Consider the following 144,179-nt stretch of genomic DNA (forward strand, 5'->3'; position numbering starts at 1 on the left):
TGGTGTATGTATGGAAGGAGAGGAGATGGACCTGCAGGAGCAGGCTCCGCCACACGAGCATAGTTCCACTTTGTTTTGTTGTTTTGTCTGCTGTATTCTGGGGTGGGTGTGTGGGGTATATGGGCATGTTCTTGTATATGCAAGTACAGGTATGTGCACACACGTGTAAAGGCCAGAGGACACCTCAGGTATCATTCCTCAGGAGCCCTCCACTTTTGTGCTGGAAGGGGCAGACACACAGGTGCACAGTGGGACTGTAGACGTCAGAGAACAACTTGTAAGAGTTGATTCTCTCCTTCCACCATGTGAGTTCAGGAGACTGACCTCAGGTCCACCTGCTGAGCCATCTCACTGGCCCTCTACTTTGTTTTTTGAGATAAGCTCTTTTACTGTCCTGAAGCTGGCCAAGTAGACTAGGCTAACTGCCCAGCAAGCCCCACGAATCCATGTCTGTCTCCTCAGTGCGGGAATTACAGGCATGCACCACTATGTCCAAAAAAAATTTTTTTTGGCCTGAGTTCTGGGGCTTGAATTCAAGTCATCATGCTTACAAGGGAAGCACTCTATTTACTGAGCATCTCTATTCTGTATTTTTGTGATTATTGTTGCCACAGAAGAGAGGATTCTGTCAGGGAGTTGTTGCCAGGGAAGAAAAGAACATGGGCCAGGCTAAACGATGGGCATCTTTTTCTTCCCTGAAATGGAAGGCTTTGTTCTCCCTTGAGCATGGTGGGGAACAAGAGAGGGTGAGAGGCAAGAGACTGGTCAAGATTTGAGGGCACTTTGTGGGAAATGGGAAGACATGCTGACTAGGATAATGGAGAAAAGTATGAGAGGGGGTGATGTGACGAGGGCTCTAACGTGTGTAGGACCATTAGTGTACAGAAGCAGAGAGTGGAGCTTGGAATGATGTTTGGATTGCTCTGGTATTGACATTTTGCCAGCGGGGATGGAAGGAAATGTATTGTTATGCTCTTGTTTAAAAAAAACTTTTCAACACTACAAAGTCAGCAAAATAGAACTGGACCTCTGCCTGCATTTCCACCCCTCCCTAGCTCGGCTCACGTCCCTCCCCTACCTGGCCTTTGTCTTCTTTTACACTGGCCAGCCCCAGTCCTTCTTCATTTCACCTTTCCCCAGGCAGCCTGTCCCAATTTCCTTAAACTACATTGGATTTTCAACATGGGAGTTTTTGACTCTTTATGATGAGAAAACTCCAAGCACCAAAGGGAATTCGATTTGCCCCCAAAGCCTCCCATATTCCCCAGAAAGAATCCATTTCTTGTCCTGTTTCCTATCAAACTAGAATGACCCATCGTTTTTTGTTTGTTTGTTTGTTTGTTTTTCTCTTTTCTTTTTCTTTTCCTTTTGATTTGGATTTTTGAGACAGGTTTTCTCTGTGTAACAGATTTTAGCTATCCTGGAACTGGATTTGTAGAAGAGGCTGGCCTCTAACTCATAGAGATCCATCTGCCTCTTCCTCCTGAGTGCTAGGATTAAAGACACCACACTAGACAAACTATAATTTTCTTAATCCCTCTTGGGAGAAGTTGCCTCACTCTGCATTGGCAACCCCAGAGGCACAAGGATTGATTTAGTGTGGCCAACTAAGGATTCCCTCCCAACATTTAAGATTGAGCTACAGGATGGCGCTGGGCACTAGGTGTAGGACTCTCTAGATTTGGGTCCATGGGGGTGGAAGACAGGAACCAAGTGCAGATATCTTGACAAGATAACAAGGTAAGAGTAAAGGAAATGAGAGAGAAACAATCCTCTGGAGTGAGGGTTCTGTGCAAGACTCAAAGGAACATCTTGCAGCTGAGTTCCTGGAGATATTCCAGTACCATTACTATGAATTACACAGCAGTGAAGTTAGCCCCTGGCAGTTTCTGTTCTCTGCCCCTGAACTAGAAGGCTCTGCTCCCACAGTGTCTCTAGTATGCCTCTGCTAGAACAGAGGCTCTCTTATCATTAGTTATGTGTGTCTGTGTCTGTCTGGGCCTGGCATCCCTGAGGGCAGGAACTCTGTTCTGCTCATTCATTATGGGTATATGTTAAATACTCAAAAAAGAGCTGCTATGATTTTTATCTTCACAGTTCACAAAATGCTTCAATGTATCATTTCTTAGCAGGTATTCTAAACTCTCTGCTTTGCCCTAAGTTTTTGCTACTGTATTACTTTTCTAAATTTGTGACAAATAACAAATATGAGCAATTTAAAAGGAGGATTAATTTTAGCTTATGGTTTCAGAGGTATCAATCCATCATGTCAGGGAGGGCATGGCACATCAGAGGCAAGCTCAAGACAAGGTTTCTCTGTGCAGCTCCAGCTGTCCTGGAACTCTGTTGACCAGGTTGGCCTTGAGCCCAGAGATCCACCTGCCTCTGCCTCCCAGTGCTGGGATTAAAGGCATGCACCACCACCACTGACTGGCCAAAAGAATAATTTAGAAAGAGGCCAGGACCTGTCCCTAAGGACACTCCCCTACTGACCTACTTCCTCCAACCAGGTCCTACCTCCTGCTTTTTACCACCTTCCAAAAATGCCATCATAATATTATGGACCCATAAAGGGATGACACCAGAGTCCTCAGGACCTAAATCATTTCTGTAAATTTTCTCATAGATACTCATAGGGGCATTCTCTAGGTGTTTCTTAATCAATCTAATTGACAAGATTTGAATTATTTTGCATAATTTTCATTAAATTGGCTTTCTTGTGGTCCCAGCCCCCCCCAACCACCACCACTGCCAAATTTCATAGGCTTTGAGTTTCTACTATCTAGAGTTCAATATAAAGAATTCAGAGTGCAGTGATATTAAAAGGCCCTGCCTCTATCTGTTGGTGAGGTTGTGGGTCTTAATAGGAAATCTGTCTTCTAATTGCCTTTATCTCTGAGATGGTTACTTCCCAGGAAAGCTACTGAAACAGCTTACTTCATTTTTTCCTTTATTGAAAAGATTCTTTTCTCAAACACTAAACATCTTGATTATAGTTTCCCCTCCCTCTATTCCTCCCAGTTCATCCCTGCTTCCCCTCCACTCTGGATCCACTCCCTTTCTGTCTCTCATTAGAAAAGAACTGGCTTCTAAGAGATAACCAAACATGACAAAATAAAATGTAAGATAAAGCAAAACCCATCATATTAAGGTTGGACACAGCAACCCAACAGGAGGGAAAGAACCTCAAGAGTAAGCATAAAGGTCAGAGACAGCACTCATTCTCACATTAAGGAGCCTCATAAAAACACTAACCTGAAAACTATATTATATGTGCAGAGGACCTGGTGCTGACCAGTGTAGGCCCTGTGCTTGCTGCTTTAGTCTCTGAGTTCACATGAGCCTTGTTCAGTTGATTCAGATGCCGTGTTCTCCTGGTGTCCTCCATCCCCTCTGGCTCTTACACTCTTTCTGTCCCCTCCATGGGATTCCCTGAGCTCTGAGGGGACTTGATGGAGACATCTCATTTAGACTCTCTCTCCATATAATGTCTGGCTGTGGGTTTCTCAATCTGCTCTCATCTGCTGCCAGAGAAGGTTTCTCTGATGATGATTGAATAAGAAATTGATCTATGAGTATAGCACAATATCATTAGGAGTCATTTTAATCAATACTTTTTTATTGTCATTTTAATCAATACTTCTGGTTTTTCAAGATAAGGTTTCTCTGTGTAACACCTACCTGTCCTGGAACTAGCTCTGTAGAACAGGCTGGACTCAAACTCATAGAGATCCTCCTGTCTCTGCCTCCCAAGTGTTGGGATTAAAGGTGTGCACCACCACTGCCTGGCCACCTTTTCTTTTCTTTTCCTTTTTTTTTTTTTTTTTTTTTAAAGACTAGTAGTGTTTGTTTTTACCCTAGATTTCTGGGCTATCTAGTCTCTGGTTCTTAGTTACTCAAACAATGTTGGGTATGGGTCTCTTCTCATGGAGTGGACCTCAAGTCAAATCAGACATTGGTTGGCTACTCCCACAAGTTCTAGGCCACCATGGGGCAGCTTAATTTCAATGATGTCATCTGAAGCACATCAGTGGGTCATTCATGCATCTCCATATCTACTCAGAATCTCAGATTTTCAGAGTCAAGGACAGTGGTCCTCAGACTTCTGAACAGTTATAAACTGGCATTATTACTAAGATGAGGGTTGCTGGATTCATATTCTTCTAATAATAGCATTTAAAAGCACCAAGCATCTATAAATGCTCCAGTGTTTCATAAAAGGCATACAACACCCAGATTATTGTGAGCACTACCAACTAGATATCAAATACATTTGACTATAAAACCATTTTGACTTACCTTAAAAATACTATTTTAAGACAATAAAGTATTTAACATTCTGCCTGACACATCAATGCATCAGTTACTTTTATGGCCACTATGGCAAAACACCTGACAAGGAAGGAAGGATTTATTTTGGTCACTGTTTCAGAGGGTCCATCATGGTGGAGAGGGCATGGCTGAGAATGCACAGTGGCTCGGTTCCTGGGAGTGGGAGTGAGCAAGCGTGGCTTGTTAGGGCGGCTGATAGGAAGCACAGAGACTCCACAGAAATCAGGGTCCTACCCCTGTGACCTGCTTCCACAAGTCAAACCAATCTCCTAAAAACTCCAGCCTTCAAAATAATAGTCCACAGACCTGGGGATCCAGTGTTCAAAACACAATCCTATAGCGGGCATTTTAGAATCAAACCATCACATTTGTATTGTTGTTACTGCTGTTTAGCCATTTTTTTCCCCTGAATTTTTCTTCCTCCTATTTCTTCAAGGTTTGCTGAGCTCCTTAATAGACTGGAGTGTGCCCTCTGAGGACAAGAGTTACTGGTGAATTGAATGACTAATAGACTGAGAAGATACTGGATTCCAAGGGGTATCCTGGGGAGTAGGGAAGATGTGGAGATGGAGTGAGATTGAAGACTGATTCCCACGGGCCTCACCAACCTTGCTAGTAAGGGGAGAGCCACAATGGATCAACACAGAGTTTTGGGGCTTTGATTCTGTGCATGTGTGTGTTCATGCACGTGTGTGCATGTGTATGTAGAGGCCAGACACTGACATCAGGTATCTTCCTCACACTCCACTTTAGTTCTTAAATCAGTGTCTCTTACTGAACCTGGAGCTCAAGACTCAGCAAGTCCCAGGAACCTCCTGTCTGCTTCCAAGTGCTGCGATTACAGGACTGTGCTGCTGTACCCAGCTTTTTAAGTGGATGCTGGGGATCCAAACTCAGGCTCACGTTTTGAATGACAAGCACTCTAGTGATAGAGCCGTCTCTCCAGTCTCCCTGTTGGAATTTTTAATATCTCACTGATGTGAAGAACTCCCCACCCCACCCCTTAGTGTAATGTTTGGCACAGAGGTATAAGATTTCTGGTGAAAATTGGGAAAGGGCTTATAGTTCTCATTTGGGTTGAACTAATATATAACTGGAAAGGCAGTCCAGAAGCAGAAGCAGAGGGTGACTATGAACACAGAAGTTGTCTGGAACTTCTAGAAATGTCAGCTAGGTTGCTGACAGATGTTTGACACAGTCTGAAGAAGTGACAGCAAACATCTGTCTAATAGATGTCTTCCCATTTCAAAAGCCATTCTGGTCTCAGACCTGGCCACGAATAAGAAAGATGAGATCAAATTGATTCCAAAGCTCTATGCCTGGCCCAACTGGGCCAGAACTCTGGTTTAATTCTAGAATCACCCAGTCAAGACAATTCTTGGCCTAAATACGTCCAAGGGCTAGAAAGGATACCTGCACTGATGTCTCAGAGCCATCCTGAATCTTTGAGACTTTTAGTACTGGAGTACCTGACCTAGGACTAAAAGATTGTGTCCACATGGAAGGATATAAGCTATGATATAACAATTAAGCAGTCAGAAAGCACCAGAGGAAACATTGTTGCCAGGGAACACAGGCTACCAGCTCTCTTGGTTTGTTTTGGTCCTGGTGCTACCCTGTGCAAAGTGTCCCTCTTTCCCCTGTCTCTGCATCTCCCAATTCTCCCTTTTGGTGCATCGGGGACCTGATCAGTTTCTTCCTCCCAACAACTCCAGCACTCGCCATGTTATTGTACCGAGTAGAGACAAGGACTCAGGTCTCTGCGATGTGACCCCAACAACTTCTTTAGACGGTGTGAATGTAGTCATCTGTGAAATGGGTGGGTGCTAAAAGCAACTGCCTCAGGGATGGACTCAGTGATAATGATCTCGGCTAGGAACGGGGTGGGGGTGAGGGCGTGAACAACAGTTGGAAGGGAGTCACTAAGGCATCTTCCAATCTGCAGGGGAATTCTTTCAGCCCACCTACTCCTCTGAGACCTCTCCTGAACGTCCTTCTCATTTAAAGTCGACTATCCCCTGAGGCGAGAAAGTTAGTTCCTTTCTTCCCGCGGTTCTTCCCGGGCCCTTCTCCGGGCCCTCCCTCTGCGGACGCAGGGTCGCCGCCGGTCCGAGCGGACCAGCCTTGGCGGTCTCTGATGCAGTCAGTGTCTGCGGCGTTGCCCTGCAGGGGAGGTAGCAGCACGCTGCGGGATGAAGGGCGGCCGCTGCAGAGGTAACCGGGCAGGGCCCAGGGCCAGCGCGGGGGAGGGGCGCGGAATAACGGACGGCCGCGCCGGCCCGCGCCGGGCCCCGACTTCTCCGGGCCACCCTCCGTTTTCTCCCGCGCTCCCGAGACGACCGACGCGCGGACTCTGCCGCGGCGGGATGCGGGCGGGATGCGGGCGGGCGGGGGGCGCGGCGCTGGCAGCGCGCCCGGAGGCCAGCAAGGACCCGCGTCCGCGAGCGCCCGGACGCTGGCCGCCGGGAGCGCGCCCGCTCTGACGTCACGCGGCGCCCGCCCAATCAGCGCCGTCTCTGCGGGGAGGCGCCGTTCCCGCCCTCGCCCGCCGCCGCCGCCGCCGCCGCCGGTGGCCGCCGCTCGGGCCGCCCCCGGAGGAGCGTCGGAGGAGGAGGCGCGGGGCCGCGGCCGTCGGAGGCGCCGCACTAGCAGCGCCGGGCTGCGGACGCGCGGGACGGGCGCGGGGAGCCGCTCCTCCCCGACCGATGTCCTCAAGATGGAGGCGGCGGGGGCGACGGCGTGAGGAGGAGGGCGGCGCGGAGAGCGCGGGAGCGGGCCGGCGGGCGGCGGGGGCGGCGGGATGGGGCTGCTGCTCATGATCCTGGCGTCGGCCGTGCTGGGCTCGTTCCTCACGCTGCTCGCACAGTTCCTGCTGCTCTACCGCAGACAGCCCGAGCCGCGGGCGGACGAGGCGGCCCGCGCGGGCGACGGCTTCCGCTACCTCAAGCCGGTGCCGGGCCTGTCCCTCAGGGAGTACCTCTATGGCGGCGGCGGCGGCGAGGAGCCCGCGGCCGCGTCCTCCGAGGCGGCCCCGGCCCCCGACAGCCCGGCCCCGCCGACGCGGGAGACCTGCTACTTCCTCAACGCCACCATCCTGTTCCTGTTCCGGGAGCTGCGGGACACGGCGCTCGCCCGCCGCTGGGTCACCAAGAAGATCAAGGTGGAGTTCGAGGAGCTGCTGCAGACCAAGACGGCCGGCCGCCTGCTGGAGGGGCTGAGCCTGCGCGACGTGTTCCTGGGCGACACGGTCCCCTTCATCAAGACCATCCGACTGGTGCGGCCCGTGGCGGCCCCGGGCACCGGCGAGCCCGACGGCGCCGACGGCGACGCGCCGCCCGCCACCTGCCCCGAGGAGCTGGCCTTCGAGGCGGAGGTGGAGTACAACGGCGGCTTCCACCTGGCCATCGACGTGGACCTGGTGTTCGGCAAGTCTGCCTACCTGTTCGTCAAGCTGTCGCGCGTGGTGGGGAGGCTCCGCTTCGTCCTCACCCGCGTGCCCTTCACCCACTGGTTCTTCTCCTTCGTGGAGGACCCGCTGATCGACTTCGAGGTGCGCTCCCAGTTCGAGGGGCGGCCCTTGCCCCAGCTCACCTCCATCATCGTCAACCAGCTCAAGAAGATCATCAAGCGCAAGCACACCCTGCCCAGTTACAAGATCAGGTGAGTTGGGGCGGGTGAGGGGGGGGCGCGGTCAGGGGAGCTGAGGCTGCCCGGGGGCCCTGGGCTGCAGTGCGCTTCCACCCTGGACCGGGGGCCACGTGGAAGACGTTTCCTGTGCTGCCAAAGGGAGCAGAGGGGGCTGCTCCCGGTGCCCCTGGCCGCTCACTGTTGAGACGCACTTGTATGCGGTTGCTGCACCCCGGGTGCAGCATCTCCTGGACCACGTGAAGTTGTTCCTGGGCTCGCTGCAGGCCTGAAGGGCGTGCTCACAGCCCAGGTCTGCTCTGGGTTGGGCAAAGGCAGGGGTTGTTGCAAAAGGATGTGACTTAGAGTTGAGTCCTGTGCCTGGTGGTCTTCTCTGTGAATTTGGAGTGACTGCCATCTGCCCTTGGGAAGTAGTTTCTGCACCACAGACAGACCCAGACTCCACCTCTCTGGTGTCTGTTCCCTGTGACTGTTCCTCACCTGTCATCTTGAGGATAGTATTTTAAAGACAGTGGTTTTGAGTTTTTTAAAGTCCCTCTCTGTCTGGTGACCTAGTTTTATGGGGATACATTGTTTCGATAAATTAATGTATGAGTTTTCTTTTACTGACATGGAAGTGGAAGGGGAAATGAAAATTTGGAGGATTAGAGGCTTTTTCATAGGTGGGTCTTGGAAGGCTTGTTTGAGTAGAAAGGCTCATGTTTCTTTTAAAACAAACAATTTTTAAACTTCTCTATCCTCCTTAATTTTGTGTTCACTAAATTGAGCATTTTAGATTTTGTTCTTCACTGTGAAATTATCTAGTATAGCCTTACATCACTACAGCCCTTTAGTGGGAACTGAATGTCCCTGGACATTAGTTTCCTACCAGTCTCAAGCCACATAATCCGGAAATAGTGCGGATTTGGAATGAATTTTTGATTTGTGAAGCTTGGACTTGACTGCGTATGTTTTGTTAAACTAATAGACTGAGTGACGTTTAAGCTGTTGGGTGACAAAAGAACTGTTGTGTGAGGCCCATATTCCCACGGATTTGCAGGGGACGGTGAACTGGTCATTATTCACAGTGCAGGATTTCTAGTTCTGTAAAGCATATACAATTTATGAAACGTACTTCAAATGATTACATTATGAGTTGTAGTTTTTAAGCAGTGATGTGTTTGTAACAGTGTGTTGCTAAGAAAGTCATAAGCAAAAGTTGTAACAAATTTTGATAATTCACAGTTCATTGGTCGATCAGAAACTACTGCAGAGTGCATCACTCAATATATAGATAATTTGGGGGCATTTATTATATCCTCCTTACTCTTTAAAGTGCTTGAGATTCAATACTGATCAGAATTAAAGACTGCCACCACCTTCATAAAGCTTAGAGTTTACTGATAATTGAATTATCCACTGAATAACATTTATACTAGTGTAGATTTGATAGAGTGTGGAAATTACTAGAAAGCTGCTTTTAGATTAGTAAAAGGAAAATAGAAATGTGAGGATGAAAAATACTGCCTGAGGAAGTGCTGACATGTCTTGTGTAGCTACCACTTCTCCAGAAGTGTAATATACTGATTTCATATAAGAGAATGAATTGTAACACATCTAAGACGTATCATCATTCTTATAAAGAGATTGTAGCTAGTATTTATCCTGTTTTATTGTTGAAGGAATGAAGCACATAATAGTTAAATAACTTGCTTAAGTCACACAAGCTGTCAGGTGGTGAAACTGAGCTTAGATAAAGTGAGGCTTGCTTTTTAATTTTTTGTAATGTAAAGGAATTTATCTCAACTTTATTTACTCTTTATATTTCTTGGACTGGGAATTATCCACCAATAAATGCTTATTGGTTTAAACTTTTGCTTCCTGCTTGCAAAAAAATTAAATGAAGTGAAATACATGAAAAGTTTAGAATTAAAAATAACATCTTACACAGCCCAAACCTTTAACCCAAATCCAGAACTAAGTCCCATAAGTGCATCAGAATGACTCCATTTAATTATCTTGATCATAGTAATGTAAAAAAATATAATGGCTCTCAAAGCAGAACAGATTAGCAAATGGGAAAGGTTGTCTTCTTTGGGCACACAAAGTTTTGATTTTGGTAACTGTTGACATCACCACTCATGGTGCTAGGGATGGAACCTGGACCCTTGGCATACTAGGAAAGCATTCTGATTCAGATATTTCAACCTCAATAGTTCCACATTATTCGCCACCCCACCCCCCTTTTTCTTGTTCTTAAATGATTTTTTCCAAAGTATGATATCATAACAGTAGGTTAGATATTTTTCTAAATTAACCTAGAACTCTGAGTAAAATGTAGCTATGAAATTTCCTACCTGACTTAAACTGGAAATTTTGAGAGGATCTTTTAAATTTATATTGTAAGGCTAAATCTTTGGGTGTTGCTCTGCACAGCATTTCTTTTTTAATCCCCCAAGATTGTGTTTATCCATTTGAGCATCTAATCTTCTTAGTAAGAGCTAAAATAGTGAAGAGAAGTATTTTGAGTATGGGTTCTTTGCTGCTTTAATCATTATATAACAAGCATCTTGTTGGTAAACATTGTTGTTTTTTTCTAAACTTTTGTTTTCCTTTTTCATGTTGCTGAAATGAAGTAGCCTTTTACAACTGCCAGGCCCCAGTGTTTGATGTAGAAATAGTCAAGCTTCCTAAGAACTCAGATGATGGATGTTTAAATTTTGCCCAACTAATGCAGTCAGTTTATAAAACACTAGATTTTTAAAAATGAATTGTAATATGCTGAAAATGTATTCTCTATTGTATTAAAGTTAGGAGTCATTTCTTAATTCGGCCTCCTCATTGTTTTAATCTTTTTTTCTTAAAATGTGTACTTTAAAATAGTGCATAAAGTAGAAATATTTTTGAAACTTTTAATTTCCAAATTCATCTTATCACTGATGTTCTCTCTGGTACATAGTCTATCTTATAATCTGAGTTATAGTCCTGGGGTGGCAGGGCAGGGATGTATAGGGTTTGGGAGTCACATATTTGAGATTCTTAATAATACATCTGCTTTTAGAGTAGTGGTTCTAGTCTTCCTAAGTGCTTCAACCCTTTAATACAGTTTTTCATGTTGTGGTGACCCCCAACCAATAAAACTATTTTCATTGCTACTTCATAACTATAATTTTGGTACTGTTATAAATGGTAATGCAAGTACCTGTGTTTTCCAATGGTTTTAGGCAAACCCTGTGAAAAAGGTTGTTTGATTCCCTCAAAGGGGTGTTGACCCACAGGTTGAGAACCACTGTCTTAGCATGTTCTTGGCCTGTAGCCAGCACCAGTTGCTCACAGGAAGGGCAAATTCAGTTTACAGGCACCTGTACTGATTTCCTAGTGCTAAAAGATGGGAGATTTTTCATGAAGTCAATTTCTGGCTTCTGATTTTCACGATTTCCTTATCTGCATTCCTCATAACAACAGAAGCAAAAGGAACTATAGTAGTAGCTTTGGGGTGAAACTTGTATGTAAGCATTGTCCTATACTTCATAGTCCCTGCTTACCTGCCCAAACTGAGCTGGTTTGGAGTCATGTGCATTTGAGACCCTTTCTGCAGTGGTTGCTAATGAGACTTAATGGAGGGTGATTGTTTTTGCCCTTTTTGAAACTACGTTTTTTGAAAGAACTGCCATTGAGCAATTTTACTTTTATTAAAGGGTCTCTATAATGTTGAATTTTAAAAAGTCATTCTGCCACAATTAAAAACCTTGAAATATTTCCACTTGATTTGTTGAGTAGTAATAGTAAATAGTAGTGTCTGCCTTTTATTTGGATTTGGAAAATGTTTTGCTTGAGTGGATTTGGTCAGTAATTCAACAGTTCTCAGCTACAAAAGAGGAAACAGATACTTAATTGGCATTACATTTGAGTTTATTGAATATGGAACACATGAGGAATCATTTTTAGGTATAGAATGTCTTTTGAACATGATTGTTTTTGTTGTAACGGATTATTTTGTCCTATCTCTTTATTCCTATAAACATCCTGAAATATATTTGTAGAAAATTTTTACATATCCTCAGTGACTGGAAAGGAAACGAAGACCACAATATTATCCCTACTAAGGTTGAGGGACAGGGCTATAAAATTATTTTAATGTAGACACCATTGATTTCTAAGAACTAAATTAGGCTTGGTCTGTAAAACCTCCTACATTATGATGTAGTTTATACATAATTTATCTTTTGGTCTAATGAGATGAAGAAGAAAAAGCATTTATTCTTAATGTAAATTACATTAAATTTTTTCCTCTAATTATCTAAAATAAAGGTGACTTTAAGTAATCCATGCTTTCTTCAAAACTTCCAAAGTAAATTCACAGGAAACTGACAGAACTGTTTGGGAGGTGTATTGCACTTACTCTTTCAATACTTTTCTCTATGTATAAAGATAACTTTAAAAGGTTATGTTCCCTTTAAGGTGGCTACTAAAATTCCTCAGTAGTTACGATAATCGTTAGCTTTACTTACTAATATTACTCAGAAATGTAACTAAGCTTTGATACTTCATGATACTAGAAACAATGGCATTAGTGTGTTACTGTAGCTATCCTGAAGTAATGATGTAATATAATAGCCAATTTTCATCTGCTGTACTGTTTTTCTTGTATTATGACTCAGAGGAAATATGTTTTCATGTCTTTTGTAAATGGAATTTCAAGATCATTTTCTCAGAGATGAATCGTGAAGTCATTTTAAAAAGTATTTTTCTGCTGTGGATATCACTCTATGTAAATAAAACACTGATGGCCAATGACCAGGCAGGAGGTAGGTGGGACAAGGAGAGAGGAGAATTCTGGGAAGCGGAAGGCTGGGGGAGAGACTGCAGCCACCGCCAGGAGAAACAGCATGTGAAGACGCCGGGAAGCCACCAGCCACGTGGCAAGGTATAGATTTATAGAAATGGATTAATTTAAGATAAAAGAACAGTTAGCAGGAAGCCTGCCATGGCCATACAGTTTATAAGTGATATAAGCGTCTGAGTGATTATTTTATAAGTGGATTGTGGGACTAAGGGGCTTGGGGAACCTGGAGAGAAGCCCTCCAGCTACAAATGGCGCCCAACGGCTCGAGTTTCCACCTTAAACCTGAGAATATTTAATAACCAATTCTAAACAGAGCCAAAACCAGGTTCCTGCTTCTTGTCTCATTCGGGCAGCTAGACTCCGCAAAACGCAGGTTTGAACACTGGCGGGTTCCTGGCGTGTGCGTTTGACCGGCAGTATGGCGGAAATGAGGCGTCTGCCAGCGGCACATTACGCTGTGTGGTAGATTTAGTCTTTACTAGTATTTAAAAAAAAAAAAAAAAAAAAAAAAGAGGTTTCTGGGCTACACGCTGCTTTGATAAAAAGCGTAGACCCACTATTTCTGAGACTTGATGACTCACAGAACTGGCGGAAAACGCCATGTTGGTAACCTAAATGGGCGGAGCCAGCAGCCACAGCGCCGTTTCAGTCTTACAATACTACAGTTTAAAGCAACAGGATAAGGTAATATAAAAAATAAGCCACGTAAAGATGGCTATCACACAGAGAATCTGGATTATGTTCTCTTTGATATTTGTAACTAAAGAAAAACATTTGATTACAAAAGCTGTTGAGTTATTCCAAAATGTATATTTTAAAGGTACCTTGACTTCAAAATTTGGATATAAGGATATGTTACTTTGGAAAAGAGGTTCTGCTTTTGTTTCCACAGAAAGCCAGAGGCTGTGGACTTGTTCCAGATTAAGATACATCAGGTTTCACCAGCCAAGACCCCCTGAAAGGTCTCCGATGACACCATGGCCCAGATGATCCAACATCCAGACCGGTTTCAAGGCAACTGGTTCACACAATACAGCCTCACGGACTACCCCATAGGTCTAAAATTTTCTTTGTATCCCCATAAGATACAGCGCCCCCCTCCAGCAGGAAGTAGTAAGAGATGCTACGCCCAAATTCCCAAATATACCAAGCTGGCTTTAGAGGTGGAATTGGCTCACTCCCCCTCTAAACCCAGACATATTGCTTTAAAAAAAAAAAAATGGTTAAGTGATTCTTGTGTCCCAAATCAGAAGAGCCCTCTGGTGTGGGACAGAGAAAAACCAATATTTTTATTTAAAACAGGTTGATTATAAATGTGATCTCTTTCTAAAAAAAAAAAAAAAAAAAAAGGGGGATATAATATAGATATATAGGAGGATATGGAGATGATAAGATAAAAGGGTAGATTAATGAACCTACTTTTAAAGAACAACTTGTTTAAAATGTTTTACATTGGTATAGATTTTAGTTTATGTTTAAAATGTTTTACGTTGGTAAAAATTTTAGTTTATTAATACAAACTTGAAGTTAATTTTGTTATACTGTATATATATATTTCTATTCTTGTTTGAGGTATTATGTTTAACTCATTTAAAATTGTAATGGATGATTAAAAATAGATTAATAATCAGTCATCTATGATAATCATATTTGTAGCCATGTTAGTTAAGTCTTCTAGGTATACATAGATATATTTCAGATAGATAGGTAATCTTCAAACACTTCATAGACCTAGAGAATATGACATTTAAATAACTTAGAATTCTGTTGACGTGAGACACAATTGCTCCTGGCTGCACCAATTGATCCCGAGAGAATGTTGGGCTTCTAAGACATTTCCATTTGGAAGTTTGTCTTTTTGGCACAAAATGGCCTACTGGGCAAAGAACTGCCCTTGCCTTGACGGCTGACAGTACAAATGCAATGCTGTCCTTTCTGGACAAGCGGGACACAAGGAAAGCGACCACTCTGCCAAGACAGGGTAAGATGGTCTCTCAGAATTCCTGCTTCTGAAAATGGTCTGTCAGATACTCTAGGCCTGTAGCCAATTTGAATGCACCAACAATGCTGAAAAACATTAGGTGACTGTCCAGGCTGCCAGCTGTCTTGGTCTACTTTTACAAGATCCCCGAAAGTTGCTTGCATCCATCTACCATTTCTCAGGTACCATTATGTTCCTTCTCAGGTCTTTGATGTGGTTAAAGACTAGATAGTCGTAATTTCCTCAGTTATGATAAAAGATAAGTTAGCTATAAAACCTTAAACTCACAAATATAAGATAGATAGGACATCTTCTTTAATATTGTAACTATAATTCTTGCTCGGTAATTGTTTTGTTATATGTAATTTTACCATGTTAAAGTTAAAACCTTCCTTTTTAAAAAAAGAAGAAAGGGGAAGTGCTGTGGATATCACTCTATGTAAATAAAACACTGATGGCCAATGACCAGGCAGGAGGTAGGTGGGACAAGGAGAGAGGAGAATTCTGGAAGCGGAAGGCTGGGGGAGAGACTGCAGCCACCGCCAGGAGAAACAGCATGTGAAGACGCCGGGAAGCCACCAGCCACGTGGCAAGGTATAGATTTATAGAAATGGATTAATTTAAGATAAAAGAACAGTTAGCAGGAAGCCTGCCATGGCCATACAGTTTATAAGTGATATAAGCGTCTGAGTGATTATTTTATAAGTGGATTGTGGGACTAAGGGGCTTGGGGAACCTGGAGAGAAGCCCTCCAGCTACATTTTTCAGTAAGTGCAAATCATATAATGCATATACCTAGCTAGTTCTTTGTTGGATGTTGAGATGATAAAAATATTTATAAGGTATTCATGTTCTCATGCTGTTTGTTTTTCTAGGGCAAACAAATAATCAAGGTTCATAATAGTGGCATTTGGATATATTGAAGACCTTCAGTTTGTGAGGAACAGGAAGAGGAGAGATCAATATCTCTGCTTAAGCAATCAGATGATTTTCTATATAGTATAGTATGTCTAGGGGAAAACTTTATCTATAGGGTTCAGTACTATTCAGTTTCATATATCCACTGGAGTTGTAGGATGTTGCCTCCATGGATCAGAGAATTCTATTATGTAAGCTACAAAGAGTAAAGTTCTCTGATTTAACGATAGTTTTATTTCTGGCACGTTGGATTTCTTGAAGATGCTGTTCTTATGGAAATGTATTGATAAATCTGCTTTAGAAATCTGAGGATAAAAATGTATGAGGAGGAAGTTAGGCTTTAATCAGTAATATGTATGTGTATTGTATCCCAGAGAGCCACAGTTTAGTCCTGAAATAAAGCATATCATGTTGGAGGAGTGGCCTTATCAAACATTTAATATTGATATATAAGTATTACTAACAGTTCATTAGATGAACTGGGCAGTAAAATATGTTCCTTATATGTGTCTGCCAGGCACCGTAGGCAGTCCACACACTTGCTGTTTCTCTCCCAAGTGAGAGAGATAGGCATCTTATTTTTACAGATGCAGAAACTCAGGCTTAGAAGCCATCAGTAACTTTCTCAGAATCCTAAATAAATAAATAAATAAATAAATAAATAAATAAATAAATAAATAAATAAATAAATAAATAGTAAAAAACCAGGAATCCCAAAGTCCCACACTATATTTCTGTAGCAATAAAACAGTCATTACTCTTTAAGTTCAGAGGGCTGTGCCTGCTAGGTTCTTTTAGGCCTGTGAGTTCCATTTTTTTTTTTTGTGTGTGTGTGTGTGTGTGTGTGTGTGTGTGTGTGTGTGTGTGTGTGTGTTTAAATTTTAAAAGAAGATGAGGAAACAACCTGTACCTGAAAATCCTGAACTAGTCACTGCCTGGCCTTCTTCAGGAGAGCTTTACCAGTCCCTGATCTTTACCCTCAAAAAACAAAGACTAAACTAACATGTTTTTTCTCAAAAATGCTTCTTAGCCTTTTTAAGGGTCTTTGGGGTTTTGTTTTAAGGAAAGCTAATGAGGACTGTGGATAATTTCTGCAGAAAAATACAAAAACAAATTTTTGCTGAATTTCATAAAATTAGTTTGTTCCATTGAAGCGTATGTAGGGTTCTTAGACTTTGGACAAAAAGTAAACACTGACAGGAGACAATATTGTTCCCATAAGTTAAACTAATGAGATAGCACATAGAAGACACTTCATAGTCTAGTTTAACTTCTTAGAATGTACACAACCTGGTGGCGCACGCTTTATCAGCACTCGGAGCAGAGCAGCGGATCGCTGTGAGTTGAGCAGTTACCAGTGACTCCAAAGCGCAAACTACGCAGAGAAACCCTGTCTCGAAAAACCAAAAAAAAAAGAATGTACACAAGATTGTGTGTAGTTGGAGTTTTCTCCCGCTGGGCCTGTAGCCGCTCAGACCCAAGTAAAAACACAGACTTATATTACTTATAAACTCTATGGCCATGGCAGGCTTCTTGCTATCTAGTTGTTATATCTTAAATTAACCCATTTCTATTCATCTGTAAGTTGCCATGTGGCTTGTGGCTTACCGGTACTTTTACATCTCACTTCTCGTGGCGGCAGCTGGCAGCATCTTCTGACTCAGCCTTCCCATCCCCAGAATTCTCTTCTCTGCTTGTCCCACCTATACTATACTTCCTGCCTGGCTACTGGCCAATCAGCATTTTATTTATCAACCAAATCAGAGCAACACATTCACAGCATACAGAGTGATATCCACAGCAATTGTGTAGCTCAGACTTTTTTAAGCAAACGTCTATATAACTCAGTGTTCTCTGTCTCCCTCCCTCTCCTTCTTTCCTCCCTTCCTTTCTGTCTCTCTCTCTTTTCCCTCTTGGTGAAATTTCCCTATAGCTTGCTGAGGCATCAAATCCAAGTTTCTACCCTTCAACACAAATAATGACACCAATAACTTCCTTCCACCCATCTCAATAGGTAAATGATGAATTTTTTGACAGTATTTTGTCAGTCCTTTACAGATACTCAAATAGTGTTGAGTAATTAAAAATACTTATAGTTAAAAACCTATTCCTGCTATCCCCAATATTATTTTGGAATATACTTAAATGATCAAACACACAGTCATTTTGTATAGAGTAGATGCCTCTCAATTCTTCCTCTTTTTTTTCTGCTCCTTCCATTCTTCTCTTTAATAATAAAGTACAGTATTAATGTGACCCTGCAGATGCATTTATATGTAACATGGATATCCTTCCCAACAGTGTGTATGGATCCAACTCATTTACTCTTCACTCTTTTATTTATTTATTTTTTTAAGTTAGGCAGTCTTTAATGAAAGTTGTGCATGAGATTCCTCTACTCCTGAATCTTCTCAATTTTTTCTTCTTGTACTTATTGAGACTTGGCTTTCCTTTCCAGGACCTTTTTCAGTCTTTATTCAGCTTTAGCCTAGTGATAACCACCTTGCTGGGGTGGATGCCCACATGGGCAGTTGCACCATTAAATGCCTTTTCTTGCTGTACTGGTTCAATATGGATAACATATTTCTTCCTGTATGCCAACCTGGACCACTTTGCCAATCTGCTGGCCTTTGTAGTATCCTTGGACAACCTGAACTTCATCATCCTTTCCAATGGACATAGATCAAACATTATACTCTGTCTCAGCTCTTTGAAAAGAGGGGAAGACATGATCTTCCCTTGAATGTAAGAAGGTGACATTTGTGATTCTTACTTGGGTCAGAAGTCACAAAGGAATTAAACTTCATTTTGGTGGCTGTGGATCCAGTGATGGCCACAAAAAGGAAGAGAGCTTAATCTTCAGTCTTGATCATTTTCTCTTTCTTTGAATTTCTTAACTAGAATATATGAAGTATATTTAAACTCCCCCCATGCATGTGTGTGTGTGTGTGTGTGTGTGTGTGTGTGTGTGTGTACATGCATGTACATGTGCATTCATATACCTGTGCATGTACAGTCCAGAGTTTGGTGTTTGATTCTGACTCAGTCATACCTTATTTTCTGAGACATGCTCTCTTACTGAACTTGGAGCTTGCAGATTTGGCTAGACTGTCTGGCCAGCTAGCCACAGAGGTCATCCTGTCTCTGCCTCTTAGCCTTAGAATCTAGCCTAGCCGTTCTTTAATATCTGGGTTTTAGGAAATTGAGGTCATTTTCCCATGCTTGCAAGAGCACTTTACTGACTGAACAATCTCTCCAGTCCTAAACTTGCTTTTTCCCCCTGAATGGTTAAAGATTATTGTTGACTGATGGTTTATAAACAAATACCTTTGTATAGTCTCTACAGAGATGTGTACCCCCTCTTGCAATATACATGCACACTGTTGTGCAGATATCAATCCAGTACAAGGACTTTGAAGTCTGTCCTAGCCACATATTAGGTACAGGCCGCTCCTTTCCACACACAATGAAAAACCAAGCACAAGTGTTTTTGCAACCTTCTCTAACATTTAAAAAGCCTTGGCTTTTTATTTTACATTCTTAGAAAAGTCAATATTGATTAGTTGTAGATTATTTTTCCCTGAGCTGATATAGAATAACAGTAAAATTTATTTTCATTAGTCTAGTGTGTAATTGCCAACTTTTGTGAAATCAGCAGAATGTTTTAGAACACATTTCTCTTTATTCTGTAGTCAGCACATTGGGCATCATGAATTCTTCATGTATTGTAGGAAGAATGAAGCTGATTTTATGGTGAGTGGGATATGGAAATAGCTGGGCTCTGATTTCCTTTAGTAAAAGAACTAGAAACTTATCTCTCCCCAGCATAATTAGTTCTTGTTGTTGTATACTTAAAAATGCTGTGGTTACTGTAGTAAAAATAATTGAGGAAGCTTTATTGTTTTTGCATTAAGTACTGTCTTAGTTACTTTTCTATTGCTACGATAAGACACCATATCCAAAGGCTTATTAGAGTCCGTGACCATCATGGCAGGGAGCATGGCATGAATAACTCTGAAGCAGTAGCTGAGACCTCACATCTTGTGACACAATCATAAGACTCAGAGCACATACTCCAACAAGGTCACACCTCCTAATCTTTCCCAAGCAGTTCTACCAACTGGAAAACCAAAGTATTCAAAATATGAGCCCATGGCCATTCTCATCCAAAGCCCCACAAGTACTTACTGTATTTACTTGGGTCATTGCTAAGATATGTGCCAGTTAAACAGGCAGTTGTGACTTAGGAATGACGTTGCTCCTAGAGTCAACTCTATAGCTACCTCTACAACCTACAATGTGTGACTACAAATTTTTGCTGGAAACTCCATGGCACACGTCTATATTCCTAGAATTTGGGAAATGGAGGAGGAAATCATCCTTGGCTACATAGTAAGCCTAGGCTACATGAGACCCTGTCTCAAAAAACAGGCAAACCAAGGTCTTAGGTAGCAGTAATGAGCTAATCATTTCTGTTTGGTAGCTGAAAATGAAAGAGGGAGGAGAGAGATGAGAAAGAGAGGCGGGGGTGGGGGATTGTAGTATTAAGGACCAGGAGTCTACATCTTGAAAATGAACTTGTATTCTTGTTCTTAAACAAGTGTTGCAGGCAGACATAAGTATTTAGCAAATCGTGTGTGGTGTTTGTGTTGTATGCAGTGTTTTGTCTGATTCACAAATGTGTTTCTTAAAGTCTGTCTGTCTCTCTGTGTGACACTGTGCCTCCTCCTCCCTCCCCCTACCCCCCTCTGTCCATGCGTGTGTGTGCGTGCGTGCGTGCATGTGTGCGCGTGTGTGCGCATGCGTGTGTGCCATGGTGGGTACATGGAGGTCAGAGGACAACATCCATACTATCGTCACCTTCCACTTCGTTTTGAGATACACTCTTGTTTGCCAAGCCAGCTGGCCTGCAAGCTCCCAGTGATTCTCTTGTCTGCACCTCCCATCTCTCCATAGGAACACTGGGATTATAGACAGATGCCACTGCGTCCAGCTTCATGTAAGTGCTAGGGTTCCAAACTTAGGTCCTTAGCCTTGCCTGGCAAGTGTTTTAACCATTGAGCCATTATAGCTGCCTGATGAAATGATTACCTAATTTGTTCTAGTGTAATAAAACCTCGGGAATCAGAAATTGAGCTAAAGACCTAAAAAATCCAAGGAAAGCAGAGAGATGGGCTGACCAATCTGGCTACCCTCTCTCCATGTTCTCTGGAACCTCCAACCCCAGAAAATTTCCCAACTCCTCCTGTCCTCTCTAGCCTGCAAAGTCCTCCAAGAACTTTATGGCTAATCCCAGTTATCCAATTCCTGACTCTGTCCTAGATTGAAGTTGCTTTATTGGCACCGTGGATTGGCTATGTGGACAATTCTCCTGCAACAAGCCATTTCCCTCTTCCATTCTCCACAATAGTTTTTCATACCTATTAGGTACAATAACACTCAGTATGAAGGATGGTTATAGTTGCTGACTACATACAGTCTTACTACTTTAGTCATTTGGTAATGTAACTCATTCAGGTCTTTCTGTTCTCTGTAATTTGCTAGAGTAAGGTATTCTCATATGGTTGTATGAACATTTTTAGAAGGCATTGAAAATCTTTTGTTCTCACTATTATTGAATATATACTTTTTCTGTAAAATTTAGCACTTGAGTATCTTGAAAGATTATTATTTGTTGATTTTTCAAGGCATGGTTTCTGTGTGTAGCTTTGGCTATCCTAGAACTTGGTACATCAGGCAGCTGACCTTGAACTCAGAGATCCACCTGCTTCTGCCTCCCAAGTGCTGGGATTAAAAATGTGTACCATAATTGGTTTAAGATTATTAATTCTTTTTTGGTTTTTCAAGACAAGGTTTCTCTGTGTGTCTGACTGTCCTGGAACTCACAGAGATCCGCCTGCCTCTGCTTCACAAGTGCTTTGATTAAAGGCATGTGCCACCACCGACTGGCCAAGATTAATAATTCTTTTTTTTTTTTTTTTGATTTTTCGAGACAGGGTTTCTCTGTGTAGCTTTGCGCCTTTCCTGGAGCTCACTTGGTAGCCCAGGCTGGCCTCGAACTCACAGCGATCCGCCTGGCTCTGCCTCCCGAGTGCTGGGACTAAAGGCGTGCGCCACCAACGCCTGGCCCAAGATTAATAATTCTTAATGTCTTTTTTTTTTTTTTTTTTTTTTTTGGTTTTTCGAGACAGGGTTTGTCTGTGTAGCTTTGCGCCTTTCCTGGAGCTCACTTGGTAGCCCAGGCTGGCCTCGAACTCACAGCGATCCGCCTGGCTCTGCCTCCCGAGTGCTGGGATTAAAGGCGTGCGCCACCACCGCCCGGCTCAACTTTTTGTTTTTTTAAGCAGACCATGGTAGCAAACTTTTGACATGGGATGAATTCAGCTAAATATTTGTAGTAAAATGGTTTCCTTTTGTTTACTGATATTGATATGGTAAACAGTATAAACTAAATTTAGTTCAGATTATTTTGAGATGAATAAAGAGAAAAATTTTGATGATCTTAATTTGTAATGAACTCTAAGAACAGTACATCTAAGTTACAGTCTTTTTAAAAAGTAAATTACGTAAAATATCTGAACACTGCTTTAAATATCTGAATAAACAAAACAGCTGAGTAAATTACTCAAAACTTGAAATTTTTAATAACTTCAGAGTTAGGATTTGAACTCAATTCTGAGAGTCTTGGAAGTCAGTGATAATTTATTGAACCAGACTCTGTGATAATAATTGTTGGAGCTTAGGAAATATCTGTGCTCTTAAGGTTTCTCTTAAAAGTAAGTCAGCCACTGGTCCTGAAATAGTAGGATTAGCAGATAAGGAATTTGTGTTCTATTTCTATAATTAGTATTGATTTCTTGGTTTAGTTTATCTTAAGACAAATCATGCTGCTTATTGTTTTTGAGACCAAATAAAATGAAAATCTAGTTTTTAAAGTTGAAAGAATGAACTATATGAATATACGACTTAGCAATTGCTTCTCTGTTTTGTAGTTTGCATCTTCTCTTAGAATAGACTTCAGGTAGATTTCTCAAAGTGCAGACAGGAGGGTTGTTAGTCTTAAAACAAGTATTGTTTAATTGGCTTGAATGAGGTGATTATTACAAACAGACATGGAGATACATGCAATATGAAAACCCGTTATACTTCAGAAAATATTTTGCTTTTACTTGAGAGAGAACAGTTAAAAGGCTGGACACTTGGCTGGACAGTGGTAGTATAACGCTTTTAGTCCCAGAACTTTGAGACAGGCAGATCTCTCTGAGTTCAAGGCCGGCCTGCTCTATAGAGTGAGTTCCAGGACAGCCAGGGATACACAGAGAAACTTTTTCTATTTAAAAAAAAAAAAGACTGAACAGTTATAACTTTAGAGTATGATTTTCTCCTCATTGCTCTGTTCATATCTCTCTGCCTTCCTATCTGGAGTGTGGCTTGTTTTATGTCTGATGTGCCTAGACTACACTTTCCTATTCATACTTTATTGTCCCTGTCTTCTCTACAGTTGGGAGGTGATAATTTTACCTTAAGTTGTTTTCTCTCTATAGTCAACAAGAGTTTAGTTTATTCAATAAAATTTAAACACTGCCTTGCCAAGGATACTGTGCAGTCCAAGAATAATTTGTGTTAAAGGGAATAAACCAAAACGGTACCTTTTTTGAAGTTTTGTTTTAATCTAGTAGTGAGAAACGTTGTAACTCATAAAGCACCTGTCTAGTGCAAGCATGAGGACTTCAGCTGGGATCCCCAGCACCCATGTAAAAGCTTAGTGTGGTATCAAGTACCTGTAATCCCAGCTCTTGGTCATAGACTGTGTGGATAGGACCAAGAAAAAGTGGATCCTTAGAGCTCACTAGGTAGCCACCCCTGCTGAATCATTGAGTTCCAGATCCAGTGAGAAACTGCGTTTCAAAAGATAAGGTGGAGAGGCTGGAGAGATGGCTCAGCAGTTAAGACCACTTCCTGTTCTTTCAGAGGACCTGAGTTTGATTCTCAGCACCCACAGAGCGGCTTTTAACCAACTGTAACTCTAGTTCCAGGGATCTGATGCCCTCTTCTGGCCTCTGCAGGCACGAGACATGCACAGGATACATAGACATACATACAGACAAAACAACCATACACATAAAATAAAATGAAAAAATTTTTAAAAAAAGATAAGGTGGAATGTGATAGAGGAAGACAACTAACATTGACCTCTGGCTTCCACAATGATGTATACCTATACACAAATGGTAACACACACACACAAGAGTTAACTCTTTTCAAAATGTAGTTGAGGTGCTCTTTTGGCTATCCTAGACCTTTATGAGGAGGCCCTACCAAGTCAAAACTGTACTCATAATAATAAAAAATGTAATTTGCTTTTCCCATTAGTCCATTACAATGGAGTTTTCCAAAAGTCAGATGATATGACATCATTACCCTGACAGCTAATGGAATGCAAGCTTAATTTCTCATGGGAATATTAATGGATATCATCTCCATAAACAACAGCTCTTTGGGGTCCTCAGTAATTGAAAAATACATCTGAGAATCCTAAGAACAAAGTGTTTGCAAACCACTAGTTTAACCTAATGTTTATTTTCACTATATATAAAGGAACTACTGTTCCTGTTTGCTCCTTTCTTAGTCACCTTTGATGAATGTTGGAGATAGACATTATTTTCAGTTACTGTTTAGTACTGATAGTCCCTGTTGATGGTGCGAGACATGTAGGAATGGGTGGATCTGCTGCAGCTTTGTGCCATTTGTTGGGTAATGGCAAACAAGATATGTGAGTGTCTCATCTTTTTAGTCTCCACTTATGGAAGATAAGGCTTACTAAGTTCCTTATATTGTTACGAGTTGTGAGAATCAAGGATACATGTGAAAATACAGTGTGATCTACAGAAGTGCTAGGAATGTATCAACTGATACTTTCGTATTCTCTTATTCAAAGATATGTGCTGGAGGGACATGGTCTGGAGGAATTGGAGTGTAGATTTGCCAACTTTTTTGCTTTGTGAAAGCTGAAAATTTTAGACCATAAATTTTATAAGGGACACATATGTACAGGGCTCCCTGTATGGAAGTCAGAGGACTACCTGTGGGAATTCTGCTGTGTGGGTCCCAGAGTTTGAACTTGGCTTGTCAAGCTTAGCAGCAAGTGCCTTTATCTGGTAAGCCATCTTACCAGCTCTAGATTGATTGATTTATTGCTTTTTGTTTTAGTACCTGGGAAAGGAACCCAGAGCCTTGCCCATGCTAGGTAAGCAGTTACCACTGAGCTATATTCCTAAGATAGACACAATCTTGATTATATTTATGTATATATTTATGTAGAATTAAGAATTTGAAGATAAAACTACTCCTAGGTAGAGAACATACAGATGATTAGTGAGGGAAGGACTTAAGGCAGTATTTGTCACTCTTGTTCTTAGTATCTCAACTATTTAGAAGTGCTTTTTTTCTCCATCAATGTAGAGAAATTAAATAATTTCTTGAAGTATAGACTTGGCCATCAGTAGTACACACCAGGAAGGTCCATGAATAAAGCAATCCTCTGTGGGTTTCCTTAAGTCATTTTTAAAATATAAATGTAGTTATAAAATTTAATGGCTAGGAGGCCAGGCATTGGTGGTGCACGCCTTTAATCCCAGCACTCAGGAGGCAGAGCCAGGCAGATCTGTGAGTTCAAGGCCAGCCTGGTCTACAGAGTTAGATTCAGGACAGGCACCAAAACTACACAGAGAAACCCTGTCTCGAAAACAATAGCAAAAATTTAGCAGCTAGGAATACAAAAGTGGGGAAGCATACTGACTTATGTTGATTTGTTCTCTTGCAATTGTTAGTTGATACTTACCATGCAAGGTATAGTTTTAAAACAATTAATCATGGGTGCTGAAATCAGAGCTATCTAAAGTGAAAGGAAGACAACTAGCCATGATTGTATGTAAAATCTTGAATACATGGTGAAGTTCTGAAATGCTTCATTGAGGAGCAGGAGGATGAGTTTGCTCTCTGACATGTCTATAGAAGACCAGCTTTAATATAGGTACATAGAAAGTTTGATATGAAGTATTTCTAGAGCATATCACTGTGTCACATGCTTTATGAGAAACTTATAATCTAATTCTTAAAATTCTTGTACAAGATGGACACTATTACTGTCTTTTACAAATGAAGAAACTGGGGCTCTCAAAAGCTGAACTTGCCTAAAAGGTCTCAAACCTAGTAAGTATTAGAGCCAAAGTCTAAGCACAAGTAAACAGCACTACTTTAAATTGCCTTGTTAAAACAAACAAGCAAACAGAAAGGCCATGGGAATCATGGAAAATCTAAGAAAAAATTCAGAGAGAAGACAAAGATAGGGATTATGAGCGCTAAAATGGATATGGAATGTAGCTGTAGAGAGAGGGCTAGCAGTGAGTAGAGAACTAGTCTTCATTCACATGAAGCTGACATGAAATCCCAATGAAAGATAACTGAGTTGTACCTAAGTTTTCCCCTTCTCTTTTGTTTTTTCTTGATTCTTACCCCCTTCTTCCCAGATACCTACCCTAAGAGTAGATTAATAATATAGTATGTGTTATTTTGTTAGCACACTAGTCTGACACTTAGCTTTTGCCAGTGCCATTAAGAGTAAGAATAATGTATCATCCACCTAAAGTGGGCAAGATCATCAGATTGCTAGGTGTGGGTGCACCTCTGCTTTCAGACTTGGTTGTATATCTGTTCTTTTTAGTTTCAAATTTTCTCCTTTACATTATAGGATATTTGTAAATCCATCTTTCACATATAGTGTTGTGTAGAATAAGTATTTGGAAATGTTTTTATTTTCATGATACTCTTCTAATTGAATGGCTAAAAACATAACAGTTAAAAATTAAAAGTTAACAATATAGACAAAGCTCTGTAGATGTAACCAACTGTCTTATTAAAATAAGAAACAGTACCAATGTAAAAGAGAAAGCCGAGAGGTCAGAGCTCAGAGCTAAAATTTTACCTCCTGCAGTGCTCCTAGCTTCCCCGAAAGAGAGCTACTTCCAGTGTGTCTGTCTTTAAATAGTCTTTCTGTTTTGCCTTCTCATTGGTTGTAAACCCAAACACGTGACTGCCTCGTCACTCCCTGTAAGTACCGCCCTCCAGGTCTTAAAGGCATATGTCTCCAATGCTGACTGTATCCCTGAACACACAGAGATCTACCTAGCTCTTCTACCAAGTGCTGGGATTAAAGGCGTGTGCCATGAATGCCCAGCTCTGCTATGGCTTGCTATTAGCTCTGACCCCCAAGCAACTTTATTTATTAACATACAATGAAAATCACATTTCAGTACAAATAAAATACCACCATAAAGCTCCTAGAGCAATGCCTCCCACATAAATTGTAGCTGGATAAGAAGTAGGACAGGCTTAGTTGCTGTGACAATAGTTCTAGTAAGCTAGTTGTCTAGGTCCGTCACTTTATTTTTCAGTGCCTTTGCTTCCTTGGAGAAAATGAGGAGTTTGCCGCAGATAATGTTTAAGGTTTAAACATCTCTCCTATTTGTTGACTGACAGTGTCATATTAACTAGTTTTGATTATCGTAGTAGAAAAAAAAAAACTTGCTCTTAAGGAAAATGTGCTTTCTTATAGTCATGCACTGAAATCTGGTGTATGGGTGTAGAAGACAAAATGTGTTCTTTATAAACATGGAGCAGACTTTTAAAGAGTGTTGACAGGTACTTCAGAGGTGACATAGATGCTTGAAGAATTCTGTTTAACATATAACATTCATATGATACCTTGCAGTTTTGAAAGTGTTAGAATAAAGAAAAACCTCATCTTCTCACGGATAAAGAGTACAACCTTACCTCACTTTTGAACAAGAATTAGGAGATAAAAAAACTTACTGAAATCATATGCTTTGTTACGTAATGGAGTTAGTTAAGCATACCATCTCTGTTTGTATTGTTTTAAATTTTGTGTTCTTTTCACAATACTTTGCCTCCTTGACAAGTCTTCAGCTTACCTTTGCCTGGGTATTTCTAGAGGTAGAATTCTTGCTCTGCATTGAGAGGCTGTGACCTTTTTAAAACTAGCTCTAATAGTTAGAGGTTTGCCTTTTACTGGGCTGAAAACTCTAGTCAATTTATTACCAGGAAAGAACACACAAGCTGACTAAAGTCGAGTAGCTCTAGACCTCAGCATATTTTTATACTGGGTTTGTAGTAAACCCTCTCTAAAGATCACAGTGTTTGCAAACAGTTTTACTGCTGCCATGTGATAGAGATGTCACCAGCTGGCATTCAGGGTGTTTTACAGAACAATCCTGAAAAGACATCTTAGAGTAAAAACATAATTTAGATGTTACAAAAGATTCTGTCATCCATATATGAGAAGAAGGCTTAGCTTCTTCTGTAGGTATAAAATTTAAATTACATATTTTAACATATATTTAATATACTAGAGTAACATATTTTAAAGTCAAACTTGTTTCTTGTCCTTAGACATTAATTGAAGATTTAACTCATGGCCTGAAAAGTTTGTAATTGTGACAGTTTAGCTCAGAATTTTGACAGGATGAACAGCCATAAAAACAGCATGAGGACCTGAGTTCAGTCCCCTAAACCTAGATAAAAATGGTGGGCATGGTGGTATGCTTGTAATCTCAGTGCTGGGACAGGAGGATCTTTGGGTTTGCTGGCCAGCCAGTGAAGCATAATTGGTAAGCTTCAAGGCGATTGGAGATACTGTCTCAAAGGAGATGGATAACCTTACTGAGGATGACACTCAAGGGTGCCCCCTGATGTCCATACGTGTGTACCTGCACAAAAGAACACACACACACACACACACACACACACACACACACACACACACACACACACAGACAGAGAGAGAAACATTAAACAAATGAAGAAGCTTGGCCTAAAGTAATCACTCTCCTGACTTCTGATTTTTAAGACTTTTTGTCCTGGTTTTTAACTTTATAAATGGAATTTTATTATGTGTAAACCCCCCCCCCAGCTTCTTTGATTAAATCTTTGTGCATAAAACTGTAGTTTGTTCATTTTATTTTCTGTAGACTGTAATTATGCCTCAGTGGAATGATGATGGACAGTTGCTTAGTGTTGTTATGAACTATGTTTTTTTTTTTTTTTTGATTTTTCGAGACAGGGTTTCTCTGTGTAGCTTTGCGCCTTTCCTGGGACTCACTTGGTAGCCCAGGCTGGCCTCGAACTCACAGAGATCCGCCTGGCTCTGCCTCCCGAGTGCTGGGACTAAAGGCGTGCGCCACCACCGCCCAGCCTGTTATGAACAGTTTTACAGACATCTTTTCATGAACATTGTGTACATTTCTTTTAGATACTACTTGGGCTAGGATTGCGGAGTCATAGGCTTGTATGTCTTTTCAGATTTAATAGAGAATGACAATTTTCTAATTGTCTAATCCAGCAGTTTCACATCCCCTACTATTTGGTCCTGTCTCTCTTCATTTTAGTTAATGCATATAAGTTAAAAATCGAATAGAAAAGAAGAATTTATTTAGGTGTTGAGAATTTAACACAGGACCTACTCTACCATTGAGCCACAGCCTAAACAGAGAGATTTTACAAAAGTTGCCAGGTTACTGCTCTAAACCCCATTTGTCCAGGAGTGACCATTTGTAACTATTTCTCTTTTTAACAGCTGCTAAGTGGTGTAGTAATGTCACAGCTTCAGTAATAGCACAGCTATTTTTGATTCAACTGTAATGTTCTCTACTGTTTAACCTCATAAGATAGGTGATTTAATTTATACCCTTTCTTACCATCTCTCTGCCTTTTTCCAGTATAAATATCACTGTTTTAAACTAATGACATCTATAGTCTGTTAACTCTCACAAGCAGTTTGTTTTTATCTATTATTTTCATTTCCATGCTGGATGGATCATATTTTCCTGTTTGTTTGAATGTTTTGTAATTTTTTTGCTAGAAACTGGAAGTTTCAGGTAATACTTCTTAGGAGTTCATGGGTACTGGTCTCTCTTAGTTCAGTGCTTGTAACTGCTTTGTTTGTTTTTGAGACAGGAGTTTTAATGACATTTTCACACATGCTCGGCTTTGGTTTACCCTCTCCCGGCTCCCAGTCCTGCACCACTTCAATAAACTCACCCTTCTACTTCGTTACCACATGTGATCTTTGAACAGGATCTTATCATGTAGCCCAGGTTAACCTTCAACTTAAGATTTGTACTAGGTTTGGTTTGTAGGGGTGTACCAGCATGTTTAGTTTGCTTGTTTCCTAGTTACTGTCTAGATTCTTCGTGGGACAATGTGTCTCCTTTCAGTATTAAGAATCCTCTGCTCATGAGTCTGTTGCTTCTGACAGTGCTGAGAAGTATAAATTGTTTTTTAGACTAATCAAATTAAAGTGTGACTCCTTCCGCAGTAGTTTCTTTGGTCGGTGCATGATATCTGTGTGATCCTAGGAAAGATGCTCCCAGCTCTTTTAAAATATTTCGGTTCTCCTGTAGAAGCTCAGGAGTCTATAGGGTGTATATTCCTTGAACCCTTGAATCTTCAGTGAGTCTCCGTAGAGTCTCCCCACAAAGTCATTCCACAAATGAAAGAACAGAGTCATCATGCCTCTTTACTGCAGTATCGAGAACTTAGCCTTGTAACAGGCAGCTGAGGGCTTGGTGAGAGCACTGATCAATCTTCTCTCCTAGAGACAAAGCCCTTCACTTGGAGCTGTATCAGTCTGGAGCACAATCTGCCTCTCTGAGCTTATTGAGAGAAAGGGAACATCTTGGTTCAAGTATCAGACTTGTCTTTCTTACCAAGTTTTTATAGAATTTTTGAAAAGATGTTTCTTCATTTACTATTTGCCCTTAGGACCATTTCAGAGACATTGTTTTGGTTTTAATTTTCTTTAAAAATTTTTCACAAGATTTTACTGGGGAGCAGGTTAGATGATCTCATACTGTCTCCTTTAATTCTAGTCTTCCTAAGATTAGTATTTAAGTTTTCTACAGTAGGAGGAAGTGCGGGTAGCTTGCTAAAGAAGGCTAATTTTCTGTAAGCCGGAGTGGGAAAACAAACATTTTTAATTGATAGCTTGGCAGGAGGTGGTAGAATGGAAAGGCAAAGACAGAGTAGAAGCAGCCTACTTAGTTGTTGGGCTTCCTTACAGGTAGGGAGGCTTTGTCTTAAACAGTTTTGAAAGCCATATGTTCTTTTTTTCCCCCCAAGATTTACCCTGTTTATTTTTTTTACTATTTTATTTCCTTTAATAAATTAATTAATTAATTAATTAATTTTACATCCTAGGTGCAGTTTCCCTTCCCTCCTCTCTTCCCAGTCCTTCCTCTACCCCTTACTGTCCCCACCCCCCAATCCACACCCCTTTGGTTTCTGTTTAGGAAAGGGCAGGTCTCTCATGAGTATGTATCAACAAAACTCGGGGTTGATTCTTTTGACTGGCTTGCTGAATGACAGCTTTATCCTATTCATTGTATTTGTATCCATATCTTAAATAGAATGCATACAATTACTTATTTTATGCATAAACATTTTTAGCAAAACACTATAGCCATTAATAAATACAATTAGACTATATATCATATACTGTTTAACTCACACTCCTGTGATTTTTTTTTAGTCTCAAAGAATTTGGAACATGTCTGAGTCAAATGGCTTCAAAAGCAAATTAATGTAATATTTTGGAGAAACTGGGGGGCTTTCTGCTTTCTGTTCTGATTTAAAACCAGTAGAAAGCAGCAAGCATTGTCTGTGTTCCTTTTATTTTTATTTTTAGATTTTCCCTTTATTCACATTTACTGGAAAACAGGACTTTCCCTCCTCTATCAGCATCCTTCAAGATAAACCATAGTACATTTGTTTTGTTTTTTTTTTGTTTTTTTCTTTTAAACCTTAAAATTTTCTGAATAGGTAAATGTCATGGCTAGCGTAGATTGAACATCGCAGAGCTTCAAGCCAGGTTTTTCTCATTCTTTTTCCTTTGCTTTAATGGAGGGGTATGAGTTGTGGTTGAAGTTAAAGTTTTGCTCTTTTTAAACTCCTACAATTTATAACTCAGCCCAGGCATCTCCATAAGAAAAAAGGTTATTAACAATAACCACACAGTGCTCCAGTAAGTCATAGGTAGCTGAGATGTTTCATAGTTTAGGCTTTGATAAAGTCAGTTTAGCTTGAATTCTGGTTGAGTCAAACCTTTAGTAACCTTTCTAAGCTTCAGTGTCTGGAGAAGGGAGTGCTCAGTAACACCCAGTATGGAGTGTGAGCATTAAAGATAACTCATACAAAGCAATACCAGTTGCCAGCAAATAGCAGGTTCAGTAGTTGCCTTTGCTGCTGTTTGTTATTATTATCTCATTATTAAGTACTAACCACTATCATTTTGTGTCCAATGATCGTGCATTCTGAATTTTGATCATGTATTGTAGGAACTTCTCATCTAATCCAAAGAATCTGTCTTCATTCAAACTTTAGGGCCTTTTGGATGCCTCTGGGTTTTCCTTTTTTGTATTCTAAGTGTCCTGGGCTTGTTAGTAAGGGTATCCACAAAACCACAACTGGATGATACAGAGAAGGCACCATTGGCTTCCAGTTGTGTTATGCTTTGGTTTTGTAGAGCTAATGCATTATTAAATGTCTTGAGTCTTTTGTTAAACAGGTAGGTATTCATTGTGCTCTAAACTATGATTATTATTCAGAAATTTAGACTTATCTTTACTTTTGTCAGGTTTAAGCCGTTTTTTCCATACCAAGCCTTGCAAGGATTTGAAGAAGATGAAGAACTTATCCATATCCAACAGTGGGCACTTACTGAAGGCCGGCTGAAAGTTACATTGTTAGAATGTAGCAGGTATGTTCTTTATTTTCTCTTTACTACATGTGGGTAAGAAAGTATGATAGAAATGTATGTAAAGACTATTTATGTTTATTCTGCTTTTATGTTAGTTTATATTTTATTATTTTTACCTTTAAATAGTTTAAACATAAATTTAATGAAAATAGTCTTTTCCAGTTTGCAAAAGTATAAATCACATTTGGAAAGACACTTGGAAGTATTTATTTTGCAATAATTCCCAAGTTTTCAGATGTACAGTGCTGTGCTGACATTTTTATCTTAGCCTTTCCTTTTGGAGAGCATTCCTGGCATAGTAGTTTTGAGATTATGATTATTAAATGTAACATGAATCTTGAAAGGTCTTATAATAAAAAACCCAGAACCAGATATTGGAGTGAAAGCTGAAAGATCAGAGAAGCAGAACAGCCAGCCACTAGCTTACCTCTACAAAATCTTCAGCCTCAAGAGAGCGAGTTCCTGTTTCCTCACACCTTATATGCCTTTCTGTGTCCTGCCATATTACCTCCTGGGATTAAAGGCATGTGTCACCACCACTGCCTAGTGTGGCCTTGAACTCACAGAGATCTAGATAGATCTCTGCCTCCAAGTGATAGGATTAAAGGTATGTGCCACCACTGCCTGACCTCTATGTCTAATTTAGTGGCTGGCTCTGTCCTTTGATCCCCAGGTAAGCTTTTTTGGGGTACACAATATATCACCACAGTTAAAAATGCTCACTGAAGTGATTAAACCAGACTTTGAACCATGTGCATTTGGAAGTAGTCTTTCCTCATTGTTTGACCACCAGAGTCCAAGCTGTACTCATTTCTTGCCGAAGTTATTTACTATACTAGCTTTATCACTCCTAACACTTTTAGTTCCGAATATGACAGCAGAATGACCTTTAAAATGCAAATCTAATTGTCACTCTCCTACTTAAAGCTCAGTAGCTTCCTTCTCACTTCTAGGCTGACATCCACATCTTCTGATCTCCGAGTGTCTTTTTATCCAGCTTCTTTTTCACTGTCTTCTGTTCAGCCCCTCACTCAGTGTGCCAACTATACAGGCCTTCTTAAGAGAGGGTTTGACAAGATTTCCTATAAAAAGCCAGTAGCAAATACTATGGGCACTGTGATTTCCCCGGTGCCTGTCTGTTATATCTCCCCAACTCTGCTGTGTATCAGTCACAGGCAATGTGTAAATGGATGGGTCTGACATGTATTGAAGTACTGTGTTTATTTTTTAACCACTTAATAATGTAAAATCTATTGATAGCCCAAATAAAAAAGACAGTTGCCTGGATTTGGACCACAGCCTGCCACTTTCAGCCTAGATGTCTTAAAGGGTTATATTTTGTACCTAATATACTTGAGTCTTGCAAATAGATTATTATGATAATAGATAATGATTATGTAGTAACTCATTTTCTTAAGTCCTGTGGTAACTGAGGTTTATGCTTCATTCTGTCAGAAAGTCTTAACAAGGGTCTTTAATTGAAAAAAGGAGGCCAGATATGCTGTGTATATCATAAAAGGAACCATAGTGTACAATAAAACAAATATCATAGGTACAAGGCTAGGTATTTAGAAAAAAATTAGTTCTTCTGCCAGAACATTCCTGGAAGGGCTCAAGGGTTGATTATGTGTCTGTTGTAACCATTGACTCTGCCTTTGTTCACAGTCCTGCTGTGCCTAAGCTGCTCCTCACTTAAAAGCCTTGCTAAGGAATCAAAGGCTGTGTTAGGCATTGAGAAAGAATAGGTAGGCATTAATACAGGCCATGTTGAGTTGAAATAAATGATACGAAGGAAAGCACTTAGAATTTGTGGAATATTTGCAACCCTCTGTATTTTAATAAGGAACTGCTTGCTGAATCTCTGAAAGAATGTAGAAGAAACCAGTAGACTTATTCAAGGAAGAGTGAGGGGACTGGGTTTATAATGGTAGAGGGGCCAGTGTGACCCAAACTTTTCACTATAAATGTTTTTATAGTTCATTTTTGTGACTGTCACTTGTCACAAATTAGATTGGAATTTTAGAGTACAGAATTGAGTTAAAAGGGAAAGTAGGGAAAATAGTTTATCAGTGTTCTTCTGTTATCCATATTATGCTTGGGATAGTAGCCAGTACTTTTAAATAGGTGTCAGCTTCATGTTTGGAATGAGTATACCGTCAAAATAACTTTCTATGCATTGTTTTTATAAATACAAACATAAAAGTTAGCTTTATGATAAAATGTCATTGTTCATTTTAATTAAGGATTAATTAAATGTGTTTTTTATATAAAGCAGAAAATAAGTTGTTATTCTCAACTCATCCTAGCATTTTTGGCTTCAAAGTATTCTTTCTGTATTCTATCACTTAGGAGTCTCTAGAAGAGGAGAACAGATAGTATAAAATATATATTAGAAAGGGAGTTTGTTAAAAGAATGGCATACACGATAGGGACTAGTTAGTTCAACAGTGGCTGGCTGTACACTAGAGATTCTGACTCGGGTAGCTTCTCAGTTTATGAGACTGGCCGGCACTGAAGACCTGGAGAGCCACTGTTATTCAGTCTATGTTGGAAGACTAAAGAAGCTGGCTTCTGATGTCAGCAAAGGATGATAGCAATAGGGTAGACATTCTCACCAGTAGGGAGTAAAGGCAGGCAGGAAACCACAGTGTTATTTTTCACCTGGATCTCTTTACATATGGGCTGCTATGGGAAGGTGTTCCCTACCCTGAAGGAGGCTCCTCCCCACTCAGTCCTCCAGGAAATAACTTTATAGACCCACACAGAAGGGTGCACCTTAGTTGATCTCATGTTCAATTAAGTTGGCAGCTAAGATTAATTATCACGTGTCCTATTATTTTTTTAAAGATTTATTTATTTTTATGTGCGTGAGGATTTTGGCTGCATGTATGTAAGTGAACTGTGTGTGTCTAGTGCTGGCAGAAGCCACAAGAGGGTTCTGGATCCCCTGGAACTGTAGTTATGGACAGTAAGCTGCCAAGTGGGTGCTGGGAACTGCAGTTTCTCTTAACCACAGAGCCATCTCTCTGCGCACCTCCCATTCTTATTAGAGCTTATATTGTTCCTTAGGATAGAATTCTTCTTACTTAATATAAAAATAGAATTTCCCATTCAGATAGGTTTTATGTGATTCATACTAAAGAATTTCTCATAGTATTTCAGTTACCTTGTTTTGAATATAAAAATCATAGTTTATTATCATCTGTGAAACAGAAAATGACAGCAGAAGGGACAAAAGGAAAGAACAATAAAAGTGCATTTTTTGTAGAAAGTCCAGAAAATACTTAAAATTTTACATTTTGGAGATGACGTAAAGGCCTAACACCTTTTGAGATAATTTTCACCATAGTGACTTAATGATAGGAAAAAGTTTGTAATGAATAGAATATTCAAAAAGTTTTTAAATGCAAGACAATTAAAAGTGTTTCTGTAGCCATTTGAACATAAGTAGGTAAAGTTCTAAGTTGGCTTGCTGTGATGAACTGAAGTTTGCTGAGGTTTTAGTACTTAAACACAACACACACACACACACACACACACCAATAAATAAATAAAATAAATACTAAAAAAAAAGTTCCAGTAAATTTCCTCCTAATCTATGAAATGGAATATGATACTTATCATCTATGGTCAGCCATGATCATTGTGAGGACTTTATTTTTTATTTTATTTTATTTATTTTTTTTTTTTTTTGGTTTTTCGAGACAGGGTTTCTCTGCGTAGCTTTGCGCCTTTCCTGGAATTCACTTGGTAGCCCAGGCTGGCCTCGAACTCACAGAGATCCACCTGGCTCTGCCTCCCGAGTGCTGGGATTAAAGGCGTGCGCCACCATCGCCTGGCGTAGGACTTTATTTTTTAAACTGTTCTTTTTGAAATAGTGAAAAAGTTGTGTGTAAATAGTTCTTAAACATTTTTAGCTATTTATTTTGAAGTAATTTTAAACTTAAAAGCATGCATGAAGGTTTTTTTTTTAATCAAACTAATATGTTAAAAGATTTTGAGAATGTATTTTCTCAATGAAATAAATGAATTTTTAAGGATATATTTTTTATGTGTATGAGTGATTTGTTTGTAGTATGTATGTGCACCATGTGCATGTCTGGTACCTGCTGAAGTCAGAAGAGGGCATCTGATCCCCTTGGGACTGGAGTTAGTGATGGTTGTAACACTCAAGTGTAGTTAAGAAGGTAAGTTACTGAGGCCAGAGAGAGGTTAAGAGCACTGCTGCTCTTCCAGAGGTCCTGAGTTCATTTCCCAGGAACCACATGGTGGCTCACAACCATCTATCATGAGATCTGGTGCCCTCTTCTGGCGAGCAGGCATACATGCAGACAGAACACTGTATATGAAATAAATAAATCAATCTTTACGGGGGAGAAAAAAAAAGAAGGTAAATTACCTCAAAAACAGCTATGTAGAGATCAATTTCCCCACTACAAATGAAACTTAATGAATTTCTTAGTTTACTTTTTTTAATTTTTTAACTGACAGAGTGTGTTTATCTTATGTAACATACTTTAAAATATGCATATACTATAGAGCTACTAAATCAAGGTGGTCATTTTCCTAAGGTTCACATATTTTGTGATAAATTACACATGTTGAAGAGAAAATGATTCTGGTCCTAAATTTTAAGAGGGATTTTTCATATTGTTATGTGAAAGATACTGGGTGATGTAATAGATACATTGAGGGGCTGATTTTATCAACCAGTTACATTTTGAAAAGCAAATTAAGAACATGATCAGTAAAGTTTTTGTTGTGAGGGTCCTGTACTCCGAAGTAGTCCCTTTAGGGTAGTCTGTTCTTGTTTTAGGTGGATGGTGCTAATTCAGGTCAAATCTTCACTGAGTCACATTTGTTCTTTTCTAAGACCTGTGTTCTCTTAGTAGCTTTTAGGATGTTGTTTTGTTTATTGGGTTCTAAAAATACATCTTTAAAAGTTTGTTGTTTTTGATGTTAAGTTTAATACACATACTGAAATCCACAGGCATTGACATTCTCTCTTTCCAAGTCACCTCCCTTACCCCTATTTATTTCTTGTTATTGTAATCTCAAGACTTACAGTTTTTCTCAACAGTTATAATTCCTTACTGTCTGTATTTTACTTTTCTTGTTGCTGTGATAGAATGTCTGACCAAAGCAACTTAAGGAAGAGATTGTTTGGGTTCTCAGTTTGAGGGTCCAGTCCATCATGGTGAGGAAGGCATGCATGTGGCAGGAGTGTGAAGTTACTGATCACATTGAATCAGCAGGTAGAAAGCAGAGAGATGAGTGATATTGCTCAGCTCTCTTTCTTCTTTGGCCAGGACCCTTGGCCTATGGATTGGTGCTGCCCATATTTAGGGTGGGTTTTCCCATATCAATTAACCTAACCTAGGAACTCCCCATAGTCATGGCCATAGTTTCTTTCCATGGTGATTCTAAAAACCTGTCAAATCTAACAATCAAGATTAATAATCTCAAATCTACTTCTTGTTAACTTGATGTTCAAGCACAATACTTTTAAGCTATAATCTTCCACCTCTCTGATCTCCATCTCACAAGGCAAAGTGTATTCAGTTCAACTTCAGAAGTCTCCCCTAGTCTTTAACTTTAATCCAACACTTTCTAGATGTCAAAAGTTGAGTGATAGTTATGTAAGCAAAAAAAAAAAACAACTAAGTTTTAATCCTCAGCACCCACTTAAAAGCTGGGCATAGATGCATGAACCTCTAACTCCATCATTGCAGTGTGGAGACAAGCAGATCCTGGGAGCTTGCTGCCTACTCAGCCCAGCTAAAAAAGAACTTCATGTTCAATGAGAGATTCTGTTTAAAAAAATAAGATGGAAAGTAATAGAGAATGATACCCAAAATATCTTCCGGCCTTCATGTGCATGCTCCAGAGTATAAGCATCTGCATGTGTGTAGCACATGCACAAGAAAGGGAAAAAAATGAAAAGCCCAGACAAATTCTCCCAAGTCCCAGATGCTAAACATATGCTGGGTATGTCTTGCTTTGGTCTGATCATTCCTTACTATGTCTGGGCTCCAAAGGGCTTGGGTAACTCCATCCCTGAGTTCTGCTACCTGTAGCACACAATTTCTCTATTAGGCCATCTCTGCTCCTTGCCTTCAGTTTTTCTCAGCAGATGACCTATAGTTCTGGGTCTGCAGCGTTCTGAGTATTCATTACAACTTAGGCTTTGCCTTCACAGCTTCAGGCAGGATCCTCTTTGCAGATACTTTAGCTCTGCCATATATTGCCTGGCCTCAGCAGCTCTCTGAAACCATGGTGCAACGTATATAACTCTCTTAATCTTGCAGCTTTCATTCCTGAAAAACCAGTGCCAGGTTTTACATTCACCTGGGATGAAGCCTTGTCCCCTTGGACCACAGTTGAACTACCTTTGTGTCTGACCTAGTGAAATAGTTCCTTAGGCAGAGAACTGTAGCTAGAATTTTCCTGCCTTGCTCGCAGTCAGGACAAATCTCTGTCACCCACCAGTCCCACAGCCGCTCAGACCCAACCAAGTAAACACAGAGACTTATATTGCTTACAAACTGTATGGCCATGGCAGGCTTCTTGCTAACTGTTCTTATAGCTTAAATTAATCCATTTCCATAAATCTATACCTTGCCATGTGGCTCGTGGCTTACAGGCATCTTCACATGCTGCTTGTCATGGCGGCAGCTGGCAGTGACTCTCTCTGCCTTCCTGTTCCCTCAATTCTCCTCTCTGTTATTCCCGCCTATACTTCCTGCCTGGCCACTGGCCAATCAGTATTTTATTTATTGACCAATCAGATCAATTTAACATACAGACCATCCCACAGCAGAGAACCCCTTTAGCTGCATATCCCCTTAAACTCTTTTCAAATTAGCATATTTTTACAAGACAGAGCCTTTGATGAGTGAACACCTTTCCTCTTGTCTCAGTACAGAGCAATGTTTCTCTGTGGTGCTAGTAATATCTAGTTATAGCTAGTTTTGAACCCGCCTTATCTATAACTTTAAATTCACTCACAATTTTCTTTATTAAACTGCACATTTTTATAACTTCCTGCTCCACTTTTTGCTCTTTTTCACTGCAGACTTTGATGAGAGTAGAACACAATAACCATGGCACAGCCTGAATGCTCTCTTGTCTTAACATCTCCTATGTCAAACAAATAGTCCATTGTTTTGTAATTCAGCCTTGCTCAAGTTCTCAGGATATTGGTAGAAGGCAGCCACACTCTTTACCAGAATGTAACATACATGGCATCTAGACCAGTCCCTGATACAGTTCTTGTTCTGAGTCTGAAACGTCATCATCTGGACCTCTTACTGTCTACATTTTCCTCAGTATTCTGGTCTTCCAGATTCCTAGCAACATGGCCCATTTAATTGCTTATCGCATTCTAAGGCTTTTCTAACTCCGTGTTCCAAATTCTTCCACATTCCTCCTTTAAGCCAGGGCTAAAGACCTGCAAACCAGTCAGGTTTATCACAGCAATAGCCCCATTTCTTGGTACCAGTTTTCTGTATTAGTTACTTTTCTTGTTACTCTGATAGAATACTTAATAAAAAGCAACTTGAATCACATTTTGAGCATACAGTGCCTCATGATATAGCATCTATATATAAATGTCACACACAAATATGAAGAATTTGCAAATCATGAGTTCTCTGATAGGTCCATTTCTAGTCTATCCTCAGGAAATTGTTCCTTTTCTAGGCTCTTCCCCCATTTTATATTTTATGACTCTCAACAGCATCAGTACTTTGATTCATTTGTTTAGTCGAGTAATAGATCTTAAGTAGTCACAGACTTGCTTTGTCGTACAAATACAAAAACATACTACAAGGAGTCCAGAGTCATTTGCAATTCTGGCACCATCCAAGCTTGAGGGTGTATAGTAAGTGCTGTGTTTATCAGTTCTCTCTGCTGGCTTTGCAGTGTCTCCTTTTACTTAACAGTCCTTAAAGCTTCAGATTCCTTCTGCTTGCCCCTACCACTATTTTTCTGCAGCAGTAGTCCTGAACTAGGGTCAAGTTGGATGGTGTTAGACTAGGGGAAAAAAAAACCAACATTGGTTCTGTGTTTCTTATTTAATAAGACGGTTGGTTACATCTACAAGCACCTTTTACGGATAAATTCTCATTTTTAAGAATGATGCTAAATACTTAATGATACTATCTTTAATATTTTAATGATTTTCACTTGGCATTTATTTTGTTCTATACTTTTAATATAGTCTTTTATGTCTCTATCAGGTAAATAATCATTTTATATTTTATTGAAATTTGTCTTGTCTCAATATTATAATGGAATATAATAGTAAGTCAAACATTTGATATATCTTTTCAGTACTTGACATATCTTATGATTCTGTCTCAGAAAAGTAATTATTTATTGTTATAATTACCCATTCTTTTTTTCTTTAAAACAGCCTTTTCTTTTAAACACTTTTATTCCTCTCTCATATATTACATCCTAACCACAGTTACCTCTCCATCCACTCACCCCAGTTCCTCCCTCCACCTCCCCTCTTCCCCCAGATCCACTCCTTTTCCCTTTCCCTTCAGAAAAAGAAAAGAAAAGAAAAGAAAAGAAAAGAAAGAAAGAAAGAAAGAAAGAGAGAAAGAAAAGGCCTCCCAGGGATATCCACCAAACATGGCCTAACAAGATACAGTAAGACTGGGTACAAACCCTCACATCAAGGCTGGACAAGGCAACTCAGTAGAAGAAAAGGGTCCCAAGTGCAGGGAAAAGAGTCAGAGACACCTTTACTCCCACTGTTGGGAGTCCCACAAGAACACTAAGCTACACAGTCATAAGGTATATATATACTGACGACCTAGCTCAGAACTATACAGGGTCCATGATTGTCGCTTTGGTCTCTGTAAGCCCCTATGAGCCCTACTTAGTTGATGTATAATCCTGATAGCATGCAACTTACCATTTAGAGTGTAATAGTTCAACCCCTTAGTGTAGTTTACATCCAGCCGTATAACTTCACTTTGTACACTTTCATAACCTCATGCCCTTATGTTTCATTCTCTTCTTGTTTTACCCTTTCCTAACTCTTAAGTAACCACTTGTCAGAAGATAAAATTATGCTAAATATAGTTACAGACCCTGTTACTTTTATTTGCAATTCATTAACCCCCATTCTGTAAAATGTGTGAGCATGTGCACTGGACACTAGCTGAACAGTGGGTTTTGTAAAATTGGAATGAAACAACAAAAGTGAAAAAAGCTGATCAATTAACATCAGGTTACTTTTTTTAAAGGTTTTTTTTTTTTTTCCTTTTTTATGTGTGTGTCAGAGTGAGTATGGGTGCTCCATGGAGGCCCAAAGAGAGTGTCAGATGCTCTGGAGCTGGAGTTACCTGATATGGGTGCTGGAAAATGAACTTGGGCCCCCTGGAAGAGCAGTAAGTGCTCAGAACCCCTGAACCATTTCTCTAGTTTCAGGGTTTGGGTTTTTTTTGGGATTTGTTGTTGTTGTTGTTGTTTTAAGATTAAAGCAGAAGGGGTTGTCTGAAATCTGTTTTCAGGACAAATTGGTCTGTTTGGGATCCATTTACTTCCTTAAAGTTTCAATTTGATTATGTGACATTGTGTATAGTGTGTGTGGGTGAGTATGGTAGAGTGGACTTATTTTTAGAGACACTCTCCCATTCAACCTGGAACTCATCATTTCACTTAGAGCCAGTGAGCTCCAGGTTCTATCTGTCTCCCCTTCCCACTCCAGCACTGGTAATGTAGGCTCATGCCACCATCTCTGACTTTTTATGTGAGGGATGGTAGTCCAAACTCACATTCTTATGCTTGTGTAGCAAGCAACTTACTCATGGAGCCATCTCTCTAACTTGGGTGTTGTCACATTTAAAGGAGTAACTCCATTTTGGTTTAGAAGTCTTTTCTTTTGTGGCCTAGTAGAGGAACTCAGTCCAAAACATTGGCCTCCTATAATGATTCTGGTTTTTGTCGGTGAAGTTTTTTATTCTAAAAATTTAGTGTGAACGGAGTTATGTGTTCATTTGTGACTGGCGTCTTTGACTTAGCATCCTTTCATTTTGTCCATATTGCAGAGTGTGCTCTAGTAAATAATTATTTTGTTGTCAAATAATATTTCTTTGCAGTACAATTGCTAAACCATGTGTTAACTTTTTAAGCAACTGACAAACTATTCTTCAAAGTGACTGTACCATTTTATATTTAAATAGCTCCATAATCCCACCAATGTCTCTTGATGCCTTAAAAAAAGTTCTTTTAAAAGATTATAGCCATTCTAGTGGGCTTGAAATGGTTTGAGTTTATATTATTCTCATGGTTAATAACAATTACACCATGTGTATGCAGTGACCATGGAAGCCAGAGAGGGCTTGGTCTTTTGAAATTGGAGTTACAAATAGTTGTAAACCTCCATATATAAGTGTTGGGGACCAAACCCAGGTCTCCTACAAGAGCAGCAAATGGTCTTAATTTCTGATCCATTTCTCTAGCCTGCCCCCCATTGCCTGTTCTTAAATTGTGTTATTTTACTTTTAATTCTTATGTCAGTACCTTTTTCCTCCTAAATACTTGACCTTTATCAAATACATTTGAAAATATTTGCTCCCATTCTGGGAGTTGTCTCATTTATTGATGGTACCCTTTGAAATATAAAAATAATTCACTTGGGGTTTTGTTTGTTTTATCTCTGTGCTGGGACTTAGCTCAGGACCTTGTACCTGTTAGGCAAGTGCTTTGCCATTGAGCTAGAGGTCAGCCTTTTGTGGATCTAATTTTATGTCTTTTTTTTTTATTTTTTATTTTGGTACTTACACTTTGCATCATTATAAAGCATAGCTTAGTCTAGGACAATATTTTTTTCTTCTGAGTTTTGTAGTATTTTAATATTTCACATTTAATAATGTGACTGTTTTGACTTAATTTTTTGCTGTGTTATTTTAAAAACATTTTGAAATCACTATGAAAAATGTAGAATAGCTTATGATCTCAGAAAGAATTCCTGAGAGCTCTGATTTCTGGTTCTTGACTCCTCATTAGCACACCTGTCGGGAGCCTGGCGCTCCATGTTACACAGTTCTCTGCTTACTGAGGAAGCCTGAGGCAGTTCACTCTCTGAACAGATGATGGCAGTAGAGCTTTAGTGAATGAAAATTCTTGTTATCTAAAAACTCAACATTTTTAAAGTTAGGAATTTTCTTAATGTGTTTGACCTGACTTCTTTTTGGTAAGAGGTTATTAGGCATAAGTTTAAAGTCTTTTTAAAGATTCTTTAATATTTAAATTTAAGGACTTTCTCCCCCACCTTCATAAATTATTCATGATTCTCAGTTTATAAAGCCAGTTCATGAGATGTGGATATGATCTGGTGATCTTGCTCAGTGTCTCCAAACTTAGGACTGTAGCTGGATGTTTCTCCGGTCCTGCCTGACCCTGAGGTCTGGACGAATCTCTCCCACTTGTGGTCCCACAGCCGCTTATAAAATATTACTCAGAGGCTTATATTAATTAAAAACTGTATGGCCTGTGGCTCAAGCTTCCTCCTAGCTAGCTCTTATAACTTAACTCAACCCATTTCTATTAATCTCTGTCTTGCCATGTGGCTTCGTGGCTTATCGGTACTTTCACATCTTGGAGAAGCAAGATGCCAGCAGACCAGTAATGCCATGGCCATGTGGCAACTTATAGATTAATAGAAATGGGTTAAGTTTTAAGAGCTAGCTAGCAAGAAGCCTGCCACAGGCCATACAATTGGTAACTAATATAAGCCTCTGAATGATTATTTTATAAGCGGCTGTGGGAACATGGGACTGGGCGGGACCAGCTGGGTCTGGAGAAACCTTTTGGCTACATAGGACATAATTTTCTCAAATGTCCATGGTGTATTGTGGTGGTATTGTGTTCCCCAAAATACTGTGTACCATAAATTTATCTGGGGTCAGAGACAGAACAGCCACTAGATACAAAGGCTAGAAAATGGTGGCACTCACACCTTTAATCCTAGCATTCCAGAGATAGAAATCTCTCTGGATCTCTGTGAGTTCAAGGCCACATTGGAAACAGCCAGGCATGGTGACTCACGCCTTTAATCCCAGGAAGCGAGCCTTTAATCCTAGGGAGTGATGGTAGAAGGCAGAAAGGTATATAAGGCGTGAGGACCAGAAACAAGAAGCACTTGGCTGGTTAAGCATTTGGCCTGGTTAAGCATTCAGGTTTTTGAGCAGTAATTCAGCTGAGACCCATTCCAGATGAGGACTCAGAGGCCTCCAGTCTGAGGAGACAAGACCAACTGAGGATCCGCCAAGGTGAGATAGCTGTGACTTGTTCTGTCTCTCTGACCTTCCAGTATTTACCCCAATAACTGGCCTCGGGTTTGATTTTATTAGTAAGAACCTTTAAGATTCATGCTACAGTGTATTTTTCCACTTTTCTTTATTTCTCATTATTTCATTCCTACCTGCACTCTTTATGTAGTGATAAAGAGTAACAACTAAAATGCTGGTAAATGCTAAAGCTATTCATTCGCTTATTCCAGAGACAAACTAAGCAAACAATAAGTGCTCAGTGTTTGTTATTTATTTTCTTTAAAAAATGTGTATGAATGTTTTGTCTGCATTGTCAGGTTACAGTCTGATTATGAGGGCACATAATATAGAAGTTGAACATCTGGATAATTCCCTTTTATAATCCAATAATAAAAATTTTTAGGTCATCTCAGAATCAGAGCTGGTGCCTTTATAACCGAATTAAGCATTGGTTTGGTGTTTCCTTATTTCTGTGGCTGTTGTTTTCAGAATAGGGAAAGACAGTCTGAAGAGATGATGGCTCAGTGATTAAGAGCACTGAATTGTCTTCCAGAGGGCCCTGGTTTGATCCTCAGCACCCACAACTGTCTGAAACTCTATTTCTGGAGGATCTGACCCCCTGTTGGCTTCAGGAATGCACAAGAAAGACATGCAGACAAAACATTCATACACATTTTTTAAAGAAAAGAAATAACAAATATTGAGCACTTACTGTTTGCTTAGCACTATGCTAAGTACTTTGTGTATATTGTCTTTTGATTTTAAAAACAATTCTTCCTGAAAAGTAATGCTATTTTTGTTCTATAGTTTCCGGAGAGTGAAAGAAATTAGGAAAGCAAATAATTTAACTAGGGTCACATTAGTTGGTGATGTCAGTATGTGTGCTGATATTCAATTGCAGTATCCTTCTATATATTAAATTTTACAGGAATGATATACCTATATGCATTACTCTGTAACTTGTTTTGGTTTAAAATCCAACAGTCTATCTTGAAAATCTCTGTCTTGCTTACTACAACGTAGGGATATTTGGCCAGTTGTTTTACCTCATGAATACATGATTCTGTTTGTTTAAGTCACTGAAAATCAGCTGCCTGGAAACCTCTAACTTGAGCCTTACTTGGCTTCTCCACTAGAGGGTGTAACAAGTGTATCTTTTTTGTTATTGTTATGAAAATAGTAATGGAGTAATATGTTACTTCTCCTTATGATTATCAGAAAGGAAATATTTATTGCACATAACTGGTATAGTACCCTGCCTGTTCTGTCTTTTTCTGCAGGTTACTCATTTTTGGATCCTATGACAGAGAAGCAAATGTTCATTGCACACTTGAGTTGAGCAGTGGTGTTTGGGAAGAAAAACAAAGGAGTTCTATTAAGACGGTAATATTGGTAGTTTTACATTTATGTAAGATTTATTCTATAAGCATGCCTTTATTAGTATTTCTGTATTCCTAGATTTATTGTTGCTCATAAGCAAATAGTTGTTATTATTTGTCTGGCTAACAGTAACCTGTTGTGGATATCGCTCTGTATAAATAAAACACTGATTGGCCAGTAGCCAGACAGGAAGTATAGGCAGGACAAGGAGAGAGAAGAATTCTGGAAAGTGGAAGGCTAAGGAGGGAGACGGCAGCCGCCGCCAGGACAAGGAAGATGTAAGGTACCAGTAAGCCACGAGCTACGTGGCAAAGTATAGATTAATAGAAATGGGCTAAACATAAGAATAAGAGCTAGACAATGATAGGCCTGAGCTAATGGCCAAACAGTTTAAATAATATAAACGTCTATGTGTTTATTTTATAAGTGGGCTGTCAGACTGCTGTGGCTTGGCAGAACCCGGAGAGAAAACTCCACTACAGTAACCAGTACTCACTAATAAAATAGATCACCTGTAACTAGTATTGGGCAGATTGAACAAGAAGCAGTCTGTTCAGCTTTCTTTTAAAAATGTTAACACTGTTTCAGGTAAGGAATCAGAGGTCATAATTTGTGTATGTGTATAGGTGCACATGTGTGAGCCCATATGTAAAGGCTAGAGCTCCATGTGATTCCTGAGATGCCATCCACCTTTGTTTTTTCAGACAGGTCTCTCACTGGCCTAAAGTGCACCAAGTAGGTCAGCTTGGCTGGCCAGTGAGCTCAGAAACCCATCTATCTTTTCCTCTCTAGTGCTGCCATGCCTGACTTTAAAAACAAAACAAAACAAAACCCAAACAAACCTGGGCTCTGGGAGGCTGTCTAACTTAGAGTTCTCATGCTGACAAGGCAAATACTTTACTGACTGTCATCCCAGCCCCTAGCAGGAATTAATTTTACTCAATGTCTCAGAAGGCTTGTGAGTTCACAGCATTTATTTACTCTGTATTTTATGAACAGTTACTTTGTGCTAGGTACTGTTTCTGATGCTGGAAAAACAGTTGAAGACAAAAAGTTCCTGTAGGACTAATGTCAGCTGGAAGTGTGAGGTCGTAGAGGACTGGGGTAGAGGAGAAGGAGCTGTCAGTAAACCAGAGAGTGGAGATAGCTGTCTCCAGAGCTTGACAACTACTCCAAAGAAAACAGGATTGTGAAAATGATGTTCTTCAGATCTTACGATAGGGAACATCCTTAAATTTAAAAGTGGACGGGATAAAATTTCTTGGAAGAAATAAAATAATTTTTACCCGAGTGAGAAATAGAAATGAAATTAAGCTGGCAAAGGAGGATGGGGTGCTTCACAGAGCTTGATTGTGAGGAAGTTGAAGAGCTGTTGAAGACTGTGAGTATGGTGAAATAGAGGATTAAAAGTTCTCGTGTGTGTGTGTGTGTGTGTGTGTGTGTGTGTGTGTGTGTGTGTGTGTAGAGAGAGAGAGAGAGAGATGTAGGCATGTAGGACAGAGCTCAGTATAAAGTGTCTTTTCTCTGTCACCCTCTACCTTATCCTGTTTCGAAACAGGGAATCTCACTGAACCTGGAGTTCATGTTTTGGCTATACCAACAGGCCAGGGAACTAAGGGATCTGACTCTCTCTGTCCCATCCTCCTTCCCCACCGCCCATCCCCAGCACTGGGGTTAAAAATTAGTACTGCCCACCACTTATTTAAGTTACTTTTAGTTTTTTAGACACTCTCACTATGTCATCCTGGCTGGCTTAGAACTCACTATATAGATCAGGCTGGCTTGAACTCATAGAGATCTGCCTGTTTCTACCCCCTGAATGCTGGGATTAAAGGGGTACACCACCACTCCCAGCTGGCTATGCACAGCATTTATGTGGTTGCTGGGAACCTAAATTCAAGTCCTTGTGATTACCCATCTCTCCAGTCCAAGGTAGGTAGGCAGATACAGATCTCGATATATCCCCCTCTCCGCCCCCGTGTGTGCCCGTGTGTGCCCGTGTGTGCCCGTGTGTGCGTGTGTGTGTGTGTGTGTGTGTGTGTGTGTGTGTGTGTGTGTGTACACGTATCTGTCTGTGTCCCTTCCTTCCTCCCTCCCTCTCTGGTCATTATTCCTGCCCCAACTTTTAAGTTTTCATTTTCAATCAATTTGAAGTAGCTTCTCCAAGGAATGAAATAACCAGTTTTAGAGTTTGTGCTGAAATACATAACTATATAAGAAAGCATTATTACTGTGTCTGGTTAAATTTTGACTTTGAGTTGCTCATAATTTGCCATTGCTACTGGCATTTTCAATTTCCTATATTTTATTTTAAAAGGTATGGGATTAGACAGCTTTAATATTTTGTAGCAAAGGTTAGTAAGACTTTTAATTTTGAATCATCATTTTCAATCTTAGCATATGTCACAGGCAGTTTTCAAGAAATAATTTTAGGTTACTAATTATACCAGGTGTTGAAAATGTCAACAATAGTATCTGCAACCAATAAACTGAAGTTATGTGTACTTAATAATTTTGAGAAGGCAAATTGCTATTTTCAAGGCAATATAAAATACTTGGAGTAGAATTTGATACTTTGGGATTTAAGTATTTAAGTAAATTAAAGTATTAAATCTCACATCCTTAAAAACAGATATGCTAAATCATTTGATGACTTAGGAAGCAACCTATGTATAGTACAATTTTCCAGTTTAAGTCCATTTTTTAATGTTGAAATTTATTCAGTAAATTTGGTCATTAGTTGCAGTGAATATGAAGAATGAAAGGAAGTTCCCCTAGCACTTGGGATTCAACCTGAGGTGTCACACCTACTAGACAAGTATTCCACCACTGGGCTTATCTTCCACACTTTAACTTTTTATTTTGTGATATGCTGTCTCTAAGGCTGGACTTAAACTTGTCCTTCTGCCTTACCTCTCTGAAAAGCTGGGATTACAAGTGTACTCCACTTGTGTGTCTCTTCTTCCACAGTTTAATGTGCTTTTGAGTTTTTAAAGCTTTATAGTTCTGTAACCAAGGATCCTGCTGTCTCTTCCTCCTTAGTTTGAAGTTTTGTTTTCATGACTGTACGATGTCTAATGCACACGTAAGTATCCACTTTGTAAGAAAAGTGATGGAGTCCAAGGCAGACCATTGATAGGCATCAGCCAAGGTGGTGTTGTGGTTGGGTTTCTTTGTTTTGTTTTGGGGTGTGTCAGGAGAGGAAAGAGAGTGCACACTCATGTAAGCATATGAGCTAGTCCATGTAGCTAGAGTTTTCCTGCCTGGCCCACAGTCAGGACAAATCTTTGTCACCCACCAGTCCCACAGCCGCTCAGACCCAACCAAGTAAACACAGAGACTTACATTGCTTACAAACTGTATGGCCGAGGCAGGCTTCTTGCTAACTGTTCTTATAGCTTAAATTAATCCATTTCCATAAATCTATACCTTGCCACGTGGCTCATGGTTTACCAACATCTTCACATGCTGCTTGTCATGGCGGTGGCTGGCAGTGTCTCCTCCCACCTTCCTGTTCTCTCAGTTCTCCACTCTGTTAGTCCCACCTATACTTCCTGCCTGGCCACTGGCCAATCAGTGTTTTATTTATTGACCAGTCAGAGCATTTGACATACAGACCATCCCACAGCAAGTCCAGGCATATAAGTGCCACAGGGCACAGGACAACTTGGGGACACGTACTACCCCTGCCCCCTTTCTCACCTGTGCTGCATGTGCTAGATTAACTGCCTGTGAGCTTCTGGGATTCTGTCCCTCTCTCTCATCATTGGGATTACAGGAGGTTGCTGCTGCACCTGCCTTTGTGTGGGTGTGGGGCAAATTCAAGTCCTCCTGCTTTTTCAGCAAGTGCTTTATTTGCATCTCCTCCTTCTGTGCTTTTCTAGACTATTTCCAGGGATTTTCACCTAACAGCTCATTGGCAGAATTGAGTCATATAGTATGGGAAACCTGTGCATGCATGTGTTTGTGTGTCTGTGTGTGCCCATGTGTTGGTATATATTTGTATAGAGGCTATAGGCCAACCTCTTCTTCTGGGCTATCCACCTTTGTTTTTTCAGGTGAGATCTTTCACTGGCCTGGAACTTACTGAGTAGCTAAACTGGTAGGCCATTGAGCAGTGAGCTCCAGGGATCTACCTGTCTCTGCCTCCCCAGCACTGCGAATACAAGTGTGTGCCAACACTCTTCTTGTTTGTTTGTGTGTTTGTTTGCCTTTTGTTCTTTCAGTGTGGATACCGAGGGTCAGATTCAGAGCCTCATGCTTTCATGGTAAGCACTTTTACCAACTGAAGAATAGAATTGTGAATGGTTTTTAGGTAGCTAGTCCACAAGAAAACAAACTGACTGTTTGATGACTTTTTTTATGTTAGTAGAAATAGAAGGGGTGGGCTAATGAGCTGGAAAAAGGCATATACCCCAAAGCACTGTGCTAGCAGGCTTAGGGCCCATTGTAGGTTTTTCACTAGCAGCTGTCTTCTCCAGCATTTGTAAGTCTTAGGTTGTTTTCATGGTATTCTTTCTTGCATATAGCCTCATGGGGAAATGTTTCCTATCCTCTGCCAACTGGCTTCTTTTGTATGATAATCTTATGGTGTTTTCTCCTGTTACTATTCTTACCACAACTAACCCCATAAAATGACTGGGTGAAGATAAACAGATGGGGGAAAATAGTGTTACTAACTGAAAAGATAGTGAGGTGAGTGATAAGTCTAGACATTACCAAGTAAGGAACTCAATCTGTGGAGATATGAAGAGAAATCTCATGCCGCTGATGATTAATGCTAATAGACACCTGAAGAAGTCTTTGGTGTTGCTGCAAGCTACACACATGCTGATACACAGATATTAATATGCTTCTTATGCTGTCTGTTTTGAATGTTCTAGAAGGAAAAAGGAGGCTGATTAATGATCTTTAAGATCTGATTGACAGAAATTATTGTGTCCCATTGCCTGATTAAATCCCTGTGTGATTCCTTATTACTCTAAAGATGGGGACAGACTCCTTGATATGGCCAGGAAGGGGAACCTGCCTAGCCTGGTCCCTGTCTTTTTTCCTGCCCTTTCTTCTTCCCTCCACTCTCAGCTTTAGTCATGCTCACTGTCAGCCCCTCTTACCAGCCTTGTTCTGTACTGTACATCTCTGATAAGTGTGCACCCTTCTAAAGTGTGACACAGGCTTGTTTCTCCGTATATATTTATATTCTTCAGAACTCTGCTTGGGCCAGCTAGGCCTTAGCCTGCTTTCCCTTGTTCAGATATATTCCTGGACTTTTGTCCTCTTTCATTTCTGGAGAGGGCTGACCTCAGACAACTGTTACTTTACGTTTTCAATGTCAGTAGCTTTCAGCTACAGTTGATGGATGTGAAACACTCATGGGAAGTGAGAATGGACTAGAGAAACCAAGGTATTCTTCCTCTAACCTTAAACCTATTTGGCAGCTGGTTTGTCTTCTTTGGCCCCTGCTTCTCATAGGACAAGCCACCGTTCCAGTTTCTACTTGATGCTCAGCCCCAATATCACTTCTTACCTCTATCCTTCAGTCTAAGGTTGATAATGACCTCTTTGGTTGGTATCTGAGTTTTATCCTGTTACCCTATTTGGAATTCAGTCCTGTCACCAATTTTGATTCCCATTTGTAGCACTTGCTTTCAGATACGTAAGAACCTTCCTTTTCTGAGTGTCATCTGTATCCCACTGCCATCACTTCTTCTGGAAAACTTTTCCTAACTAGCACAGTATTAGAGTTCTATTTGTACAATAATTTGATCGGGTTATCTCCAGCAGTATCTTTATTACCATAAGTCCCTTGATTGGTTTTGTTCTGCATATTCAGTAAATATTGTGGGAAGACTAAACATAGCTATCTGGACATCAACTTCCAAGTACCCTTACTAGTTTCCTTCCAGATCTTTAGGGTTTCAGCATGACTTTTAGTCATACTTTGATCTTCTTTCTCCTTTCCTGAATATTTCCCATCTCTTGTTAAGCAAATAAAAATCTTTATGATGAGAAACTCTACCAAATGAGATTTACTGCTCAATATTGCTTTTGTGAAGAGCTATTTTTAAAGTGTGACACTATTAGTTTACAAATGTAGTATCTAGTGATGTCGTTTTCTTTCTGGCAGTACTAAAAACATCAAAAGAATGCCTCATGAGTGTATTGCTGAAATAAATGACTTGGTATGATTTAAAATTGAACTGTCTTCACTTCCTTTTTAATTTTGGAGACTTTCAGAAGCCTTGTTGGGTAATAATGAATAAAAATCTGCATTTGCAGATCTGTCTACATACTATTGATAGTGCCTACAAAGGGTTAAAAGGACTCTGAAAAACTGTAATTTTAAGTGAGAACATTTGAGCTGAGACAGACAGACTTCTGAATACATTAGGCCAGATGCCTAGGACTTGGCATTTTGGTGTGTTTACTTAAGGCTGCATGCCTGGCAGGTCGAATTTTGGTGTGCCTATTTAACCATTTGCCATTTGCAGTCTTAATCTTATCAAAAGGAAGAGAAAGATTAAAGCAAATAAAGCTTTTTTGAAAATGTCAGTCTTTTATGAAAACTTTGGTTTAGTTCAGCTTGATAACATTTGAGAATACAGTAGGGACTCAATGAAATTTTAACCATATGTAACATTTTATAATTGGCTTCTTAAAGTCAAGTGCCTTTCAGCTGTAATAGTAAATCCTCCATAACATTTCCATTTTTAAAAGTTCATCTTAGTTAAAAATAAAGGATGAAGTTCCTGTCTCAGCTTTCTACACACTGGTATGATTATGAAATTCTGGGAAGGAGTAAGAAATTATGTTAAAATATTATATAATTCAAATTAAATTAGTCTAAGACACTTAAGAATGAGTAGTAAGAAACAATATGAAGTATAATTCATTTTATGATCCCTGTCAAGAGAAACAGATCAGCATTCCTGTGTGTATCATATATTGCTATTGTCAGCTCAGAGTATGTCAGTTTTAGTGCAAAAGTACTGAGAGCTTCTAGTGAAGGAAAGTAGCATTCTTTGGGGGAAAACTAGTAAATATGTTAAAGAAGTGACAGATGAAAGAAACGTTAAGAATTAAAAGCTTTAAATAGCATCTGAGAAGTGTAGCTATTACTTCCAAGACAGTAGAGACTATGAGGCTTTTAGAATAAACGTGTTTTAATCCGAATCTCTCTTTAAGGGAGACTAAGAGTGGGATGTCCTAGCCAGGCCTCTTGTTGACAGCATAGCCACGTCAAAGTCTAAATCCATCTCATCTACAAGTACTTTATTATTCTGTAAATAAGACTGATAATGCAGCTCACAATCTCTGAGAGGCAGTTACTTCTTAATCTGTAACTGTCTGGCACATCTTCTGGCATGAAGTAGGTCATCAACAATATGTGCGTTGGATCTGAGTAGAGTCACGGATGTGATCAGGCAAGGGAAAGACTTGAAATAATAGAGGAGAATGAACATATAAACTAGGTTGGTGATTATGGTGATAAAAAATGGAATCAGAATGACTTTGGATATCTCTGGGAATGGAAAGAGTTTTTAGAGAGAGGTAGCCAGAAAGAACAGTCACGAGGAGGTAGACAGAAAAGGAAAAAGCGGATATTCTGGAAAACTTGGGTTTAAAGTGATAGTGACCAAGAAAAGGCAGGCAGGCAAGAATGGATTTTTTTCAGTGAGAGATCCTGTCTCAGAAAGGAAGGTGAGGATGAACAGCAGAAGACACCTGATGTTGACCTCTGCCCTGCACATACACAAGCATGCACGCACAAGCATGCAAAAAAAAAAAAAAAAAAAAAAAAAGAAGAAGAAGAAGAAGAAGCTGTTGAGAGAAAACTATTAGTCACAAAAGGTAAGCCTTACTTTTAGAGTCTATTTTTTAAGATGGTTTACTTCATGGTGAGCCAAGAAGAACTGACCAGCTCAATCCATACTCAGGAACTAATGTGATTTTTCAAAGCACAGTAGCACCTTCTCATGAAATATTTTTTCACCAGATAGCTCATTTCCTGAGTTATTCACAGATGTTGGATGCAGAGCTGGGTCATAGATGGTTCAGGAATGTATTAAAGGTACTGCCAAGGTTCATGCAGTTAAGTGGGATCCACCTTACTGCCCACATGTGCCTGATTAGCAAGCATCAGAGGCATTCTGCAAACCCAGACTGAGTGACCCACATTCTGTTTTACTGTTGCTGTAACAATTTGGCTTCAACTGAAGTAAGAAAATAGGTTACTCTGGCCAAATATGAATGACCATGAACTGGAAACCTGGATTCAGGCTACTCTGAATGATATATTCCATCATGGAAGCAGTTATACAAAACTTTTACAGTCACAGAACAAAAAAGGAAAGTCATACATTAGTGTACATACGTGTATTTACATTGGTTGGAAACATCAGGCAACTGGATTACAGCAAGTTGGGAAATTTCTTCTTTAGATTTCAGATGTTATAGTATACTTGGCATTAGGATTGGTAGAGGCTCTACTAATCTTACTGACACATCCTGAGAAGTTTTAAATTGATACATTAATCAGGAATATTAGACCGGATATCGAAATTAAGGCAGTTGGCTAAAAGTGGCTTGTAACATTCATAGATTTTGGTTGTGAATCTGCAACATTGCATCTTTCCATAATTATGTTCTAATTAGTCAAGGTCAAGCAAGCAATCTATAGGTATGTAATATAGATACAGCTTCTTCAGAGAATACCACTTCACACTACTTTATCATCTCCACAAATGGCATCCACTATCCCTGGTTTCAAATCCTCATTCTTCTATTTTACTTCTATGATGGTGAACATTTATTTCATCACCTCTAGAGAAGAGCAGTCACTTCTGCCCAAGTCTTTTGCCCCATGCCTTCAAATTCTTCCTGTAACAAGGAAGGAAGGCAAGAGAAGTACTTCCTTGGGCCATGAGAGAAAGTGGTGCTTTTTCTTTGTTTTTAAGATAAGAGAGCCAGGGCTGGAAAGATGACTCAGTGGTTAAAAGCACTTGCTGTTCTTGGAGAGAACCTGGGTTCAGTTCACAGCACCTGGTGGCTATATAGTGGCTTAGAACTGTCCATAACTCCAGTTCCAGATACCACTTATGTATCAGAACCCTTTTCTGATCTCTAAAGACAACAGGCATATACATGGTACACATACATACACTCAGGTAAAGTATTCATAAAATAAAATCTAAAAATGGTTTAAATTAAACAACTGTTTTTAAAGATAAGAAAGCTAAGTGGTGACTCTAACATAAGCAGGTTTACTCTAACAAGGAGGGTGGCCTATTTGAGAGAATGTCCTTGTTAGGGAATATTTAAGTAGTTAGCGAAAATGGAAATCATGTCTGTGCCTTATTGTCAAATGGTTCAGGAAAAAAATATGCAAGAGAAAAACAAATGTAGTGAAACACTGGTCAGGAAATAAGGCTCAGGGTAAATAGCAAAAAAATTTGTAAACTTTCTGTTATTCCTGAAATTATTTCAATATAAAAAGTTATTTCTTAGAAAATCATATTTAAAAAATCTTTTCTTAAGTCTCCTCACAGACTGTAATATCTGAATCACTTTGCAGAAGTACTCTGTTAATATGTAAAGATGAAGGTTGATTTGGTGACTCAGATTAAGAGCTATTTCTCTGACAAGAATTTCAAAGGACATGAGTATTCCATGCTATTGTTTCCATAACAACCTCAGCCTTCGCCTACTTTTCTTAGCATTTTATTTCACTAGAATGGTTGTGTAAAATTTAAATTTGTTTCAAGTCAAAGCATTAATAAAGGCTTTAATCAAATTTAAAAAGAGGAAGCCTTAAGTGTATTGATTATTCAGATGGAATTATTTTAACAGCCTTTTGAACTTAAGCAGAAGGCCATTTTTATTCCTTAGATCTCTTAGGTCATTTGTATTTATATAATGAAGTTTCTGTTCTCAGTGCATTTCTGTCTCTGTTGTCTCTTTGTGACTGAAGGATACAGTCCTTATTTACCATTCAGTTACCTTAGAAGCTAAGTTACCTGATGGCCAAGCTGCCATTCTGTTTGGAGAGGTCTTACTTGTTTCTCATCCAAAAGAAAGTCTTTCTGAGGAAAGACTATGGAGGTTTCTGGTTTGTGTTTGACATTTATGCCTAGTTTCATTTAATCATGACAACAACCCAGTATGCTAAGATAGTGGCCCCTCACTGTGACTTAGATATGGTTTGTTTCTCCTAAAGGTTAATGTGTTGTTAGAAGCTTAACCCCAGTTTGGCAATGTAGAAGATGATAGAAGCTTAAAGGAAGTGAACCCTTAGGGGAAGTTCTTGGATCACAGTTATTCTTAATAAACTTAAAATAGCTCTCATAGGACCCCTGGAGCTCTCTAAAGAACACATTACAAGGGAGCCCACAGAATCACTCTGGCTTCCTGTTCTACTGTGCTCTTAGACATGTTCCCATCGTAGTCTGCAACCCTCATAAGAGCTGACTAATGTCATACCAATGAACCTCCAAAACAGCTAAATAAACCTCTTTTCTTCACAAATATTCTGCATCAGAAATTTTATTTGTTTCAACAAATATGAACTAATATATTCTCTTTATAAATAAATCCCACAAGCCAAATGTGAGGGCGGGGGTGCAAGAGATTGAGACAAGGACATAAAAGTTTTTTTCTGCAATTTTACTTCATAAAAAATTATGAATAAGGCCAGGCGGCGGTGGTGGCGCACGTCTTTAATCCCAGCACTCGGGAGGCAGAGACAGGCGGATTTCTGTGAGTTCGAGGCCAGCCTGGGCTACCAAGTGAGCTCCAGGAAAGGCGCAAAGCTACACAGAGAAACCCTGTCTTGAAAAACCAAAATATATGTGTGTGTGTGTGTGTGTGTGTGTATGTATGTATATATGAATAGGTTAAACTGTAATGCTATGAAACTATGGGCAATTTAATTCTGGATTTCAAGGATTTAGACAGTTATCATTATTATTAAACATTTACTTCTAAGCTCTGAATTACAATTGAGAGGTCATGATTTCTAAAACTAGGGCCGACAAGATGGCTCTGTGACTAAATTAAGTGTGATCCCAGGACCTCCATGGTGCAGAGAACTGACTCTCCTGGAGTTTTTCTCTGACTCCACATGTGCACCACCTCCACACACACACACAATGAATAAATGCAATAAGAGTGTTTTTAAGATTTCTGAAACTAGAACAACTTTTATATTGCATAAATTTAACTATTTGCAAGGTAAACATTTATATACTTGGCAAACAAATGTGTTAGAAATGTAACTGTTTGACTGAATACCAGTTGTCAGTTCAGTTTGCTCATGATTACAGAGTACAGATTGCAACCAGGCTGGGAACTAATTGCTGTCTATCCAAATAGAAAACAACATGCCTGCTGAAAGATCTATGTGGATAGATTTTGTTTTGTTTTGTTTTGTTTTTATCATCCACTGCCTTTAGAAGTCACAACCATAATTGGTAAACCTACTATCTCCATTAGTACAAATCATAAAGAGAAGCACATTCACAAGAATGTTTATTTTCTATACCCCAGTATACAGGTGTAAGATAAACAAGAAACATGACTCAGAAGTGACTGAGTTAGATGTATTAGTACTGTTACTTTGTTTGTTTTTTTTTTTTTTTTCGCTTATAGAGTTTCTTAGAAACAAAGGACAGAAAGTGCAGGCCTGTGGGAGAGACACGTGCGTGGAGAAGGGAGTGGGAATATGGCGCCAGACTTTTAAAACCGGCTGGGGGCGTGGCCAGGTCACGTCACTACTCTACGTGTGTGCGTAAAGCACATGGTGGTGTTGCGCGCTTACATCACCATGCAACGCCACGGGACTCTGATCACGCGAGACCCCTTGGCCCGGAACTTGCTGGGTGGAGACATCCGGGCCCACCGGGTATCCTAGCTACGAAAAGACGCTCTTGATGCGGAAGTGGCTGGGCGGAAGTATCCGCCCAGTAAATGGAACCGTGTTATGGTATCCTAGCTACGGGACGCTTTTGATGCGGAAATGGCTAGACGGAAGTGTCCGCCCAGTAAATGGAACCGCGTTGTGAACCCTTCATTCCCGACTCTTTTACTTTTTAAAAAGGAAAAAATTGTGGTTGACTGGGTGCGGGGGCGACGTTTCTCTTAAAGACTGCTTCCAGCTGAATAGTGGGCGTTGGTTGGCTCTTGGGGGGGAGGGTGAAGGGTATCTTATGAAGTCCGGGAATGATGATGAGGGGTCCTGGAACGGCGTTCTGCCTTCTGGTTCCGCGGCTGTCGGCTGTCCATCCGTACTGGTGCTGGGGCCTCCCATTTAGCAAGATACTGTTGACATAGAGAGAGCTTAGAAAGAAAGAATCATTATTATTTTGTTTTGGAGTTGGCATTTGTCTGAGGTAGATTTGGCCTGCCCAGATAGAGGCATGTGACATTCATCTGAGGTAGATCTGGTCTTAGTACTCTGCTTAATTTCCATCTGAGACAAGCCTCATTAGAGGTGATTCATATAAGGCACCTGTTTTCCTCAGGCAAGCCTTGCTGGAGGTAGTTTATTTAAGATACCTATTTCCCTTATTAGGTTAACACTTGGGAAACACAGGTGATCAGTTGCTGAGTATTGAACAATGATAAATTATTGTATTACATTATTCCTTACCGCCTGGATATTTTTGATGGTCCTTTTTTTTGCCTCCGGCTCTGTGTGGCCCTGGTTGGAAAAGGAAGGGGTGGTACCTTATTCCTCTGGAATTGGCGGCAAAGCAGGGGATCCTGATGTCCTCTGGAGCTTGAGAGTGAGAGGCCCTGTCTGTTTCACTGTATATGAAGAGAGATTCTTCTGGGATGGAGGTGAGATAAAAGGTTTTAGGTGAGACAGGTGGACCCAGTAAGGAAAACCCTCGAGTTTAGCAGCTGTAGGGGTTACAAGAATTACTTTGAAGGGTCCCTGCCACTTAGGGGAAAGGGGTGAAGGACACTGACCGGGAGGGGAAAGAAGAACCTGATCTCCAGTGTGTATTGGAGGTGGGCAAGGATTGTCACATGGCTGAGGCAGTGAACAGTCCGCATAGCTCCATAGAATAGACCTTAGATGACATAAAAGAGGGGTTAACAGACTATCTGGAACAGCTGGAGACTTGGAAAAGACCTGGTGTTAGAACTGGTCTGAGGAGATATTTAACTTTTCCTGCTGCATGGCCATTATATGGCCTGAGACACGGATCCTCCTTTTGCTGTGAGAAGTCCACGCTCCTCCAAATAGCAGCGTGGGACAGGAGGATATGAAAAGCATATTTGGAGTCTGTAGAGTTGGTGGCTAGGAGAAGAAGTAAGAGAGCTGCTGGCGTGTCTGGGAGGAGGCAAATGTGTGGGGCGAAAGAAATGGACGCCCCTACCTTAGCTAGGAGATCCCTCCCCATTAAAGGTACAGGGCAGCTTGGCACCACTAAGAATGTGTGTGTGAGAGGGATGCCTCTGAAAATACAATTAAGTGGCGGTGTCTGTTGAGGCAGATAAGGCTGTCCCCTGTACCCGACAATAAAGGAGAGGTGGCATCCCAAGACTCCCAGGACTGAGTCTGGCTCTGGTGTCCAGAAGGAAAGAAACGAATCGCTTCCCTGCTGCGTTCTGGGTTTCCTGTCATGTCTGTAGCGAAGCCTAGGACTGTTGGAGGTCTTAGCTTGATGTACCCATGCATCTTGGTGCCTGGGGGCAGTCAGCTGACTCTGTCTTTCTAGGCGGCACTTTTAACAAGGCTGTTGATGGCCTAGCAGAGCATTCAGTAGCCCGTGGCCCTTTTTCTCATTTAAAACAGGGACCCAACAGCTTTTGGAAGTCAGCGAGTGCCAGCACTTGGCAATTTTGTTTTCGGGCTTTTATCTCTTCCCTGGCACACCTTAAATGCCACAGGTGACTCTTTTGCCTGTGGGGTCAGGAGCCTCGCTCTCCAGATGCTTAAGTTTTAGTCAGGTAGGTCTGGGGAACAAGAGACAGATTCGTCCTTATCCTGAATTATTTACTGGTTTTAGGGCAGCCTTACGGAGGCCTGTCAGGAGACAGGTAATAAACCTATCTCTGGCTAGACAGCCACTCTGGGTGTTGTAGCCCCAGTGTGGCTCCCGGTCAGGAACCGCTTCGGCTCCTGGGGGGTGTGAAAGGTTAGTTTGATGAATTTCGTCTGCGTGAATCCTAGCCTGCTTCCCATACCCGCCTGAGCTCCTCAGAAGGTCATGAAAGGTGAGACTATAAGATTGAGTTATATATTGAAACTGTTTAATGAAGGAAGCAGAATTACTTACTTTTTATCTGAGAGAGTGGATGGAACATGAATTTTAATTATTGGTTCCTTAGCAAGATCTAGAGTCAGAAATTCCGGAGTCAGAGAATCCTCTGGTTTACGTATAGCTAGGAGCATATGAGCAGGAGAGAAGGAAATGAGAAGAGACAGTTTAGCGTTGAGAGAGAAGAAAGCAACTCTTTCCATTTGCCTGAACGCCGACAATGATTGGATAGCTCCCGTGAAATATCGAGATCCAAGGAGCCGCTTAGTGGCCCTTTGTTATTTTTTTTTAAAGCATACTTTGGCCATCTCTTCATACATAAACGAATTAGTGTAGGAATCTTTATGTGAGGCATTAAACTGAGAGGTTTTAAAGCTTCAACAAGACAGCCCAACGGAGAGGAAGGAGTAACAGAGTTGGAAGCCTTGTTTCCCATGTCTGCAGCAGAGGCAAAAAAATAAAGAAAAAATAAAAAGAAACGTAATCCGGAGCCAAGACCTCAGGCGTCCCCAGGGTCCCGGACGGATTTCAGGCACAGGCTGCTTCTGGGCTCGTCAGCCAAAGAAGCAGGGGCCCCCTCCACGGTGAGGAAAGGATCCCCCGGGAATCCAGACAGCGTTTGCCCCTTCGTCAAGGGATGAACGTGTCGCCCTCATGTGGCTCTCTCAGGACGCACCAACGGCGGTGGCCCTAATTGAAGAAACACCTCAGGCTGCAGACGTGGGAGAGGCCAGAAAAATTAGGCCAGTTGGCCAGTGATAGGGGCCGACCTTAGCCAATGAAGACCGTGGTCGGGGGTTCCCCCAGTCTCAAGAACACGTGTGAGGCGCCGGACAATCAACGGTCGTTCTCACCGGTTCAGGAAACCGTTTACGCCGGCCGAAAGTGGGGGGCACTCACCAATCCGGTCCGGTGTTGGATGCAGTTTGGATGCGATTCAGGCTAATGGAGAGCGGTCTGTCGCGTACGGAGCAGATTTCCCGGTCCGCGGGCTGCCGGCGGGAAGCGCCGGCAGCGCCCGCTCGGTTCACGGCACCAAAAATGTTAGTTTTCTGTCTGCGTTGTGTTCTTACCCTGCAAGGAACGTCACGAAACACGACAGAATCCGCTTATAGAGTTTATTAGAAACAAAGGACAGAAAGTGCAGGCCTGTGGGAGAGACACGTGCGTGGAGAAGGGCTGTTACTTAGTTTTTAATGAGTTATAATTCTGAGGAATTAATATAAAGCAACTTTTAGATTCTATCTTTAAAAAAAAAAAACAAAAACAAAATAATGAATCTCCAAGGATCATTCTGGTGTTGGTCTAATCTACTTCTAAGCAAATATTGGTGGGAATGCTGGTCCAGCTTGTATGAGTTAGTATCCCTAGACCATCCATCAAGGCAAGGCAGTAGAACTATGTTATGTGATATGCATGACTGTGCCTACTACACAACCATATGTAAGATTGGAGGATGGCAGAAATGATTCCCTAAGCAGGAAGTATTGGAAATGTTAGTATCTACAATTAGGCATATAATGAACATTTAATAATGTCGATTTTATTCCTTCTTTTTCTTTAAAAAAAAAAAACACTGAAATTTCAGAAACATAGTAAATAGGTAGACTTTGTGTATTCCTTATATTTATTGAAAGATAATGTACCATAGGATCTTTTATTAGACTAAACAAAATTGTAGGATTTGATAGGTCCATTGAAGTGCTTTTCTCTAGTAAAGCCAACTCTGTTATAATCAGGATTACAGTCTCAAGTCAACTGATATCATCTAGACATTTTTAATTTCCCAATAGTGCCAAAACTGTAACCCTAAATTGTAGACAAATTGCTAAATGGTCTTATTAATAAAAAACCTGGATCCAGATATTGGGGTTAAAACCAAGAGATCAGAAAAGCAGAAAGAAGCCAGCCACGTTCTCACCATTTGGAAATTTTCAGCCAAAGAGACCTCCTTCCTATATACCCATGCCTATATGTTTTTCTGTTCTGCCATCTCATTTCCTCTCTCCGCTCAGCCATATCACTTCCTCTTCCTCCAAGCTCTGTCACTTCTCTGTCTGTACAGACCTCCAGACCTTTATGGTTAACTAGTGTTGGAATGAAAGGTATGTACCACCATGCCTGGCTCTGTTCCCATTGTGGTCTTGAACTCACAGAGATACAGATGGATCCCTGCCTCCCAAGTGATAGGATTAAAGGTGTGTGCTACCATTGCCTGATTTCTATGTTTACTGTAGTGGCTGGCTTTTTTCTCTGCTCCTCAGATAAACTTTATTGGGGTACACAGATAAAATATCACCACACTAAAGGATGGCCTCATCCATTCCAATTTCTCATGCTTTTAAGACATAGCCAAATGCCACACCATCATGTAAGGCCTTCTCCTCCTCCTCCTCCTCCTCCTCCTCCTCCTCCTCCTCCTCCTCCTCCTCCTCCTCTTTGTGTGTTCTGGGGATTTAACTCAGGTCATCATCTTTACAAAGTTAGCAGTATGATTGTTTAAATATATATATAAATTATTATTACATTATAGTATAATATATAACTAAACATGTATGTTAACCACATGTAGATGTCTTATAGATACACACCCATAAATAAAAATAAATCCTTAGAAATTTAGAAGTTTATTCTAATTATTTTCATAGCAATAAAATAAAAACTTAGAATGTGTTTTTGTGGACTTTTTGCTTTTGATACAGTGTTCTTTTTTCTAGCTATATCTGGTTTAATCTAGTACAAATTAAATAAGTAAATTAAAAACCTAGGGTTTATCTGAAATAGTGCTCCGTGAGTAAGGTATCTTAAGACAAAATTGGCGTATTTGGGGCTTATTCATAAATAAGATCTTGCTACTGGCACATGGCAGGTTTTCTCCTCCCTTTCCAAGCTACATACTTCCCCCTTTTTCTTTGTTATGTGTAGTCCCTCCAGTATAGTGTTGAAATGGTAGTAGAGACATTAATTCTCTCATCGTTGAGTATTGTGTTTTTATTGATTTTTTTTGTAGCTCCTCACAGTCAAGTTTAGGAAGTTTTCTTGTATTTCTAGCTGGCTGAGGGTTCTTATGGATGGATGTTGGACTAAATGGACGAACTGATTCCTGAGTGGTCGCTAACCTCTAATTATGACAGTGGACTCCATTTACAATTACTATACTTTGTTATATTGCTGAAATAGATTTATTTTTTCATTCATATTTGAATATTACAGATACTAATTTATAGTTTTGTTTTCTTGATTTGCCCTGATCTGTGTTTGGGGTCAGTGTAACATTAACGTCAGGTTAGATAAGCATGTTTTTATTTCTTCATGAAGAACTACCAATAGCTAAGTATGTGTACACTTGTAGTCAGGAGTTCATGGCCTGCTGTCTCTACATGGTTTGAACCCAGCTTGTGTTACAAGAGACCCTGTTTCAAAAAATAAACAAATCTCTAAAAGTTTACAAAACCTATCAACACAAAAATCTAAAAAATAGTTTCTAATAAGGTCTATTTTTACCAACTACCAATCACCATTAGGAAAATGAATTTCTAACTAAGCAGGAATTATATATTAAAGCTCTAAAAACAGAGGTAGATATATTGGGATATTAGCAGGAATTTTAGAAACATATCCTTAAAAAACAAGACTGAGAAATGTTGACTAAAGAATAATGCAACTATCCTGATTTCTAATTGAGCAACAGTTGAATTATTGTCATCTGGAGGGATGTAGTTTTTTCTGTTCTTTTCCTTTTTTAAATCAGCAAGTTGAATGAGAACAAATTGAATATTACTCTTATTTCAGTTCACAGGTGATGATATTCTGTTATATACTTTTCTGATAAATTGAATGACAGATGACAGATTTAGTTAAGGAAATGCTCTAAATGAGATAAATGGCATCTCATTCACCAGATAAGTCTTAGAAAAATATATTTGTAAACTCCCTTCCTTTACATCCTTAAGAAAATTTAGCAATACAGGCAGCCTCTCTGCAGCAGATTAGTTCTTGCCACTAACTCCTCACACCTCCTTAATATAAAATGGCTTTATTCCTGCATTTACCCTATACATATCCTTCTATATACCTTACCTTCTTCTCTGGGTTATGTAAAGTAATCATCATAGTGTGTTACTTAAGGAATAATGATAAGGAAGAACGTTTGTACACTGTACACCGTCAGTACATATGTAGTGTTTTTCTTACTATCCGTCCCTCCCTCCCACTGTAGCTAGAGTTTTCCTGCCTTGCCCACAGTCAGGACAAATCTTTGTCACCCGCCAGTCCCACAGCCGCTCAGACCCAACCAAGTAAACACAGAGACTTATATTGCTTACAAACTGTATGGCCGTGGCAGGCTTCTTGTTAACTGTTCATACATCTTAAATTAATCCATTTCCATAAATCTATACCTTGCCACGTGGCTGGTGGCTTACCGGTGTCTTCACATGCTGCTGGTCATGGCGGCAGCTGGCAGTGTCTCTCTCCCTCAGCCTTCTACTTCCCAGAATTCTCCTCTCTCCTTGTCCCACCTACTTCCTGCCTGGCCACTGGCCAATCAGTGTTTTATTTATTGACCAATCAGAGCAACAGATTTGACATACAGGCCATCCCACAGCACTTCCCCTTTTCTTTTTTTTAAAAAGGAAGGTATTAACTTTTATACATCTCCAAAGCCAGCTTGGTATATTTGGGAATTTGGGCGTAGCTTCTCTTACTACTTCCTGCTGGAGGGGGCGCTGTATCTTATGGGGACACAAAGAAAATTTTAGGATCATGGAGTAGTCCGTGAGACTGTATCGTCTGAGCCAGTTGCCTTGAAATGATTCTGGATGTTGGATCATCTGGGCCATGGTGTCATCGGAGACCTTTCAGGTGGTCTTGGCTGGTCAAACCTGATGTATCTTAATCTGGAACAAATCCATAGCCTCTGGCTTTCTGTAGAAACAAAAGCAGAGCCTCTTTTCCAAAGCAACATATCCTTATAGCCAAATGTTGAAGTCAAGGTACCTTTAAAATCTACATTTTGGCATAACTCAACAGCCTTTGCAATCAAATGTTTTTCTTCAGTTACGAATATCAAAGAGAACATAATCCAGATTCTCTGTGTGGTAGCCATCTTTATGTGGCTTCTTTTTTTATATTACCTTGAGCCTATTGCTTTAAACTGCAGCCTTTTAAGCCTGAAATGGCGCTGTGGCTGCTGGCTCCGCCCACTTCAGCTTCCCAACATGGTGGTGGTACGTTTTCCGCCAGCTTTGGGAGCCAGCAATTCTCAGAAATAGTGGGTCTATGCTTCTTATCAAAGCAGCGTGTAGCCCAGAAACCTCTTTTTGTTTTGTACTAGCAAAGGCTAAATCCACCATGCAGCTTAATGTGCCACTTGCAGAGGCCTCATTCCCGCCATGTCAAGCACACACGCCAGGAACCCGCCAGTAACTCAAACTGGCAGCTGCTGCTCATTTGAGAGAGACAATTAGGAAGCTGTTTTTAGTTCCATTTTAGAATCTTTTTCTCAGGTTTTAGGTGGAAACTCTTGCCAACTCGTTGGGCGCCATTTGTAGCTAGAGTTTTCCTGCCTTGCCCACAGTCAGGACAAATCTTTGTCACCCACCAGTCCCACAGCCGCTCAGACCCAACCAAGTAAACACAGAGACTTATATTGCTTACAAACTGTATGGCCGTGGCAGGCTTCTTGTTAACTGTTCATACATCTTAAATTAATCCATTTCCATAAATCTATACCTTGCCACGTGGCTGGTGGCTTACCGGTGTCTTCACATGCTGCTGGTCATGGCGGCAGCTGGCAGTGTCTCTCTCCCTCAGCCTTCCACTTCCCAAAATTCTCCTCTCTCCTTGTCCCACCTACTTCCTGCCTGGCCACTGGCCAATCAGTGTTTTATTTATTGACCAATCAGAGCAACAGATTTGACATACAGGCCATCCCACAGCATCCCTCTTTCCTTTCTTTTTTTTTTTTTTTTTTTTTTTTTCTTTTTTTCTTTCTTTCCAGGGTTTCTCTATGTAGCCTTGTGTAGCTGGAGTTTTCCTGCCTGGGCCACAGTCAGGACAAACCTCTCTCACCCTTCTCTCTGGGTCTCGCCAAGTCCTGCAGCCACTCAGACCCAACCAAGTAAACATACAGACACTTATATTGCTTACAAACTGTATGGCCGTGGCAGGCTTCTTGTTATCTAGTTCTTCTATCTTAAATTAACCCATATCTACTAGTCTATAAGTTGCCACGTGGCTCGTGGCTTACTGGTACCTTACATCTTGCTTGTCATGGCAGCAGCTGGCAGTGTCTCTTTGACTCAGCCTTTCACTTCGCAGAATTCTCTTCTCTGCTTGTCCCGCCTATACTTCCTGCCTGGCTACTGGTCAGTCAGTGTTTTATTAATAACCAATCAGAGCAACACATTTGATATATAGAACATCCCACAGCAGCCTTGGCTGTCTTGGAGTTCACTATGAAGACCAGGCTGACCTCAAACTCACAGAGATCTGCCTGCTTCTGCCTCCCATTTGCTGAGATTAAAGAAAGGTATGTGCCATCATGACCAGCTTTAAATTTCTTTAAAGTTTTTATTTGATGTATATGGGTGTTTTGCCTGGACCTAGATCCGTGTCTGTGCATTGTCTGCAGAAGCCAGAAGGAAAAATGTCTCCTGGAACTGGAGTTACAGACAGTTGTGAACCACCATGTGGATGCTAGGAATCAAACCCTGATCTCTGGAAGAGAAGCCAGTGCTCTTAACTGCTGAGCCAACTCTCCAGCCCCTTAATATTTTTGATGCATTGTTGCTTGAAAGTAGAAATTTAATTCTATACTATAAAAAGTAGAGTTCCAAAGCCCATCTAATGACATGGATTACTCCCACTGAATTTGAGAAAAGCAATATTCAGAATTATATTCACAGTATATAATTGTATTTACCATGTCTCAGTTTTGACACAATTCACAATTTTGTATTCAAGTATAAGCAAATGCAAATTCTAACAGTAGTTCTAGATCATATGATTAGGAGTGGTTTTCTTTTGATTTTGTTTCTTTACTTCCAAATGTTTTACTATAGGTGTGGTTACTTTAAAAAGATATATTGAATACATTGTGTTATTTATTGTTTGGCAATTTCATGAATGTATATATTTTGATATTTGATGTATATATTTTCATCACATTCAGCCCAAATCCTCTCTCCCACTTCTCCCAGGACCACTGCCTCCCATACTTCCTTCCCTCTCCCACCTTCATGTCTTCTTTTTTTTTGAATATATTTTTATTCTTTGAGAATTTCATACATGTATACGAGATATTTTGATCACATTCTCTCCCCACTCCCTCCAATTTCCCTGACCCTCCCCACACATTCTCTCTCCCAACTTCATATCCTCTTAACTTTTAATAACTCACTGAGTCCAGGTAGTGCTTATGATAAGTACATGGGTATTGGCTATCCACTGGAGCCTGGGTAAACTGCCATGATGGCCACACACCCGAAGAAAAATAACTCTCTCTCCCCAGCAGCCAATGGCTCCTCACCCAGACTGTCCCACAACATATTTCTATCCTTACTTCATTGTAGCTGAATGTTTTCCTGGGTCCCACCCAGTCCATAGCTGCTCAGACACAAGTAAACACACAGAGGCTTATGTTAATTAAAACTGCTCAGCCATTAGCTCAGGCCTACACCACTGACTAGCTCTTACACTTAAACTCGGCCCATTTCTGTTAATCTATGTCACTACGTGTTCAGTGGCTTTTCCTGTGTGCCATTACATGATGCTCCCTAGATGCCAGGCTGGCATCTTCTGACTCAGCCTTCCTCTTCCCAGAATTCTCCTTGTCTGCTTATCCCACCTATACTTCCTGCCTGGCTATTGGCCAATCAGCATTTTATTTATCAACCAATCAGAGCAACACATTCACAGCATGCAGAGCACCATCACCCATCATTTCCCCTTTTCTTTCTATTTAAAAGGATGGTTTTAACTTCAACATGGTAAAATTACATATAATAGAACAGTTGCAAGATAAAATGATCCTTTAGGTTCCTGCTCCGCAGAAGAAACTGCCAGACATTCTACAGGACACAGAGAGAAGTGACTGAGAGACTTTAGGCCTATGGGTTGAAAATGGATGCCCCAACATTGCAGAGGAACTTTGGATAACTGTCCCGGCAGGCAGCTGTCTTTGTCATTTTAGATTTTTGGAAGTTGCTTACAGTGCTCTTCCTGTTTACTTAGGTAATATTATATTCTTCTGAGGTCTTTGATATAGTTGAAGACTAGATAGTTATAATTATGGTTTTCCTTGATTATGATAAGAGATAAGGTAGATATGAAACTTTAGACTCACAAATATAGGATACATAGAATATTTTCTTTATTTTTACAGAATGCAAATAGACTAGATATTGTAACTGTAATTCTTGCTTGATAACTTTTTTTATATGTAATTTTAATAGGTTAAAGTTAAAACCTTCATTTTGTTTAGACAGAAAAAGGGGAAATGATGGGGGAATGTTTTTCTGTACACTGCGAATATGTGTTGCTCTGATTGGTTGATAAATAAAGCTGTTTGGCCCATGGCAAGGCAACTTAGAGGCAGGCAGGAAATTTAAGGCGAGAGATGCCAGCGAGCTGCCCAAGGAGCAACATGTAATGGAACTCAGGCAAAGCCATGGAACATGATGATTCATAGATTAATAGTTTAATAGTTATGGTCTAATTTAAGATATAAGAGCTAGCTAACAAAAGTCTTAAGCCATGGCCATGCATTTATAATTAATATAAGCCTCTGTGTGTTTACTTGGGGGATGCAAGTGGGGGTGATTAGTCCTGACCATCAGCAGGCCGGGACACAGGAAATCATCTGACTACTCTTCATTATCATCTCCTGTTCCTTCTTTAAAGAATAATTTACTTGGTCCAGTTGCTGTTGCTTGCATGTACAACGGTATGCAGCCATACACTGGAGCATAAGCAACCTACATTTATGACTACATTTAAGTCATCATCATCTGGAAGTATGTTAATTTATATTGTTACAGTAATGGCTTCATCTCTCACTTATCTGTAATCATAGTCATCATGCTTCAAAAGTCATTGCTGACTGGGATGTTCTCAAATGTATTGCTGTTATCTCAATGTTTTCTTTCCTTTTTTTTTAAACCCTTTATCAAAGGTTGAATTAATAAAAGGGAATTTACAAAGTGTTGGACTTACACTTCGTCTTGTTCAGTCAACTGATGGGTATGCTGGGCATGTCATAATTGAAACCGTGGCCCCAAACTCACCTGCTGCAATTGCAGATCTTCAGCGAGGAGATCGGCTCATTGCTATTGGAGGTAATTATAACTGTGAAGTATAACTTATGTGTACAGAAAAACTACAAAGTAGGTTGGAGGGTTTTTCTTTCTTCCTTCTCCCTATATCTGAAACAAGCATCTGCTAGTTTTGTAACAGAAGAACATCATTATAAACAGAATTGTAAAAGATACCTTAACATGCTTGTAAAATGTTTGCTAGGTTAGTCCTAATCTCTAAATCTTTTAACATATTTCATCTTTCGATTACTTTAACTAGAACTTCTCTAAATTTCTTCCCCTTCTTACCTTCTTCTCTATGCTTATTATTGAATGTAAAATCAAGAACAAGTCATCCCTTCTTGTACATCCATCACCACTATGGCCCTAAATATGCTGATATTAGCACCACTCACATCTTGTTGTAGGACTACAAAATTAATAGGAGAGAGACTAATATTCCTTGCCTAAGGGGAAGGGTACACCTAATACTATTCTGAGGCTCCATATTATATAAAAGGCCAGTGGTTTGTCAGTATGCTGTTATTCAGAATCCACCCCAAATCTGGGGTAACCTGTATATTGTATATTGTATGTAACCTGTATATTGCATACCTTCCTGTCAGCTGGATTGTTGTGAATAATAAAAATAAAAACCAAGGCAAGTTATTTGCTTAAATGTATATACCTATCAGGAGAACACAACTGTGCACAGCAGCACAGAAGTAATCCAAGCCTTTTCAGACTTCATAGTACCTGGCCCAGCTGTTGTAGGCTTTGAACACATAAAACTAGATATGATTATGATTATTACTCTTTTAAGAAGAATACAGTGCGTTCTTTCATAGCTAAGACAGTAAAGTAGAGCAGGTTCCAATAAAAAAAGTAGTTATCCTTGGTTATGTTAGAGAAACTCTGCCTTTGCTTCAAATCCATCTTGACATTAAGATAATAAAAACGATTTAGTTATGCACCTGGAGGCCAGTAAAGTTAGCAATTTCATGTGGGAATCTCTCTGATTGTGACATGCACAATGCCTTTCACAACACAGTCACTAGGCAATAGTATTCAGAAGTCATTCTGATTCAGAAAACCTGGAGTAGAGTTTTAAGAATCTGCATTTCTCTCTACTTTTTTGTTTGTTTGGTGTGTGTTTTGTGCCACCCCCCCCCCCCCAAAGACAGGGTTTCTCTATGTAGCCCTGGCTGTCGTGGAACTCATTCTGTACACCAGGCTGACTTTGAACTCAGAGATCTGCCTCCCAAATGCCTGGGTTAAAGGCATGTGCCACCACTACCTGGCATGAATCTGTATATCAAACAAGCTTCCCCGGTCATTCTAGTCCTCCTAGTTCATGGACACCTAGGAGGACATAAAGTAGACATCATCCATTACATAGCTCTCTATATAAATATAAAAATTTTGTTTCCCACAGCTAAAACCATGGTTCAATATAAATGATTTTTCATTAATACATATTCTGTTTTGGTCTTACCTCCAGGTTATTTTTAATTCTTTTAAATGTGCCTTTTAAGTTCTGTTTTCAATTACACAGGTAGCAAATACCTATTATCCAAAATAAGTAAGTCCAAGCCATACAAATATTTACAGAGAAAAAAAGCAAAAATTACCTTTTCAAGATATTCAACATTCATAAAAGTACAAACATTTTATTGGTTAAAAAGTCATATATAGTACATATTTATTGCTAATGTTTCAAACATAATAGAAAAAAACTTTATTTTTTATTTAACGTGTATGCATGTTTTATCTGCATGTATATCCATTCACCAAATGCATACAGTGTCTGCAGAAGCCAATAGAGGGTGTCACCTTTCCTGGGACAGGAGGTACAAAGGATTATGAACCACAATGTGAGTGTTAGGAATCAAACATCATTCTCTGAAAGAGAAGCACTCCTAACTGCTGAAGCCGTCTCCCCAGCACCACAAAAACTGTTTTTTAGTGCCCCTCCCTATATAAATAAATATATATCCCTTGTCCAAACTCTGGCACACAAATTAAATTCCTACAGTATATTTTTAGTAACTCTTTATTTCTTTTAATATGTCATAAACTTTTGCCCTATGTTAATAGGTATTTCTTAATAAATTAATTATAATTCATTTGGATTTACAATAGTTTTAGTAATAGGAGATTGGTAAAAGTAGAAATAAGATTGGCAAAATGTTATGTTTAGGTTCAATAATAGAATTATTTTTGCTGCTTTCTAAATTTCTGAGCAGGTTTGAAATATCCTGAAAGATATTTGAAATACCCTGAAAGAAAAATCCAGATTCTAGACTGAGGTGGGCAAACCCTGGTATAGTGACCACCTCCACAAAGTACCTGAGATGAGATGAGGGCAAGTTTCCCAAAGCACAAATAAAGAGGTGGGGTTGGGGTGACGCTTTTGTATGCTTACTAGAGCTCATTAGATGATGTTTCACTTGTGCATAGGTCAAGCTATCGTGCTTCTGGGACATAGTATTCTTGGATAAAAGTAGTAGAGCTAAGCTAACTTAGTCAGGAAGAGCCCCGTGAGGAAGCTCAGAATTCCACTGGAAAACCTGACAGCATAGCACCAAAGCAGAACAGGTCTGTTGAGACATTGCAGCTGAAAGCTGCTTATGACTGTAGTTAGAGCCAATGGTCAGGAGGGGGAAAATCAGAACACCAAAGGCCAAAGGACCAAGGCTCTGAGTTGGGATTGACAGATGATGGGACATGGGAGAGTCTGCTGTCTCTAGGAATGGGTTAAGAGGGCGGTAGCAAGTTGATTTGTAGTCAGGACAAGACAATGTGCATTGTAATCAACTTGTTTAACTATAAAGCAGCTTACCTCTTATTCTTTCATTCCTAAAAAGGTTGATAATCATGTATATGGCTAATCAACAGGATCTGTGAAAGGGTCTGTTATTTATAGTATAGTATTTTGTTACATTTACTTCAGATTTGGTTTCTAAATTTGAATCATTTGCTTGCAAACCCTGGAGTTATTTGAGAATTTCCTTCAGTAAAATGACTGCTTTCCATCATTCAAAGTGTGGTTTATCCTTTATTGAACCTCTTTCAGTGGGTTTCTGCTCACTTCAACCATTCAGCTGAGATATACTATTGTTTAAGCCAAGAGAGAATGGGAAGCCATTAGGAATTAGCAGCTGCTCAGGGTTTTTGTATCATCTAGGTAACAGAGTATTTCTAGGGCACCATGCACTGATCAATTCAAAATTTAAGTAAATTTTTTTTGAGGTTTTCTTATTGCTCTTCCATTTATTAAATAGTCCTGAGGTAATGACATTGCAGGCAGGTTTTATTGCAGTAATTTACATGCTTTCCCTTTTGAATCTTAAACCAGGTGTGAAAATCACATCAACACTGCAAGTGCTAAAGCTCATCAAGCAAGCTGGTGACCGAGTCCTGGTGTACTACCAAAGACCTGTTGGGCAGAGTAACCAAGGGGCGGTACTACCACAAGACAGTTTGGGCCAGTTGGAAGAAAACTTTTTGTCAAGCTCCTGCCAACCAGGTTATGAAGAGGAAGCTGCTGGGTTGCCAGTAGATACTGAAAATAGAGACCTTGATTCTGAATTTGAAGACTTGGCAAGTGATGTCAGAGTACAAACAGAGCTCAAAGAGGAGGCACAACCATTAAGTCACAGTCCCAAACGCACTCCAACAACACTTTCTATTAAACCCCTTGGCGCTATATCCCCAGTTTTAAATCGTAAATTAGTTTCAGGAATCCATCCACCACCACAAAAACTTCCATCTAAAGAAGGAAATAAACCATCGGCTCTAAAAACTTCAGAGGCCACAGAAGCAGCACCAGTGTCCAAACCCCAAGGACCCGCTTTCAAACCCCCTGTGCCACCACGGCCACAAGTGAAAATTCCTTTGCCTTCCACTGACACCCCAACTCAGGCAGACCCGGACGCTGTTGAAAAACCAGAGAAGGTGCTGCTCCCTCCTCCTCCTGCAGAGAAACCTGCTGAAAAGCAAGTGAAGAATGTGGATCACGGAGAAGATGTGGCAGCAAGTAAGCAATCTTCAGCAAAGCAAGAAGTAGTGAAAGATCTTACTTCAGAAAGTTCTGGTCCTCCTAAGGATACTTCAGATGACCATCAAATGTGGGAATCATCAGAGGTTCTTTATCGTAATAAGGTAGGAAAGTGGTCAAGAACCAGAGCATCCTGTTTGTTTGACATAGAAGCCTGCCACAGGTACCTGAACATTGCACTGTGGTGCAGGGATCCTTTCAAGTTAGGAGGCCTCATCTGTTTAGGGCATGTTAGTTTAAAACTTGAAGAGGTGGCCTTAGGATGCCTAGCTACATCAAACATGGAATACCTTTCAAAGTTCAGACTAGAAGCCCCTGATCCCAAGGCCATGGTCACTAGAACTGCTCTCCGCAATCTGAGTATGCAAAAGGGCTTCAACGACAAATTTTGTTTTGGTGACATTACTATTCATTTCAAATATTTGAAGGAAGGAGAACCAGACCACCACATAGTTCCTAATGTAGAGAAAGAAAAAGAACTCCATTTGGTTGAGGAAGTTTCTACACTCCCCAAAGAGGAGCATTTTGTGGGACAGATGAGTTTGTCAGAAAATAAACATAGTTTCCAAGATACTCAGTTCCAAAACCCAACTTGGTGTGATTACTGTAAGAAAAAAGTTTGGACAAAAGCTGCTTCCCAGTGTATGTTCTGTGCTTATGTTTGTCATAAAAAATGTCAAGAAAAGTGTCTAGCTGAGACACCTCTTTGTGGAGCAACTGAGAGGAGACTAGACCGGACCCTGAAAAACCTCAGGCTGGAAGGACAGGAACCACTTGTGGGCCTTCCTCCTCGTGTTGAGATGGAAGCCAACAAGTCAGTCCATAAAACAACAGGTTTGACAAGGCACATTATTAATACTAGCTCACGTTTACTAAATTTGCGTCAAGTCTCTAAAACTCGCCTTTCTGAACCAGGAACAGATCTTGTGGAACCATCACCAAAGCACACACCCAACACATCAGACAATGAAGGCAGCGACACAGAGGTGTGTGGTCCAAACAGTCCTTCCAGACGAGGACACAGTGCAGGAATCAAGTTAGTGAGGAAGGAAGGTGGGCTGGATGACAGTGTCTTCATTGCAGTTAAAGAGATCGGCCGTGATCTGTACAGGGGCTTGCCCACGGAAGAAAGGATCCAAAAGCTAGAGTTCATGCTGGATAAACTGCAGAATGAAATTGATCAGGAGTTGGAACACAATAATTCCCTTGTTAGAGAAGAAAAAGAAACAACTGATACAAGGAAAAAATCACTTCTTTCTGCTGCTTTGGCTAAATCAGGTGAAAGACTACAAGCTCTGACACTTCTGATGATCCACTATAGAGCAGGCATTGAAGATATTGAAACCTTAGAAAGCCTGTCTTTAGACCAGCACTCAAAAAAAATAAACAAGTACACAGATGATACAGAAGAAGACCTTGATAGTGAAATAAGCCAACTGATAGACTCTCAGCCATTCAGCAGCATCTCGGATGACTTGTTTGGCCCATCTGAGTCTGTGTAACAGACAAACTATTTAAACTTTCAAGTGGTTGGGGACAAAATGCGCCTGGAGTGCCACGGGTACAGCCATGTTTCAGTTCTCTCATGGTGCACTTTGGCCTGCTTCTACAGTTAGTTGTATAAGAATGAAAAGTTGGTTTCCCAGCAGAAACATAACAAGCTCACCAAATTGGTTGTTTTAGGTTGTGTTTATAGTTAATGGTTTGGGGGTTTATACTTGGAATTGGGTTTTATTAATTTATTTTTAACTTTTTCTAATTATGTAAGCTAACTTTGTGCTTATGTGTGGGTGATGTCTCACTGTCATTTTTCTTTTCATTTTTTTCCTGTTTTTTGAATTAGTGTTAAGTAAGATCCTGTCCAGATTCCTGAAATATTTTCATTCTCATTTTCATCACGGTTATAACAGCAAATTTGTTGCATGCCTAAATTGACAACAGTAATCATTGAAGGAACAGGTTTGAATCTTCTTTCTTCTGTTTTGAGGTTTGTCAGCTGTACTTGCTTGAGGTTTTTGTTATATGGGGTTTGGGGGATTTTTGTTTAATTTTGTTGTTGTTGCCAAATATAAATGAAAGCGGACCCTACAGCTTTAAAATGTTATGCTGATTTAGTTTATTTTTTTTATATATATATTGCTTGTTTCTTATGCTTCTGTGATTTTTTTAAAGCTCTTACACAGTTGAAGTATGGTAAAATTATAGTAATTAGCTAGAAGAGGTTGCATTGAATAGAGGATAAATGCAGAATCTAGTTGGTCAAGAATTTTATAGAGAGGATAACAAGATTTTATTACTGAAGAACAGTAACCAGTAGGATTTTGAAATATCTTCCAAATATTGATGCTTTCCTTTTAAATGGAAGTTATGAACACTCATGATTTTTCATCTTTGCTTCGCCCATAGGTTATTTAAAATTAAAAATTTTCAGACTTGTTCTGAAAATGGCTGCATTGATAACTGGCTTTGTTTGAAAAAAATCTAATGTAGGAATATGATATGGTTGGCAGTTATACAGAATATGTTTACTACATCATTTGGCATCTTATGGCCTTAAAGGAATGTCAGTCATTCTGAATACTTTTGTAGTTCAGACCATCTTCATTCATTGTAAAGAAAGATAAAAATAGACAGTATACATAGGACTTGGAACTAGTTCTCTAAAAATGAAGGCCTGCTGTGGTACTGGGTTCATCTAATGGATGCTGGTAACACACAACTTTGAGAGAACTATATGAGCTTGACCCTATTGATCTGCCTTTAACCTATAGAATAGGAAAGTGTTTTTCCCTTCTACAATAACTACTATGATAACACATAAACCAACTGAATTTAAAACTATGGAACAGCTCTTCGGCTGCAGGGAAATTCATAGTATAATAGTAAAGAAACTGGCCCAGTCTGTATCCCAAATTGCACCAGGAGTTTAAGGTCAAGCTCTTTAGTGAGCTCTGCAGCCATAGGCAGGTAACAAAGGTCACACAACTTCTCCATCTCCAAAGGTACTTACTCTACCTCATGGGGCTGTTGTGAGAAAAACAGGAGCATAATTGCAAAAGTGCTTTGAACAGTAAAAAGCTGTAAAGATAAAAGGTATTACTTACATGAGAAAAGCATTGTTGAGTGTAGAAAGTTATTCCAGTTTTAAACTCAGTAGCTAACTCTCATTCCTGTTATTAAGTGAAATACTAGGACACTAGGACACAAACCTTTCTTTGCCAGATTTATAGAAAAGACTGTATCTGTGTAACCCCCACCCCACCCCTGCTTTTTTTTTTACTGTTTATTTAAGCATGCTCACAATTTAAAAGAACACAATAGAAAACTTTCCACAACAAATCCCAGAAGCTAAAATGCTGTTTCACATCTTATGCTTGAAACAATCTGCCTGATGTATAGCCATGTTTCATCTTGTAAACAATAACTTGCCATTGCTACCCTGAAGGTGATGTGTCCATAAGTGGCTGGTGTGTTTATGGATCAAACCATGGAAGTTCTAGTGATGCCCAAGCATGCTCCTGCACTGATTCATTTGAAAGAGCTGTAGAAATAATGCAAAGCTTTAGTTCTAAGAATCTACTCATGCTTTAAAGTATTTATCTCTGTAGAACCACAATCATGGAAAGCTCAACAGTGCTGCTAATTATGTTTGTAAAATATACCTTTAATGTAGTGCAATATTTTTCTACTGGGAGAGACAGTAGAGGCATCACAATTGTACTTTAGAGCAGGGAAGGAGGGAAAACTCCAAATACCCAATAGTAAGGGATAAGGCTTCAGTTTAAAAGATTGTATTATATTACATTACTCATGTAATCTTGCTGCCATGCTATGTTATCAATAGCTAAAATAATAATAAAGACTACCATGGAAAGTAAGAATATCTTCATTTGATGACATCTAAAAACAAAGTGATTGGTTCATCTCTGTGGCATTATTGCCTGGTATAATTTGGCCATGCAGACAAACTAACAACTCACTTTTACTAAACAAATTTGCAAAAGCATTCAAATTTTTACTGTTGCTTCCTTACCTTTTGAAATAGATATATGGCTTTTTCTAATGCTGTATGGTAATAAGTAGATTATTCTTAGTAAGACCTATCTCAGGAAAGAAAAAATTAGACTATTTAAAGTGTATTCTCTTCATTGGTATTTAGGTGAATGACGGGGTTAGACAAAATGAACAACATTTTAGTATTATTTTGCAATCACAATATGGTATATTTCTTTGTTATTGATTGTGTTGGTTTTTTGAGATAGTCTCTCTCCATAGGTCTGGCTCTCCTGGAACTCAACAAAGATCTGCCTGTCTCTGACTCTGAGTGCTGGGATTAAAAGCATGCTCCACCACTTCCAGTTGTGCTATATTTCTTAGTAGCAAACTTCATTCAATAATACTAGAACTTATTTTGTAGATAGTTTCTCATTCTAAGAAAAACGAACAGCCTAAAACTTTGCGAGTAAAGTCTATCTAAAGAAATTTAAAAACATTTGAACATATTTGGTTCTACTAGTAAGACAATAGAGTTTAAAATTTTAAGTTCTCTAAAGTATAGTTGAAATCACTTCAATTTTTAAAAGATGTATTATCATAAGCTCTAAATTGAGGTGATAGTTTTCATTATCCCCCCAAAAAAGGGGGGATTGCCTTCATCCTTTTTGATCCCTTGATATTCCTTGAGTTCTGAATAAAGCAGCAAACCACCCTAATCCTGGAAACTACCATGTGTACATCATTCAAAATAATCCTAATTTCTAGATCTTCCAGAGCAATTTGTCATTGTTCTGTCAGGTGGCTAGGTATTGCAGCTCTCTTCATCAGATAATTATCTGTTCATAGCATTTAGAACAATTTTTGAGTTAAAGTCCAGAGCAACTCACTGTTTTCCCACACTGATAGGATATAACAAGTCATATGTTTCATTTAAAGCAAACAGTGGAAAGCCAAAGAGGATGGTTTACCTAGCCTGGAGTAACTTTTGCCTGATGCCTGCAAACACAGAGAATGCTTTTTAATTAAATATCTATAGCCAAAACAACGTCTATGTATTTTATCCCAACAATAATATTGGTGAAATGTTTTATGAAAGAATACAGGCAGGCACAGCACAGTGTTCAAGAAAGTTTATTAAGTAATGTAGCTAAAGTGCAACCAGACAGATACACTTAGCAGTCAAAAGAAAGTTGAGTACCCATTGCTACCTCACTAAGACTTTTGAGTCTTGAGTTACTAAGTACAAACAAGAGCCACCTCTACCCTTTAAATACGTTCTTTTTCTGGTACATGCACAGTATGTTTTAAACACCCTATTTTCAGGCTTGTGTACCCAAGATATTAGTCATATAAATGTCTTCACTTTCCCCTTAGAAACAAGTTATCTTTTGCTCTCCAAACAGTCCTAAATTTTTTATTTTATCTTTTCCCTTGGAGTTGAGTAACTTGACGTGCCTTTGCTGGTCATTCTTACTGAAATGACATCAGCATCAATTACTGTATATGGTATTTTGGGCAAGGAAAACCACAAGCCCTCTCTAACCACATTACTTCTAAAGCTGTCCTGGTGAAGTCTAAGTCCCGCCTTCTGATTTTAGTCATGTGAGAGTTCCTCTAAGGCCATCTTTCAGAATTGCAGACATGTGTGACTGTCCAGTAGTTTAATGAGTAGAAAGCCTGTTTCTCTCAAATACACCAGACTTCAAATCAACAAGGTCCCACCAAAAGCTTCATAAAGCAAAAGAAGTATTGGCCACTTTCCTAAAGAATATGTAATAGCCAGTAAAGTTGAGGGGTAGTTGTCCTAAAGTTCTCTTAATGTCCAACGTCACACAAACACAATTCAGCTTAACAAAACTGACAGGTATTTGTTTTTTTATGATTTCACAACTGCAGAATTAACACGTACTATTTGAGACATTCTATACTATGTTTGTATTCCGGAAGTTTGTAATCTCATACAAAGCAATTATAATGTTCACTAATATTAGCTGGCACACTGAAAAGATATATCAGTGTTGTCATGCTTAGAAAAATTATTCTACCCAGCACACAAGATGATACAGTAACACACATTTGTAGATTTTTTTTCTGCTTCAGAAAGGGAAAGTGTCCTGACCACCCTACCTTTCTTAACATAATCATGTTACACATGAACAGTTTCATTTCTTCATCTTTGTTTGAAATTCTTTTCTACATTGATATGAACAACTTTCAGGAGTCTAAAAAATAACAGCAACTCAAAATTAACAAATCTCTAGAAAAACACTTGGATGACCTGCAAGCAGGTAAAAGATGTAATAGTCTCATTTTTGACATAGCAGCTTGATAGCCTTGTTTCCTTTTCCAAAACATGAACTAGGTTTTATAAATCATACCATGCTTAACCTTGACAAAGTGTAAAGCACATACTTTATTTTCACCCAGTAAGACCATCAAGTATATATCTTTCAAAGAAAGCAACAATTGGGTTCTTTTCTCTGCTTTCAGAACATTTACTTTTTGCTCCTTGTTGGCGTTAATGATTGCTGCCAATGATATGACACAGAAAACAATTTACACCCATCCCTTTCTAGGTGGGTGGTTATAATAGAAAACTAATGCCAGCAAAGGTTTATGAATAAGTCTGAAAGATGGCTGACATAATTTCTTGTTCTCTGCGCTTAAAATGACTAGCTTTTAACTCCTAAGTACATTGATACCAATTACAAGTTAAAGAGTAACACAGGCAGTGTTGCCACATAACGGCGCTGTCTTACGTGATTCTGTTTCTCAGACTTCTAGTTTCTTGTTGGAGAGTCTCAGATAATGTGTGCTTAAACACTCATTACCAGTATTCAGAAAAAAATATGATTTTTTTTTGTCCAAGTGTTCATGAATGTAAGTTAAAAAATTATATTTGATTTGGATTCAAATATTTATACATTTACAATATACCTATTTCGTCAAAATATATTGTATAATATTTAATAAAATCAAATACATAAAATAAAGTTTTCAACACTATTTATACAAACCCCTAGAAAAGCTGCTTTTTCTTTATAAGGCTGTTGGCAGTCGATCATAACCATGGAAAAAAAAATATCACCTTTGGTTGTTTTACTCTTTGCCAGGAATGGATGATGTGACTAAGACAGCTCTGCGCGAGTCATTTCACTGGAAACACTGCTACACGGTTAAGCACTTGGCAACTTTAGAGGGTCTCAGTCACTTTCAGATTCTTCATCGTCACCGATGGGATATGACTGAACATTATTCTGAGTGTACATTTTTGTTTTAATGGGACAGTTGTGGTCCATGAGGATAGCCTGAAAGCAAAATGCAAGTACATTAACTTCTGTTTTGTAAAGATAAGATGGTTTTAACCCACTGCTGCTAAGGGTTACTATTTTGAAAGCAGTTGCCATGTCTTGGCCTTGAAGATCTCAAATTCTCCACTTAGTAAAAAGTTTTAGGTAATAGGCAAGAAGTGAAGTGGTCTCTAGGTATAATGTTTTCTTTGTGCCTGTTGGAGGTAGAAGTTGAGTCTTGTGAAAAAAGGATGGGTGAATTAAATTTAAGAAAATTTAAACAGAGTCTTGTGAAGGGTGGGAGCTTTGGATCTCATTGCATCCAACTTCCATTTTACAGACTACCACAACAGGGTACTTCATGAAGATGTTTAAATGGAATTCTTGTTGGAAATAGAAGGAAGTCTGAACTGAAATCCACTCTATTATTTCCAATTGTGGATCTTGTTCTGATGGTAACCATCTATACAGATTGTTTTACAATATGTTCAGGCCACATTTTGCCTTGGCCTTTTAGATAGTTTCCCAGGTTAAACATTCCAGGGCTTTGTTCACAAATGTTATGTTCAGACCATCTCTCTCCAGATCCTAGCTGCCCTCTTTTAGCACAAATATACACATAAAAGTCCTCTGCCCTTTTTTGTTTCTGAAAATTAAACCAAAAATAAGTATAACTGCAAAAGGAAAACAAAAATGATGCTTTTTTTTTAAAGCACTCTCAACAATAAGTACTTGTAGTCCTTATTCCTGCTGACAGTGTGCTGAACCAAGCAGTAATCTGATAATACAGCTGACATCCTGTCAGGAACATGGCTACAAGTAGATGAAAGCCGTAGCTTCACAATAAGCCTGGATGGGAAATTGAGAAAATGGGCACCCAGGCTTAAAGAACTTGACCAAAGTGTATACACCCCCAGCCACCAAAATCTACAGATGATCAAGTCTTTGATGTAGAATAGTGTATTTGCATAGACCATATCTCCATGTATATTTCAATTCAGCTTTACAGTACCCAACACAATACAATGTGAGTAGTGTAACTAGAGGATGATTAAAAATGTACAAGTTAGTACAGATAATTGTTTTTAGACATTTTGGATTCAAATTGGTTGAGTCTACAGATCAGAACTGGTGGTAGAGAGCAACAGTGTAGCCGTAATGGTGCAGAGAAAGAAGCCCAGGCAGCCCCAAGACAAATTCTACTTTTTTTAAGCATCCCATGGCAGACGGAGAAATGCAGTGTGCAAGCCACATGAATCAGGTATGTCTTAGTCTCCCTCCTTTATAGGAACCATTCCCCTAAGATGTGTGTGTGCACATACACGCAGTCTGCAAATTTGAGTGGATTAAAATGTTCTGATCCTGCCTGTGGCAGTCTACCTTGGTGTCTGTTATCCCCAGCTCTTGTCCTGCAGATATGATAAGGCTCCACTCAGTGCTTAACCCTTTTATCATTTCCCAAGAGATTTTCATCTGATCTGCTGTATGATACAGAGATAAGGACTTATATGACCCTAGTCAGGCTGTCATCTCAAACTGCCAGCTTCAAACTCAACTCCATTTCCAATTATGCTACTTGCTGAGTGAACTGATAATTGTACTTACAGGGTTTGATTACTAAAATAGTTGAAGCAACAGACATTGTATATTTGAACCATTCTCCCTGTGTTACACAAAGGGATAGCTAAAGGTATCTCCCCAGATTATGTACCCAAAGATCACTTTGGAGATGGTTTGGGGGTAGAGTGAAGCAGCTTAAAAATGAGATCCCAGGTTCCTACCTCCACAGTGACAGTGCTATCAGCAACCTCCAGAACACTGCCTTGGTTACAATACATTATGTAAGGCTATAGCAGTCATCAGCTGACATGGATTTCTAGAGCACCTACTATGTATGTGACCTTACCCTGAAGGTCCTATACCAAAGACGAAACTCCAAAGGTATGGACAGTTCCCCCAGGGTCACAAGTGGAGGACTCACTTGAGGTTAAGGGTTAGCAAAAGTTCTGCAGAGGAGATGGGAGCTTAGGTGAATCCTGGAAGATGGGAGGATTTGCAGAAGACAGGTTTGAATGAGCAAATCATAGATTATGGAGGGTAGTAGGTAAAACACACTAAATCAGCATGGCCACCAGAGTTCTTAGGAGGCAATGGAGACACTTTAGAAAGCTCCACCAAAGCCAGGAGCACCAGGCATGAGCCTTGGCCTTTACTTGGCCCACAGGCAGCAAGGCCACGTCAAAAAGAGTGGCCAGCATTGCCTTATTCACAACCACCTTCATTTCTCCACTCACCATTCACTTCTATAGGTAATCTTTAGAACTCCAGGACTGGAGCATAGAGTGTATACTCAATAAAAACTGTTCTGGCAGTTGCTGGGTGTTGTGGCACATACCCTCCATCTCAGCACTCAGGAGGCATGGCAGATGGAGCTATATGAGTTTGAGGCCAGCCTGCTCTACACAGAGTCCTAGATGGGTCGGGGCTACATAGTGAGAACCTGTCTTAAAAAGCTGCACTGGGATTAGGAAGATAGCTTAATGGGTAAAGAAAATGCTTGCCTGGCAGGCATGAGGACCTGAGCTCAATCTCTAAAGCCCACATTTTAAAAACTCACGTGTGATGTTGCACACTTGTTTCCCCTGCACTAGAGAGATGAAACAGCCAACCAGATTCACCTACTTAGTGAGCTCTAAGCCAGCAAGAGACTCAAAACCCAAGGTAGATAGCCCCTGAGGAACAACACCCAAAGTTTCCTTGGGCCTCTACATGCATGGGCACTTGAACATGCACACTTCATGTGTGCCCACACATACAGCCATGTACTGCAGGGTTCATTACGACTGATTATTTCTATCATGAAAATATAAGTGATCAGAATTTTTCAATTCAACCGATAGCCTGTGTTTCAGGTAGCTTTCTTTCATGAATATTGTTTAATGGCTTCTACAACCTAGCTTCATGTCCTCTCCCAAAAGTTTTACTGGGCAGTAGTTTTACTTTTTAAAAAAAAATATTTACATGGTTAAATATGCCAGACAGTGTGCTGTGAAAAGAGAAGCGCACAGCAGAGCAGGTGAGTCCGTGAGGGGCAGGTGCCCAGTGGCTCATGAAGCAGGCAGGGAATTTAGGCTAGCACTCCAAACACAACTGTGGAACAGAACTGGAGAGAGGAGGGGTTGCCACCAAAGGCGCAGCAAAGCCCAGATACATCCAAGCCCCTGCTAAATACCTAGCTCCCATCACTGCACCCAGAGCAAAGCTGGGTTCTCCACAGTGGTTAAAAAAAAAAAAAAATCAGACCAAATGAAGTAGAAAAGTAATAAAAATCCAGTGCTGGGCTGATAAATCAGCAAATGCACTTAGAAGGTAGGTGCTCCAATCTTAGGCTTGAGAAGACATGCATTCTAGTAGAAAAGTTTTGTTCCCTGTGTACACTATGTAAGTACCCAGAAAAGGGATAGGGGTCTACAAGTAGATTATAATATACACCATGTATATTCTCATCTGCCACTAGACACCCCATCTTTTCTTAACCCATGGACAAGAATCCTTTTTAAGTGTGTTTTATGTGTGATGGGGTGGTGTGCATGCATATGTGAGTAAACTTTCACGTGTGTGGGTGCATGTGTGTGTGCGTGCACTTGTAAAGGCCAGAGGTTGACAATGAATATCTTAATGCTTCACTTTATATATTGAGGAATTGTCTCTCACTTGAACCCAGAGCTTGCCAATTTGGCTAGTATAGCCAGCCAGCTTGTTCCAGTGATCCTCTGCTCTGCCTTCCTTTCTGAAGTTATAGGTGGGCCACCACGTCTGCCTGACATTTCCATGGGTGCTGGGGATCTGAATTTGGATCCTCTGTGGCAAGTACTTTTATCTACTGAACTATCTCCTCAGCACTGAACTGGGGTCTAAGAAGGACTTTATACAGCCATACACTTGAAGGTGTCTGCTGTTCACAGTCCACTTCCTTTCCTGCCTTGGCAACAGAAACTTGGCACATCCTACCTTTAAACAAAAATAATTTTTAAACTTGAAAACCAAGACCCGTCTCAGAACTCAGCTATCCTCACTCAGGTGTTTTGAGAAGTCAGGGTCCTGTGTCATTGTCTTATAATGGGAGCAGTTTTCCTCAAATGTCAGCATTGATATGCCTTACACGTTTACAGAGACTGAGCAATAGAGGATTTTCCCCTTTGCCTTTATCAGTAACATTATTTTTAAAAGCAGAAATAAGAATGGAAGGAAAGCTGTAGTGCTCACAGCCTATTCACAGCCTGCTGTGACTTATAAAACACCATTGCATAGGCCACTACTCTCTCACACAGAGCTGCAGGCTGAGTACCTGCAGGAAGTACTTAATGAAAGAATTCTTTGCTTGGGGTGGAATGCCTTCTGGCCCCCATGTTTCTGACACTTGGTGGCTCATGATCTTGCATTGTGTGATCAGCACTTGTGTGTGCTGGGGTTTCTCAAGTGGGTGGTGATCTATTCTCCCTTATGGCACACATCCTGCCACGGCCCCCTTATCGTTAGAGGCTATCGGCTTCCACCCCTTTTCAGATCTGCTTGCACAATCAACAAGCGTCAGCTGCTGGGCACCACCTCAGATGCTAGCACTGTGCCTGTCAAATGGCATTCCTCCAATTATGGACATTAATTATAGACAAATGCACATCTTAAGATTTAATGGTTTATCTCAATGGGCACTTGTGAAGGATTTGACATTTTACAGTCAAGTGTCTCTGGAAGCCTATAATTCTTACTGCGTTGCCTTTCAGGATTGTCTCCTCCACCTCCAGTAGTTTTTTTAAATGAACTAAAGCGCTAGTTTAAATGAAGAAAAACTGGCTTTCTTTCTACCATCATTTTTCAAAACACTGTGGTGATTGGCTAGACAAATACTTCCCACCTCCAGCATCTCCTCAGCTAGTCTTCTAACCTCTTTCATTTCCTCTACTAGCTCATGTTGGAAGCCACAGATAGATAACACAACAGCCACTAACGTCTACCGTCTTGTCTATCCAGCATGGATATCCATCCATCAGAGTCTGAGTAGCAAAAGAAAGCTCTTGCCTTGAAGAGCAAAGATGTTTGGGTGCTCCTGGGTGAGTGTTGTTTGAATCTTAGATGGTCTTATAATAAAAAACACAGAGCCAGATATCTAAAAGCTGAAAGATCGGAGAAGCAGAGTAAGCCACAGCCAACCTCACCTGTCCAACTCCTCAGCTGATCCTGTTTCCTCAGACTGAAAGCTGCTGAGTCCTCCCCCGAAAGGATCTCAGCTGAACTGCTTTAGTTCCTGTTTCCTCGTGCCTTATATGCCCTTCTCCACCCTGCCGTCACTTCCTGGGATTAAAAGTGTGTGTGTTTCCCAGTACTGGGGTTAAAGGCATGTGCCACCACTGCCTGGCTCTGTTTCCAGTGTGGCCTTGAACTCAAGTGGTAGGATTAAGGATGTATGTCACCACTGTCTGCCCTCTATGTCTAATCTAGTGGCTGGCTCTGTCCTTTTATCCTTAAGGCAAGTTTTATTAGGGTACACTATATCACCACAGGTGAGCAGAGTAGAACAGTGCTTTCAATACCACAGGAAGGGTTCGTGGGTGACATTGGAGACAGTTACTGCTGAGACTCTCATCTAACTCTCAAAACACTCCTGTGAAGTGCTATCATTTCCCAGTGCAGTAGAGAAACCGGAGAATTGCAGATTCCTGTGGGGAGCCAGCACAGCTGCCCTCAGGCCCATGCTAGCCCTTCACTGTCCCTAAGAGTCTTAACTGTCTCCTGGGTGACAGAAACATTTACTGATAATTCAATTTCTTTGGTCAAAAAGGATTGGGAGTAACCTTCATTCAACCTTAATCAAATTATTGATAATGTGGCCACAGAAGGACAGCTTTCCACTGCTGTGTAGAGAGTCTTCTATCCACTCTGAAGGGTCAGCCAAACAGAGGTGCCACAGAGATGGACACAACCAGACTGGAAGCAGGAAGTCAGAGAAGGGGTGGTGCTTCCACCCAAGGATCTCCACAGCACCTCCTCCTTTCCTAGGAGCCCAGACATGAGAAATGAAGTCTAGTTAAATCCTGAATAGTTCAGGGCACAAAGTCAGTGGCCAGAGACCAATGAATGTGTTTTTAAGATACAGTAAATGGATAGGTGAATGTAAAATGCCTCAGATAAACATAGGTTACACAACCTAAATTTTTGTTCTGTCTGTTTTTAAATTTGCTTTTGGAGGAAACCATCAAGAGTAGTACATGTCAGAAAGTACTTCTGTGCTGGACTTAGTGGCACAGGCCTGTAATGCCAGCTACTCCTGGAACTGAAGCGGGAAGATCCTAACCTGTCTGGTCTCCCACAGAGTAAGTTCAAAGCCAACCTGGGCAACTTAATGAGACCCTGTCTCAAGATAAAACATTTGTAAAGGTAAAAAGAGGGCTAGAAATCAATAGTAGAATGCTTTCCCTGGCACACACAAAGCCCTAGATTCAATCGACAATATCAGAGAGAGGAAACCTATAGAAATCTTGTCTGATCTACTCCAAAAGAACACAACAAAGAAGCCTTAGATCTGTCCCTGAACACAACACTACCACTTCCTGTGGGCTTTTCCTTCATCCCTAGTCCAGACAGTCTCCTTTCAGCTAAACAATACTAGCATCTGATACTTTACTTTAGTCTGGGGCACCACTGCCAGGACAGACGATGAGCAGCAGTGAGCTCTTTTTGTTGGGTAAGATCAACACCTTAGAAAGGGCACAAGACTTATACATCTCCCACTTCTGATTTAGAGCCAATAATTTGAACTTGTTCTAAAAAGAAGAACTTTATTCTCTATAGCTTGTCCATGACCATGACTCTGGTCATGAAGATAAGAACTAAATATTTCTTTGTGCTCACATATGTGCCCCAGGGTGTAAATATGATCATCTTTCACAGACTCCTAAAAACATCTCCAGATTCTTATGCCTGGTGAGGACCAAGACACCAACTATCACTGAGTGCTATAAGGATAGAAGAAAAGCAACTGGCAACATATCCTGGGAAGCAGAAGGATTTTCAAGAACCATAGCCAACTAGATTGAATTGTCCCAGGGTTATATTTGATTGGCAAGAATTATAAAACATTAATCTAAATATGAAAATAATTTCATCCTCCAGGTCATGAACATGAAGCTTAAAAGAAACAACTGTTAAAATAACATGAATAAAAGAAGTTACTGTGTTAGTTACTAAAAAGGAACTCTCACTGCTTTTGTTTGGAGGCTTCTATTGGAAAGGAGCAGAAATATAGAATGTAGTAGAATTGAGCTATGCAGAAACTATCCAGATGGCCATACCAAAATGATTAAAAACATTTCTTACCATTTTTTCTTCCTTAGCAGGTGGACTTCGAAGAAAAAAGCAGAGTGGAGCAAAAACAATATCAATTATCCCGATAATTGTCATGAGCCAAGGAAAGCCGATTGCCTTTGCGATGGCACCACCAGCAGAGGGACCTTTGGGGAAACAGAAAATCAGCACTTTCTCCAAGTGACTTATTGTGAGAAAATGTAAAGATTTCTGTATTTGTAGGAGGTTTTATCTCTCCTGCATTGAGGTAAAGGTTGTCTTACCAATAGCATACCCCATACAAAAGGCCACATCTGCAATGGCATATACACTTCCATAAACAGACACGTGCCGTAGGTCGACCAGGTAACCCATGATAGGCATCATGGAGGAATCCACCATCCCTGTAGATAGTCAAGGAACAGTGTATGGAAAAGTGGTATGAAACAGAAGCAGGTTGAATGTTGGGGACTGTGTCCTAAACTCAGTCCATTGCCAGCTCTTCCCCTCTGCCATTGCCACTTGCTCATCTGTGACAGACCCCTGACGACAGACCTTTCATTGTGGATAGTAAGCAGCAGGGTTCAGAGAGGAGTGGAATTCAGGATTCTGAGTCCTTAGTAGGTAAGCATTTGTAGGCTGTCTGACCTCACCTTATAATCTCTTGTAATGGGCCATCTTTTGGGTAAGGGGAAGGCACCCAGTCCTCTGGCCACTCACCTATTACTGTTCTCCAAGTGCAGTATATTACAGGCCACTGGAACCTGGCCTATAGCTGATGCCTTCCTGATCCACTATTCTTCCAATCACTTTTCCCTTGCCAGTTAGCACACATACATAATCAGTCAACCTCTTTCCCACTTTCCACCCACCTCCAACACCAGGCCTTAGACCATCAGAGTTACCAAGCTGGAAAGTACTCAAATACTAGAACTCAGTGGAGGGTGAGAGAGCATCTCTTCCTGCTCACAAAACTAAAACCTGAAGAGCTTGGCCTTAGTTGGCTAAAACCAACAACAACTGAGACCAGCGTGACAAGCTGTGGCTTCTTGACTAGCAAAGGACAAAGCTCAGGAATATCACGTGTGTTCAGAGTTCCAGGTGCAAATCCTAACTTTGAGCATGGTCGTACCTAGCTTCAGACCACTGCTTCCCCCTGTCTAAATGGGGTGCTTTGAAAGTGGTTTTGGTGACTGAGTGTAGTGAACTGATGCCTGTGAACACATGCTGAGGGGCTGGCGCACAGCAGCCAGTGGATGAGAGAAATGGTTTTTATTTGTTTAGTATTTGTGATCATCTGATGTACACAGCCTACTGCAGAGAGAGTGGAGCAAAACCTGAGAGGTGGATATTAAGCACAGAGCTAAAGAATGAATTTCAGCGGGACTGGTGTGGAGGTCCCTGAGGAGGCATAAGATGCCAGGGCCGCCCAACCTCCTCTAGAGGGTCAGAAGATATCCCGTTCATTCTTTCTACTGTACCACTCCAAGACCAAATTCCTGACACTACTGAGTAACAGATTTGGCCTTTACTTTTATCATGCTAATCAGTATTTTATAAGTGAGAAACAAAAGCATACCATTAGTCCAGACTTTCCCTAATGTTTTATTTTCCTTTGCCTCTGAAAATCCCTGCAGTACACAGCATGGTACCTCACCAGCCTGTATTTTCTTTACCAAGCCTCATAAGAAAAGCAAATGGGAAGTCTGTCCCTAGCCGCATTTGGGAAGGTTGCTCTTAGATGTGAACTAAATTGAATGTGCTACAGATGAGGAAGCGTGAGTTTGCTGGAGTACGGCAGTGAAGCACCAGTCTGCTTCTGCCAACACCACCTGACTTTCAACAAGCATCTTCGTGGATCTAGACTATGGGTTGTCTCTGAGCTAATCTCATTGCGCCCTCCACTTTAGCTTCAGGAAATCTGAGCTTTGGTACCTATCTATAGGCTGTACACTCCTCAAGAAGAGAATCTCCGCTAGAGAGAATGCAGCTCCAAATTGAGGCACAGGCCCATGTGACTTACCAATTGCAAAACCAACTCCAAAGTTGGGAGCGATGAGTCCATAGATATTTTTTGCAAAAGGAATCTGTAAGAGGAAGTTAATATGCTAAAATAAAAGATATTGACTCTAATAAATCATCTTCAAAAGAAAGCCTAAAAATATCTTTTGTCTGGGCCTAATGGACCTGTTTCCTTTTGAAAGAAACGAGAGCAGAGAAAGGAAGGGGGTTGCCATCCTAATCTTTAAAATCCAAAGCCCAGATTGAGGGTGTAGTTTAGTGGTAAAGTGTTTGCCTACCATGTGTGACACCCTGGGTTCAATCTCCAGTGCAACCAATCAATAGATGTATGTCAAAGCCTGAAATGTAAATTCTGACTACTGTGAAAACTTAATTACATGGCTCCTTGGAAAGATGGCTTCATCCACTCTCTTGACAAAGAGAAGATGACCATATTTGGGGAGATATTGGCCAATAAAATATGTTTATTCTAGAGTAACATCTTGCTATTGTTCAGAGTAGCTGCCATAAAGTATTTGAGACACTTGTCATGTTGAGTGGTTCATGCCTGTAACCTCGCAGTTGCAAGAGTGAGGCAAAGAGGATTGTCGTCAGTTCTAGGCTGGCCAGGGTTACATAATGAGACCTTAAGAAAACTACAAAAAAAATCACAAAATTAAAAAAAAAATAATAGAAAAATAACTTGGTAAACTACATAATAAATTTGCTTAAATAACATCTGATCTAAAGTTAAATGATATGCCCACTTGAGTCTTTCCAGAAATGTTTGAAATGACTTTTAAAAACTGAAAAAATAAATGAAGAACATAATAAAACCAAATATTAGCAAACTCAAACTGTTATAAAATGTTGCCTGGTGAGTCTCACCCAAAACAAGAGTTTCAGTCCCATATGCTCCCACTCCCCCGACTGCCTGCCAAATTCAATCTTTCACTCACACATAAAATGCTGAATCCAACAATTATCATTCCCAGAAGAGCACAAAGCCACCTATCAAAAGAAAAAGCTCATCAATAAATGAACACTTAGGGTGTTTTTCCTAAGACACATCTTCAGTGAAAATCATAGCAGTTATTTGTAATAGTTAAGACAGAAACACTGAATTTCTTCAAAGAACCACATTATTATCAAAACAATAGAATGAATGCTTTCATTTAATCTTACCTTCCCATTTTGTGTGCCAGTATCCCAAAAATATTGGTTCCAATGAGATAAGAGATACTTGCTGGCAAGAAAATAATGCCTGTGGATTTATGAAAAGGATACCTTATCAGCACTTCTACAAGTCACATGTCAGAAAAACTAATAATCACAGACACTGAAGCGATGGTTTGAGGAGATGAGATGAAGTCTGGGGCCTGCACCCATGCAGCTAATATCCGGTTTCAGTCTGGACCCCACATGGCTTATCCATTCCAGAAAGCTATCGAGACACTTCAGAAATGGAAACCATTTCTCTATCAGTGGCTACATCTCACTTCTGAGTCTGGTGACAGCATTACTTGTGGACCGACAGAGACAATCCCCAGCTGTGGGAGTCCAGTAATGGCCACCCATGTGGTCTGGACATTTGCATATGTGTTCTCACCTCTGAAATTCTTACAAAAGGCACAGCCATTGAAGAATTCGGGGCAACTAGGAACAAGTGAAAAGGAAGCAGTGGACACTAGCCAAAGCCCACAGTTACTTTCCCTTGTAACTTTACACACATGTATGTGTGCACACAAGGCTTTGTCACACAAAGAGGACTATGTAACATCTACTGCTCCATGCCCTGTTTTTCTCAATTAACTGAACATCTTCCTATCTTAAAAAAAATAAAATAAAAACTAAAAACAAAAAACACTACTTGGTCATTTTTCATGGTAAAACTAGATTCTTCATGCCCAAGACTTAATGTCTGTCCAAGGGGAGACAATGAACCAGAAGTTCACTGTTGCCTTGAACATGACCAGCACTGAACAAAAGGCCCATCAAGATAAGCCATATGAGTATGCAAGAGATCTGTCCACTTCAGCTCTTCTGCTAATTACTAGGACGATCTCTACACAGGAGACCACTTTTCAATGTCTTAATTTCAGTATTTTTTCCCTGAAATGAGACATGCTAGACTTGATGCCAAGCCTTGCCCTCAAACAGTAAGAGCTGCTTTGTTCTGCACTGTCTCTGTGTATGCCAGCTGTGCATGGTGAGTAGTCCACACGTGCTGGTCTAGGCAGGTGTAATTCTGTCCCTTTAAGGATAAGACATGAAGCCATTAGACCCTAAGAGAAGCTGTCAGAAGTCTGAGCCTCTAACACAACAGGAATTTCAGGTTAATGGGGTCTATGATCAAAATGCAAAACAGAATCATGCCAGAACTAGGATTCTGGGAAATGACAGTAGAGAGCAATCATTTGTTTCTGGAAATCATTTCCATCACACCTAGTGATATGCAGAGGCCAAACAGTCACTCAGTATAATCTGATTGGGCAAACATTTACTGACAACCATATGCTCAGTACACCTCCAGCTTACAGCAAAAGCAATGAAAATATGAGTCCTGTTGCAATGGAAGTGTCTTGGGGGAAAGAATGGCATTTGAACTGTGAACATGGCTTGCTAAGAACATCATAAAATACAGTTCTGAGAACACTGAACCTGCAGCTGGTCACACTCTCCAAAGCAGACAGGATTAAAACCTGACCCCAGAAAGTCTGTGGTAGACCTCCCACACTCTGCAGACCAGGTTGGGCTGGGTAATAGAAATCATGTTGATTTTGCCTCAGTATCAGTTGGAACCAAGGGCCATGAGTGTATAAATGCAAACGGTGAGAAAAATAACAGCAGGACAAACAGCCACTGGCATATGGCCTCAGGATCAGAGAAACAAAATGAAACTGAAGGGACTGTTCTATGGGAACTCTGAGGCCAGATCCCATTTGACAAGGTAGCTGTCACTCTCTAACTCATCACTGTCCTGGAGGGCTGCAGTCCAACATTAGGGGAGATATCCTATAGATAAGAAGGAAATTGATTTTTGCCTAAGATTTTATTAAGATGAAATGTTAAATGGTAAAGACCAAGCCAGAAGACCCTCATGTACATCACTGCTGACTGTACCTGTCAGCCAGACACTCCGCTTGACCTTGGCCCACAGACACCCCTTTGTTTCTAGTTAAAAAGACAGCTCTGAGGGCCCAGCTAGGACCCAAGGACTCCTAATGTACCTGACTCCAGTTAGAACTCCAAGCAGGGACACCGACAGACTCCTCGGTGCCAGCGAGTGGCCCGACCTACTACCTGAAATGGGGTACCAGTCTCACACAGGACTAAGAAACACAAGGACCTTGTTTTCCATGGGCAGCAAGGCCATTGGCAAACTCATCATGATTCTCAAGCAAAAGTGCATTGGATTAGAAAGCACAAAACAAGGTGTTGGCTTGAACTTACAGCTTGCTAGCTGAACTTTGCAAGGTTCAAACCCCTTAAAGCCCTGTGAGAAGCTACTGTTCCCATCCTGTATACTCAGAATGTGGAGGCTCAAGTGACACACTGTGCCATGTGACTGTGAACAGACTTTTTTCCAGACAGCTTTTCCAGAGTGACTTCAGTAACATGGCTCCATGCAAATCCCATCTTCCTGTTCTCCACCCTGGCCTGCTGGCCTCCCCACACTATAATAAGTCCCCAGCAAGCAGGAACCACCTCATTTCCCCCATAACCTAGCTCCATTGTGGCAGGCAGGATGTGCTCCAGAGCACGGCTGGCCACCCAAAGAAAACGTCCTATCTGGGTGTGCTAGCAAACGCCTTTAATCCCAGCACTCAGGAGGCAGAGGCAGGAGCATCTCTGTAAGTGAAAGGCCAGTCTGCTCTACAAAGGGAGCTCTAGGACACCTAGGACTACATGGAAAGCCGTGTCTCAAAATAAAACAACAACAACAACCAGGGTGTGGAGGGAGGAAAGGTTCTGTTTGAGGGTACCCACTTCACGGAACTGGAGAGACCACCGTCCCTCAAAAACAGGGTTTCCACAGAGAAGTCACAGGCAGAAACTGGCTCTACACCTCATAAACTTCCCTCAGAACTCTCCCACCTGAGTGAGAAGTGTTAGTTGCACCTGGTCTATACACAGCATCCAATGTCATATGCATATTGCTCTGACAGGAGTTCCCACAGGCTCCTCCCTCATCTCCAGTCACGCCAGAAAGCCCACCACAGGGACCAGCCCACCTCAGAGCTGAGCAGCAAAGCGGGAAGAGGCTTGTGCTATCATGAAGCATCAGGGAAATGGACGCTGTACGTGTGACCTGAGAGGTGGCTGTAGTGAGTCCTTAAGACTCTCCTGAGCCCTGACGGTCCTCCCCTGATTGTTCCTAATGACTGATCCTGGAACTAGAGTGTGACAGGGCCTTTGTTGCCCTGGCCTAAGTAAGAGAGGCCTGCAGGCTCAAGTCCTGGCATCCCCACACTGCACATGGTTAGCAACTCATTTGTTCTTCATCCACTCACCAGGCTAGCACAGGATGTCCCATGAAGTCACAACCGGTTAGGACAGAATGGGCTCCCTGCCCGGCAGACCCATCCTCACCCTCATGACTGTATCACCACATCACATTCAAAACAAACGTGCCAGAATAACCAGCAAGTGAGCTTGGCTCCAACCTTGTCTAGGGCTGTTATACCGAGCCTACACTCCCCTTTGGGGAGTTACAGGCCTCACCCTGAACTCAACCCCTGTGCATCAAGCTGTCTGGGAGAAGTCATTTGGCTTTGAACTAGAGTTGAAAAGAGAACAACAGAAAGTCCATTCTCAACAGCTGCAGCTCAGGACCTGCTCAACATGGGATGAGGAGGTACTGGGAACAGGGCAAACTGAAGCCTTATGGAATAGGCATCTGCCATCTCTTCATTCCCGAAAACTATAGCCAAAACCAATTCATGAGAGCAATCACATGTCTCTCACATAGGTCTGCTTGGCTCTGACTTCCAATCTCTCCAAAGATGACAGGGAAACACAGTCAGTCAGAGGCCAGATTTCTGAGGGGCAGCTCCAGGACAAAGGCCACTGGCTCCAGGCTACTCCACACTACTCACCCCACAGTACCCTTTGTTCAGGACCAGATGGTTGCAGGGCCACTAGTCCCAAGCTGTAGACACCACTAAGAGGATCTTTCCTCTCACACTGAAGATGAGGCAAGAGTTAAAATCAGATTCTCTCCACAAGAGAAAACCACCTCTGAGGTGAACAGCAGGCAGAGCCTGAGGGTGGGTCAGCTAAATACTAGGCAATGACAAGCTGCATCAAATGATCTTCTATTGATATCAGGAAGCCTGAGTTCTAGCTCCTGTGCCCCTGAGGCTCCTCGCTGACCTTAAAGACTTTAAAAAGAAAGCCTCAGGCTCTGTCTGGAGAAGACAAGAGCAGAGCAGCCTAAGTGCCCTGCACATGGCCAGGACACATTCAATTAGGGTCATAAGGCAGATAAGTGGAGACACTGGCAACATCAGAAAGCTTCCCAGTTGAGACGTGAAGTAAATGCACTGTGTTTGACCAAGCCATGCAATCCCCAAGTGGACAAACGGTGCCTCCTGAGAACAGTTTGGCTGCAGGGTGCCAGGGACCAGAGGGAAGGAGACTTTGGAACCTCCCAAAAGGATCAGCTGTGGTCTCCACACGTGACAGCCCGCTCACACTAAGATCGAGAGAAAGTGTGCCCAGCAGTGGCTTTCTCCAGGAGCCTGGAAACTCCTTTGGGCATCCACTTCTGCCCTGATGGGGAAGGTCTGAACTACGGTGTCTAAGCTAAGAACCCATCCTCTACTGAACAGCACATGAGGCTTGTGTTTGGTTTCACCACAGAATTCGCATCCTATAAAATCTACCATTTCAGTGCTTCCAGTTGGGTAGTTTTCAGTATATTCCCAAGGCTGAGCAACCATTACTGGGAACAGAATCCATGAAGTTGCCACCTTCCTCAAAAGAAACTTCCCACCTGCTACAAGTCCCTTACTCATGCCCTAACCTGGGTTGTTTGATGCCTTTTATGAACTGTTTGATGGACAGACACAGCAAGCATTATAGAACCTGAAGGGGCTGGATCTTTGTTGAGACACATGTCCTGAGGCAAGCAGAGCAAGGGTAAGTCCAAGCTAGGGCTGGGTTAGAGGAGAGATGAGTTTGACCTGAGTTTGATCCCATAGCCCTACATGGTGGAAGGAGGCAAGGTGTCCTCTGATCTTCTCAAGTATACTACGACACACACACCACAGAGAGAGAGAGGATGTCGAATATAATGAAGTCAGAACTAAGCATCTCCATATGAAGATATCCATGTGAGTTGAAGGAACTAAGAAAATAAAATACATCTCTAAGACAGATAATACATATTTGAATAAAGTTGGGGGAGGACTAGCTTTCCAGAACATTTAAAGTTACAATGATTCAAGAGGAGGTCACGACACAGGGACAATGACGGATCTATGAGAGAAAAGAGAGAATCCAGAAATGGGCCCAAGAACACATGGCCACTCAAAGAGAAATGGAGATGGGCATCAGATGCTCCCAGAGACATGGCCCAGGGATGACAGCTGGGCACATGGAAAAACCACCACATCCCCATGCCAAAATTAGAGCAAAATTAATTCCATGCAAACCTAATATTATAAGGCAAAAACACATAAATGCATTAAAGGAAAACAGGGGCTATTTAATTTTTAAATGATCTTGGCAAGGGAAAGGCCTTTTTGAGCTAGACAATGACATAAAAACAGAAGCCTGTCAAATATGACACAGCATTTCAGATGTTCTGGGACGTGAAACACATCACTTATGAAGTGAAAGGACACAACAAAGTGAGGGTGATAATTGCAAAATTTCTCAGAAAAGATTAATGCCTGATACAAAGAGTATTTTACCAGCAAGAAGAGAACAGACAGCTCAATACAAAAACTGATAGAGATTATCAGCAAGAATCCCACACTAACCAAGTGTGGGACACACTTGTGATCTTGGTACTCAGCAGGCTGAGGCAGGAAGATCAAGAATTTGAGGCCAGCTTGAGTTACATAATGAGATCTCTCTCTCTCTCTCTCTCTCTCTCTCTCTCTCTCTCTCTCTCTCTCTCTCTCTCTCTCTCTCTCCTCTCTCCCTCTCCCTCTCCCTCCCTCCCCTGTCTCTCTCCCTCATGTACATACATACCTATTTACTAAAAATTAAATCTGTGAAAAGAGGCTACATTCTTACCTATTGGATTCCAGTACCTACTACATCAGTTTGACTTGGGGAAGGTACCCTGCAGATATCTGTCCTAGCGTGAGGGGAAGAAGGAAAGGCATGAGTATTCTGCAGTATGGACGAGTGGCAAAAATGAACTATGACGCCCTTCAATAGGGACTGCTTGAAACTGTGTATCACTGAGATGGGGTCATGGGTCAAACCATAAGGCACACAGGCAAGAGGACCTGAATTCAGCCCCTAGGACCCACATAAAAAGCTGGCATGGTGGGATACACCTGTAATCCCAACACGGGGAGGTGGAAACAGAAGCACCTGGGGCTCTCTGTTCTGCCAGTTTAGCTGACCAATGAGCTGCAGGTTCAGTGAGCTCTGTCTCCAGTGACATTGACCTCTTGCCTTCACATACATACACATGTGTACGAGTATCAGCACAGGGAAGAAGGGCAAGAAAGGGAGTCACAGGGGTGCCCAGATGGCGGGGAGGAAAGTCCCCATGTGGCCTCGACTGTAGCATGTTTAGACTGGAGAACTAGGAGTGATATCCATAATGAGCAAAACCACAGCAAACTCAGCTCAGGCGACAGACCTAACCACCCTGAGAGGCTCGCTCATCTCTGCAGAGACTTCAAGGAATACATTCATAAATGCTACACAGAAAACTGAGAAAAGAGAAAGACAAGGTAACGACTAACTCAAGGAAAAATGAATCAGAAAAGAGATAATCAATCATGGTACAATACAGAGTTCAGCTTGGGGACAATATTCACAGTCACAATAATGACAATAATAAATTCCACTCTAACAAAGAAATGGGATGCAATTATAAAGAGTCTACCAGTATCTGTGGATGATACATTCCAAGACCTCAGTAGATACCTGAGGCTGGAGAGAGTACCAAAATCTTTGCATATCTACCTACGATACAATGTAGTTTATAAAACAGACACTAAGAGATTAACAATGACGATGAAATATAACAATTCTAACAATGTCCCATAATGAGATCAGTGTGGATGTTTCCTCTACTTCCTCTATATCTCATTCCCCTTTTCACTTGAAGCATCTGTCAGGAATGATTAAAAAAAAAAAAAAAAAAAAAAAAAAAAAAAAAACAAAGCTGAAAGTGAGCCCAAAGTCCATTTGGGACAAGCAGTAGTGATCAGTCTATGCCCTTGCGGTGGGTGGTTCTGAAGGTCAGGCATACAGACAGACAGGACCCACCCTCATCCTTACCCAGCTGCCACTTTCGGGAACACATGGTCTCCATCATCCAGATGGGCAGGGCGGGCTCCAGCATGGCTATCCCCATGTTTGCAAAGCAGATGGAGCCTGGATAGGAGGAAGGGTGTTAGTGAGCTTCTGCCTTCACACCGAGTGTCTGTGGTCACTCCAAACACGGACCCACGCGCCCCAGCTCAGAGACCCTACTTCCCTGAGGTAAAAGCTAAACAGCGAGCCAAGGGCATAACAAGGAGTATTAACTTTAATTTTGAGCAAGTCCAATCCCAGAGTGATAAAGTGTGTAACTGGAGGGAGCCATCAAGCTCTTTTGGCTTAACCCATCCATCTTACAAATGAAGGAAAAGTGTTCCAGTTCATTAAGGAAGAGAGCTGCGTGCGGCAGCCGGCAGACCACCCACAACATGGGGCTTCCTGAGGCTCTTGTGACTGGGTCTTACTGTGCAATGGGCTTGGATTTTTTTTTCATTTCTTTTATTGTTTTTTAAGTTTGGATTTTTTATTATTAACTTTTTGAAATTTATTTTATATACCAACCACAGTTTCCCCTCCCTCCTCTCCTCCTGTTCCCTCTGCCCACCTCCTTTCTACCCCCTCATGCACTCCTCAGAAAGAGTAAGGCCTCCCATGGGAGTCAGCAAAGCATGGCATATCAAGTTGAGGCAGGACTAAGCTCCTCCTCTCTGCAGCAAGGCTGAGCGAGGCTTCCCACCGTAGGGAAAAGGTTCCAAAAAGCCAGCTCATGGGCCAAGGACAGATCCTGGTCCTACTCCTAGAGCCCACAAACAGACCAAACTACACAACTGTCACCCATATGCAGAGGGCCTAGGTCAGTCTATGACCCTGAGGTGTCAGAAAATCTAAGGGTCATGGTGCACTGTGTACAAGTGTGCTGGGAACAGGTGTTTTTCTAGCCATATAACAGTGTATCCATACAAATATTCATCATTCATCTGTTAACCAAGCTCTTTGTAAATACAGAGCCATCTGGAAAAAGACACACAGAATGGACCTCCATCATTCTAGAAGCTTCCTGTGTTGTGCTCTGTGGAACCTGTAATTTGCTAGAACAAATTCAAAGAAAGATGTGCAATCATGATGACAGTGTGCGCATTTCATTCCTGGTGACATTTAACAGCAGAACATATGAACAACTGTACTCTCTCTCCATGCACCTCACCCCTAATTCCCTCCACCACACCACAACCACATGTAACACAACAACTGTGGCTAGTTTAATAGTGTTAGGTACATCTTTGATTTTTCTTTCATCACTGAGGTTCCAAGAAGCAGTGAGGGCCTAGACTGCACTGCCTGACCCATAAGTGCTCAATGCAGGGATTTTACATCTCTAGGACTCCACCCTCCCAAGCCCTTCTCTACCTCATTTTGGCTCTAGAGTATCTCCTGCAACCTGTAGAGTCCAAGGCATGAAGAGCTTGGGGCACTGGCTTCCCAGTCCTTAGCCTATGTGCTGCCCTGGTTAAATCCCACAGCAGAAGAGTACAATAAAAAACAGTCCAGACTCGGGCGGTGGTGGCGCACGCCTTTAATCCCAGCACTCGGGAGGCAGAGGCAGGCGGATCTCTGTGAGTTTCAGGCCAGTCTGCTACAGAGTGAGACCCAGGACAGGCACCAAAGCTACACAGAGAAACCCTGTCTCAAAAAAAAAAAAAAAAAAAAAATTTGATTGATTCTCTCTCTCTCTCTCTTTCTCTCTCTCTCTCCCTCTCCCTCTCTCTTTCCTTCCTTCTTTCTTTTTTTCTTTCTTTTTTGAGACAAAAATTTTGTGTAGCCTAGGCTGGTCTTTCCTACACAGCTGAGGAGGACCTTGTATTAGATTACAGGTAGGCATTACCAAGCCAAGTTTATGCAGTGCTGGGGAACGAAGCCAGGCTTTGTGCATGATAGGCAAGCTCTATCAACTGAGCTATATCAGCAGCCCCCAACTTAAAGGGCTAAATGTAAATCTCGTATAGAAGGCAAGACCCAGTGGTCTCAAACATTCTCAGTTTTTCTGTAATGTGGGAGCCCTGCTTAGACAAATCATCCCTTCTCTGGTTGAGCCACACTGCAAGGTTGCCAGAGGGCTACTTGCTGGTCTCAGCCTTGTATCTGGGCACTGGGAAGGGAGGCCCAGGCCCAACAGAAAAGTGAACTGTCTCCCCTGGGACAGAGCCACAGAACCCCAGAGTGTTTTTGTTGTTGTTGTTGCTGCTGTTTTTGTCTATCTAGGCCTCATGTCCAAAAGTATGACTTCTCACTCTGCAGGCAGAGAGGTGCCCTCTAGGGCTCAGTTCTCAGGCCAAAGACCCACCTGAGATACCTGAGGTGAGGCAAGCAAACCCTTCCAGAAAGTTTAAGGGCAAGTAGTGAGCCTTTAACACAAAGACAAGAAACAATCGAGGATAATGCAAGATATCCCACATCCCTGAACATATTTCCAGCAGCAAGTGGAAATTATCCCCTACTGCTCACCCACCCTCTTAGAACTATCCTTAACTTTTAGAACTCAAGAGCCCCACCTGCCGCGATGAGGATGTATGGATCCTTCAGCAGGGTGGTTAGGGGCGTCCCCTTCTGACTCTGTAAGGCAAAAACAGGGTTAGAAAGGGCACCTGAATACCCTTTGGCCTTTACCTCCCGGTTGCTTACCTCTGGCTGCACTCGGGATGGCTGGAGCACAAAGAGTTGAATAGCTACAAAGGAAAACCACAGATGATCCTCTTGGAAGGCAGATATGGCCCAAGCACATGCCATTACAGAGGCCAAAGCCCAGTCACTCACCTCCATCTAAGAGCACCAAGGCAGCTAGAACCAGGAAAGGAACTGTCTTCCCCACAAACTCATAGAGCACGCTCCCAAAAGGAGGTCCCACTACAGGAAGAGAGAGATCCACAAGACATGTAAGTGGGTACCTCTCTCCATAGGATAAACACCCATTTGATTATTATGTTTTGTTCCATAAAAGATCTGGGGTGCATACTCTATATTCAACTTAGTATAATGTTGAACTTCTCCCAGGGTACATTTTCACCTAAGAAATGGGACGACCACACAAAAGCATCCTCAAAGACCAAGGGCCTGAGGCAAAAGAGGCAGGTCAAGAGCTGTGTTGGTTCTGTAGCACAGAAGGGTCTACAGATTCACTTTGCTACCAGCAGACAAGGGAACCACTGGCTCCAACAAGAAGGGTAATGCCAAAGACGGAAAAAGATTCAACTCTCCTTCAGAAAAAGCATCTGTCCCCTGGCCTAGGACATCAGCCAGGCCAGGTGTAATGGCAGATACAGAAGACTGGACGTTTCTCTCAGATTAAAACTCAAAATTTTTTAGAAGAATGCATCTGACAGACCATCCTACTCAATCCTGTGTTATATACTGGAGCCTACAAGGTTTGGAGAGAGAGGCCAGGGAAGCATGGATCCTTCCTGCAAGGGACTCTGCCCACCACTCCCCAGAGGCTCTATGGAGGTAAAAAACAGAAATAGGAGGGCTGGGTGTCTGTTCACAGGAATGTGGATGTGAGCTCAGTATGGCCAAGACTAATGGGCAAGCACAACTGTAACCCAATGCCAAGCAGGTCCCACCTGCAAGTGACTATTACATACCTAAGACCCCCATGGCCAGGCCCCCCAAAGCAATCCCCATGGCGTTACCCCTCTCCTCATCATCTGTATACACGCTGGCCAGCATGCCCATTCCTAAACAGAAGAAGATCCAGTTAGTAGTGTCCATGCTCTGGGGAGCACCAAAAACATCCTCCATGACATCCTTCCTCCCCCGCAGGCTCACCATCTTTCTGAGCCAACGAGACTAACTGATATATAAGGCTGGGCAGAATCCAACAGGAAGGTGAGCACCTTCCCCAAGAATCTTCCTCCATCCTTCTCTACCTCCAGTTCCAACATTAGTCCTCCCAAGTGCCCAGCCAGGCTCCCCACCCACTGGCATTTTCATACCCACCAGCCACGGATGAGCAAGAGGAGCCGATTCCCTGCAGGGACCTGGCGATCAGCAGGAAGGCATAGCTGCTGGAGAAGGCAAACACTGCCAAGAGAAGAGCCCAGGCCCTTATGTCAAGGTCGTGCCCCTGCCCACAGGACAGGGACGTGACAGCATTGTGTGATTCTGGAACCCACCCTTACACTATGAGAATGTCCACACTGGAGGCTGTGGGCTGCTCCACGAAGCCCCCCTTTCTGTGTGTGTTACCGATACAACAGCCCCTCCTCCCCCAGGTCTAGCCCAACTCCCAGCTCACAGGAGACAGAGCTCCTTCCAAGACCCAATGCAGAAGGCAGACAGCAGATACTTACTAACTGTTGAGATAAACATAATGCAGAATCCAGCGAACATGGGAATTGGATAGCCAATTCTGAAAGACACAGACGTGAAGAGTCTGATGATGGCTGGCTGTCTTTGTAAGGCTTTATATTGATTTTTCCAGCCATTATCCGTTTGGGATCAGCTGGATAAGTGGTCTGTCGACTTGTCTGAAAATTCATATACTCAGTGTTTCCTACGTGACCTTTTTGTGTTTGACTGTCTGAGAATATGAATACACTTATGGGCTGCCACTCCGAATGGAAATTTCTTTGGAATAAATATTAACACAATATTGATAAGTAACCCCCAATACATCTAAAAGACAAAGAGCCTGTTTCTGTCATTGTTATTATTATCATGAGTATAGTTTTTGAAAGAACTTCCCCAAAGGGACAACTGTGATCAGTCAAAGCAGCTTCCAGGCACCTCTGCCTGGAGGTAAGGCCACTCCTCTTGGATAAAAGCCCATCAGGTGAGTCACCTGGCCAGGGAAACAGCAGCACCTTGTCTAAGAGGCACTAGAAATCAATGTTAAGATCTGCCTTCCTGCTAACCACACTGAAGCGAGCCTAGAAAGGCCGTGTGTCTCATGCAAAAGTTTACCAAGTTGCTTGGTAGGACCGATGTCCACTGAGGATCCTGGCGCCAGGCCACGTTGTATCAGGAAGGCATATGTCTCATTAGATACCCATCCTCCCCTCCAAAGCAAGTCTCCTTTGGTCTCCACGGAGAGAAAAAGGCTATCTATCACCTTGAACCCAAATAAAGAAAGGTGTCCATATGCAACTGTCTACCAGAGTACCTGAAACAGAAAAGATTCTTCAGAAATTCCATTTGCATGTGTGTGTGTGTGTGTGTGTGTGTGTGTGTGTGTGTGTGTGTGTGGTGTCGGTCAGAAGTCAACCTCTAGTGTCATCCATGAGAATGCCATCTACCTCCTTTGAAATATCTCCTGTTGCCCAGGAGCTCCGCACGGAGGCTAGACTAGCTGGCCAGCAAGCCCTAGGGACCCTCCTGGACCTGCTTTCCCAGCGCTGGGATCACAGCTCACGTCACCAGGCCAAGCATTTCTACACGGGTTCTGGGGCCGAACTCAAGTCTGCACGATTGCCAGGCAAGAGCTTCACCGACTGGGCCACCTCCAGCCTCTCCCCTCCATCACACTGGGCCACCCTCCAGCCTCTCCCCTCCATCACACTGGGCCACCCTCCAGCCTCTCCCCTCCATCACACTGGGCCACCCTCCAGCCTCTCCCCTCTATCACACTGGGCCACTCTCCAGCCTCTCCCCTCCATCACACTGGGCCACTCTCCAGCCTCTCCCCTCCATCACACTGGGCCACTCTCCAGCCTCTCCCCTCCATCACACTGAGTCACCTCTCCAGCCTCTCCCCTGCATCCCAGGGACCTGGAGAGGGATGCCACATGCGGGCCTGTGGAGAAAGGCTCTTCTAGTCCAGACCATCGTGCAAAGCGCCCCCTCAGCCTTGCCTTTGAAGGTTTTATACCCAGCCCCACCAGCAGTCACACAGCCAGCTCAATGACTTCCTATGAGTGGCCAGCAACCTCCTCATTTCACAGACGGGAAACCAAGACATGAAAAAGCGGCTTGTCAGATGCCGTTTGGGCTAGCTGCTCTTAGGCTATGCCGCCAGGCCAGGCTTTTCCTTGTAAATTTGACAACCTCATTAGACAGACAGAGTTCATAGATGTGGTTTTGAGTTCTTTTGTCATAGATTGTGTGTGTGTGTGTGTGTGCACGTGTGTGTGTGTGTGTGCACGCACGCATATGCATGCATGCATGCATGCCTACGGAAGACCCAGAGGAAGGTGCCAGAGGTCCTGTTATATCATTTTCTGCTGTAGTCCCTTGAGACGGAGTCTCTCACAAAACTTAATGCTCACAGTCTCTGCTAAGGTGGCCTGCGAGTGAGCTCCTAGGAGATACCTGTCTCTTTCACGGAGCCCCTGGGCCCCACAAGCATCCCTGCAGCCACTTAAGACGTCTGTGACCCTCTGCCAACTACAGGTAGAAGCTCTTGGTAGTTTCAGGCGCTTGAGAAAACACAACAGCCCTTGCGTGTGGTCCTTAGACTACTAGTGATCTCACACCTAGTCTACAGACTAGCCAGTTGCTCAGGTCACCTTTCAGGGACCATCTGCAGAGGGATGGGACCCTTCTTCTGGTGACTGCAGCCAGGGACCAGCAATCTGATGGCCTGAGGTTCTCACTTCATTCCTTGAGGTAACTGATTTATATACCTGCTCTTCAGGTGACCAACCCTAGAGCTCAGGGAAGCTCTGTGTTGAGGTGGTGGGTTTACTGAGGCAGGGTAGGAAGACATGAGACATGAGAAGGGAAAAGAGCCCTTAATTGCAGAGTCCAGTTGAGGTCTCCCACTGGCTGAGAGTCAATTCCAGCATAATTAACATTTGCCCTGAAGGTTGCTATCATGAATGTTCTTTTTATATACAGGAATACCAAACAAGAATGTAAAAGTAGCAGTGGTCTTACTCTGTTTTTCCAGACATGAGCCTGACATTGTCTGGGACCTCACATACACAAAAACCACGAACTTGTTTCCAGGAAAACACCTTACCTTCCTGTGCAACGCCACTGAGCTAGGGTTCTGTCCTGTCAGCCGTCACCCTGGCCTGGGTACCTGAGGAAACTATGCTATCACTCAAGCTCCTCCTGATGATTTAAGAACCTATCAAAATTGTACATAAGGCTATCGTAAAGACAGCTGAGTGCAACTGTCTCGAGGGCTCCCCACTCACCCCCACGTAGGTGTATCTCATCTTTTTCTTGACCACCTCTCTATTAAGCTTAAATCTACGTTACAAATTCTTCTTAGTAAATTCCAATTCCACTTCATACCAGCTCATCCTGAAATTCCTTTTTGCATCAAATAGGAATCCCAGCTCCACCTGAGTAAATTCCGGAAAAGGACTCCTCAGGATGTTGAGACAGCTACATGGAGAGGTACCTACGGCACACATCCACCGCTGCGGACAGCCCCACTCCTGTGAGCCTCAATGCCTGCTGGGATACAGGGCACAGGGTCTCTTTGCAAACCTAGGGTTGTGTGCTTCGACCTGGGTCTTCTCACCAAGCTTGGAGCTATTGTGTGTGTGTTTCTTTTTTTCATTTGTTTGTTTGTTTTTAGCAACACTGTAGCTACTGTCTCTAAAAATTCCTTGGGGGTTCTAGCAAAATAAGTAATGGATGACAGAATGGCCAGGGTGGAGGGAACCGCAAAAGCCAGTTGTCCACTTCAAAAGCCGTGCACGCCTGGGCCCAGGGCGTCCTCTATTCCTTGCCCAACATGCATGCGCTCCACACTCCACAATGGCCATGCTGCTGGTAGAATGGCCAAGTGGCAACACCCTTTCCTGCTCGGCCCCAAGTTAAAGAAGACTGAAGGGGCACCTCGTGGGGCTCCACCCTCAGACTCTCTTAGTTCTCTGTACATCCCCCTCGAAGAAGAGCTGTCCTGTGCTCAGGGCACTGAGCTCTGAAGGGGACACAGCAACCTCTCTCTGAAGTGGACAGGGACTCAAGTGACATTAGTCATCACTGGCTGAGTTTTCTCTCAATCTGTCTCAACTCAATGCCATCTCAAAGTATTGCTAGCAAAGCTAGATCTGATTCAGCAAGCCTATATCCAAATGGCCTGTTATCAACCCCTTGTGAGTCATGCTGGACCACAGTCATTCTCTACACAATACCAGGGAACAACTGATCCAATTTGAATGTGACTAACAATCATATATTGACTCCCTCAGGAAACATCTAAAACAACAGATGTTATACTGGTTCAAAAACTAATGAGTGGAGAAGCCCCATGCCCTAGTTTGCTTCCTAGTCCTGTGATGAACACCATGATCAAAAGTAACTTGGGGAGGAAAGGGTTCATTTGTCTCACAAGTCTCAACCAATAAGGGAAGTCAGGACAAGAACTCAGGCAGGAGCAGAGGCAGGGACCACAAAGGAATGATGCTTACTGACTTGCTGTCCATGGCGTGCTCAGCCTGCTTTCTCATACATCCCAGGACCAGAGGCGGCATGACCCCGGGTGCTCCCACGTCAATAATTTAAAAGGAAATGCCCCCAGTGACTTGTCTACAGGCCAGTCTGATGGATACAATTTAACAGAGGTTCCCTCTTCCAAGGTAACCCAAGTTTGTGTCAAATTGACAAAAACTACTCAGCATGCCCTCTGACAACTGATACTTCTGTAAAGCTAATTGTTCCTTTTTACCAGAAAAACTAACACAGACTTCTTCTCAGATCACTGAGACCACAGTATAGTCCCTTCAATCACTGTAAATGACAGAGGAGAAGGATATAAATAAGGACCCCATAGAGTGTGTGACCTGTCACCAGCGGAGGCGTGATCTCCCTTTCAATATTCTCTGCACACTCCTGAAAGGTACAACAGGAAATGAATGTCAAGAAACAGGAATATCTTAAATTCACTCAGCTATAACAGGAAGTTGGTTCAGCGTTTAGGAAATGAAATTCTTAAGTCCAGCCCTTGGGTCTTCTGGAGTTTGGGCTAGATGTGTGCAGGGACCTGTGTGGACCACAGACCTGCCTGGGTCCCTGTGCTTGCAGGAGAATGCCCTAGTTCTATTCCTGATTCCTTCTGGCTTCAGTGTGAAAAGCCCATTGTGAGCCTATCATCCCCTCCCTGGCCATCCTAGTGATGTCTAGGATGGGAGATCCCTTTCCCAAACAGCTGGTTTCCCTGTCTGTAGATGATCTGAAAAGGTCACTGCTTCTTTCTACAAAGCCTACTTCAGACTGAGCGGCTGAAGCTGGAGGAAAAAAAAATAACCCCAGAAGATTTCAGAAAGCTTTCATGCCCTGTGGCTTCCTGCTTGTCATTCAGATGTTAGCTAAGGTCTGCAAGGGAAAATAACTGCTTTCAAATATACTAGGTAACTATGGAAATAAATTAAGCCACTGACACTAGCTTGATAAAAAGCAGACCACCCAGACAATGACAGGCTAAGGAGGAAGTGAAGGGAACCCGCTCCCAGTGACGAGTGGCTGCTCCCAGGCCATCTGCTGGCTTGAAACAGCACTCGGTTCTAAAGATGCAACTACTATTTAAAATGGATGCTGAACACATGAAGAAGACAGGGCAACTACGTCCTGGACTGGGGATGTAGCCAAAAGGTCACTCATGCTTAGCATCTGAACTTTAACCTTTCCACTAAAAAAGGAGAGGAGAGGAGGGTGGACAAGAGGGAAGGAGAGGGGGGCAGACAGAACATACCTTCACCTGATTTATGAGAGAGGGGCAATAATGTTTTCATGTCGTTTGTCTCTCTAGAGCATGCCTTTTACGCACAGACATGCCTTGTATGTACAAACGATGACAGTGTCACCAGTAGAATACTGCTGTCTCCTTTGATATACAGTTACCATTATGGAATGAACAGTTCAACTAGAACTATAAAACAATCCCATGAGCCTCCATTAGGGAAACGGATCAAACCCCCGAGACATTAGGAAATGTTACTGGGTACGTGAAAGTAAGTACATGTTCCAAAAGCCAAGTGTCCCTCCTTCTGTCCTGCCACACAGGGACTGTGAATATACAGTAGCCCAAGGATAAATAAAACAAGAAAATGTGTAGCCAAGGCTAGCCCAAAATGGTCACTTGGTGTTCTTATTCTGTATGAGACAGTATCCCAAAATTTCAAACAACAGACAAGCAGCCTGTTATCGTGAGTCACCACATGAAAGGAGCTGTGCTGATGCCACCTTGGTCATGAATACCAAAGTGGGAGTGGAGACTATGTGATGTGGGGTATCTGGGCTCACAGGGGGGTCGCCTTAAGTTAACCCAAGGTAAGTATTAGAGAAGAGGTCTAGACAGATTCCTCCACACATCTTTAGGGATGTCTAAGTCAGCTTACTTCAGGAGCTGAAAAGAGACTATTTTTTCCAGAGCTGGGGAGGTCCAAGTGGGAAAGACTCGGGCTATCTTAGTATTTAAGTTCCCCATACAATGTTTAAAACGTATGCCTTTGCCCATTCAGCTTGGCCCAGAAAGGGCCAAGGAAATGTTAAGAGTAACAATTTTAGACTGGTGTTTTTTCTTTTTAGTAGCTAAAACTACAAACTGTATCATATGGGAGCTGGAAAGAATTGGAGGGGAAAGAAGACGACTTAGAAACACCATGGTTGTGTGTGAGTAGTTTTTTCTCCTGTGCCATAAACTCCTTTACCTCTAAAATTCTAGGACTGGAGCAGCGGCTTCTGGTAAAGCTGACAAGGTGTTTTTATGGCTTTGTAATCAGGAATCTGGGCACTGCCATTTAGGTATGTATGTTTACAACACAAAATGTGAGTTATACACAACACTTTTAGCTCTTCAATCAGAAACATGTCTGTCAATGTTAAAAACGTTGTTTTAAACACATTTGTTTACAACTCTGAAAATGTGAGTCATACCTCTTGTTGGTAACTAAAATGGGATTGGAACAAATTACATCAAGACTGTTTGCAGTGCCTCCCAGGGAGACTGGGAGAGCTACCCAGTGAACTGGCTCTTCTTTGTTAATCGCCATCAGAACAATAGTGGGGAGCAGAGCCAGTGAGTGACTAGAGGAACCATAAGTCTCTAAATCTGCATCTCCTGGGCTTGGAAAGCATTTAAAAAAAATTTACAAACTACAATAATTTTGAAAGGGTAACAGAGTTCACCTGATTGCTCTGCATCAGTCAATATTAAAATGTTTGTATTTCCATGTTCCCAGGAAGCATGAGAAACCAAAATAAAATAAAATAAAATAAAAATCGTGTTTTAAATTTAATGCATAGCCAGGGCAAACAGTTAGGGATTTGCTCTATCTCATTTCCAAGCTGGATTGCTCACCGTGAGATTAGACTGCAGCTCACAAACCGAAAACAAAGTTGGGATTTTCTTGGAAGATGGTCTGAGACACAAACCTAAGAAGCTTGTAGCTTCAACCTTAAAGCCTTAGGGCAGTGGTTCTCAATCATCCTAATGCCACAATACGGTTGGGTGACCCCAACCATAAAATTATTTTGTTGATACTTCATAACTATAATTTTGCTACTGTTATGAATTGTAATCTAGATATCTGGGTTTTCAGATGTTCTCAGTAGACCCCTGTGAAAGGGTTGTTTGACCTTGGGGTCACGACTCACAGCATGAGAACCTCAGCTTTAGGGGATGTTTAAGAGGGGAAAGGCTCACTGACTTTAAACAAGCTGCTTCTCAAATACATAAGTAAAACATCAAAAACAAGATTGGGATTTTGAAAGCTGTTTGTTTGTGGCTCCCATTTGGAAAATTGGAATATTCACCTCATTTCAGCAAGTTGGCTAAGTATTACCCAGTGCCTAGTCATGTTCCCGCCTAAGTGATTGGCAGGGCATTATTACGATAATGTCCTCAATTTTCCCACATAGTATTCGAGCTGTTTGCTCTGTCAGAACACAAAACCCTGAGCCGTTTTTCTGTAATTATACCAGATGCATTTAAAGAAGTGCTCTTAGTCTTGAAAAAGAAAAGAAACAAGCTTGTGACTCCCAGTCTCTGTTTGGTTTTGTCCTGGAGAACAGAGGAGGGGCAGAATGTCACTTCCATAATGGGGTTTCTCAGTGGGTGCACACTCAGCCATGCCCTGGTTCATTTGCTTAGCATGCTTTGTATGGAAGCCACGCAGTCCTGCTCAGAAGATGGGAGGGCTGGCTGGAGCCTGGGTGGTTAACACGGGCTCGGTGGCAGTATCCAGTCCACGACATCACACTGCAACAGCTCTCTGTGAGTAAGTACAGCAGCCGCAGCCTACGTGTCTAAGCACAGCTGGTGCTAGGGGACAGCAAGACCTGACATACTCCCTCTGGTCCCTCTGAGGTCACCCCAGGCCTTCTTAGCTCACAGACCTTGAACCCCAGAGAAGCACAGGGTTCTACTCTTATTGGGCCTTTGCTTAGTTCTCTGCTATAGTTGATATCTTCAATGCTTTGTAACATTTGAGCATGGGACCCCCACTTTGCACTGTGCCCCATGAACTATCTGGCCACTCTTGCTCCCTACTGCTGGGCTCACAGATTCTTCATTGTGTGGCTCTGGGATCTGAAATAACTCACTGCCCCCATAGTAAAACCCCATGTCCCTGGTCTAGCACTTGGGGCCTTGTAACCTTGCCTAGGGACCCCTCCCTGACCACTCCCCAGCCCCTCCCTCTTAGCATTACCCCACCCTCCAAGCTCTTGTCCTTGTCTTTTCCAGTCTGCATTACAGCTATGGGCTTGAAGTGATGGCCACTCCCTTCTCTGCCATTGTAAAAAAGAGACAGAATCTTGCTTATGTAGCTCAGGCTAGACTACTATTTACTATGTAACCTCGACTGGCCTCTATCTCAAGGCAGTCCTCCTGGATCAGTCTCCTAAATGATATAATACAACCTAATTCCACCAGCTCTGGATCCTCACAGCTATCCTGGGCTTTGAGTCTCCAAGTACAAGACAGACCCAGGCCACCTTGGATGTAGAAGGACATTTGCTGGATGGCTGCCAACAATGGAGACGGAGATGCCAAAGAATTCATAACTTCTAGGTTAACTCAAAACCAACGTCAGCAGCAAGACCTGACATACTCTCTCTGGTCCCTCTGAGGGCCTTCTTAGCTCACAGACCTTGAACCCCAGAGAAGGATTCTCAGACAATAGTCTCCATTCTCTTCCCTTGGGGTGTGAGGACAAAATGACCAACAGCAGGGAAAGAACCTAGCCTGGGATCTCCACATCAGCTCAGGTTTAATGTGTGGAGCAGGACTGTTGACCTCTCCCACACTGCATCTGGACAGCTATTAGGCTTTCACCATGTTAACCCTAAAGTAAAGCACCTTGGCTTTCAGTTTTCTTTTCTTATTTGTTGTGTGTTTGTTTTTGTTTTTTGTTTTGAGATAGGGTCACATGTAGCCCAAGCTGGCCTTAAACTTGCTATGTAGCCAAGGATGAATTGGGACTTGTTATCCTCTCCTGCCTCCCTCTCCTGAATGCTGGGATTACAGTCATGGGTTACCATGCCTGTTTATGCAGTACTGGAGATTGAACCCAGGGCTTTATGTACACTAAGCTAGCACTCTACTTGCTGAGCTACAGCCCCAGACCTAACCCTAATTTTCTTTAATCAATCACAGAAGTGGGAAGCCTCCTGGCCATGATGGCTATGACCACTGAAAAGCCCCTCAAGAGCAGCCATGACAGATGTAAACTGCATTTAGAAGAACCCATGTTTTCTTCCTTCTTCTGTCAGGCTTCCTATATTAGTACCTTTAAGGTCGGGAAGGATAGGTGGAGTGAATATGGAATTCTGGTTACCTCAGATGAAGACACAAGGCTCAGGTATTTGGTTTCCCTGGCCCACCATCCACCAATTCTCTACATTACTACAGATGAGTAAGCAGCAGATGCAGGGAAGTGAACTGGGAACAGCATGATCTCACACTCTTTATCTGAGGCACACAGCTTACCTGTTGGTCAGCAGTCCTATGAATGGGTTGGTAAGGAGCTGGACAGTGGCTTTGGAGGCAAACAGCAACCCAACTTGCACATTTTCATTCAGGAGGTCTTTGTCTTCGCTCGGACAGTCAGAAGGGACAATGGAAGTGTTGGTCACCATGTGCTGTGTGGTGGTAGCCTTGTTTGGCTGCTCCCCTGGGAGGCCCCCGGTAGCATTCCCGGTGACATTCCCAGTGATGGGAATAGTAGAGTTGTCATAGTATGAGAATATGCCCTGGAAGCTTCCGGAGGTGGAGGCTGTGAGTGCTGGCTTAGTGGTCTGGATTTCTGTAGTATTTTTCTCATGCTTAATGCTGTACAGGTAACTGGGGATGATGGGAACTGGAGACAATGTTGGAGAGAGAATTAATGATCACATCAGAACCTTTTCTGAGACAAAAGCCATCAAAATTAAGGTTGTGTGAAAAGCCAAATGAAACCCAGAAAAGTGGGCCATGTACCCCAGAAGAGGAAACCACAGAGGACATGCTGGAACCATTTTTATATTACTTAATCTGAGATAGATAGATAGATAGATAGATAGATAGATAGATAGATAGATAGATGATAGAAATTCTGAGGGTCCCACCATGCCCACAGGGTAGCAGCTGTGCCTACATGACTGGCCACAGAAATGTCTATCATTTATAGGGTTTTTCATTACAGAATTCCTTCAGAAGAATATGCTGGAAAGGCAAAACACTGTCTGAAGTAAGTCAGTGCTGACCCGGCATCAGAGATGTTTGACAGACTTTGAAATGGACAAAGCAAGCAAACGGACATCTAAATTTCATTATGTACTTTGGGGGTGGGGTGGGAGAACCAGCCCCTGCAGGCAGTGATAAACTGGACATTCTCAGCAGAACACCTGTCCCACGTGAGATCTGCAGATCTCTTAGACTTCTATCATGGAAAAACAAAGCTGCTCAATGTTATAGAAGCTCTGTGCACTCCAGGAACACGGGGCATTGAAGACAAAGGCCAGTGGAGCCCCTGGCTCCCTGTGAATCCCACAGCTGACTCTCCTGAGCTGAAAATATCATGGAGATCCTCTCATACTCTGCAAATGGGGAGGGAGGAAATGACTCACCACCTGAGAGTCTGAATGAAAACCAAATTTTTGTGTTTCATTGAAAACTGGTTTTCAGAAAGAGCATTAGGTCTTTCAGCATGTTAACCCTAAAGTAAAGCACCTTGCTTTCTGCTTTCTTTTCTTGGTTTGTTGTGTGTTTGTTTTGCTTTTTTGTTTTGTTCTGTTAAGATAGGGTCACATGTAGCCCAGGCTGGCCTTAGTCTATATGAGGGACTAAGCAGCTTGGTTTTGAACCATTTGGTCTGAACTTGTCAGGAGAAAGTATCAGACTAGCACGTTCACAGTCGCTCTCTCACTGAGTCCTGCTTCCATTACAAGGAACCCTGAGATCAAATGCACTTAAATGTCACTTGCTTTACTTCAGAGCTAGATGGCGACTTGCTCATTCAGTCATCCACCAACTATTAACCCACCTTTCAGTAGCCTAGTAACTGTCCTAAGGGCAGCAGCGCATTGCTCCACTTTGACAGAAATCTTTTTCATCGCAGTGAAGTGGGCAAAGGGAAGTAGGCAATTATCACGAGGAAACACAGCTTCTGGTGCTTATCGGATGGTCACGGGTTTCGACCTGACCTCCAGGAAAGCGAAGCCACAAGCGCAGATCCCAGAAGCAGGGGCGAGGCTGGCTGGTATTCAAGGATTTTCTTTTTTTTTCCACAGCGCTTTCTTCAACTTTTTTGGGCCCGCAGAGCTACTCAGATAAACTGGGGTATGTGAGGTGCGGAGGACAGGGGTGCGGAGGACAGGCTGCCGGGGATGAGGTGCCTGGGCCGGGGGGGGGGGGGCTAGATGATGAGAACAAGGTGTTGGGGACCCAGTGCCAGGGACAGGGCTGCTGAGGACTGGTGCCAGGTAACGAGGACGAGGTGCTAGTGACCCAGTGTCTCGGGCGGGGATGCCGGGGATCAGATGGCGGGGAGGCAAGGTCCATACGTACCCACGACGGTGAGCAGCATGTTGTCCAGCAGCAGCGCGAGGAACACGATGAACAGGATCAGCTTGCGCGAGTGGCGGCTGTCCCGCAGCCATCGGAGCAGAGCCAGGTCGCTCAGGGCCATGGCTCGGCGGTGCTGCAGGTGCGGGTGCGGTCAGTGGCTGGAGCAGCCAGGGAGTCCCGCGCCACACGAAGCACAAGGAGTCGCGTCCACCAGCGGTGGCCCGGGACGACAGGGAGCGCCCCGTTTCGCTCACGCGTCCGGGTAACGTCCCTAGCAGCGCCTTCCCAGCCGTCGGGGACCAGACCTGGGACCCGGGGACGCTGCTCCTCCCAGCTACACCCAAGGTCCCCGCTCAGCCCGAATCCCGGGATTCCCGGACCCCGCCCACTGCCTTAGAGGATCCCCGAGGGGTCTCTGTCCTCCCCGGCCTCGCATACCTCCCGGGTGCCTGCGAATGCCTGCTGGGTTCTTGCGCCACACTGCCCTGGCCTCAGTCCGTGCGTGCGTACCCCCGGCTCCAGGTCGCCTTCTCCGCCCCAGCGCCCCAGAGCCCTGCTCAGTTTACCCAGTCCGGCTCTGACGTCACGGACAGCGCGGAGCGGGGGCGGGGGGCTGAGTCGCTGGCCTCCGCCCACCCAGAGCCGCCTCTTGTCCCCGGTCTGGACTTCTGTCACGCGCCCACCCTGGCGGACCCTGGGGACCTGTGCAGGAAAGGAGTGGGGAGGGGAGTGAAGACGGCAGTTTCGGGGGCTCCAGAGGACAGCGTCAGGAGCCTAGAACAAGGAGTCAGGGCCAAGGGTGTGCAGGTACTCCGCTTCCTTTATCCCCAGGAGAGGCCAGGAGGAATTGTGTGGATCTTTGAGCCACCATGTCCATAAAGTGGACCAAGAGGGCATGAATGAAGGCTGTGGGGTGTGCCCCAGGGTCAGAGTGCAACTGGGAGGCTAGAGCTCGGGGCTCCTTCCAGGTGAGCTGGAAACAAAAGAAAGGAGGACAAAGAGGGAATGGAGGCAAGCGAAGACCCCAGAGTTAGCGGGACAGCCGGTTTGGGACTCTGAGGCCACCAAAAGCACCTGTGGGTGGGCAGGAGCGCCTGGAACTAGGCTAGAGCGTGGCAAAGTGTACATGACACCTTGACAAGGGAGCTTTCTGCCTTCTGTGCTATGCCTGGGGTGTGGTTTCCACGGTTAAGAGTGGCAGAGCCCCTGAACGACTGACCTGCTCTGCGAGGTGTCTTTGGTTAGGAATGTACCTGTGGTAGACAGTAAGGAAACGCCTCAATACACACACACACACACACACACACACACACACACACACACACACACACTGGGTAGGGTGGCTTCTGAGGCCCTTCTGTGAGGTCAGAGGGTGAGAGCTGTGTTTTTAGCCACTTAGCATCCCTGTTACTGTCGCGGGCTCTCAGCAGAGGAGTCTGGCCTTGTTTTATTAATGTTCGTCTGCTGTCAGCAGGAGCCTGCTTGGAGCAACCTTGTGATGTGTGGTCCTCCTCACTCTCTCCACTTCTCGTTCCTTTGGAGAGAGACCCCCTGCGCTTCCCACAGTTACCCTCCCCCCATGATAAAAGATGTGTGGATGGGAAAAGTAGGTCAGGGACACGGGTCTCTGAAAAATCTCAGAATGTGTGAAACTTAAATATTAAACAGGGAGGGAGATGCAGACACACTCAGGAGGAGAAAGCAGATGGCAGAAAACTAAATTGTGGAAGCATGGAATTTATGGAGCACCCCAGTGTGTTGGCTTTGGAAATTCAGAACCCAGGGGCTCTGACCTGGGCCACAGGGTCAGTGGTGGGTGGCATGTGAGCACTCTCACCAGATGCTGGGACCCCAATCTGGTATTTCCTGGATTATTAAACTGTGGCAGGTTATATAGACTTGCCCCACCTTGTTTCTCCCAGCTCTGAAATGAGGATATCCACTGAACCTCCTACTTGGTGGTAGTGACAATTAGTGCCATGGATGTCTGAATAATAGCCCCCAGCACAGTGTGTGGCACAGAGAACCCAGCCATCCATTCAGCCAGTTGAGTGCTGCCAAGACCAGCACTGTGGTGGATTCTGGAGAGACATTAATGACCAGAGGAGACCAAGTCGTCCCATTCAGATATTTATGAAGTAACTACTTTATATGGGGTGGGGGGTAACATGCAAGAAACAATACAAAACTCCAGCCCAAATAACTGGAGGAATGTGGTTCCAGTGAGTATGCCAGATGCACAAGACTCAACCTGCATAGGGTTTCAAACTTTTTGATACCCCTCAAAATCCCTTTTTAAAGATTTTTTAAGATTTAAAAATGTTTTTCCCATGTATGAGTTTTTGCCTACATATAAGTATGTACACCACACACACGCACACACACACACACACACACACACACACACACACACACACACACCTGTGGTACCATAGGTGGCTAGTAGAGAGTATCAGATCTCCTGGAATTATAGTTAGTGATCCATCATGTGGGTCCTGGGAACCAAACCATGTGCTCTTAACTGCTGAGCTCTATCCAAAGTGCCACAAGAAAATCCTTTAAAAAATAAAGTTGCGCCGGGCGGTGGTGGCGCACGCCTTTAATCCCAGCACTCGGGAGGCAGAGGCAGGCAGGTCTCTGTGAGTTCGAGGCCAGCCTGGGCTACCAAGTGAGTCCCAGGAAAGGTGCAAAACTACACAGAGAAACCCTGTCTCGAAAAATCAAAAAAAATAAATAAATAAATAAAGTTGCTTTACCCATTTTTAAATTGGTATCTAAAATGATCTCTTTAATCACAAATTAAAATATTTTGGGATATATTATAAATATTACCATTATATATAAAGCTATCATACTGCGATGGGTGATGTTGCTCTGTATGCTGTGAATGTGTTGCTCTGATTGGTTGATAAATAAAAGCCATTTGGTCTATGGCAAGGCAGCTTAGAGGCAGGCGGGAAATCCAAACAGATAGACAGGAAGAGAAAGGAGAGGCAAGGCAAGACACTGCGAGCCACAGCCAGGAAAAGCAAGGCATAAAGTTACCGTTAAGCCATGAGCCGTGTGGCAAAGTATAGATTTATAGAAATGGGTTAATTTAAGATATAAGAGCTAGCTAGCAAGAGGCCTGCCATAGACCATACAGTTTGTAAGTAATATAAGCCTCTGTGTGTTTAAATGGGTTCCAGTGGCTACAGGACCAGGTGGGACATAGGAAAACTTCCAGCTACAGTACTGCTTTTTTAAATGTATCCAGTGGAATATAAATATTATGAAAATGTAAAACCACCCCATTGGCTTAAAAAGGAAAACATGTTTCTCTTTAATAGTTAAAAAATTTACATTGTGTCCTGTGCTGGTTATTTTTGTAAGGTTGAGACAATGTAAAGTCACTCCAGAAGGGAATCTCAATAAAAAATTATCTAAATTAGATTGGCATTGTGGGCATGTATATGAGGATTATCTTGGTTGTGTTGTTACCTGAGGTGGGAAGACTCACGCAATGTGAGTGTCACCATTCCCTATGCAGGGGATCCTGGATTCATAGCTCTTTACTCTTAACTGAAGATGTCATGTGACAGTTGATTCACGCTCCTGCCGCCTTGATTTCCCCACAGTGTGGACTGTAGCTTGCAATGGTGAGCCAAACAGATCCTTGATGTAGAATATTAGTTGAAGATGTGTTACATTTGTTTATGCTGTGGAGTTTTTGTTTAATGATGCAAAGACGTGTTTCATTCCTTTATGTTGCATTTGTTTAACTTTATGAAGCTGTGTTACTTTGCCTGTTTAAAACACCTGATTAGTCTAATAAAGAGCTGAATGGCCAATAGTAAGGCAGGAGAAAGGATAGGCAGGGCTGGCAGGCAGAATAAATAGGAGGAAAAAAATCTGGGAGGAGCAAGATCAAGGAGCAAGAAAAGAAAGGGTCAGTCACCCAGCTACACAGCCAGACATGGAATAAGAACGAAAGAAAAGATATACAGAAATTGAGAAAGGTAAAAGCCCAGAGGCAAAAGGTAGATTGGATAATTTAAATTAAGAAAAGCTGGCTAGAAACCAGCCAAGCTAATGCCCAGCATTTATAAAGAAAGAATACGATTTCGTGTGTATTTACTTGGGAGCCAGGTGGTGGGCCCCCAAAGTGTTAAAAACAACAACTATAGACCCTTAAGGTGCCTTTGTCAGGGTGGCTTATCACAGTGACCAGGGGACTAAGAGGACATATGCTTTACAGCTTCTATGTGTTCTTGCTTCCTTTCCAACAAAATTGTATCCTCCTTTGATGTTTCTGAAATTTAATTCCTTTGCTCATCACCTCATCTACTATGTGAACTAAAATATATGAATAATGCATTGACTTTTATTTTTTTCTTGTGGCCATAAGACTCTAGACATCTTAGTTCCCTTCACTGACAAGAAGTAGAGTTATGATGGCAGGTCTTTGCTGTAAACCTGGCTAGGCTTAGAGTCACCCGGGGAAGCACACCCTGTGTGAGTCTGTGAGGGCATGTCTAGAGCATTTCACTACAGGACGACCTACCCTGAATATGGATGGCATTGTCATATGGAATGGCATCCTAGCCTGAATAGGTAGAAGGGAAGTGAAATGTCAGCATTTGTCTCGCTCTTCTTCCTGTCTATGGAAGCAATGGATACTTCATGTTCTTGCCACCTTGCCTTGCCTATCATGATGGAGTTTATTCTTCTGGACAGAGAGCCAAAATAAACCTTTCCATCCTTAAATTCCTGTTGTCAGACATTTCGTCAAACAATGGGAAATGTGATTCACATACCCTGCCACCCACACTGGCTCTTCTCTGTGTTTCTCTGCCTCGGGACCTTTGTACATCCCTTCCCTTTTCTGAGGTCTTTTCCTAGTCACCTTCTAGTTCTCTGCTACCAGCCCTAATGTTACCTCTTTGGGAAGCTGTTTCTCAGACACTGCTCCAGAAAGGTCCCTCTGAGGGAGATCCTTACCACTGCCACTTCCTCTCTAGCACTTCTGCCCGTGGTTACTTATCAGGTGTCATGCCAGGGGACACTGTTTGCCTTTTCACCACTGATGAGCACAGTCCTTGCTTACTAAGCACCCGCAAAGAGGCTGGCTCAGCACCCACCCCACTTCCACCCACCCTCGGTCTACTCTCTCATCTTGTCAGATATTAGAGACTAAGAGGGCACAAAAGTCTCACCAGGGTTGGCTTTTCCATTACATTTCAAGACTGAGGGATGGTAAAGCACATTGCCAACTGGGACAGAGTGGTTTTTAAATCAGACATTATTAGAGATCTACTGACCTGAGTTAGAGCTGCAGAGAGCAGCCTGGCTAGGTATTTTTTCAATATATATGAGTGAAATTGCATGTGCTACCAATCTTATGTGCCTCAGTTTCTCATCTGTTCCTGCTCAGAACTGACATGGAGACCTGAGCATGAACCTCCCACCTATGTCCCAGAAAACCCTTGCAAGCTCCCGTGGGAGTGTCCTAGTCACTTTCCTCACATTGTGACTAATAAATGAAAGGAAGCAACTTGGAGGATGAGATGTTTATGTCAGCTCACAGTGTGAAGGACTACAGTCCATCATGGCAGTATCAGCTCTGTGGCAGTGGGGGCTTTGCTGGCTGCTTGCTTATGTGGGCACAAATCAGAAAGTAGAGTTCAGACAGGAAGTGAAGCCAAGCTATGGAACCTCAGCCGCTCCCCAGGAACCCAGCATATACCAGAAGAGCTATATCTCCTAAAAGTTCCACAACCTCCAAAAGCAGAGCCACACACAGGAGCCTAAGGGCAGGGGAGCCTTTCATGTTCAAGCCACATTTCCACAGGGGACATTTTCTGTGGAAATGGAGAGCTGAGCTAGTTTTAGTTTCCATGACAATACATACAGGGGTCCCTCCAAATGCAAGTCTTCCCTTGCAGGGTTTTAGTTGTCAGTGGTCAACTTTGGTCTGAAAAGGTTCAATGGAAAGTTCCATAAATAAGCAACTCATAAGTTTTCAGTTGTCCACCATTTTGAGCAGTTTGATGAAGTCTTATGCTGAGTTACTCCATCTAGCCAGGGGCATGAGTCATCCCTTTATCCAGCATGTTTATGTGCGCACACTGTCCACCTGATGGTCAGTCACCATCAGATGGGCAAAGGCAGCCTTGTAGTGTGTGTGTTCCCCGGCCCCAGGGTCCAAAAGCAGAGGTGCCATGGATTTCAATGCGACAGAGACGCCACTGAGCCCTGCCCAGTGGCAGCATTTCCTTTTATCATAAGAAGGATGTGCACCTGCAACAAGATATTTTTAGATGATGTATGACGATTATTTATCTTGATGTTTCTATTTTGTCATGAGTTAATGTTGTTAATATCTTACTATGCTTAATTTATAAAATTGAACTTTATCAGAGGCACACATGGACAGGAAAAGACAGTAAATAGAGCATATTATTTTTCTATTAGTTTCTTTTCTTATCATTGTACTGACAGCTTAGGGAGGAAGAATTATTTTGCTTCACAGCTTGAGGGGAAGGCATGGATTTGGGGTGTAACCTCTGCAATAAGAGGGATCTCTTGGGGATAAAATGGGGTACTCACTAAGAAGCACCATGGAACCAGGAGAAATGATGTGCTAGAGTCACACACCTCTGCTGGCAGTTTAGAAAATCTTGAGTATGGAGGGAAGAGGAAGGAGCACGTTCTAACATATGAAGGAAAGGGGTCCAGTGGGTGCCTCCCCAAAGTCTCCAGGCAGGCATCTATAAAGCACACAAGACACCACTCAGCCGTTGAATCAAGTACAGAGGAGCCTACCTTCGTGGAGGAAGGGCGGCAAGACGGGCACATGGAGGGAGGTTTGAAAGTGGAAAGGAGCAGACACACAGGCAGGCCTCGGTCACAGGGCTTGGCGCTGAGGCGGTGGTCCATTCAGCTGTCGTCTGTGAAGACAGCCCCACAATGCTTCCACCAAGACAGCTGTTGACCCTGGATGCCCAGCAAGGGCATTATGTGCAGAGTGGGCAGTGCTGAGCACAGGCCACACGGGAAAAATCTCCAGGGGGTGGGCAGGCCTTTCTGGGTCAAGTCAGACTAATGATAGCAAACAAAACAGACCCTCAGAGAAGAAGGCCAGTATCTGGCCAAAGGCAAAAGACTCTTGGGTAGAGTTTGTTCTTTATTTCTGTTATAAACGTTTACCTATTTACAATTGAGATTCTGTAATTATCTGGAAAGTTCTATACTATGTAACTGAACAGATGAACTACAACTTAAGAAGAATGCTATGGGCTGGCAGGTGGTCATGTTTCTCTTGCATCTATATGTGTGGGTGTAGGTTTATGTGTGAGTATGGGTGCATTAAGTGTGGGTACATGTGCGGGTGCACGTGCAAGTATGGGTACATATACGGGTGCATTGTGGGTATGGGTACACATGTAGGTATGGGTACATGTGTGGGTATGGGTACACATGTAGGTATGGGTACACATGTAGGTATGGGTACACATGTAGGTATGGGTACATGTGTGGTGCATTTGAGGAGACAGGAAAACAACCTAAAGTTTCAGCCAGTCCTCAGGGACCTTCTACCTTCATTTGGAACAGAGTGTCTCACCAGCCTGGAGCTTTGCTGGTCCATGAGCTTCCAGGATCCAGCAGTCTCTTGCCTCCCATCTCACTTGCTGAGATTAAGGTGTGAGCCATTGTGCCCAGTTTGTTATGCAGGTTCTGAAGATCCCAATTCAGGCACTCACGCCCGGGAAGTGCTTCCCTGAACACATATCAGGCTCCCTTGTACAATTTGGCTATGCTAGTTGCTCTAGGGATTGTAGTCTCTGGCCTCAGCACTTCTCTATGCATCCATAGTTCATGAGGGACCATCTCACACAGAATACAGAAACCGCCTGGGCCCAGGTAGAAGCCAAACTGTCTTGGAGAACAAAGGACACTAAAGAGAGAAGAAATGTCTGGGAAAGGAGAGGGTAGTGCATTATGGGAGCATGTGCTCAAAGGACATTGTATCCTTGTGTGAAAATAACTTATGTAACAACTCACTAGTATAATGAAACAATAGTACAACAATAAAAATATTTTTAAATGATTTCAACACTATGCCATCTCTAGGAGACATTTTCTAATTGCCTTATATTCTATTTCAGGGGGTGGTTAGTGTGCCACAAAGGATGTGTGGAGATCAGAGAACAGCTTCCAGGAGTTGGTTCTCAACAAAGACAATATCTGAACAAAAGATCTACAGGTGTGGAGGGAAATGGCATCGGCTTCCTTGACTTGGAGGAGTTTGTTTACTCCAAACAGTAGCCAACTTCACTTTCCTTCCAAGGTACCAGAAGGTCTCAGCCATTCTCAGTCCCATTTAACTGGAGGGCATTTTGTTCTGTTTTGTTTTATGATACCAACACTAACAGTTGTTTAGTGTAAACAAAGAGACTACAACTTTTAAGAGTGTATTTCTTATCCTTCCACTTTTCTGAGGCCTTTACACCAGGAAAGAAATTGTGTGTATAAAATGTAACCAAATCAATTGTTCTGACTTGAAGAGGGACAAGCAAAGCAAATGTCAATTTGCTTGAAGGATGCCTCATTGATGGCCAATGAAATTAAGTCACAGGTGCTGTAACATAATAATCCAATCACCGAATCCACCCATTTGGTGCAGCATTATCTGCAAACTCGGGTCTCTAGGTTTGGTGACTTTAAGAGCGTCACTAACCTGTCCGAGGCTATTTGCTGGAATTGAGGTCTGCAAGGAGCATCACTAACCTGTCCGAGGCTATTTGCTGGAATTGAGGTCTGCAAGGAGCCACAGAACACCCCTTGGGCTGTTTGCTCCCTCCTCCACCCTTCCAGAAGCTGTCACAGTCACCCCGTGTCTGCCACAGCAGCCACCCAGGCTTCCCACTTGTATCTCCTCACCCAGGCAGAAGAGCACCATGACCTCTGGTAGCCATGCCACTGTCTAAACTCTTTCAGTGGCTTCACTTGGGACAATGTCAGAACTCCAGGCTCACTGCCGTCCATCCTAATCTACCACCTGTCACTGTCTCAATTCTAAGATGGGCTCTTCAGGCTCTCACATGGCTTTGGGGGGTCTCTACAAACCCCAACATGCTAGCAGGAGGAGCTCGTGCTTGCCAGCCTCCCCGTCACCTCTTGCGCCTCCCCACTCTGCCTTTGGCTTGCAGGCTCTTGTTCTCCTCTGCCTGCTGTGTTCTCACTCCCAGGCTTCTCTCTACCCCTGCATCCCCTCCTCTGGCCATCCCAGAACCCTGTTCCACACCATTGGGACTTTCTGCGGTGTCTGTCTCGTTTCCTCCTTGCCAAAATGATCCACCCTTATCATTTTTGTCTTAGATTAAAACACAGATGCATTGAAATAAAACAATGGACACATAAAAGTCTTTCCTGACCTTCATGCGTGTGACCTGGGCTGTGTTGACCGCCCCCTAAACTACTAAAGTGACTGCTAATGATTGGTTCCTGCACCCCTTCCCCCACCTCGGTGAAGGCAAGACCTCCTGTGTTCTGTTCACAGCCTTGTTCCCAGAGCCTTAGGCTACCATGAACAGAATAAGAGTTCTAAATGTCACTAATGACTCAAGTTCCCTGGTCACTTAGGCAAGGCATTTGCCATTTGAAGGTGACTCACTGGATCGCTGGCCCCATGGGCCCTTGCCATATCCACTCCAGCTCCCTCTCCATGTGTCCAGGACGCCCCCAGCTGAGAGCACCCATCTCCTTCCTTCCGCTTTCAGCCCTCACCCCTCCTGCCTTGTCTGAGAAAACTTCACCTACCCTGCTGCTAGAGGCCAGAGGTGCCCTCAGTGACTGAGGCCCCACGAGTTGCCAACTGTGTTTGCTAAAGCCTTGCACAGCGGACTAGCCAGCATGCCTCCTTTCTGCAGATCCCGGCATCCTTGCCCTGCTTACCCCGTCCTTCCTGACTCTGGGTCGGGGATGAGCTGACTGCCTTCCAAGAATGTCTCCCTGCCCTCTGTCAGAGGAGCACCCCCTGAGGCAAAGTCCTGAGTGCTGTCTCCTGCTCATAGTTTCCTTGTTAAAGCAAAGGGTCACAGCTGCTACTCTGGTGTCTGCCATGCTGAATGGCCCCTCCTTTCCCTCCATCTGGTCACCTCCTCCCATACCACTGGCCTCCTAGCCCAGCTGCCATCTCTAACCCAACAGAGATATAGTCCCTCTGCAGGAACCCTGCTTTCCTGCGATGAACTCCAGTTAGAGCCTGATATGACTCCCTAATACCTCATGTAAGTTCTTCCAGCTGGCTTTCAGTGTTACCTGTGGTGTACCCACTCTTAATACCTAACCTCGGCTCTACCAGACCGGCCTTCTGATGCCCAGAAACCATCATCGTTCCTGCCATTTTCCTTTCCCTTCCCACTTTACAAATCCTGTTCCTAACTCTAGAGCCCAACTCAGCCACAAAAGTCAAACCAGATAACACAGCTCTGCCTGGGCAGGTTGCACTAAAGCATCTGGCAGCTGGCACTGCTCACCAGGGCTATCTGGACACACTTTTGCCTATCTTTCCCAACCCCCAACACACCTGCCTTGTTCCCTGAAGGCAGAGGAAATGGTGCCTACCTGCTGAGCCTCTCTTGAGACTTCAGGCTGTGCGGCCCACAGAGCAGACACATATATCCATAGACAGACTCAGCGTGGGTCAGGCTGGGAAGCCCTGGGACAGTGCAAGCCTGTGCACAGATGTGGCACAGGCCAGAACAGAGCAACTTGCCCCTGTGGCCAAGAAAGCCTTGATATAACAAGAGGGCAGCTTGAGTTGCACCGGAAATAAAAATAACATGTTAGACTTCAATGACTTAGTAAAAAGCTGTAAAATAATTCATCGTTTTTATATCACTCATTCTTAAATAATAGAGTTGAGTTAAGCAAAATATTATTAAAACTAATTTCACCAGTTTCCTTTTACTGCTTTTCCCCACAGTGCTCAGACATGAACTCAATACCTTGCCCATGTTAGGTAAATGCTCTACAACTGAACTACATGCTCTGCTCTTTTTTAATTGTTTTAAATGTGGTTTCTAGAAAGTTCTACATGGCTTGTGTTTGTAATTCACATTATACTTCTGTTACAAAGTTATAAGATCTTATGACTATTTTTGACCCCCAAAATGCAGACTCAGAAAGGAAGAGTACTGTGTCCTGGTTAATATGGGGCAGTGTGAGCCAGTGTGAGCCAGTGTGAGGCAGTGCTCTGCCTCTTGGACCCTGGTGGCTTGACAGCGTCTAAAGTCCGACACTAGTGGTACCTACAGGAAGGTCCAGCAGGTGGGTGCCAACTGGTGGTCCTCAGCTGCAGAAGACTCTGAGGGAGGGGACCTCAGCCTCAGGTCACTCCTGTGCAGAATCCCCTTCTCAGAGCTGTCTGCACCCACTTGTGATGCTGACTGCACACCCAGACATCTGCAGGGCAGGAGATGGTCACAGACGATCAATAGTCCGGCAGGGCAGGCTGCACGACCCAAACCCAATTATGTTGTTCAGAAACTTGTCTGTAACTAAAAGGCATCTGAGAAATCACTGTCACCATCTCTAAAGGGGAGAGAAAGCCGGTCATTATGTCCAATTGGATTTATATTGACTGTTGTCTGTTGTTTGGACACAGCGGGGCCATGCAGGCATACGTGCACACAGACATGAACACACTCTCATTTGCTGGGACATTTGGGGTATCGTTCCAGGTCACCCTCTTCACATATGTGATCTGAGATTCTGTGATAAACAGGTTGGCTTCCTGGTCTTCATCATGTACTTTTTTGTTTCAAGACAGAATCTTGCTATGTAGCCCTAAGTGGCCTGTACCCCTTGTATAGCCTAGGCTGGCCTGGCACTTGTAGCCCTCACAAGCCTTGAACTCCTGACAATCTACTTGCTTCTGCCTCTCAACACTAGGATTACAGATATGTACTACCTCTGGTTTCATCTTGAACTAGATTCCACAGCTCCAGATCCTCACTAAAGTGCAGCTCTAAAGGAGAGCAGGAGACCCACCATCTCCTCTGACTCCAGGATCTCAGCAAAACCCCCAGATGAGAGAAGGCAGTTGGGCATGAGAAATCACTTGGTAATCCCTGAAGACGTCAGTTTGTTAGACATGAGACTTCCAAATTGCAGTGAGGCAGCCTGGGAGCTTCCCAGCCACCTATGTGGGAGGACCTTACCAGCCCATGGTGGCCACCTGCACTCGGGACACGAGGGACCGGAAACTAGAGTGAGCCCAGAGCTCACAGGACAGCACACCACAGATGACCCACTTCCATCGAACGTAACCACTTCATTCAAAAGACTCACAGGCCACTACAAAACACAGATGGGTGAGTCTGGAGCAACACCACCAGCTCATAGGGTGTCAACAGCTACTCATTTGGGGAACTGAGCAGGGAATTCATGAGAGACCATGGGAAGATAAAGACTCCTATTTCCCAATAGTCACTTTAAAGGTTTAACTGCAACAGATTCATACGGAATTTTTCATATTTTTACTGTGAGATAGATTACACATAGTGAAGACAGCAAATACACCTTTACCATGTGAAGAATGACTGTGCCGTGAGTGACAGTGTGACCCCTACCCAATTCAAGGTACAACTTCCAGCAGAAGCCTCCTAGGGCCCTGAGGGCATTCCCCCCATCACAGTGACTTATGTCTTATACTCAAGACGTTGAATTTTGGTAATGCCATCCTTTTGTGGCAAACCATAACAATAATTAAAATTTTATTTTTTGTGTGCTTTTTCCACTACAAAAAAAATGATAGATGTTGATTGTAAGTGTTTCACTCTCATGGGACTGAGCAGGAGGTGTGCCTCTGTGATAGAACACTTGCTTTAGATTGATGAGGACCTGGCTTCTATCCTAAGAACCACAAAATTAATCGATTGAAATTGTTTGGGCCAGCAAAATGACTCCGTATGTAAAAGTGCTGCTCTGCAGGCCTGCACACCCGACTTCGGTTCCCTGGAACACAGTGGGAGGAAAGAACTCGCTCCTAAAGTTATTCTTCAGCCTCCACCTTTGTGCTGTGGCTCCTACATGTAGCACATGTGCACACACACACACACACACACACACACACACACATCGTGCAATATTAACAATTTAATTTCGCTTTCAGGGATTTGAAGCAATGTATTAGTCTCATTAATTTACTTTGTTCTTTTGACAGACATTGCCACTATTTGGCCCTCAAAGATAATGCTACAGAAGCAAGCCCTGTGACCATGCCCTGTGGCCCTGTGGCCCTGTGGCCCTGTGACCCTGTGGCCCTGTGGCCCTGTGGCCGTATCTGTGCTCTCCAAGAATCAAGCATTAGTGAACAAGCAGGAGTCGTATGGTTGCATCAATGAGCAGAAGGCTGCCACAGTGGAGAGAGCCCACTCCAAAGGCCAGCTTCTCTGAATCCCAGCACCATGCTTGGCAAGGCTTGGGGAGGGGCTGACCAGTAACCAGAGTCACTGTCTATTAGTGCAAGACCAGTAGATAGTCACCTCTCTTCACCCCTTAAGCTTCAGGGTTTTGTCCTCTAAAAAGGAGGTGCTGGTGCTGGGGATGTGGCTCAGTGTCTAAGGAGTAGGCTGAGCAGAGGCCCTGGTTCAATGCACAGCACCCGCTGTAGGTCTGCAATCTCAGCCACTTTAGAGGTGGAAGCTGGAGGATCAGGATTTTTCAGTGTCCTCCTCAGCCTCAACCAGTTCCAGGACTACCTGGACTACATTAGACTCTGTCTCAAAACAACAAAAGAAAATATAGCTGTGACCCTGTCACAGTTGCCCAATGTGCAGGAAGGTCCTGGGGCCTCTGACTGGAAAGCAGTCTCCACTCTGGCTACGCCTGGTCAGCTATCCATGCTTTCAGAGTCCTGCTCAACTCAGCCTTGATGGTTCCAGAGCAGTGGTTCTCAGCCTGTGGGGGGTCGAACGACCCTTTCACAGGGGTCGTAACAGTGGCAAAATTACAGTTATGAAGTAGCAATGAAAATAACTTTGTGGTTGGGGGTCACCACCACATGAGGAACTGTATTAAAGGGTCCCAGCATTAGGAAGGTTGAGAACCACTGCTCTAGAGGAACTCTGGGACTTAGGAGAAAGTCTGTCCCCAAGCAAGTCTGTTATGAATGGTCTCCCCTCAAAGGTGTCCTCACCAAGGTCTCTCCCCAGGCATAGAACGGGTCCTTCCAACCCCAGCCCTGGCTCAGCTTTCAGCCCAGTCACAGAGGTGCACCTAGTTCTTGGAGACATTTCTGTGTCCCATGACCAGGCTCATAATTGAGACCTATCTTGTGCCGTCTAATATCTACTAACTAGAATTTACCAAGTGCATACTATGTGCTAGGAACTGTGCCAGTTTTGGAGGGCACAGCTGTGCGTGGATCAGTCACACTACCCTATGGAGGTGACAGGCATCAGACCTGGCCACTGAACAAGGTACAATTAGAATTGGGGCTGGGGAAGTCCGACATTCAAGTCTGCAGAGTTATGTGGTGTACTTACAGAGCAATAGAGAGTAGGGTTCGAGACACTGATACCCACTGCCCCTTACACGACGCAGGTAGGGAGGAACAGAGATCTTGAGTTTTAAGTGCCCTAGGGCTGACTGGTGCCCTCAGACAGAGTCACCGATGCCTGCCTGACCTGTCTTTCCAGCTCTGTCATCACCGCAAGTCAGATCCTGTGGAGACTGCTTGCCTCTGAGACTGGGGTGTCTGAGTGCTAACTGCCATGCACAAAGGTGAGGAGGTGGGCCTCGTTTACTGGAGCCACTACCACCCAGAAAGCCAGGAGAAAAATATCTTACAGCCATGTTCAGAACCTTGGATATGGGCTGTTTCCAGTCAGACTGTGAGCTGAGTGTTCAGGGAAAGAAGGATGTTTACCTCAAATAAACAAACATGAGAAGATTAGGTTAAGCTGGAAAAGGAAAGTGACAGCTTGAACCCAGAGGGCCCTGGTTGCACAGAGGCTGGGAGGGGGGATGCCCCCCTGCTTTCCTGTAATCACAGGCACACACACACACACACACACACACACACACACACATGCATACACACGCATGCACACACATACATGTGCGCGCACACATGCACACACACATACACGCATGCACATGCACGTGCACGTGCACACACACACAGAGGCATGCATGCTCACTGTGTGGGGGTGCTCCTTTTTATGAACTAAGATGTTACAGGGAAGCTGAACATACAAAACAGAGCAAAGCAAAACAGGAATGGGAAAGGAAGCCCTTCACACATGAAAATCCCATGGGCCACCGCAACAGCCTGATACTGGTTAGTATTGCTGTAATGAAACACCATGACCAAAAACAAGTTGGTGAGGAAATGTTTTATTCAGTTTACACTTCCAGGTAACAGTTTGTCACTAAGGAAAGTCAAGGGCAGAAACTCAAGCAGGGCAGGAACCTGGAGGCAGGAGCTGATGCAGAGGCCATGGAGGGGAGTTGTTTACCAGCTTGCTCCCATGGCTTGTTCAGCCTGCTATCTTACAGAACCCAGGACCACAGCGCCCAAGGACGGTACCACCCACAATGGGCTGGGTCCTCCACATTGATCACTAACTGAGAAAATACCCTACAGGCTTGCCCGCAGCCTGATTTTATATGGGCGTTCTCCCAGTTGAGGTTCTCTCCTTTATATGTCTACAGCTTGTGCCAAGATGTCATTAAACTAGCCAGCACACTGAAACTGAAACATAGGAATGCAGTCCTGACGGTAAGTCCTCAGTTGTCCTAGTACGTCATAACTGTTTAATAAATCTGTGTCGGCTCAGTGACTACCAAGGGCGCTGTTTATTTCACTCTGTCCTCTATGTTTTTCTACAAATACTTTTTGAAGAAATGAACGTAGGCTTAAACCTCAGAGAGACTCCTTAATGGCCTATAGTTTGAATTTACAGCACTTAAAAGGGCTTTATTCTGTGACCTAAATTGCAAGGATCACAGCGAGGCAGTTGGAGGACGATGAGAAGAATCCACAATTTGCATCCAAGACAGATGTTCTTTGTTGTTCTGCGCTCAAATCAGCTCCCAGGTTCTCATTGACTAGAGGTGAGCATCCATCTCCATGGCAACAACCGAGCTACTCAGGCTACCCCACCCTCAGGCCTGCTGCCTGTCTGGTCGGATGCCAGGTCCCAGAGAGCTGGTTGGAGACATAGGGGTCTCAGTGGGCCCAGCATCATTCCAAAGTCGAGGCGCACATCTCAAGGGCTCTGCTTCCTTAGGGAAAGAGGAGTTTGTGTTACTGCTGTGGAAGGCTGTCCATCACCCGCACAAGCATAAGATCAGGTCCTGTGTGCCGAACACCCTAAACTCGCTCCTTTAGGACTGTGTTCCAGGGCCTGGCACACTGCACGGATGAGCTATGAGCCCTGAGTCCTGAATGGGTGAACGCCACCAGACTAACCCGGAGCTTTTGAAATGGACAGATGCCAGCTGTACTTAAAACCAGCTGCTTGGGACTTTGGGGACAGAAACTGAAGCCAGGGCACACAGGCGGCTGGCAGGCAGGAGTTGCACTCAGATGGGAGATGAGAGGAATGCAGGTCGGAAGGCAGTATTGGGGGTGCTGAGGATGGAGCCTAGAATGCCGGTGGGAATCAGGGATGTAGGTGGCTGTGTATCCCCTTCCCACGTCATGAGGGTGCACTGGGGAGCAGAGGTTCCAGGGTAACCTGAAGTGTCCAGTGTAACGCAGAGGGAAGTGTGCCAGAGCAACAAAGCCGATGTGAACCAAGCAAGTGGGGAGCTACAAGCGTGTTGGGGCACCAGCGCCTAAGGCTGAGATATAGATCTCCAGCTTGTGGAGATCGAGCCCTGGGAGAGTCCTGGGAGCCATGGAGCCACTACTAAATTCAGACTCACACCTTGCAATCTCCTTTTCTTCCCCAGCAAGACAGTGAAGAAGTGCTGCCAGGACCAGCCACCCCACCCAGGCTCCCCAGGAGCCAAGAGAGGCGTTCTTTTTGAACAGTTATTACTAGTGCTAGGACAACTGAGGACTTAAAATCGGCGCTACAGGAAATGGAAGTGACTCCAGCGGTCACACGTCTTTCGTGTACTGCAGACTGCTGAGTGGACAGTGAAGAGAGGTCGAGAGAACCTCTTCCCCCTTCCCAGGAGCGCACTTGACTTAAGAGTTGAAAACGAAGCCACGGCGGAAACCAAGGCTGGCGGGCTGCTCTTCATCACTGATCGCTCCCACCTGAAGCCTTTTCTTTGCAGGTGCCTGGAGATGCCAAGGGGCAGCAAAAGGCGAACACGCCACCTGCTGGCTCTGCCGCGCGAGGTCGGAGCGGTCTGGCTCGCCACCTGGTGGCCATTTGAGGTCTCGCATTCTGCATCTGGTCGGGCCTCGCCTAGGCCTGGCAACCCAGCAGACAGAAGATTCCCCCAAACTCCCACCTCAGCCACCCCGGAAGCAGCCGTGTGATCAAGCCAGCTCTGCAGTCTCCGGGGACTCCCAGGACTGGATCTTCCGAGTCATCGGCATCGATTTCCTCACCCTATGTCATTCATTGGCTGTGGCATTTGAACCCACCTCTGAACTCACCCAAACTTTAATCCTTTGCTTAAACATGGCCAGTGTCAGGACAACTGGGCGGGATGACGTCACAGCCCCTGCACTAATATGGCACTCGCGCCTTTGGTCCTGGTACAGGGAGGTCAGAGATGAACTGTAGCAGGGCAATGGGGCTTTTTTGTACCCCTGGGTGAGGAACACATCAAGTGCTCCTCCACTCCAGGGCCCAGGAGTTTATGGGTAAGTTGAGACCCACCTCCAGCTCCCACAAAGCAGTCTGATAGGGGTGCACTGAGTTCAATGTGTGGCGGACTGTGCAAAGGACACTGGTTTACTCGGGTGGTTCCAGGTTTAGACAGGAGACAACGAACTATAACCTCGTTATAGTCTGGAGATGGGATCGATCCACTTCTGGTGATCTGGGCACACCGAGGAAGGTGCAGGGAATTGGGCTTAGAGGGTAGCTCTTCACCCATCCCACAGGGAAAAGGGCACTCGAAATGCTGAGAGCAGCTAATAAATACTCTGATCCTCAACCCTGGCTGCAAATTGCACCCATCAGAGATATTTGAAAACTCCCCTGCCCAAATCAGTGGCCCCTGAGCTTGAGTGCTATGGGCTGAATGCACCACTCAGAGTCATGTTTTGAAACTAACTTCCAGTGGAGGAGGCTGTTAAGGCTAGGTGAGGTCACAAGGGTGGAACACTCAGGATGGGATCAATGCCCTTATGAAAAGAGAAAGCCACACATACATCATACATCAGCCAGGATGTGTACACAGAACCTGAGAACCCTACCAAGCCTCCAGACCCAAGAAAAATAAATGTGTGATTAGCTCCTTCAGTTGTGATGTAGTACAGGAAGGTGTTGCGGTATGCAGATGAACTGTCTCCCCAAAGGTTCATGTGTTGGTTGAAGGTTGGATCGCCAGCTGGTAACACTATGCAGAGGCTATTGGTTCCTAAAGGTTCCTAAATGAGTTAACTCATTGATGAGTTCATAGGAGATAAGGCTTAGTGGGAGGAAGTGGGTCACTGGGAGGCATGCCTTTGAAGGGTATATCCTGTCCCCGGCTCCTCCTCCTCCTCCTCCTCCTCCTCCTCCTTTTCCTCCTCTCTCACCCTCTACCTTGTCCCCCTTTTCCTTTCTGTCACACTATTCTGCCTCCTCACAGTTCCAAAACTACGCAGCCAAGAGACCACTAACTAAACCCTCTGAAGCCATGCCCTGAGACAGTCTTTCCACCTGTAAGTTTTCTTAGGTTTTTGACACGGCAATGTAAAATATAAATACATAGTCCAAGCTGGTAGTAGATAGTAGAGGTCAGGGTGCAACAGAAAGTGCTTTAAGGCGAGGTCTGGAGCCATCAGGAAAGGCTTGGTGGCATGAATTCAGATTCTTGAGCCTGGGCACTGAAGTCTGTTTTCTGGAATACACATGTGGAAATGTACTGTTGCCTACGGGCTGCAGGACACAGGGTAAGAAATGAGGGGCAGGAAGACACACAGGAAAAGTCCATTGCTAGTAAATGGGGTAAACAAATGAGCAAGGCATTTCATCTACTTTATTTGCATAATGTGGTTTCCTGACAGCCTCCGTGTCTCTTTGCCTCAGGAAGGAAGTGGTAGGGCTGAGGTGTAGGAAGTGGCAGAGCTGAGGTGTAGGAAGTGGCAGGGTGGGGTGTAGGAAGTGGTAGGGTGGGGTGTAGGAAGTGGCAGGGTGGGGTGTAGGGTGGGGTGTAGGAAGTGGTAGGGTGGGGTGTAGGAAGTGATAGGGTGGGTGTAGGAAGTGATAGGGTGGGGTGTAGGAAGTGGCAGGGTGGGGTGTAGGGTGGGTGTAGGAAGTGGTAGGGTGGGGTGTAGGGTGGGTATAGGAAGTGGTAGGGTGGGGTGTAGGGTGGGGTATAGGAAGTGGCAGGGTGGGTGTAGGAAGTAGGGTGGGTGTAGGAAGTGGCAGGGTAGGTGTAGGAAGTGGCAGGGTAGGGTGTAGGAAGTGGCAGGGTAGGGTGTAGGAAGTGGTAGGGTGGGTGTAGGAAGTGGCAGGGTGGGTGTAGGAAGTAGTAGGGAGGGTGTAGGAAGTGGCAGGGTAGGTGTAGGAAGTGGCAGGGTAGGGTGTAGGAAGTGGCAGGGTGGGTGTAGGAAGTAGTAGGGAGGGTGTAGGAAGTGGCAGGGTAGGGTGTAGGAAGTGGCAAGGTGGGTGTAGGAAGTGGTAGGGTGGGTGTAGGAAGTGGCAGGGTGGGTGTAGGAAGTGGCAGGGTGGGTGTAGGAAGTGGAGGGTGGGTGTAGGAAGTGGCAGGGTGGGTGTAGGAAGTGAGGGTGGGTGTAGGAAGTGGCAGGGTGGGTGTAGGAAGTGGCAGGGTGGGTGTAGGAAGTGGCAGGGTGGGTGTAGGAAGTGGCAGGGTGGGGTGTAGGAAGTGGCAGGGTGGGTGTAGGAAGTGGCAGGGTGGGGTGTAGGAAGTGGTAGGTGGGTGTAGGAAGTGGCAGGGTGGGTGTAGGAAGTGGCAGGGTGGGTGTAGGAAGTGGTAGGGGGGTGTAGGAAGTGGGGGGTGGGGTGTAGGAAGTGGTAGGGAGGGTGTAGGAAGTGGCAGGGTGGGTGTAGGAAGTGGCAGGGTGGGTGTAGGAAGTGGCAGGGTAGGGTGTAGGAAGTGGCAGGGTGGGTGTAGGAAGTGGTAGGGTGGGGTGTAGGAAGTGGTAGGGTGGGTGTAGGAAGTGGCAGGGTGGGTGTAGGAAGTGGCAGGGTGGGTGTAGGAAGTGGTAGGGTGGGTGTAGGAAGTGGCAGGGTGGGGTGTAGGAAGTGGTAGGGTGGGTGTAGGAAGTGGTAGGGTGGGTGTAGGAAGTGGCAGGGTGGGTGTAGGAAGTGGTAGGGTGGGTGTAGGAAGTGGCAGGGTGGGTGTAGGAAGTGGCAGGGTGGGTGTAGGAAGTGGAGGGTGGGTGTAGGAAGTGGCAGGGTGGGTGTAGGAAGTGGCAGGGTGGGTGTAGGAAGTGGTAGGGTGGGTGTAGGAAGTGGCAGGGTGGGGTGTAGGAAGTGGCAGGGTGGGTGTAGGAAGTGGCAGGGTGGGTGTAGGAAGTGGCAGGGTGGGTGTAGGAAGTGGCAGGGTGGGTGTAGAAGTGGGGGGGGTGTAGGAAGTGGCGGGGTGGGGTGTAGGAAGTGGTAGGGTGGGTGTAGGAAGTGGCAGGGTGGGTGTAGGAAGTGGCAGGGTGGGTGTAGGAAGTGGTAGGGAGGGTGTAGGAAGTGGCGGGGTGGGGTGTAGGAAGTGGTAGGGGGGGTGTAGGAAGTGAGTAGGGTGGGGGTGTAGGAAGTGGCGGGTGGGGTGTAGGAAGTGGCAGGGTGGGTGTAGGAAGTGGTAGGGTGGGTGTAGGAAGTGGCAGGGTGGGTGTAGGAAGTGGTAGGGTGGGTGTAGGAAGTGGCAGGGTGGGTGTAGGAAGTGGCAGGGTGGGGTGTAGGAAGTGGCAGGGTGGGTGTAGGAAGTGGTAGGGTGGGGTGTAGGAAGTGGCAGGGTGGGTGTAGGAAGTGGAGGGTGGGTGTAGGAAGTGGCAGGGTGGGTGTAGGAAGTGGTAGGGTGGGTGTAGGAAGTGGTAGGGTGGGTGTAGGAAGTGGCAGGGTGGGTGTAGGAAGTGGCGGGTGGGGTGTAGGAAGTGGCGGGTGGGTGTAGGAAGTGGCAGGCCGGGCTGTAGCTCAGTAGGTGAAGGACTACCTCCCATGCATCAAGCCCTGGGTTTGGTCCTCGGCACTGAATAAACCAGGTAGAGAGGCAGACTCTGTAATCCCAGCACTTAGGAGGTAGAGGCAGAAAGATCAGAAGTTCAAGGTCATCCTTGACTGTGCCAGATCCAAAGCCAGCATGGATTTGATGAGACCCTGTCACATGTCCTGGAAAGTTACTCCCTTTGTAATCTGTCTTTGATGAGACGGCTCAGTGGACCGAAGTGATGGCCACCAAGCTTGACGATCTGAGCTCGACCCCCAAGACACACACGGTAGAAGAGAACCAACTCTACAAACTGTTCTCTGCGACCTGCCTTGGCACATGTGCACATGCACACACAAGGACGAGACAGACAGACAGACAGACATAGATGATAGGTTTTTTTAAAAAAGAAAAAGAGAGCTGCGGGTCACTGAGGAGTTCATGCCACCTGTCATGAAGTTACCTCTGTTCTAGGAGTCATTTGGTTCATCCTCGCATGTCCTTATCCTGGCAAATAGCCAATGTTCCGGGGATATCTGTAGAACTTCTAGGCACTCTCCATTCCCATCACCTGCCCCTTGGAGGGGGCAGTCTTCAGTGAACTTGGATTTGAGGGCCTTTGCCACACCTTGCCTGTACTAACGAAGCTTGGGGCATGTCAGACCGCAAACCCCGAGCACCGGCCTGATGGTTCACCCTGGTGTTTCCTGTGTTCTCACTGGTTCCTGCTTACATCTGTTGATTCCATGGCCTGAGGTAGATCTTCAAGGGCTGGAGGAGTTAAGGATTTAACCTTGTGGGGGAAATGGGGAAAGCTCCAGAGACCCTAACCCTCCTGAGAAGTGGCTGGAATCTAAGACAGGACAATGAGCCCTTCTGGCCCAGGTCCTCGGCTCCTCCCTGCAGCACCAGCCACCACTTACCCAGGGCTAATTGCAGGACTTGCAGATGCAGTCAGAGGCATTTCCAATAACCTTCATGTAGAGAAACTAGGACTCGTGCCTCCCCTAACCTTGCCAGCCAGTCCCTGGGTCACCTGTTATTGTCCTCTTCTTGGTCCTCAGAAGCTGGAGACAGATGTGAGTCGGGGTATGTTCTACAGGAGGGAACCCCACAGAGCCTGATGGAGAGGCAGATGACGAGACCGGGGGCCACTTCAGAGTGTGATCGTGATCACCCGAGGCCCCCTGGGAAAGGGGAGAAAGTGTACAGCACAGCACAGAGCTCTCATATGGGAAGGGCAAGACAGCCTGGTGCCAGCTGTCCACCCCATCGTCCATGGATTAAGGCTGTTCCCTCTCTTTGGCATCTCTAGCTGACCTAGCACATGCGCACACCTTACTGGACAAAGACAGATTACAAAGGGAGTAACTTTCCAGGACATGTGGGTGGGGCACCTATTCCATGTCAACCACTCGGGGGCAGCTCTAGAGTTTCTCCACCCAGTGGGAACTAATCCATCCCTGCAGGTGACACCACCACCACCAGCTAGTTCGCTCAAGCGGCATCATCCATGAGCTGAGTGTGAGACAGGTGTTCTACTAGAATCTGGCCAGGAAGACTTCTCCCAGATGACAGCTCCACTTAGTGATGTCAGCACCCCATGCTGGGCAGGTGTCCAGCATCCACGCAGTCATTCATCGAAGCAGGTTACTCGGATACACTTTGGCTGTTCAGGGGAGGCTGAGGCCAATTGGGAAGATTTTAACTTCCCTCAAAGTACAAACGCCAAGAACAAAGGTCTAATTTTTTTTTCCTCCTGTAACAAGAAAGCAGTGACATCATCAGGTTATTTCATATTCTTAAAATGGTACCTTTCTAAAGTGCGGACAGGGACACTGATTGGACTGGAAATGATGGAGATGACCTTCACTCTTGTCCTAGGTACCAGTGTGGCTCAGCTTCTGAAGGATCTCAATGCTGAACGCAGTCCTCACACAGACTTTGTTTCCCAAGCCTCGGCAGCTCAGATGGCGATTTATCATGGTTCTAATCCTCATGTACCAAAAACAAGGTGAGGGGACCTGCAGGGCCTTGTCTGTCACCCCCGAGCTGCCGGAGCCCGCACTTTTTAGCAAGGTAGTGAAACTTCCCTTTTGCAAAAAAACAGCATGAGGGTTTTGTAGGTATGTAGGAGCCTGTTCTGCATCAGTTTGAAGGCGATGAACACGATCTCCATGCCGACAATGATATAAATGGAGAAGAAGAGGAAGAAGTGGGGGTGATCTAGGGTGATGTCCCCGAACCCAATGGTGGTCAGTGTGACGAAGCAGAAGTAGAAGGCATCCTCGAAGCCCAGCTCCGTCTCCCAGAACGGGAGGACAGCAGCTGCACAGGAGATGTAGGCGAAGATGACCAGGGCGATGACGGGGAGAGGGATGTCCAGCCTCTCCACCTGCTGGCCCACTTCATCCAGATTGCTAAGGATAGAACAGGACAGTCGTCCCAGCACCAGCTCGGGACATGAGCTGCTCCTCTCTACAGGTCGCGTCATGGGTGGTTGTAGCTTGTCCTGTTTCTCTTGTGCAACTAATCTCTCAAACAGCTCCACATTGCAGCTTGGAGACGCAGGCTCCCGGTATGGCTGGGGGTCTAGGAACTCATCCACCCCAGCACTGATGACAATCTGAGGGACGGTTTCAGCCACAGGTTTGCTCTCGGGCTGCCTCCTGCAGAGCAAGCTGGAGCACCACTTGGAGGGAGCGTGGGGGAGGCAAAGGAGAGCCTGGAACCGATTGTAAGCCCTGGATAAGATGGTGGCTAGGATGTCCCCTATGTCTGTGAGGACCAGGAACATCAAAGGGATTCCAAAGAGAGCATAGAGCATGCACAGGAACTTGCCAAGCCTGGTGACGGGGTACATGTGGCCATAACCTGAGAAACAAGACAGAGCCTGGTGTTGGTATCAGTCTCTCAGCATCCCTCAGAGGCTCAAAAGAGAGCTGATGTTTCTTCTGAACATGCAATTTTACACAGTAAAAACACTCATCCTGGACTAGGTGCATAACTCAGGGGTAAAGCTTGTGTTTAGAATGCATAAGGCTGCAAGTTCAAACCCCGTGCTGAGCTCCACCGTCCTGGAAAAGCACAGGTATGAGGCAGTCATTTCCTCTGCCTTCTTCCTCTTACCAAAGATGCCTGCTTCTAAGAAGCCACCTTTGTCCTTTCTGAGGTTCCTGGACCTCTTGTTGTATTTGTTTTTATACAACAAGCATTTATTTTATGCCAGTGGTGTGGACATCAGTATGTATTGTATTAGGGAACAATAGAAAGAAGATACAGGTACAGCTGTGTCCTCAGAGCTGTGAAGTTCCAGCTGACAGAGAGGTGTTCTTGAGTGGCAGGCAGGGTATCAGCACGGAGCACTCACAGACAGCCACCCCAGGTCACAGCCCAGCTCTGAACCTAACAGACCTCTGCTTGATGGCTCACATCTTTGCACTTCAGGTTGGGGAGGGGGAGGGTGCTGCCCTAAGGTGACTACTTGGGAAGATCCTGCCAGGTTGGACCTGAGACTCCATTGGCTAGTAAATGTGATGCCCTGAGAACTAATATCCACTTATTGAACACCTGCTGTGGGTGGTGAGTAGCCAGCCTTCCTGGAGAGATATTCTCATAACTTACAAATGGAGAAACTGAGGCAAGGGGCAATGAAGTAGCTTGGCCCAGCACATATGTGTAATAAATTAGGTCACAGGGTTCCTCAGGCCTCACCACTGCTTGTAGTCTCGGGACAGGAATCTCATCCAGTTCGAACTGGCTGGCCCGTGCCCACAGGGGGCTGTTTTTCTGCCACTCCCACACCACCCTCCCGTTTGCAGAAGACAGGAGCCAGGAGCTGAGCCAGCAGCCCTCAGCAGAGGTAACTGGAACTTTTAGAGCTGTTGACAAGCAGAGGAAAAGGCTTTGCTGTGTGTGCTTGTGTTTAATCTTTGATTAATATAGAAAAATGCATCAGCTGTGTAAATTAAGCTGAAGGTGATTCTTAGCCAGCTGAGCACCAGCTCCCTCCGCTTATGCCTCCCTGTTGGAACCTTGGCCTCCCAGTGCAGACCGTGGGATGTCCACCTCACCAGAATCCTAGGGAGAAGGATTGTGACCCTCCAAAGTTCTCATCAGATCCCGTTCATCTGAGACAGGGCTGACCACGTGGTAGCAGGATTAGTAAACTCCATGCATTCATTCATTCAGTAGTTATGAGTGTTTAGTGATTCACAAAGGACACACATGAAACACATTTACAGTGTCCAACCTCTGTGAGTTTCTGGTTCAGGGGAAGCAGATGTCAATCAAATACCCACCAATATGACTACCATTTTATTTGAGATGCGGCTTAATCACAAGAAGGAAGAGAAAAAAATATTATAAATGTGATTGTTATAAATGTGGTTAAAACAAAGGCTTCCATTCAGGATTTAGGCTCAGATTTCTTGGCTAGGTGGCTTGAACAGAGATGAGACAGGGGTTGTTCTCATTTACTTTTGTTGCTGTGATAAAACACTGGCCAAAACCTATTTGGGGAGGAAAGGGTTTGTGTGGCTTACAGGTTACACTGTTGAGGGAAGCCAGAACAGGAACTCAAGGTGGGGACCTAGAGGCGGAAACTGAAGCTGAGATCATGGGGGAGCCTACTTAGTGCCTTCTTCCCCTGTTTAACTGCAGCACAGGCCAGGCCAGCGCCCTGCGGATGTACTGCCCACAGTGGGCCTCATACATCAACTTGCAATCAAGAAAACGCGCCACAGACGTGCCCTCGGTCAACTCTGATGGAGGCAATGCCTTAATTGAGGCCCACTTTCCCCAGGTGTGCCAATGGCAGCCAAGTTAGCTAACTCTGGGACCAGAGACTGGCCAGGTGAGGAAGCATCAGCATGTGCAAAGCTCCCGTGGCTGCTGCACACAGCTAAGTAGTTTGTGCGCTGCACATATATCAAGGTGTGACAGGGAGCTAAAATCCAGCCTGCTGTACACTCACCAAGCTGTGACTCAGGACTCATCTATCTATGTCTCCCTAGAGAGGATTCCAAATTTTAACCAAAGTGTCTCCAGAGTAAAGCTGCCACTATATAGGAGGAATCAAAGGAAGGCCCCGTGTGGCAGTTGAATAAGAATACCTCCCCCAAAGGGTTTATGTATTTAAACGCTTAGTCACCAGGGAGTGGAACTCTTTGATAGGATTAGAAGGATTAGGAGGTGTGGCCTTGTTGGAGGAAGTGTGTCACTAGGGGTGGGCTCTGAGGTTTCAGACACCCATGCCAAGCCTGGATTCTCTCTTCCTGCTAGCTGAGGATCAGGATGTAGAACTCTTAGCTACTTCTCCAGCACTGTGTCTGCCTGCATGCCACCATGCTCCCTGCCATGATGACAATGGACTACACCTGTGAACTGTAAGCAAACCCCCAATTAAATGCTGTCTTTTATAAGAGTAGCCTTGGTGTCTCTGCAGCAACAGAACAGGAACTAAGATAGCCAGTGTGGCCAGTGGACACGGATCAGGGGAGGGCAGTGAGGCGAGGCCGGGGAAATAAGAGATCTACGGACTTAAAGAAGGAAGTGCTGGGGATGGGAAGACAGAGCTGGCTCATCTGAAACCCGACTGTACAGGTTGATTTTTGGGGTGAGTTCCCACTCAGAGGAGTTTGGCAGAATTCAGGAACACAGAAGAGAGGAAGTGCTGTGGAGGGAACTGGCCACCTCATTCTGATTCATGAGCTCTGTGACCTGGGTTAAGGGACTTTATCAATGGCTGCCTCAATTTCCTTGGGTGTATAAGCAAAGGGAGGCACTGAATTCCCAAGTTACTGGAGTAGGACCTGGAAATCATGCCTGAAATCTCAACTTCTTGGGAGCCTGAGGCAGGAGGATAGAAAGTTCAAAGCTGACTCTGAGCCTGGAGCATCAGTAGAGTCCATGCCCAGGCTTTACGTGGGTCCCACAGAGCCGTAGCCCTGAGGGATGTCACAGGCCATGAGCAAGTCCCCCACACATAAAACACCTCATTTTCCAGGTAGGCTGCAAACCCCACATCCTCATGGGCTGCAGGAAGCTCACCACAGGCTCCTCAGAAGTAACTGCCTCCCCAACCCAGCCTCCAGGGTCAGGGCCTAGAGTTACATTAATTTCAGTTTAAAGAATCAAATCAAATATTGCTTGTACAATCTGTAAAGTGCTTTTTCGGATCAAAATCCCCTGCACTGCAGAACTTATGGCAATCTCCATTACTGCCTGCATTTAATGGACAATAAACAGATAAGGCCGTGACCTGTTGAGAGCCACATAGATGTATCCCACAAGAGCTGACACCTCTCTGGAAGACCCTGCCCAGGAATATGTCCAACCCAAGATGAGCTTCCAGAGACCCTCTGAGAGCTATGTTTATAGTCCAGAAGGTATGCTACATTCCAGAAAAGACCCTAGGAAGCAAGTCTCAGAGGCACATAGCCCCACTGAGGGAATGGATTGCCCCAATTACTGAATGCTGAAATGCAGAATGGAAAACTATCACTTCCTATAATGCATTCCTTATTCCGATACAATCACTCCACAGCACTTAGCCTGCCAAGTATTTAATAGCCCAAGAATTTCCCTTCCTGATTCTAGGAGCTGAGCCAGGTGAGGACTGACCAGCCTCATACACAGGTGTCACTTTCTCGGCATCAGGGCCAGGTGTCTTTCAGGGGAGCTGGAGAGGCAGGGCTGAAGCAGCTTTGTAGAGGGACTGTCACATCCAGCAGTGATCACAGGCAGGGCTGACACACCCCACTATCCTCCTCCAGGGCACTTTGGACACAGGCTTCCTTACTCGCCTCACACAAAGGGGAGTGGTTTGGACTTTCCTGAGATTTAAACCAAGCTAATGCACTTCAACTACATCAGTGATTTGAGGCCTAGACTCCCATAAGAGTCACCTAGAGGGCTCATACGGAAACCTGGGCTTGGATCCTGGTAGGTCTGGAGCAGGGCCCACGGGGCCTTATGTAAGATAGGGAGGAGATTATAAAGTGCAGCAGCTTGTGTGGATAATGTCTCCAATGTCAGCATATGTCAGAGGAGGCAGGGATGTGGCTTAGTTGGTTAAAGCATTTGTCTAGCACATACAAAGGCTCTGGATCAGTCCTCATACATGGGATGATGGCACATGCCTGTAGTCACAGCACTCGGGAGATGAAGGCAGGAAGATTGGAAGTTAAACGTTTTCCAAAGGTAGTTCTAGAAGGACTGGTTAAGACCAGTGATTCTCAACTTGTGGGTCTCGACCCCTTCGGGGGCTGAATGATCCTTTCATAGGGGTCGTCAGAGTCATCAGAAAACACAGATATTTATATGATTCACAACAGTAGCAAAGTTACAGTTATGAAGTAGTAACACAAATAGTTTTATGGTCGAGGTCACCGCAATACGAGGGACTGTATTAAAGGGTCACAGCATTAAGAAGCTTGAGAACCACTGGGTTAAGACAAATTGCAGAGACCATACTTGATGTAGCCGAACATTAACTTTCATTCCTCACAGACTCCTCAGCTGTGTGGACTCCACAGACCCGATACACCTTGGTCTGCTGTACTAGGTCAATGGTTCTCAGCAGACTGCATCTGGAAATGTTTGGAGACAGTTTTGGTGACCATCGTGGGTGGGGGAGAGTGTGAGCCATGCTCCTGTGTCTAGTAGGTGAAGGACATAAATGCTACATAGCTTCCTACTGTGAATGGATTGGGTTCCTATGACAGAAAATTAGCCAGTTACAGTGGCCAAGGGGCCACTGTGAGACCCTGTGAGTTATATCTAAGTTTTCCTGGGCAGTGAGAAGACAACCTAAGTCTGTTCTCTCAGCCCCAGCTTCTCCCCAGCATCTTACTCAAGGTTGCTTCTCCCCTGAACCACACTTCTTTCTCACTGGTCCCTGGACTTAGCTTGGGGCTTGTGATGGTTAATCCCAATTGTCAATGGGACAATGTTGCCATGGAAACGAACCTCTGAGTGATTGCTTAGACTGGGCTAATTGAAGAGGGAAGTCCCACCCTAAATGTGGATGGTGCCATTCTGTGAAGCGGGGTCCCTTACT

At 43.2% G+C, this 144,179-nt stretch overlaps 3 protein-coding genes and 1 long non-coding RNA gene across 4 annotated transcripts in view; 2 read left to right on the forward strand and 2 right to left on the reverse strand.

Annotated features, from left to right (window-relative positions):
- Positions 1-7,117: 7,117 nt before the first annotated feature.
- On the forward strand, positions 7,118-79,512 carry Pdzd8 (PDZ domain containing 8). Its single transcript, XM_028881002.1, has 5 exons — positions 7,118-7,992; positions 32,410-32,532; positions 46,103-46,205; positions 69,645-69,807; positions 73,124-79,512. The coding sequence occupies exons 1-5, from the start codon at positions 7,133-7,135 to the stop codon at positions 75,325-75,327; spliced, it is 3,453 nt and encodes a 1,150-aa protein (XP_028736835.1). The 5' UTR covers positions 7,118-7,132; the 3' UTR covers positions 75,328-79,512.
- A 1,246-nt stretch (positions 79,513-80,758) lies between these two features.
- On the reverse strand, positions 80,759-115,413 carry Slc18a2 (solute carrier family 18 member A2). Its single transcript, XM_028881001.2, has 16 exons — positions 115,286-115,413; positions 114,848-114,980; positions 112,790-113,159; positions 103,254-103,312; positions 102,901-102,984; positions 102,546-102,638; positions 101,722-101,811; positions 101,590-101,633; positions 101,460-101,520; positions 98,929-99,024; positions 91,639-91,717; positions 91,413-91,464; positions 90,476-90,539; positions 88,737-88,856; positions 88,486-88,619; positions 80,759-81,129 (listed from the first exon to the last, which is right to left on the reverse strand). Exons 2-16 carry the CDS (start codon positions 114,966-114,968, stop codon positions 81,025-81,027), a joined length of 1,572 nt encoding a protein of 523 aa, XP_028736834.1. The 5' UTR covers positions 114,969-114,980; positions 115,286-115,413; the 3' UTR covers positions 80,759-81,024.
- LOC119087996 lies at positions 86,599-91,129 on the forward strand. The gene is made up of 2 exons (XR_005091550.1): positions 86,599-87,482; positions 88,503-91,129. It is a non-coding gene; the product is annotated as an uncharacterized LOC119087996 (long non-coding RNA).
- A 22,775-nt stretch (positions 115,414-138,188) lies between the features above and the next one.
- Kcnk18 (potassium two pore domain channel subfamily K member 18) overlaps positions 138,189-144,179 on the reverse strand; it is a 13,429-nt gene continuing 7,438 nt past the window's right edge. Inside the window, exon 3 of the mRNA XM_028880953.1 lies at positions 138,189-138,991. Coding sequence (XP_028736786.1) covers positions 138,189-138,991 — 803 coding nt within the window. The remainder of the gene's footprint in view (positions 138,992-144,179) is intronic.

Source organism: Peromyscus leucopus, chromosome 1 (assembly GCF_004664715.2).
Source record: "Peromyscus leucopus breed LL Stock chromosome 1, UCI_PerLeu_2.1, whole genome shotgun sequence".
NCBI classification, from domain to species: domain Eukaryota; kingdom Metazoa; phylum Chordata; class Mammalia; order Rodentia; family Cricetidae; genus Peromyscus; species Peromyscus leucopus.

Excerpts from the sequence above, each read along its gene's own strand:
- Pdzd8 (XM_028881002.1), top strand. The coding sequence starts at position 7,133 with ATGGGGCTGCTGCTCATGATCCTGGCGTCGGCCGTGCTGGGCTCGTTC. Across the intron at positions 7,993-32,409 it reads CTGCCCAGTTACAAGATCAG|GTTTAAGCCGTTTTTTCCAT; the intron begins GTGAGTTGGGGC and ends TACTTTTGTCAG. Across the intron at positions 69,808-73,123 it reads TCGGCTCATTGCTATTGGAG|GTGTGAAAATCACATCAACA; the intron begins GTAATTATAACT and ends ATCTTAAACCAG.
- Slc18a2 (XM_028881001.2), bottom strand. The coding sequence starts at position 114,968 with ATGGCCCTGAGCGACCTGGCTCTGCTCCGATGGCTGCGGGACAGCCGC. Across the intron at positions 103,313-112,789 it reads ATAGGACTGCTGACCAACAG|AATTGGCTATCCAATTCCCA; the intron begins GTAAGCTGTGTG and ends TGTGTCTTTCAG. Across the intron at positions 102,639-102,900 it reads CTCTTGCTCATCCGTGGCTG|GAATGGGCATGCTGGCCAGC; the intron begins GTGGGTATGAAA and ends TCTTCTGTTTAG.